This window comes from Cnephaeus nilssonii (genome assembly GCF_951640355.1).
Source record: "Cnephaeus nilssonii genome assembly, chromosome: 18".
In the NCBI taxonomy this organism is placed as follows: domain Eukaryota; kingdom Metazoa; phylum Chordata; class Mammalia; order Chiroptera; family Vespertilionidae; genus Cnephaeus; species Cnephaeus nilssonii.
In genome coordinates, this window is record NC_137089.1 from 42,294,591 (window position 1) to 42,438,769 (window position 144,179).

A 144,179-nucleotide genomic window follows, 5' to 3' on the forward strand; every position below is an offset into this window, starting at 1 on the left:
AATGCTAGGCCAAGAGAAGGTCAAAATCATGCTATCTTATTATATTCTCTTTTTTTTCTTCTGATTATAAGAGCAATAACAAGTGCAACCAAACCAGTTTCCTTCCCAGAGGATTCTCTCAAGTTTACTGCACCATGAAAAAATTAACCATAAACTGATGCTCTGGTTTTGCATTTTAATGTCTTGAAGACTTCTTTAAACACCATTGTGTGGTACTAAAAGTGAGGTTGTGTTGTTATTGTTGTTATAGTTCTTTTTCATATTCATCTGGCAGCTGATGAATGAATGAATGAATGAATGAGTGTATGAGTGAATAAGTGAATGAACTTTGACATGAGACAGATTTGTATTTTTCAAATGGTCTGCCCAGTGGGCAGGTATCAAAATACAGTGGCAATTAAATATGAAATTCATGCTATTTCTGTGCTATTGCTGAGAATAATGGAGAAATATCAGGAATACATTGACTAAGCATGAGAGTTTTTACCACTAAGTCTTAATAATTAAATGGTAATAGTATATTTGATGCATTAAATCATTGTTTTATTTTCCACTATACATTCTAGTTTTCCCTCTACCCTATTTATTTAATTCCATATTTCACAAAGGTATAGGGAGCAGAGACTAAAATAAGGTGTTTAATTTTCTACTTTGAGTCCCAAATTTGTTAAATATACTTTCAAAGAGAAATGAAAGTTTTGAGCATTAGGCTTTGTTGAAAGATAAAATCTTTTATCAGAAAGAGAAATGAAAGAAAGGGAAAGAAAGAAAGAAGAAAGAAAGAAAAAGAAAGAAAGAAAGAAAGAAAGAAAGAAAGAAAGAAAGAAAGAAAGAAAGAAAGAAAGAAAAGAAAGAAAAAGAAGAAAGGAGGAAGGAAAGAAGGAAGGGAAGGAAGGAGGGAGGGAGGGGGAGGAGGGAGGGAGGAAGATGGAAAGAAAGAAAGAAGGGAAGAAAAGAAAGAAGGGAGGGAGGGAGGGAAGAAAGAAAGGAAGGAAGGAAGGAAGGAAGGAAGGAAGGAAGGAAGGGAGGGAGGTAGGAAGGGAGGAAAGGGAGGGAGGGAGGAAGGGAAAGAAAGAAAGAGAGAGAGAGGAAGGAAGGAAGGAAGGAAGGAAGGAAGGAAGGAAGGAAGGAAGGAAGGAAGGAAGGAAGGAAGGAAAGGGAAGGGAAGGGAAGGAGAGGGGAGGAGAGGGGAGGGGAGGGAAGAGACAGACCTTGGCTATAGTGGCTCAGTTGGTTGTAGGTCAGCCCATGCACCCAAAGGTTGCTGGTTTCATTCTTGTTCAGAGCTTAATCCCCAATAGGGGGCATGCAGGAGGTAACCGATTGATATTTTGCTCTTGAATTGATGTTTCTCTATCTCTCTCCCTCTCCCTTTCTCTCTCAAAATCAGTACAAATATTTTTTTTTAAAAAAAGAAAGAATATTTTTTTCAGTTCACAAACATTGAACAAAGCTTGCAATTCTGCATGTAGGGTTTTCCTATAAAAGCCATAGAAGAGAGGATGTATGTAATAATATAAAAAAAAAAAAAACACCCTGCAAACCAAAGGGACAAGGGCAATTCTTGGGGTGGGGAGATTTGGAAGAGAAGCCTTCAAGATACATAAACAACTTTTCCTCATTCAACCATTCAACTCAACCCTAATGAGAGGGACTAAAACACTGGAAAGTGATGGGGAAACTGAACTCAAAGGCTTTTTTTGTGTGTGTGCTTGGCTCTGTTTTTTTGAAAGCTGAGAGGAGACTGTATCATTGGGCTCGTCGTAACATCATGGGCAGCCCAAGAAGGGTGACAGTAGAGATTTCAAGTAGTGTGGGCCAGTTCCCCATAGTCTTTGTGACACATAGTAGAGGGCTTAGAGAGGGGACAGAGAAATGAGAAACCTGGTGGACACCATTCAGGATACCCAGGGACATAGAGGCACCAGGGATGTTGCCATGGAGACAGCCCAACCCCAAAACTTTTTCTCCCCAACCAGGAGGACAAGGACCCTTTGTTGTGCGTTATATCACATCTTGGTAAAGAGAAGGAAGAAAGAAGATAACTCCAGATGGGAAGAAATTTGAAATGACCATCCAAAAGACACTAAGAACAGGAATGATTCATTAGCCTACCAAGGGTAAGGTTTGATTTAGTTTTGCTGTTTTTTTCATCTGCTCAATCAGTGAGAAAGGGTGCTTAAGAGCAAGATGAGCTCAGATATAGAAAATTAATCACAGCACACTGCACCACGTCTGAGCTGTAGTACGTCCGACCCTGCGAAGTGGCGTTACCCAGGCACGTGTGGCCCCTTTCCCCCGCCAAGCTGTGCTGCTGTTCTTCCCTGTGGGCCTGGTAGTAACTGTCCCACGCTAACCGAAGCATTTATGGAGAAACAAGGCGACTTGTTCATTCTGAGTGGAATCTTGTCATTGTGAGCATGTACAACTGTGCTCTCCCACAAAGAAAGGGAGAATGAAGGTCAATTAGCTGAATTAATCATTGGTTAATGTTAAATAAAATCTTACGATGATGTAAAGATATACACAAAACTAAACCAAATCAAACTAATGAAAATAGTTAGGACATAGTTGAGAAAAATTACATCAAAATGAATGTTATTTTTGGAAAATAAAAATATGGTAAGTTAATGTACATTATACAATGCCTTCTAAGAAATGATTATGTTAGATACTAATATGTAACTGAGTTGCAGGACTCTTGTTTTAGTTCTTTTTGTGTGTGTGTGTTTTTGTTTTTAGTTTCGTGTATTTCTTTCTTTTTTTTTTAACATTTTTAAATTGATTTTAGAGGAGAGGAAGAGATAGAAACATCAATGATGAGAGAATGATTGATCTGCTGCCTCCTGCACGCCCCCTACTGGGGAATCGAGCCCGCAACCTGGGCATGTGCCCTTGACCTAAATCGAACCTGGGACCTTTCAGTCCACAGGCCGACACACTATCCACTGAGCCAAACCGGCTAGGGCTTATTTTAGTTCTTTATATGTTATCATAAACCTATTGCTTTGTAAAAAAAAAAATTGTATTCCAGAGCAAAATATGCTAAGATTTAATCATTTTAAAAATGTTTAGTCTTCTATTTTGCCAATTTTCCCCTATAAGTGAAGTGACAGATTGAAAGCAAAGTGAAAATTTCAGCATTTAGACTTATATAAGGTCATGAATGATTTAAAGAAATAAACCTCTTAATTTTTCCTTATAGTGTTACAGTATTTTTGATGTCCTTTTCTCAATCCTGCATTTGAATTAGACTTCAGTTTGCACATGAAAATAAAGTCCAAAAGATGAAGAAATGCATATATTTTAGGTATCAAGTTCTTAACCTATAAAATTAAGAGTTTGGATTTGAAGATAGCTAAATATTTAAAAGTTCTGTGATTTGGGGGTTCTTTAAAATTCATCACATTGGTCTTCAATTTTTATTCTATAATCAAAAGAAAAATTACATACATCATTGCATTCATATCCATTATATCATCACACTTCAATTATTTTTAAAATTCCATAGGTATTATGCAAAGAATAGCTTACATCTTTAGTTTTGTAAAGGGAAAAATCCCAAACACTAAAATTCAAAATCAAGAAAGGGCCCAGGTAGCCATCTGGTGGCTACTCAGGGAAATACATCTGAATATGCCCATCAATATTTGAATAGAGAGAATAAATAATTCTTATACTCAATTAATATTTGTATGATTGTAAAGATTATCTAAAATGTTTTAATTCATTATGAAATTTATATTTGCTTTTATATTTTTCTTTAAACCATATAGTTTTTCCCATTCTAATACTAGTAAAAGATACTATTGTCCTTTGCTACTTATTGCAAGTTAGGTCATCATTACATTTTCAAGATAATAGCTCTTCTAAAATATCAGCCCTACATAGACTATGCATTTAAAGTTGGATAATTATGGATTACCTTTTTATAAATATCCATATGTATTATTCATATTTATATATAGAACCTTTCAACCAATATGCATATATAAATACATATATACTAATAAGTGTCAGGTTTGTAATCATATGAAAAGCATAGCTCAAGTTTCATAAACAACAAAAAAGTACATGAGTAATAATATATAAGCATACATTAACATTGTTAAACTTCACTAAAGTGTAAAAATCAGAGAAAGATTGTGTCATTCTAAAGAAAGATACTTGTAGGAAAAATCTGCATATGTACTGCTTTTATATACTATATCTCATCTACATAATTTTACAAATATTCTGAATATATATTTTAGAAAAAGAGTTTCTTTTCAATGTATCTTTTTAAAGCAGTGAAATAAAAACAAGTTTATAATTTAATATGACCATGATGAAATGAAAAAAAACACACACATAGATATTCTTAGTGAAGTTCTGTAGGAAGAGACAAAACAAATATATAAATTTACCAGAGGATTGTTTATGCTGTATGTCTACATAAAAAGAGAAAAGAAGGAAAGAAAACAAAATTAAAAGCTATGAAAAATAATCCATGTGGCATATTTTTCCCAAAAGGCAAATAATATTCTCAATGTATTTAAATAAGTGTTGTTCAAAGAGCAAGTATATGAGGTTAGCAGTGCATTTGCATAACACAATCATTTTATTGGTAACAGAGTGTTTTGCTGGGCCTTTGCAGCATCATTGCAGATGAGATTTAATGTAATGTTCACTTAAATATGGAGGCTTGTCTTCACATATTACCCCAGTGAAAACCCTGCTTAGAATTGATTTTTAAATGTGTAATATTTTTATCCTGTATGACTTCATTGCCAATTTTATGAACAGTGAGTTTTTCAGTCAATAAAGCTGATAGGAGCAATATACAGAGTTTAAGTCAGGCAAGGATGCAAATTGAGAAGACAATCAATCTGATACCAAGGCAAACATTAAACACTCAACAGCACTTATTTTGCAACTCCAACATCTCCCTCTAGAAATGTTGATGTGAATAAGTTCTCATGAAAACTCTGGCTTTTTAACTGGTTTCCTTAATTCCTCACTTAAGTGCAAGTTTATTCTCCTCAAGCCAAGAAAAAAAAAAGGGTAACATAATTTTTTAAAGATTTTATATTTTTAGAGCAGTTTTAGGTTCATAGAAAACTTGAGAGAAAGGTACAGAGATTTCCTGTATACCCTCTGCTCCTCTGCCCCTCCTCACACGCATAGACCCCCTCACCCCCCATTATCAACATCCCCCACCGGAGTGGTACATTGCCACAATTGATGAACCTCCATTGACACATCATAATCACCCAGAGTCCATAGTTTACATTAGGGTTCACCTTGGTGTTGTGTGTTCCATGAGTCCCAACAAATGTGTAATGACAAGCACCCATCATTATGGTGTCATACTGAGTATTTTTGCTGCTCTAAAAGTCCCCTGTGCTCCATCGATTCATCCACCAGCTCCTGGCCCTCAACCACTGGCAACCACTGATCTTTTTACTGTCTCCACACTTTTCTCTTTTTCAGAATGAAGTATGGTAGCAACCATACTTAGGTAAAAACTGCTGTTTGAATTTTAACCCTGCTATTCTGGCTTCTGCACGCACTTACTTGCTTAAACAATAGGGTAGTTACCTCAGCTTCCAGACTGAGACCTGGAGACTCACAGAGGTAATTTTCCTGTGCCTGTGGACCAGAACTACAGGAGATTGATTCCCACTGACTCAGTAGCTCCAGGAGTAGAAACTGTAGATAACCTTTAGAGATAACTAACTCTGCTTGATTCTGCTTCTATAAAAAATTGCTTTCGCAAGATAGGGCCACATTCCAATGTCGAGCGGGATGTGGCTGGGAACCGCCCTGCGGGTTGTTCCCAGCATTTAGAATTTAGAATTTAGAACAAAGGAGAATTTTTGTGGTTTGGACCTTTAAAAAGACCGCCTACACCTGGAACAGCGTGGTCGTGAGTGTGGACTCTACCTGCGTGTGGTGCTCTCCTGGCCGTCCTGGCCAGCTCAAGAAATCCTTGCCTGCTTTTTTTAGTCAATCAGCAGCCTCTGGTGGTCTTATTCTGACTCCAGGGTTCGGCCCCACAACAAGAACAGTTGGAATCATATTGTATGCAGGCTATTCAGATTGGCTTCTTTCACTTAATCATTCATGGCTTGATAGTTAATTGCTTTTTAAAGCGAAATACTATTCTGTGGCCTGAATGTATAATGGTTTATTAATTAGCTCACCTACTGAAGGGCAATCATGGTTGCTTCTAGGTTTAAGCAATAATGAATCAAGCTGCTAGTTCCAGAAGCCAAAACCTGAGGCCATCTGTGATCTTCCGTCTTTTCACTTCCCAGTAATCACATCCATCAACCTGGCTCTTCAATATCCCCTGAATCTGCACCCCTCTTTCCATCTCCACTGCCGGCACCCTAATAAAGACTGCTCTCATTTCTTGCCTAAAATCTTGCAATAGCCTTTTAACTGATCCATGGGTAGTTTCTTATTTTCTCTATAAACCACACTGCAACGGGAGTAGTTTGTCAAAAAACAGAAATTTTATTAAAGTCCTTCTACTGTGCCATCTCTTCCCCACCTCCCCCACTTCTTATTCTCTCTCTCTCTCTCTCTCTCTCTCTCTCTCTCTCACACACACACACACACACACACACACACACACACACACACACAAACACACTCACACACATTCACATAGAACCCATGGATGTGTTGAACTGTCTCTGATGATAGGGCCTTTTCACATGCCAGGTTCTTAGTCTCTGTGTCTAAACGTTCTTCTTTGTGCCTAGATAGCTCTTAATTCTCTTTCATATCACAGATAAAAAGAGCATTTCCTCAGGGAAGCCTTTCCTAATACCTCAGTCATTCTTACATGCTCTCAGTGAACAGTAATGTGGGCACCTGGACCCAAATCCCATGCTTTCAATCAGTAAGACCCCCATCACGCTCAGCTCATTTCCTCCTCCAGTGTCTCATAATCAAGAAAGGCTACACTATTTAATATAGAATCTTATTTTAAAAAATGTTTCAATTTTATTAAATTTTTTTTAAATTTGTCTGTATTGTTGAAAGTATTACAGATGTCCCCCCCAATTGGTCCCCTCCACTCACTCCCACCCCCTACCCAGATAACCCCTGTGCTATTATAGTCTGTCCTTGGGCTATGCACATGTGATTTTAAGTTCATTGGTTAATTTCTTCCTGCCCCCTCGCCTTCCCTCTGAAATATGTCAGTCTGTTGCATGCTCCAATGTCTCTGGATCTTTTTTGTTCTTCAGTTTATTTTGTTCATGAGACCATGAACCTTAAGAGCAATAACCTGACCAATATTGAACAGAAGAGTTTTCTGTAAAAGTGTTTAATGTTTAACAGTTTTTGCTTATGCCCCCAGTAGACACTTAATAGAGGGGAACCCATAGGATTCCCAAAGCTGTGCTGTAAGAACAGGTACACCAGGTGCATTCGTTAGTTAGCATGAGTCCTGTCTGGAAGTAGGGCACATGGAATGAGGCAGTGACACTGGGAGGGCTCTCACAGCCATTAGCCCTCATGGGAAAAATCCGAGAACGCAGTAGGTAACTTGGCAAGTCATCTTAGCAAGTAAAAGGGTAAGTAAGAAATCTTCTGTTCTTGGAGAAAAGAGGTGAGATGGACTAATGAGGCAGCTTAGAGAGGTTTGCATTTTCACTATTTGTGCCACGCGATAGATAAAAGGGCTCCTCTCTCCAAGGCTGTCACTCCATCACCCTTCACAACACTAAGTTCATTAATTTATTTCCTCATTTGAACAGCTAAGGATGTTATCACTTACGCTGAGGTCACTGAGAGGGTAATACTACTTTAGTGGCGCTAATGAAAAGGTACAGTGGTGACATAAGTTAATTGCACAGTTACCACACAATTACCAATTTGTGCTCTACCGATGTTAACAGAGAATGGACGACACTGAGTACTACCTGATATAAGAAGTCTCTTGGTAGGATGTGACATTTTCATGAACAGGTTTACTCACATAAATAAAAGAGGATTCGGGAAAAGTATGTTTTTCCATGTGTACTGGTCTAGTGCTGCTTTAAAATGGACCTTTGTACTCTTTCCTTCTTTTTTTTTTCTCCTTTAAATTTTATTGATTTTCTACAGAGAGGAAGGGATAGGGATAGAGAGTTAGAAACATCCATGAGAGAGAAACATTGATCAGCTGCCTCCTGCACACCTTCTGCTGGGGATGTGCCTGCAACCAAGGTACATGCCCTTGGCCGGAATCGAACCTGGGACTTTTCAGTCCGCAGGCCGACACTTTATCCACTGAGCCAAACCGGCCAGGGCTGCTCTTTCCTTCTTAATCATTCAGGTCTCAAATACCTAGTAGCTAGAATTTAAAAAAGAAAAATGAATGTCCAGCTACAAAAATAGCTCTTTTACTCCTAAAAATTAGCTTAAATTTGACTGTTTTCCTATAATGAAGTATCATATGCTACATAAGAGGTACAGAGGGAAGAAATAGATTAGTTACATGGGTTTCCATAACAGAAAAAAAAATGTCATTAAACAAATTTGTTGGATGAAAGTAAATCTCTTTTACTAGTATTTGAATAGTTCTTTACTTCCACTTATTTTTCAGGATCTTAGTATGTGTTTTATATTAACACTAGAGGCCCGGTGCATGAAATTCGTGCACGGAGGGGGCTTGTCCCTCAGCCCAGCCTGTACCCTCTCCAATATGGGACCCCTTGAGGGATGTCCGACTGCCCGTTTAGGCCCGTGGGATCGGGCCTAAACGGGCAGTCGGACATCCCTCTCACAATCCAGGACTGCTGGCTCCCAATTGCTTGCCTGCCTGCCTTCCTGATTGCCCCTAACCACTTCTGCCTGCCAGCCTGATCACCCCTAACCACTCTGCTGCCAACCTGTTTGCCCCCAACTTCCCACCTCTGCCGGCCTGGTCACCCCTAACTGCCCTCTCCTGCAGGGTTGATCACCTCCAAGTGCCCTCCCTTGCAGGCTTGGTCCCTCTCAACTGCCCTCCCTTGCAAGCCAGGTGCCTCCCAACTGCCCTCTCCTGCTGGCCATCTTGTGGTGGCCATCTTGTGTCCACATGGGGACAGGATCTTTGACCACATGGGGGCAGCTATATTGTGTGTTTCAGTGATGATCAATCTGTATATTACTCTTTTATTAGATAGGATAGAGGCCTGGTACAGGGGTGGGGGCCAGCTGGTTTGCCCTGAAGGGCATCCCGGATCAGGTGGGGGTTCCCTTGGGGTGTGGGGTGGCCTGAGCGAGGGGCCTGTGGTGGATTGCAGGCCGGCCACGCCCCCTGGCAACCCAAGTGGAGGCCCTGGTATCTGGAATTTATTTTCCTTCTACAATTGAAACTTTGTAGCCTGGAGCAGAGCCAAGCCTGGGGCTCCCTCCGAGGCCGGCAGCCATTTGTGTTGGGGTTATAATTGAAACTTTGTTGCCTTAAGCAGGTGGGCCCGGCCAGGGTGTGCGGAAAGCTTTGTTTCCCCTGTTGCCGGCGGCAACCCTGGCCTGCTCTCTCAAGCTCCATTCTGCCGCCATTTGTTTACCTTCTATAATTGAAACTTTGTAGCTTGAGTGGAGGCTTAGGCCTGGCCAGGGCAGGCGGAAAGCTTGGCTTCCTCTGTTACCTAGGAAACCTTGCTCTCTGTGGCTGTAGCCATCTTGGTTTGGGTTAATTTGCATACTCGCTCTGATTGGATGGTGGGCGTGGCTTGTGGGCGTGTCAGAGGTATGGTCAATTTGCATATTTGTCTATTATTAGATAGGATTTTCGCAAATCCCTGGAAAAGCAAAAATACCCTATTGTTAAAAAATGTTTTTATTTATTTTTAGAGAGAGAGGAAGGGAGAAGGACGGAGAGACAGAGAAACATCAGTGTGAGAGACACATGGATAAGCTGCCTCCTGCATGCCTCCCCCACTGGGGATCGAGCCCGCAACCTGGCAAGTACCCTGACTGGTAATTGAATCAGTGACCTCTTGGTTCCTGGGTCAATGCTCAACCACAGAGCCTACACTGGTTGGGCTCTACTTTTTTAAAATACTTTTTTAATCGACATCATTGAGGTATAACTGACATATGATAGAATTAATGTATTTGAAGGGTACAGTTCAATAAAAATAGACCAATTTTAAAGCAAGGCTTATTTGTTGGCTCTCTGAAGGCTGGCTTCAGTTAACATTGGGAATTGATTGCTCTATAAAGTCATCCATAGCATCTCTAAACTCATCTCTTGAGAAATTTAATTCTCAGAACACAAAGTGGAATGCATATCCTTCCTTTCACCTACACAGCTATAGAGTAAGCATAAGAGTAAACTCTGAAAACATAATTTTGTGCTGAGAAGTTTTTGGTTATGTCCAAATATAACACACACATTTGCTGATAATGAGGCACAATGAGCAGAGTGATAAGAATCAAAGCCATGAATGCTTGGCATTATGCAATTAAAAATATGTATTAGGTACAAGTTACCTGTGGAGAGTAGAGACACAGTAATGAACAGAATGACACAGTTCCTAAAATTTGTTTCTTCACCTTTCCTAACATTTTTATAAGTTATTTAATACTATGTACTAAACCAATTCCTGCTTATACTAATAGAGTTAGATCTGTGCTCTAAATGCTAACCAACACAGATACTAATGCTTGCTTTTCTATTTGCCTGCTCCCAAAGTATTCTTTCATTGAGCGTGTCTTGACTGCTGACTCAGTATATTGTCTACTCTGTAGAGTACATATGGGATTATTTTCCCTCTCCATTGATGGGAAAAGCAATTTTCCAGTTGTTTAGGAGCTGAATAGAATACTCATTGTGTAGAAAAGTGACCTCCATGATGCTTGTTCTTAAATTGTTTCATGCTCATAGTTATACAGTCTGCAAAAGAATATTCGAGTTAATACTGGGATATGTCAGGATTGGTTAGATCAGGTTCTCAAAGTGTGGTCCATGGACCCACAGCATTAGCATTAGCTGGGAACTCTCTAGAAATGTAGATTCTTGGGTACCAACTCCAGATTTACTGAATCAGAAACTCAAAAGGTGAGGCTCCCAACCTGTGTAGGAACAAATCTTCCAGGTAATTCCGATGAACCCTTGGTTGGAGAAGCTCTGCACTGAATTATGCTTAGATAATAAACTTCTTGTGACTTAAAATGCCACAAGTTAATGTCTTGCTTATGCAGGATACTTTTTGTGTGTTACCAAGCTGTTCTGTGATGTCCTCACTTCAGAACCCAAGTTGAAGGAACAGGGCTGCCACCATTTTAGGTGGGAAAATATATCTGGCAATTAAATGTCCTGGCCCAGAAATATACTTGTTGCTTCCAGGGATTCTGTCTACAACACCTACCAACCAGGGTGGTGACCTTCTCACTTGCCAAGGACCAAGTGAGCTAGGTTTATCTTTTACTCGTGTAGCTAAGAAATATTTGAATTTTCCAACTCTACAAGTCTCCTACATTTTTCTATTCACTTTTACATGTAAATCAGCTAAATCACTTTTATAATCATGCGGCGTGTTTTTTCCTGCATCATTTTGCCAAACATAGCCAGCGTGTTTCCTGGCAACTCATGTAACTAGGTGTATAATCTGACTTCCAAGTTAATATAAACAAGAGTTTACCAAATACTTCACTGAGACTTTTCATTGGGAAGTGGGTTTCCGTCTGCTCTCTATGTCGTGCCCTGGGGGTGGTCGCCTGCCAAGAGCTGTCTCTCCGATTGTTCCAGTCCTGTCGGGCCCCAAACACAAGCCCCGCTGGCCACCAAAGCCAGGTACTCAAAGGGTGTCCCCTGTGTAGACTGCATGTACCCGCTGGCTTCAGTGGGGCTGTGAAAGAGCATGGGGAAGGGGTGCACCTGCCAGCGCTAGCAAGGTAGATGAAGTGTGCAAAAAGGGTGCCCACCAGCACATCCATTCCCAGAGAGAGTCCCAATAGGCCCCTGTGGCAACCTAAGGACCTAGAAAAAGAACAAAGCCCAAAGGCAGTAGACGGAAGGAAATAATAAAGATCAGAGTGGAAATAAATGAAAATAGAGACTAAAAAGACAATAGAAAAGATCAATGAAACTATGGACTGTTTCTTTTTTTAAGATAAATAAATGGATAAACCTTTAGCTAGGATCACTGAGAAAAAAGGGCCAAGGATAAAATAAATAAAAGCAGAAATAAGACATTATAATTAAGAAATACTAAAGATCATAAGAGACTACTATGAACAATTATATGCCAACAAATTGGACCTTCTAGAAGAAATGAATTTGTTTCTAGAAACATACAACCTTCCAAGACTGAATCATGAAGAAATAGCAAATTTGAATATACCAATTACTAGTAAGGAGATTGAATCAGTAATACAAACCTCCCAATGAACAAAAGCCTAAGACCAAACATTCAGAGAAGATTTAAATTTATCCTTCTCAAACTCCTCTGTAAAATTAAAGATATTTTTAAGAACATATTAGCAAATGAAACTCAATAATACATTAAAAGAATATATACCATGATCAAGTGGGATTTATTCCAGGTATGCAAGGATGGTTCAACATCTGCAAATCAATCTACATGATATATCACATTAACTTAATGAAGGATAAAAATCATATGATCATATCGGTAGATGCAGAAAAAGCATTTGACAAGATACAACACCCATATATGATATTTAAAAAACTCTTAATAAAATGGGTACAGAAGGAAAGCACCTCAATATCATAAAGGCCATATATGACAAACCCATAGCTAATATCATACCCAATGGTAAAAACTAAACTTTTCCTTCTAAGATTAAGAAGACAAGAATAAGCCATTTTTATTCTATGTAATATTGGCAGTCCTAGTCATATCAATCATTAGGCAAACAAAAGAGTAAAAGGCATCTAAATTGAAAAGGAAGAAGTAAAACTGTCTCTTTTTGAGGACAACATGATTTTATATTTGGAAAATCCTAAAAGTTCCACTAAAAAAAACTATTAGAAGCAATAAATGAATACAGTAAAGTTGCAAGATAAAAAATCAATATACAAAAGTCTGTTCTTTTTCTATACACGAACAATGAACTAGCAGAAAGAAAAATTAAGAACATTATCTCATAATGGCACCAAAGGAAAGAAAAAACCCAGGAATACATTTAACCAAGAAGGTGAAAGACCTGAACACTGAAAACTCTAAGGAAGTAGAATTTCTCGCCCCCCCTTGAATCTTCACTTGGCCCTGTGGATGGTTTGACTGATGGGACATTCACAAACATATGAATGGATGTTTAAAAAGTATTAGAACATTGGGGCTTGCCTTCTGGGAACCTGAGACCACCGCAGGAAGAAGCCCTTGAGATCACATGGAGAGAGAGGGCTGCTCAGCCATGTCAGCTGAGGTCCTAACATGAGCATAAGACCACTGCAGGTCACCCAGCCTCAGCCGAGCCTCTCAGAACTGCCCCACCCGACCCCCAAAGAACTGTGAGACATAGTAGTTATTGTTGTCTTAAGCCACCACATTCTGAGGCAGCTTGTTACAGAGTGAAATCCAATGGACTAATACATACTTATTTACAAAACCCCAAATATATTTGGTTGGGAAATCTGGCTCAGAAAGATATCGTCTTCTGATGTGCAGCAGGAAACAGTAGCTTGGTGATCAATTATGGCCAAGGAGGCATAACATGAATGGCTGGTTGGCGTTTGAGAGTGAAGTAATCTGAAGGGAGGCCATTCTGATAGTGGGCACGATGCTTAGACCATTCTGATGGTGGGCACGATGCTTAGACCATTCTGATGGTGGGCACGATGCTTAGACCATTCTGATGGTGGGTATGATGCTTAGACCATTCTGATGGTGGGCACGATGGTGAGACCATTCTGATGGTGGGCACGATGCTTAGACCATTCTGATGGTGGGCACGATGCTTAGACCATTCTGATGGTGGGCACGATGCTTAGGCCATTCTGATGGTGGGCACGATGGTGAGACCATTCTGATGGTGGGCACGATGCTTAGGCCATTCTGATGGTGGGTATGATGCTTAGACCATTCTGATGGTGGGCACGATGGTGAGACCATTCTGATGGTGGGCACGATGGTGAGACCATTCTGATGGTGGGCACGATGGTGAGACCATTCTGATGGTGGGTGCGATGGTGAGACCATTCTGATGGTGGGCACGATGGTGAGACCATTCTGATGGTGGGCACGATGGTGAGACCATTCTGATGGTGGGCACGATGGTGAGACCATTCTGATGGTGGGCACGATGCTTAGGCCATTCTGATGGTGGGCACGATGCTTAGACCATTCTGATGGTGGGCACGATGCTTAGGCCATTCTGATGGTGGGCACGATGCTTAGGCCATTCTGATGGTGGGCACGATGCTTAGGCCATTCTGATGGTGGGCACGATGGTGAGACCATTCTGATGGTGGGCACGATGCTTAGACCATTCTGATGGTGGGCACGATGCTTAGACCATTCTGATGGTGGGCACGATGCTTAGGCCATTCTGATGGTGGGCACGATGCTTAGACCATTCTGATGGTGGGCACGATGCTTAGACCATTCTGATGGTGGGTATGATGCTTAGGCCATTCTGATGGTGGGCACGATGCTTAGGCCATTCTGATGGTGGGCACGATGCTTAGACCATTCTGATGGTGGGTATGATGCTTAGGCCATTCTGATGGTGGGCACGATGCTTAGGCCATTCTGATGGTGGGCATGATGCTTAGGCCATTCTGATGGTGGGCACGATGCTTAGACCATTCTGATGGTGGGTATGATGCTTAGGCCATTCTGATGGTGGGCACGATGCTTAGGCCATTCTGATGGTGGGCACGATGCTTAGACCATTCTGATGGTGGGCACGATGCTTAGACCATTCTGATGGTGGGTATGATGCTTAGGCCATTCTGATGGTGGGCACGATGCTTAGGCCATTCTGATGGTGGGCACGATGCTTAGACCATTCTGATGGTGGGCACGATGCTTAGACCATTCTGATAGTGGGCACGATGCTTAGACCATTCTGATTGTGGGCACGATGGTGAGACCATTCTGATGGTGGGCACGATGCTTAGACCATTCTGATGGTGGGCACGATGCTTAGACCATTCTGATGGTGGGCACGATGCTTAGACCATTCTGATGGTGGGCACGATGCTTAGGCCATTCTGATGGTGGGCACGATGCTTAGGCCATTCTGATGGTGGGCACGATGCTTAGACCATTCTGATGGTGGGCACGATGCTTAGACCATTCTGATGGTGGGCACGATGCTTAGACCATTCTGATGGTGGGCACGATGCTTAGACCATTCTGATGGTGGGCACGATGCTTAGACCATTCTGATGGTGGGCACGATGCTTAGACCATTCTGATGGTGGGCACGATGCTTAGACCATTCTGATGGTGGGCACGATGCTTAGGCCCTCTGCTCTTCCTTTTCCTTCCTGCCTGGAATGCAGATAAAATGAATGCAAATTATAAACCAGGAGTAGGAGAATCCCGCACTAAAGATGGAGGAGCAGGAAGATAGAAACAGCATGAGCCCTGACTGCAGTGTTTAGCTGCCCTACCAGGTGAGAATGACTCACCTGCAGATTCTTAGTTATGTGAGAAAAAAAAAAAGCCCTTTAAACCAGTGGTCACCAACCGGTGGTCTGTGGACCACTGGTGGTCCGTGAGGTCCGAAAGGTTGGCAACTGCTGCTTTAAACCACAGGGCAAGGATAGCTGAAATACTAACTCTAGGTAACGGAACATGAGTCGCTGATGGCGTTTATGTTGCTGGCTTAGGCAACTGGGTGAATAATGGTGCCATTGATCCAGAAGAACAACACGTTTGGGAGAAAGATAACTTAGGAGACTTTTGGAAACATTGAGCTTGAAGTGCACATGAAAAAAAAACACACCCCACAACACTATTTAAAAGTTAACTGGAACTTCAAAGCTCCTAGAATTCTGATTCTTAGGAGAAAGTCCTGGGTTTGAATATAATTGGAATAATCAACAGCCAATTTTGTGGTAGGGAATGTCATTAGAGTGCCTGGGATCACCCTGGAAGAGTATGTAGAGTGAGAAGAAAGGAGTGAAGAGGAAAGTCTTAGGAAATAGAAATTGTTATAGAAGGTTGGAGGCAAGTCGTAAGAAATACAGGTAAAATAAGGTTTACTAGTAAGAGGGTTGGAAATAGACCCTGGTGAACTTGATACAACCACCGAACATGTGCTTGGCAACATGGATTACCAACCATGAGGCCACTAAGGAAGGCCCTTCTGAAGAGCAGTGGAGTGGAGACAAGGAAGGCCAGGGTAAAGTGGGGGAAGAGTGAATGAAGGTATTGCTAAAGGGACCATAAGTCACCCTGACTAGTGATTCTTGGCTGCAAAGGACAAAAATAATACAATAAATCAATAATGAATGAATGAAGGAAGGAAGGAAGGAAGGAAGGAAGGAAGGAAGGAAGGAAGGAAGGACGGAAGGAAGGAAGGAAGGAAGGAAGGGAAATATCAAAAGGGGATGGAGTAGAAAGAGCAAATTCTGTTTCTTTAAACAATTTTTTTTTCTTTTAGTTTATGGGTAGGAATTGAACATATTTATAGCCTTCAGGAAAGGAGCCATTGGAAAGGGAGAATTTGAAGATACAAGAAAAAGAAATAATTGATAGAACAAGGCCAGGCCTAGGCAGGAAGGGGGGGGGGGATCAAGAACGCAGGTGGAGGGATTAATCTTAAAGGGGGCTTGAATCTCCTCTTCCTGTGAGAGTGTCAATATTTCTTCCTGAGAGGGGCGGTGCACTTAGATCCTCAGGGATACGCGGCAGAGACACGGCTGCACAAAGGGCCTGACTGCCGTAGTCTGGAGCTTTGATCTGAGGTCTGACCTTGATTGAAGGTGTGTGAGAGATCAGGAAGACACAACTAGGGACATCACTTGTAAGGATTAAACCATAGCAGGAATCCTGAGCCAGCTGCGGTCAGCTTTTGAAAGCATTCACTACTCTTCAATTCATATCTACATAATACAGTGCTACTTAATTAATATTTCACATGTGGATTGAAACAAACAAACAAAAAACGCAGCTCACCTAGGGTCACCCTACAGTTTCTGAAATTATCAATATGCTTCTACAAGTGCAAGCTGGTTCTTATGCTACAGTGGTATGGAGAGGATCTGAATACATTTCATTGTGATGATTTCAGATTCTTAACTCTCAAACCAGCTCGTATTTATAAAGTAGCTGCCCTGAAAAGAAGGTAATATTTTTCATAATTAGAGAAGAGAAAATAGGTTCACAGTGTATACACGTTTTGCTTAGGGCCAGTTCAGTTCAGGGATAAATGTTTGGTAGTATGTTGGAGGGCTTTTCAAGAATGGTTTAGCTTAGCATTGGTGACTCCATTACTTGAAATTAAAGTACAAGTGGGCATTGAATCTGGGGCAAGTCTATGGTAAAAGTTTGCAATGGTATCTGTCCAAAACGGTACTAGACAGATGAGGTAAAGGAATATGCCATTTACTTATGACCATATATTTTTCTTAGCAGTTGATTTTACAATGAGGGGTTATTAACTGATTTTTATGCTTTTCGTATGGATATCTGATATTTTTCAGACCAAATTTAAAAATTAAAACACATGTTCCTTGTGGATGTATCTCCATGTCTGTTTTATCCCATGACAATGGTCTCTTTTTGCCTCTTTTCTCAGCTTCATAATTCTGATCTTCAGCTTCCTCACTTATAAAATGGCATAAATAATATAAATCTCCTAGGGTTTTGTAAGTACTCAAAGTGTCAACTGATTAAAAGCCCATAAAACAGTCCCTGGCACGTTGTGAGCATTCCCGAAAAAGTCACCCAGCTATTAAAATATGGTCAAGATCTTTTAATGACTTTTTCACTCAGCATATCTTCTACATACGCTCAATGTAAACCTCAAGGAAACACAGTTTATGTTGCCATAACTAACTAGATTTTAACCTACTGTGTTTTGATATTTTATGAAGTCATTTTTTGAAGGAGTATAATTACTTGTAGCAAGGCATCAAAAACAAGTGTATAATTAACTCCATCTTCTCTCTTTCTTTTCTTTCTTTTTTCCCTTTTTCTTTTTTCTCTCTCTTGCAAAGTGGAAAGGCTTGTGTGAATATTTTAAGAGTCCAAAAAGGAAGGGGAAATTTAATAGTTTCCTTTTAAATTCTTAATATGAATATTAACTATATCTAAAACTTACAATAAGTTTAATCCCAAAGAAGACAAACAACATAAAATCTATGTGAAGAGAATATGCAGAAGAAAAGTGAGTATGATAAGAAATTGATTATTTCAGCAAAGATCAATAACCTTAATGATTACTCAAAACAAAAGGAAATTGGGGTGCAATTGAATAATTATGTTATGAAGTCCCTGATACAATTATTTATGTCATTTTCTTTAACTTTAAAGCTACATTTTTTCCCAACTTTTAGACTTGTCCTGGTTTATAAATATAAAAAACAGCTAGAGACCCAGTCCAGGATGTCTAGAATCATCACTTTCTCTTATGGCCACTAGATGGCAGGTGTAGGATTCTGAATACCTTCCAGAAACTAGGTGTCAGCTGTTTTATTGGCAACACTAGATGAGAAAACCGATTTGGTTCAAAGTAGGAAATTTAGAAATGAGTCTCTTTCTTTCTCCCCCTCAATCTCCTACACATAACCTTAAAAAAAAAAGGAACTGGTAAAACTGGTAAAGGAGTATAGGATTACTAATAAGGCTTTTAGGTTCAGTCTACAATTACAGAGTAAAAACAACAGCCCTCTTGCGTATTTATTTTCTTTACTGAAAAATTGTAAAACTAAAATCTAGCAACAAATCTGCACTTAACTAGCCAACTATTTTCATGTAAAACATTAAAGATTTTTTTTCTTTCCCCTTTGGACCATATACTCTAAAATGGTGTGCTGTCTCCGTATAATCTCAATCATTTTATTTTCTCACCGTGGCAAGGTCCGGTGGATCTCTGTTATGTAAGGGGGCAGTTAGAGATTACACTATAACTTGGAACGCAATTTCCTTTTTTGTTTCTCTTTATGATAGGACATAGTAGGGAAGTAAGAAACTTTAAAAAAATATGATTATTATTTGCTTCGTAGTTTTGATTAGGAATTTTTTTTCTCCTGGTTTGAAATGAGGTTGAAATAACCACATTTTCTGGTTTGAACATGCGTGACTTTCCACTGAGGGGCCAAAGCCCTGGGAATGTAAAGGGTCAGCCTTAGTTACAGAGGGGTTCACTGAGAGAAGGGTGTGTTCGCCTGCAAAGACAAACAGGTCCCACTGATAGTTGCCAAGGGCACCGAATACATCTTTGCATTACACCCTGAAAGAGCATGCTCATATCGCCTCTTTTTTTATTGCACGCACCATAAATGACTGTAAAAGTTTGCAAATCTTGCAGAGACCTTGGCAATCAATACTCCAGCAGGAAGTCTACAGAGAGAGAGGGGGTGGGGAAAAAGAGATCCAGCCTAGCAGTTTGCTTTTTTGGCATAGAAACCTGACGTTGGCATTGAGAAGTGTTGAACGTACCGTTTTCACAGTCTCAGCCTGTGCATAACATATGCAAAGCAGTTTCCATTTAGACGCTCAATCTGAAATCTAGGCTTTACACTTATATTACCAGGCTCTGTGGTCTGGGGACATCCCTGTGGCCTTATTCACATGGGTTTCCTCTGGGAGCTCCTGATCTGTGACTTGAGAATAAAATAAAGACTAATTGTTACCTGTGTCAGTGTGTGGCCAAGCAGGGTGCCTAGTCCTGGAGGCCATGCCTGCGGCTTTTCACAAGTGTTTTGAAGCGCCGGACTCCCCAGAGGGGCCAGGCAAGGTCTGGAGGTTGCTTTTTAGAATCTACAGGGTGTTGATGCTGGAGGGACCTTAGGCAATGCCCCCTGCTATTGGATCTGCCTGTTCGGCTGATTTGTTTGACCATGTTGAAGGTCCCACACATCAAGTAGCAGACGGGGTATCAGAGCCCTGGGGTGGGGGTGGGGAGAGCAGACCTCGCTGGAGGCCTTGCGCGGGGTCAGAGGAGGTGCAGCAGCTGTGGATGTCCCCCTTCCCAGGGTCGAAGCCTGCGGCTCTGAACCCTGATCCTCTGTGTCCCCTCTTTGGGCTGCGCTGGGACCAAAAGGTCTGTGCTACACTAGAAAGAGACGTGGGTGCGGGGTAGTGATTGGCGGCGGGAGAAAAAGGCCCTTGCACCCCGGGCCTGGATAGCTTCAGGCTGTTCTCGCCCCCACCCCCGCACCACCCTGCTGACTGAGCCCTCCCCCCCCCTCTCCCCCCCAGTCATGGTGACCGGAATCCCGGCCTCCCTTCTGATGCATTAAACATTCAGTGGCCTCCAGGGAGTTTGGGAAATTCTGGTGGAGGCTGGGTTACCCGTCGTTTCGCCCCCAGGGTCAACCACAGGCCCAACGGGTCGTGTTTGGGGGATGCACTTAGCACGGCTCCCGACTTTTGATTTCACCTGCGCACCGGTGGTCCCTCCCCTCCTGAGGTCCTTTACAAGCCAGTGGCTTGGAGGGGGTCATTGGGCTTTATCCAAACCAGAAGGGACCGGCGGGTGAAGAACTGTATGAGGTTTTTTCTGTTTTTCTCCTGCGAGCCAAGGTGCGTAAGGGTGAGTGGGAGTCCCCAGGGGTTGCGCCCGCGCCCAGCGGTAGCCGGATCCACTGTGGGCGCGACCGCCGCGCCAAGGACCCGGGGCTTAACCGGGTCAGCGGCGGTGGAGGGCCGCGGCAGGAAGAGGGCACGTCCCGGTCGCATTTTGTGATGGTTTTACTGTGTACAGGGCGACCTCGGGAAGAGGGTCTCCACGCTTGTATCAGGAAGATCTTTTCCCCGCAAGTCCCGCGCGCCTGCCCGCGCCCGCCCCTCCTGAGCGCTCTGCCCAGGGCCACTGTTTTCGATGAATAGGATCCGAGCCACTGGTGGGAAAGCCCAGGGTTCATCCAGACGGTCTGGTGGCGCTAAGAAGGAGAGAAAAAAAATGGTGTCAAATAGGTGATGGAGGCGGAAAGGAAAAGCATAGGCTACACAAGACATTTAACAGAAAAGGGAAGTAAAGGGGTTTTTAATGCCGAATTTTGCTTAGGTTCAAAGATCAGATGTGGCATCAATAGATATGCATATAATTCCTCCCTGAGCACTGACTATTGAAACAGAACTTCGTGCCTGAGACTCTTTCCCTAAAAAAACGATCCTGATCTCTTTCCTTCTCGTAATGCTCACCCCTCCCCGTTCCAATACACCAGGAACTCTCTCCACCGAGCGCATTTTTCATTTTCGGCATCATAAACCCACGCCACGAAGAATCCTAATCAGTTAGTTTCAGGGAGAATACAAGTGATGCGCTAAAGCTTGGTCAGCTGGAATTGGTTGATCCAGTGAAAACTGCCAAGCCCGGCGCCCAGCGGTCCCCGTTCTCGCCTCTTGTTTGTTTGTTTATTCTGTCACCCGAAACCACCCCCTTGGCGCCGCCTACGCGAGAGGACTGGAACCCGGGCCACAAACCCTTAGAGAGTTTTCTAAGTTAGACAAAGGCAGCGCTTCCTGCAATGGTAACTAAGCCTCAGCAGGATGGGTTATCCGTCCACGAAGGCACTGCTGTCATGAGTCAAAATGCTTGCGTGGATAGAACCCTCTGGCAGAGCTTCTACAAATGGTGCCAAAATAATTCTGAACACAGAACATGGGATGGCCATCTCCTTGGTGGTCAGCGCACCCACCGCACGTCGATGTTGAGTACCCAAACCCACGGAACATCCAGAATCCACAGAGAAAGAAACGATGGAAACAAGTGTCCCCTGGCATTAAAGCTTCTGGGAATGGGGGGGGGGGGGGGTGGAGAGTTTCTGTCTTCAGACTTTCAGGGAACTGAGTAGTTACTATTTTGGCATATAATGAGACCGCCTTCACTCTCCGAGTGGCTGGAAATACTTGTAAAGAGCCTGTCCACAGGTGATCTAGAGACAGCGCACCTGAGGGCGATTTGCATCATGAACAGGACCGCGAATTGTTACTTTGCCGCCTGGGCCTCCTCTGGATGGTTTCCAGGGGGAACGGAGGCCGCTCTCCTGACGCTGTTTGGGCAAAGGAGACCCAAAGAGTGTGTTTGGCTCAAGAAGGTCGACTGAAAGAAAATCGTATAGGATCTCTCCCCTTTGTTCTGATTCCTAAAACAACCTACTACTTGCTTTTAAAAGAACCTTTCGGCAAGAGATTCAGAACGAGGAAACCAAGTTTAGTAAACTCGATCTAAAAGGAAAGGAAAAAAAAAAACACCCCCCAAAACCCAATCCTATCCCTTTGAAGTCCCTGGCATTGTTATTAAGGTCTTAAAATAACCGCCAACCCCCAGGTCGGAAAAAAAAACCTTACGGATTCAATAACTATTTATCTCGTGAGGATAATTACTTGTTTGACCTTGAAGTCATTCATTCCTGAAACCACGAGGTTAAAATTGTGAAGATGTTTCTAAAGCGCCACAGCTCCGGCGACACTGCGTGGTTAACAACAGCCTGACCCGGGCGGCCCGCGCGTCTCCGCGGGTCTGAGCATCCTCTCTCCGGGCGGGCGGCTGGGGCGGCGCCCGGGGCCGGGGGGGCGGGGCGGGGAAGCCTCCCGCGGGGGCGCGCACAGAGGCGCCTCCTGAGCGCAGCCACAGGTGGCCGCGGGGCCCGGGGAGGGAACCCTCTCCCTCGTCTCCCGGACTCTGGCCCAGCGAGGCGGTCCCCAGCGTCAGGGCCGGAGGGAACCCCAGCGGCGCAGGTGCAGTTGGTGCAAATGGTGGCGTTCTCCCCTGGTGCGGTGGCCGCACCGCGGTCTCTGGGAACCTGTTTAAGGCCCTTTAATCACACTTCCGGCCCTTCCCGGCCCTCATTGGCTCGGAGTTCAATCTGCATTGTGGGGCGGGCAGGCTTCCCCCGGCCCCCGCGCACCGCCCCGGGGTGCACACCGCTCGGGCCCAGGCGCGACCTGGGGGGGGGGGGAGGGGGGGCAAGGAGGGCACCGCGCCCGGCTCTCCCGAGACCTCGCTGGGCCTCAGGCCGCGGGCGGCACCGGGCGGGGCTCCCAGGGCGCGGGAACGCCGGCCCCTGGGCCGGCCGCGGGCCCCTCGCGCCGGCGGCGGGCGTGAGGCCGGTGGCGGGTCGCTGGTGGCCCGGCGGCCTCCGGGAGGCAGGTCCGGCTGGGACTCGCTGGCCCGCCGGCCGGTCGCCCGGCGCTCGGAACCGGGAAAGGAGCGCGGCCTCGCCGCTTTCCGTTCGCCCCGAGGCCGCTGGTTACTGTTTAACATCCCCACCCACGTTTCAGTTTGTTCAGGAGATCGATCGGGTCGTGGGAGCCGGGCCGCTGTCTGGTCGCCCTCCCGCACACCCAATATCCTCCCGGCATATGGTCTCCAGTCGGTGCGAGGGCGCGGGGACAGCACACACCAACAAACACAGCCACGGGTCCCAGAGCTCCTCGCCCCCATCGCGCGGCCCCACCCCCACCCCACCCCACCCCACCCCCGCGCCGTCGGCCAACTTCCCAGACTCGGAAAAGTGCGGCCCCGGACGCGGCTGCGGGGGCGGGTGGGGGCCCTGCGGCGAGGAGATGCGGCGGCCGCCGCGCAGCTGACTGCGACGCGACGGCTCCGCGCAGGTAAGTTGCGCCCCGCGCCCCGCGCCCCGCGCCCGGGCGCAGCCCGCGTCCCCCGCCCTCCGCGAATCCCTGAGCCCCTCAGGCTTCGGGAGGAGGAGGGGCTCCGCCCGGGAGGGGCCAGGTGGAGGCCCCCCGGGCCAGGCAGGCGGGAAACAGATCCCCCGAGGCCTCCCGCAGCCTGCGGAGCGGGAAGAGGAAAGGGCTGGAGCAGAGGCAGCCTGGGGTGCAAGGAGCCTGGGGCACGCGCCTGCCGCCAGCTCCGCCAGGACCAGTAAAGGGAAAGGGGGGTTTGTTGCAGAGAGAAAGCTCCCGTGTCTGGCAGAGGCTCACTTGGCTGCCAGGTCCCTGGGGGCTTTGGTGGGTGGAGTTTTTGTGGCCTGGGCCAAGGCTGGGGCTGCTGGATGCCTGTGGACAGTGCAGGTGTGTGGGGCGGGCCTTGGTCCTGGAGCATCACCCCAAGGCTCTGGCTCCAGTCTCAGCTTCTGTGGGTTCTCTGAGAGACATTTTGGGAGTGACCCTGCCGGGATGTTATAGGAAAGACTACATATATGTATGTATATACATTTACCTACATGGACATAAACATATATTTACCTGCAGGTATATATATATATATATATATATATATATATACACACATACATGTACATGTACATGTACATGTACATGTACATATAGATATAACTACCTATACATACATAAATACATATACTTACATATATATATATATATATATATATATATATATATATATATATATATAAACCGTTTAGCTTCCTTTGGGAAGAAATGTTCTTTGCAAGCTTTAGACAATGCACTAGTTAAGCGATTGTTACTCCGTGTCTAACGGGCTGAGCCAGCACGCGGTAAGACCTTTGCTTTGGATATCATAGGTGTTTCACACCTGATGTGCCCTGTTTCTGAGGCTTGCTCCACACCATCAAAGGCCCCTCTCCAGCATGCAGACAGTCTAGGCAGCCTTCAGAGGAGGCCGAGAGCGGGAGAGTGCAGCCTGCAGAAGCTCTCAACTCCTGGGAGGCCCTGAGAACTAAACACCTCACTGATAGGAACTTTCCCGTTTGGTTTTGTTACTTCTTCCTGATTTCCCACTCATTTTACACGTTTCTCCTCTCTGCACAAGCATTTATTCATGTTAAAATATTCTTCCTCTCCAGCTATCACCACTTTCCCATCAAAATCCCCCTGCCCCCACCCTCTCTGGACACACCTCCTCTGTTTTCCACTTCTGTGCACCTGCTATCACTCTTGATTGAGCCTTTGAAGTCAGAGGCCAAGTGTAGGGTTGGGCTCCCCTCTGGTACCATTCGGGGGAGGGGGAGGAGAGGGAGGTGGCCAGTAGTACTGGTAACATCTCATTTTTCACTTTCCTCCCATTTCTCCTAAGCTCCATTTATAAGCCTACAAATACAGAATTTCTCTCAATGTGCCTTATGAAGGTAGTGCAACCCTGTTACTATAGTGTGTCTATTAACATCTCATAAGCGTTTTATTCTGCAGGTGTGATTATAAGAATATAAGACAGTACAAATTAACTTTGGGGATTGCTAAGATTTTTCTAAATGCCTGCATGTAAATAATAACTTTATTTTTGAGTTCCCTGTTTCTTTTGAAAATTCTTATTATTTCTATGAATTCTGAAAGTACTACTTGCTTACAAAGCATCATGAAAATTATTGTAAAGTACACAGTGAACCCCTTTCTTGTATTACTCTGTATGTGTAACTACCATTGCGGGCTGGGTTTATGTCCCTCCTTCTGTATAAACAGTAATATTTTCTTCATTATTTAAAAAAATTGGATAATAGTTCTGAAACTTATTTTTCTTTAATAGTTTTCAAATATTTATCTGTCACTATAGGAAGAATTTTTTTTCCTATTGTATGTACTCTGTGTAGCCAGCCAATATCCCCATAATATTCGCTTGGATTTTCCAATTTCTTGCTATTCCAAACAGTGCTGCCATGAATATTTGTGTACATTATCTTTGCACTAGTACTGCAGAATATTTATTCTGTGAGGATTGCTGGCTCCAGGGGCTGTTTACTTTAAATTTGCTAAATATTGCAAAGAGCCTTCCTCACTATCCACAGGATATTGACCATGCTCTTACCCACACTGGATAATAATGATGGAAGATGTTGCTCATCTGATTGCTGAAAAATTGATTTCACATTGTTGTAGTTTAATATTTAGAAACTATATGAACCAGTCCTGGAACACCTGATTTGCAGAGTTTGAGAATTTTGCTTTAAAAATATAATAAAGTAGAAAGGGAATTAACTGCATTTCAAAATACCACCTTATTTTGATCTTCTAAAAGATGCCACTGCATTAGTTATTACCTATCCATTTACTGAAGGGCTGGGGATACTGGTACATGCTAAGTGAGATGTCTATGTTGCAAACAGGTGACTACAGTGTGCCTACTAGCTGGTGGTGTGATTTTGTGGCTCTTGACTTACACGTTTGCCACCTTCATTAAGCAGGATTCCGTTCTCTGGGAATGCAGGCATGATTTTAAATGAGATATCATAGCTTTGGATCCTTAAGAAGTTGTAGCTGCAAACAAAACAATGGAGTGCACAAAGATGCATCCTTGTGGAATCACTTCTCTCCACCCTCCCCATGGGAACTCTCACCTATTACTGTTAATCAGCGCATGCACAGACACAGGAGTGCTTCAAATATGGTTTACTCTTATAGCTGAACAAATGATTTAGGAATATTTGTAATACACATTTTTCGCTAATACTTATTGAATCCTTAATATGTGCTACGTAGTATTCCAAGTCACTTATAAGCATTTTTTTTTCTTCTAGTTTCTTTAAACAACCCTGTGCAGTTCATGCTAACATTCTCCCCCTTTTCAGATGGGAAAAATGAAGCAGAAATTTTAAACGTTGAGTAAGTTCACGCATCTACAAGGGTAAACGTGGAGATTCAAATCCAGGCACTGTGGCGCGGCTAGGCTGTGAGGGTAACCAGGCTGCTCCATCTGGTCATTGGTTGCCCGCTGCACAGGGGTGCCCAACAGAGGGGGAGTACAAACCTGAACCTCAGCAGGACCCACAGGCCATGCCAGTCCCCTTGCTCTTGGCTGGGCATTCCAGGGGCAGGGCACTCTTCTAGGTCACAGCACGTCTGTAAGGGCCAAAGCACCTGCTCCTGATGTGTCAGGAGCTACAGGCATACACATTCTGATGCTCTTGTAAGTACCTTTGGAACTCAGCACTGTCATGCCCATTCTTTATGGATACATCTTAAAGAACAAAGACCGGCCTTATTTACTGCCTATCCTTCCTTTCTACCTTATATTTAGTACAGGATGACCCAGTATGTTCTCCACATGGGAGACTTAGCTCAGAGCCTGTGGTGTTGTGTTGCTGTGAATACCTTTGGTTTTATCGAGACATTTTTCTGGAAAAGGTATAAGGAATTCGTGTGTGTGTGTGTGTGTGTGTGTGTGTGTGTGTACACATGTGTGCATCCACGCGCACATGAGTCTTTTAACATTTGGAGGTACACAAAGATCTTTGAGGATGACCAACTCATGACGTATAAGCCAAGAGAGAAGGCTTTATTGTCACATAGGGAGGTTTCTATTCCTGTTAAGCTATTTACTAAAGGGGGGGCAGAAGATGGGGAACTTGGGCAAGTTAACTTTTTTGAGGCCCAATTTCCTCATTTTTGAAGTATATTATTATAATACCTATCTCACAGACTTAGTATGATTATTACATATGTTAATACATGAAGACCTTTTGAACAATGCCTGGCATTTATTGAGTACCCAGTAAGTATTTGGTATTGCTGTTGTAGTTGTTACAGAATGAGATAAAGCGTCTAAACACTGCTTGATTCACAGTAAGTTCTTAATGTGTCACCTGCTTTTATTGACACTCTCTCTGGAGAAATTATACTTACATACTCAAATTGTATATGGCTTCAGGAGTTTATGAATCCCTAGAAACCTGGCCAAGGCCTCTAATAGACCTTGGAGATACAATGATGAATAAGAGACACAGTCCCTGTCATGGAGCTTTTAGAGAGGCAGTGTAGAAAAGGATCGCCCTGCCTGTGGTTAGGACCTGGGCTTTGCAGTCATCCACACCTCTGTGCGAATCTCAGCTCTGCCCTCTCCCAGCTGTGACCTAAGCAAGTTCTCAGTGCCTGTGCCTAATCAGTTAAAAAAGTTGTAAGAATAGATGGATCTAGAGACAAATGGTAGGAGGGAGGGCGAGGTTTAGAGAGCAACCAAAGGACTTACCTGCATGCATATTAGCATAAACAATGGACACAGACACTGGGGCAGTGGGGGCTTGCCTGGGCTGGGAAGAGATGGGGGAAGGGGCACAATTGGGGGAAAAGGAGACATATGTAAAACTTTAGACAATAAAAAAAAATAATACAAAAAACTTTAAAAAATTTAAAAAAGTTGTAAAATGAGAATAATAGTCCTGACTCTCAGAGTATATATGGATTAATTAATTCTTGTATTATTTAAACCAAGCATGTTATTTGTTGAATGTTTGACACTTTCTGTATGCTCTATTTCAATCTAGAAGAATCACATTTATCTATGATAGCAAAACATCCACATGGACATCTAGGTATTGTATCCCCATCACTTAACAGTGGCCGCTGGAAACATCATCTGGGCCTGGCAATTTAGTTATTTTTAATGTTTTGGATCTTTGAGTGTTTTTCTTTTCTGGTTGCATACTGAGTGTGCTTTGCTTGTGCTCTTGACTTCCGTGGGTCATGGCTATAGGTTGCAAATAGTTGATGTATATTAGTTTAGCAGGAATGAACTTACGTGCACTGTACCAGGTGCCCAGAACACAAATATAAATAAGCAGCATCTCTACCCCCAAACACAAATAATTTACTTGGAAGAAAAACATATCACTTTCTATATCATATGTGATATGTGATTGGTGCCATAGATAGAAATACCGTGGGAAATGGAAGCACAAAGCATAGTTTAAATAGTCTGGAGAGATTTCACGGGGAAGTTAATGACTTCCTGATTAGAACTTGCTGAATAGAGAAGAATCAGAAAGATATTTGAGGCAGAGGATATTACACGTGGAATAGGTGGAGCAACAAGAAATGAAATGGGGAAGGAGCCCTGGGCCAGATTCTGACGATCTTGAATGTGGGTGACAAAGATTTGGGCTATGTTATCTAGGCCAGTGATCACCAACCTTTCGGACCTCACAGACCACCAGTGTGGTCCGCGGACCACCGGTTGGCGACTTCTGAGGCAATGGGGAGCCATCGAAGTCTGCAAGTAGATTGAGTTATGAAAGCCTCTCCCATTTTTGCTCCAGGTTAATTGACAGCATTTTGGAGGACAGATTAAAGAGGGAGAGACAAGAGGCAGGGCAACAGTAGGAAGTTTCACAAGAGTCCCCTGGCCACAGTGAAGATGCAAACAGGATAGGATAGAATCTAGTGATGCTTCTGAGGTGTTTAAACGGAATGTAAGAACCGTAGAGTGTGGAAGAGTAGAGAAAGCAGGGGATTGAAGCTGACCTTAAGTCCATATTCTTTAGGATTGTACAGGACACTTTGATTTGATTATGTTTATTAGGAATTTATAGCTTTTTAACTATTCTTACAAGTTGTTCATGCTTTAAAACTTAGTCTGTATGGCAAAACGAAACTTTATTCGGTCATTTAACTGAGATTGTTAGGTATGTAGGAAGACTATTGTTTCCATAATTTGGGCTAATTTCCAGCAAAGTAATTATTATTTCTAACCTGAATTTTTGCAACAACCAACTGCTCCCCCTTCCTTATCTTCCTGGCCTCCATTCAGGTCCCCAGATGGCAGTTAGAGTGACGGAGAGAAAGCCAATTTGGTAATTTCCTTTAAAAAAAAACCAACAAGTTGTGAAGCCATGGCTAGTGTGGCTCAGTTGTTTGAGCATCATCCCATGCACCTAAAGGTCTCTGGTTCAATTCTCTGTCAGGTTGTGGGTCCAGCCCCCAGTTGGGGTGCATATGGGAGGCAACCAGTCTATGTTTCTCTCTCACATCAATATTTCTTTCTCTCTCCCTATCCCTTCCTCTCTCTCTCAAATTAAAAATATATATATATTGAAAAAACCCACAATTTGTTAATTTTTTAATACCTTAATGCCCTTATTCTGCAGTCCAAATGAATTCACATCGCTAGACCCCATGTGACTTCCACTCCAAGCCTTATCTCTCTCTTTTTGAGCTCCCAGACTTAAAACTTCAACTGGAAGAAGTATTTTAGTTCCACAAATGCACTGTTCTCTGTGCTTTTAAAAGTGATGTTCCTATCATTTGAAACAGGCACCATCCCCATCATCCCCCCACCCCATCATTCTAGCCAACTTCCATTTATCTTTGTTCAAATACCACCTTCAAAATCTTTTCTAATCTACTGACCCAATATAACAATTTAGTGTATCTTATTCTTTCCCTGTCAGAATTACCAAGTTCATCAGACATTGTGGTTGGATGTTTGATAGTCTTTCTCCCAGACTCGAATGTTAGACATCTGAGGGAAGGAACTCTGTTACTCTGAACCACTTTTTAAATTGGGCCTATTAATTCAAGCTTAATGGGGATGTGTTCACTGAATAAGTGAATAATTGTAATGGAGAAGGAAGGTGAAATACCAATAAAATAAATGTGTTGAGAACCTCATTTTCAAGCACTACACTCTGTATTAGGATCAAGCAGTGACTAGAACCATTCTCTCCTAAGTTTCATGTCTGGTTGGGGATATGAATGACAATGTTTCTACTCACTGTGATAAGAGCAAACGTGTAATATTGGAGAAAGATCACAGGAACCTAGCAAAAGCCATACCAACTTTTTCTGGAGTAGGTTACACAAGAGATGACATATGAATTGTTATTTTTAATTTAAGAGGGATTTAATTTATTGATATTGAATATAGTTATTCAGATAATTATATTGAGATGTAATTTACATTAGTTAAAATGCATTATTTTTTTTAGCATACACTTCAGTGAGTTTGACAAATGTACGCCTTCATGTAACCACTGCCACAAAGGAGATACAGAACATTGTTTGCCCCCTGCCCCCTCAAATTGCCTTATGCCCTTTAAGCAGTCAGCCCTTCCTCCTCTCCCCAGGCAACCACTGATGTGATTTCTGTCCCTAAGGTTGCCCTGTCTAAAATAACAGATGAATAGAACCATATAATGTGCAGCCTTTTGTGTCCTGCTTTTTAAATTTAGTGTAATCATTTTGAGATTTAGCCATCTTGTTGTATGTATCATTAGCCTATATTCCTTTTTAACAAAACAGATCTAAGAGGTACAATTGGCATACCATAAACTGCACATATTTGAAGTGCACAATTTAAAAAGTTTTGGCACATGTATGTACTCATGAAACAGTCACCACAACCAGGACAGGGGCATGGCCAGCTCTGTAGGTGTGCTCATGCTCCTCTGTAAACCCCCTCTCTGGCTCCTGAGACATCCACTGATCTCCTTTCTGTCCCTGCAAATTAGTTTGTATTCCCTTGAATTTTTATATCCATGGGACCATACACTATTCTACTGTGAATTCCTCTGAGATTCATTCATTCTGTTGGACCAATCAATTCCTTTTTTCCCCTGAATACCACGACATTGAATGGATGTGCTGCAGTTTGTTAATTCATTGACCTGTTGAACATTTGGGTTGTTTGCAAATTTTGGCTTTTTACAAATAGAGCTGTTATGAACATTCTTTTACAAAGTATTTGTGCTGTCATTTGCTTTATATAATTACCTAGGAGTAGAATGTCTTCTCCTCACACCCGATCTAATTGGTCAGTGAATAGCAGACCTGCCAGTATGACCTCCAATGAGCCTCGCTTTTCCCACTTCCCCTCCCCTCTCCTGCTCGGTGTCATCACAGGAGCCGTGATACTTGCATAGGCAGACATCTGCCCCAGTCTATTCACTGCTCCCTCAGTTTCCATACCATTCCCTTCGGGGGTGATCTTCTTAAACCACGAATAAGGACATGTCATCTCCCTGCTTAAACCCAGCCCACGGCTTCCGACAGTGCCAGGAATAAAGTCCATACTCTGAGGCATTTGGTGTTCTGGCCTCCCCATCTTCCTGACTCTTACCTCTAACTCTCCTTTACTCCCTAGGTTCTGGCCACATCCAGGTTTTCTCCGTGTCCCACAAAAGCCAAGTATTTTTCATCTGAAGCCCTTTCTCCTTTGCATTTGATCTTCCAAACACTCCCACCTCCCACACATAAACATCACAGGAGTATCTTCATCCTTTGGTTCTCAGTTTAAATGTCACTTCTACAGAGAAAGTTTCAGGAGTTTCCTCTGATTGGTAAATGTGCCTTCCTCCATGTGTATTGCAGAGCCAAGATAATCACACCCCCCACCCCCACCCCAGCCAGCTAGGAGGTCTCAGCAGCAGAAGCTTGGGTGCACATTGTAAAAAGGGATAAAACAGTAGGTCAGGGGAGCAAGAGAAGGAAGGGAGTCAGGGTACTCAATCCTATCTAATAAAAGAATAATATGTAAATTCACCATCACTCTGCTACAGCCATAAGCAACACCCACTAGCCAATCAGGAGCAAGCATGCAAATTAACCCAACCAAGATGGCTGCAGCCATGGAGCGAGCAGGAGGATTTGGTTTCCCCAGCAATGGAGGAAGCCAAGCTTTCTGCACACCCTGGTTGGCTCAGGCCTCCACTCAAGGCTACAAAGTTTCAATTATAGAAGATAAATAAATCCCAACAAAAATGGCGGCAGCCACGGAGCTGGAGAGAGCAGGAGGCTTGAGTTGCCCCCGGTAATGGAGGAAGCCAAGCTTTCCGCATCCCTGGCCTGTCTTGGCCTCTGCTCAAGGCTACAAAGTTTCAATTATAGAAGATAAATAAATCCCAACAAAAATGGCTGCAGCTTCGGAGCAAGCAGGAAGCTTGGCTCCGCTCCAGGCTACAAAGTTTCAATTATAGAAGATAAATAAATCCCAGATACCAGGGCCGGCCTGCAAACCACCACAGGCCCCTTGCCCAGGCTGCCCCATGCCCCAAGGGAACCCCACCCTGATCTGGGACACCCTTCAGGGCAAGCCAGCTGGCCCCCACCCATGCACCAGGCCTCTATCCTATCTCATAAAAGAGTAATATGCAAATTTACCATCACTCCAACACACAAGATGGCTGCCCACATGTGGTCAAAGATGGCCACCCCCATGTGGTCAAAGATGGCTGCCCCCATGTGGACACAAGATGGCTGCCACAAGATGACCAGCAGGGGAGGGCATTTGGGGGTGATCAAGCCTGTAGGGGAGGGCAGTTAGGGGTGACCAGGCTGGCAGAAGAGGGAAGTTGGGGGCAACCAGGCCTGCAGGGAAGGGCAGTTAGGGGTGACTATGCCTGCAGGGGAGGGCAGTTAGGGGCAAACAGGCTGGCAGGGGAGCAGTTAGGCATCAATCAGGCTGGCAGGGGAGTGATTAGGGGGTGATCAGGCTGGCAGGCAGAAGTGGTTATTGGCAATCAGGAAGGCAGGCAGGCGAGCAGTTGCGGGCCAGCAGTCCTGGATTGTCAGAGGGATGTCCGATTGCCCGTTTAGGCGGGTAGTCGGACATCCCTCGAGGGGTCCCATATTGGAGAGGGTGCAGGCTGGGCTGAGGGACACCCTTCCCCCCATGCACAAATTTCGTGCTCTGGGCCTCTAGTAGTTAATAAAGTGGAAAAGAATGAATGACACGTTTCTTATTCTACAGATCACTTGAAAACTGATATTTCATGACACATTTTTGTGTGAATACTGGGTAAAATGAATGTTAAATTTCTGAGGGATGCAAAAATCATGACTAAGCTAAGTATAGCAGTGTAGCTTTGATAAAACAATGAGTTTGCCTTTTATTTATTTATTTATTTATTTTACAAAGCCTATTAAATTGGGGGTGGGGGTGGAAATCCAGTGAAATAAATCATTTCTCTTTATTTTCTTTGCAGGCTTTAATTTTCTTGTTGCGTTATCTAATATTGACTGAGCACTTATTATTGGCAGGCATTGCTTTCCATGCATTACCTGAGTACTTCATTAGTCCTCCTCACAACCCAGTGCCTCTATGATTAGTGTTCTTATTTCTAGACACAGGTTACACAGCCAGTCAGTAGCTGGAATGATGTTCTGAAACTCTTAACTGCTCCATTTTATTCTCTCTGAGATCCAGCCTTCATTTGTTCCAGCCTTCATAAGGAGGGATCCACTCTCCCTTAATCTCCTGCTGTTCTACAAATTTATATCCAACTACACAGCCACTTGAGTTTTTTGCCTAGAACTTTTCCACTTTGCATAATTCAGAACTCTTGTTTCCTCCATGTCTCTCCTAAGCCACTCACTTTACCTGAAAATATAATCACTGTTCTTTTTCCAAAGATCTGCACTTTAAAAACATTTTACATTAATTAGTTCTCAAAACTCTCAATGTATTTAGACCTATTCTTAATGATCAGAGCAGAATCATAATGACATTTGAGGAATTTTCTTAAATAAAAATTTCAGTTGCCCATAATTCAACATACACACATTTCCTTTTTTTTGCACATTTTTGCCCAGTCTCACATATGTGTGTTTGTGGGCATGTCTTTGTTATTTTATTCACCATGATTAATTCGTATTAGGATTTTTTCACTGATTATTGATTTAAAACTTTTTTCTTTTTATTGAGTTGTAGCCAATATTAACGATATACTCAGATTTCTACATACGTAAAATATAACCATTGCTATCTAAAATAGAGTATTTCCAGTTCCCTAAAAACTACCATTGGGCTTCTACACAGACATAGATTACATTTGCTTATTTTACTGTGTTGCTGTGTATATTAGTAGCTTGTCCTTTTTCATTGGTCTATAGCATGACATTGGATGAATATATAATTGTTAATTTACCAAGTCTACTGTTGGCGGACACTGGAGTTGCTTCCAGTTTGGGGCTATTACCAGTAAAGCTGTCTTGATCATTTTTTTAGCCTTTTTGTTGGACCTGAGCCCTCATTTGTGGTGGGTATATTCCCAAGAGTGGAATTACTGGGTCACAGAGGATGCATATGTTTAGGAAGCATTTTCTTTAAGTTTTAAAGTCTATTTAAGGCACTAGTAGACATATTTCTATATTGTAAAGTGGTAAGAATATTATACTCATCATACAAAAGGGGAGAGAATGAATAACTAGAAAAGTGGTAACCTTGTTGAATGTACAAACTAATTTATGGCAAAACTTAAAAAGTTCCTTCTTTCTTTCAGTGTGAATTTATTGCAAATGAAACTGAATAGCTATTAGTTTACATAAATATATTCCTAAATGAATTTGTTAGTAATAAGTAACATTTTTATTGAGACGTTGATATTCAACTATTATTACAAATACCTTTGTTTTTATTCTTCAAGGATTTTGCTCATGCCATTCACTGTGTCTGCCCAGAATCACATTCTCACTAGTCCCTTTATGTTCCCCATTGTCCTGTGTGACCACTCACACGCCCTAAGTCTGAACACACACTGTCCACTGACAGGTAGGTATTTGTTTATGTTAATGAACCCAATGAAACTGTGTTTAACTAAAGTTCATAGGTAACACAGCACGCAGGACCTTCCCCTCCCACACACACAAATCCTGAGCTTTACTGTGTATCAGTGAGCATGATTTTTAAAACGTACTTTTTATTTCGGTTATGACAACAATACATTTAAAATTGTAACTTCTGTCTTCTGCTCTTTGGCCGCATGTTCTCTACATGATTCAAATGATTCTTTTATGTCCTCTCTCATACCTCTGAACCAGGAAGTGGGCACCAAAAATTCCTTCCGCACTGGCATTCATGCCTCGTCATTAAGCCACTTTTATTTGTTAAGGTGTGTCAGCAATAAGTATTTTCTCTCCAGGTCACCCAAATTAGAGCCACGGTTTGAGGCTTAATAATATCGTTGAGATGCAGATCAGACAATGTTTCCATGGTTGCAATTCTTATTTATTAGAAGATAAAAGGACCTGAAGTGAAAAGTAGATGGGAAGTGATCATGATTGGCTGAGTCTGTGCAGCTTCCTGGCACTGATCAAACCGTGTTGATGTTTACATCAATGCCCGGAAGTTACAGTCGCTTGTTAAAGCTCCATCATGTGAAGGCATTTCCAGGCCTGGGGTCATGACGGGGTGGGAGAGGCATGCAAGGATTTATTTTGAAAGGAAGACAAAAATCAGATTTAAATATTTCAGATCTGTGTGTTCTTTTCCATGTTGTTAAGTGATTTTACTTTTTAAAAAAAGGTTTTAGAGTTAATATTTAAAGGTATTTGCTATTACATGAGAAGTGAGACCATAATAATGTGATTATTTTAGGACGCTTTTTATCAACAATTTACAACATACCTCTTACTGGCTATTTGCAGGCATCTTTTTACTTCTGCTCTCACTCTGGTTTTAGTATCAGGATGAAGCTTATTTTCTGAAGACCAGTGAGTGTTGAGTCTCTAAGAAGCAGGATATAAAAAATTAAGAATCATTTGACCTCTTGTATAGTACCTGGCGCATAGTAGGTGCCTCAATAAATATATGTTGAATGAGTCAATATATTAATGAAATAGGTATTGTCTTGAATGTTTGATTTAGATAATAGGGTTATTTTGAGAAAAATGTAGAAAATAAAATTTATATAGTACTGTCAATGCATAGTGTAGCATATGAAATAACTTGTATTTACTAATTTTCATGAACTCTGAAGTTTGTGTAGCACTTCAAGCCCGCAGTTCCTTTCTTCTATGTGCTCTAGATGAGCTCTCGGCCATGTATGAGTCAGATACAGCAATACAGGCAGCAGACATCAACAATCAACCCCAGTGTCATCAGTCGTACGGCAAATAAAACATTGCTTTATATGTTTCTAAGGCTTAACCATGTTGAGGGTGTACCTCTGGTTCAGGAGTACAGCGTAGTGGTTAGACAATCATATGCTTTACTAAGTGATCATCAATGTTAATTTTGTTCGTTACATTCTGTAAAAGGAAGAGTGGGAATAATGATCAAAATCTCACGTTAATGCTTAATTATGTTGGTGTGCACCTGGCAGTTGGGTGTGCGATTGGAGAAAGACGCAAATGGGGCTCTCGTAGACTGGCAGTGTTCTTTCTTCACTTGGGAAATGTTACTCAGTGTTTCACTTATAATTAATATTTCATCTCTACCTGATTCCTTTTCTGACATATTTCACAATTAAGAAGAAAACAAACTGCTCCTTAGAGATAACAGTATGTTAACACGTTAAGCACCCTGTCAGTCACCGGTGACTGACACTGTACTTTCGGTCAGGAAGACAAAACAGGCGGAGCGCTTAACGTGTTAAGTAATATCCTTGTATTCTTGGAGCTTTCTGCTAAAGGTAGACATTAATTCATTCAATAATTGTAATTACTCTAGGCTCATTGAATGAGAAGCATGTGGTACCATAAGATTGCAGTAGGAGGTGAAATGATGTACTCAATGATTATAATGCACAGATATTTATACAATATGTGTGTATTCATGTTTTCTCCAATATTCACTTTTGGATTACAGTTGCCAATCAAATCTTAAATCTATCACATGGTCCTAGCACGCATGACTCCTTTGTGCTTTTTGTTATGTTGTGACTCACGACCTGAGCTGTCAAACTGGTAAAACCCTGTTAAATGAGATGAGTTCACTGATGGTGAGCTTGGATAGTACAGCAGGTCCAATTACTATTAAAGCCTCTAAATGATTACCTTCCCTGTCTGTCTTACCCCATCATGGACTTGTAACACAATTTATGAACTGGCTTGGGTCCGCAAACCACGTGTTGATATGTGCAGCTGGAAACACGCACTGGAATGTTTATAGCAGCACTGTTTGTGAAAGCAAAAATTGGAAACTCCCCAAAATGTCTATCAATAGTAGAACGGGTAATGCATTGCGGTGTGTTCATGTGATGATTTACTAAAAAGCAGAGAAAGTAAATAAATCACTCCACTGTCCATCAATAGAGAAATCTCAAACAAAATGTTCAGTACAAAACAAAACAGAACACAAAAGATCAAGTCAAAGAAGAATATATTATGGTAACATTTTCATTTATATAAAAACTCAAACAACTAAATGGTGCTTCCTTGTTATCAATTCATAGATATGTGTTAAAGTTCAAAAGAAATGTAAGAAATTATTAGCACAGGGTATTAATTTACCACCTGGAGTAGGATTCAATCAAGAAAGGGACCCAGGCCCTTCATTTAATTATTATTATTAAATGGAACAGGTATTATATCTTATTACATATACATGTATGTATAAATATTTATATTTACATATAAATAAATCAGGTTTTGTAATAAAATTACTAAAATTATAAATATGCACGACTTTAAAAAATAGGACTTTTCTGAAAGGCCTATACAAAGATGTGAATAGGAAGACATTCCCGAATGGGAAAACTCAGGATTATAAAGCTTTGAGTCTGCCTGAATATATATACCTGGTTTGTTTCCAATCAGAAAAATGATAAACAAATAAAATTCAAAAATCAACACTCATAAATATTCTGAGGCCTAGGAGGGACAGGAGGTCATTACTTTATTCTGAGTTTCAGTGTAGGGATTTGATCATGACAGTCTAAAAACCTTATTCTTAAAGTGTTTTGGGATAAAAATAAGTAATAAAGTATCCACATTAATTCAGTCGGCCAGACCCCTCGTAGCACAAAAAAACAGAGAGCGGGTGGCCAGACTCAGGCTCTGCTATTTAGTGACCTCAGGATTTTAATCAAAGCACTTAATTACTTTATCCAGTTTTCTAGTGACTAAAGTGAAAATAGCAGTAGTATGAAAAACTCAGAATTATTGCAGAAACTATAGGAGAAAACACATTAAAAGTCTGATGTTAGACGTTAGTAGACAAAAATTATTAGTCTTAGCCTCACTTTAATGAAGAATTCTGTGAAATTGGATATTTTGCAAGTTCACTTTTCAGAATGAGAGCATATGGTATAAGTAATGTAAAGTGTTTTTTAAAAATCTGTGTTGTGAACATCTGTTCATCTTTCTCTGTGGATGTGACAAGTAAAACCAATTATAATTTGTTTTATATTTACCACATGACAAAATTAAATTTCAAAAAGTATCCCCCTCTTCACCCTCCGCCCAATGTTAGAAACGGAAAGTATAGATAAATAAGGGTGACTTTCCACACTGAATATAATTGAATTCCTACTACAATAATTAAAATGCTATGATACTGATTTAAGAAAAGAAGGGTACAGCAATGGAACAATACAAAAGCTCGGAAACATATCTGAATTTTTATAAATGTATAACATACGATTACATGATATAAATTGAATATATGGCTCTAATATGTAAGTCATTATAATACATCTATGGAGAAACTATTCAAGAAGTGATGCTGGTTGGATGCCATTGGAGATGAAAAATTATGAGTGAAATATAAGCATAATAAAAAACACAAAAAGAACAAATATCTATCTGATCTTGCGATAAGGAAAACTTCATAAAACAATGTAAGAAACTGTAAGAGGAGGTAATGATAGATTTGATAGAAGACAAATATTACAAAAACTGTATAGAAACATAACATAAAAATCAAACAACACCTCGACATTATTTTCTATAAATACTACAAACTTAGGTTTATATCTCTAACATAGAAAGAACTCTGTAAATTCAAAAAATTCACAAATTTTAATAAAAATGGCAAATTTAAATAGCATAATTTTATAAACACTCAGCTTTCCTGGTGTATTAGTTAGGATGAAAAGCATGCTGCTAGATCTAAGTGGCCCAAAGGAATTGCTTAGATAAGATAGAAGTTTATTTCTTTCCCACCTAATAACCCCAATGTGTCTGGTGTAGGTTGACTATTTCTATTTAACATGGTCATTTGGGGACTCAGGTTGTTTCTGTGTTATTGCTTTGCCATCTCCTAGGACAGCATTGGGCACTTTTTTGGTGAGTGTGTAAAGGCTCAATAGTAAATATTGTAGGATTTGGGGACCATATGGTGTCTGTTGCAATAACTCAGATTTGCAGTTGTAGTGTGAAAGTGGCCATAGACAACACAGGAACAAAAGGGCATGGCCATGTTCCAATAAAACTTTATTTAAAAAAAAATGCAGCTCCATAGGTATATGACCCTTGCCATAGGGCATTGTCTTGCCTTGCCTCCTTGATGCTAAATCACAGGCATTTGCATTCCAGATTGCAGGAAGGCGAGAGTAGAGTATTTCATACACTATATTTTAAGGCCTAGACAAATAAGTGGCAAGCATCACTTTTGATCACCATCCCATTAGTGAAAACTTAGCCACATGGCTACACACCCAGCTGTGGGGTGGCTTGGAAATGTGGTCTCCACTTCCAAATAGTGCCCAATTACAAATCTTTATGTGGAACTACTAGTGATCTCTGCCAAACTGGTAATCAAATAAATTCAACATTATTTTACAGTTTTACAATAAATGATATAAGTAATATCAAAGAACAGAAATAATACTCAGAGTTGGCATTGCACCATTACTAGTTGTAGTAATAATCCTATATAATAAAAGGGTAATATGCAAATTGACCCTAACGGCATAACAACCAGAACAACCACTGGACCAGTCACTATGAGGCGCACTGACCACCTCTTGGTCCCTTCCCCCAGCCGTCAGGCACCGATCACCCGATGGTGAACGAGGAACTGGGGTGGGTGGAAGCAGGGGAGGGGCCAACTTCAGGCAGCTGGGGAAGATGGCCCTGATCACAGGCCAGGCCTAGGGACCATACCCACGCACAAATTTCGTGCACCGGGCCTCTACTGTTTATAATAATAACCGTTGCAAGCTTATAGTCAAGAGATGAGTACATTTATTGTCACTACTTTCCAAATGAGTCTCTGAAGTTTGAAACATTCAAAGACGAAAGCCTGTGGTTAGTGAGTGTCTGAGCCCCGACTCCACTCCGTGCACTCCTACATTAGCGGATAATGAAAATAACCACTCTTGTGGGGAGCGCATTGACATTGCGGGTCAACATCTGTAAAGAAATTCATACCATCTCACTTAATGATTCCACCTTTAGGACTGTTTTTCTCTTTGAACATAATTAATGATGTAGTCAATCATTACAGTTTACCATGGAGCCATTAAAAGAATGTTTTGAAATAATGATATAGGAGAAGGTACAGGGCATAATATAGTGTCAAAATAAATAAAAAAGTTTGAAAAACTCCAAATAGAGAATAATCTGTATGTAGCAGATATTTATATACGTGAATGTATAATATGTTTATGTATGCATTCATGGATAATGTATCTGTAAACACATATATATGTGTATATGGTATTTAATGTAAGAAAATATTAAAGGAGTAATTTGGATAATAAAACTATAGGTTATTTTATCTTTATACTTTTCTACACTTTACAAAATTTTTGATAACAGTCGTACATTTTGTTTACATTGAAATAAAATTATTAATTAAAAATAACATTCTACCAGTCATATAATTTTTTAGTACTAATAACTGTGGTTAATCAAAAAAGATGAACATTTTTAGAAAACTGATCAGATTAAGTAAATTAAATTTAGATGAAATGCATTCTATTTATGGGCATTGTTTCTCACTTAAATCAGTGTGTTTTCCTAGCATATATATGTCTTTCATGTGACTGCTTTTATATTTCTACTTTGCTAGCTTTTGGTCCTATTTGCCTATTTGTAGGCCACCTTATTTTCTTTTTAGTTTTAATTTCTACCAAGAAAGGGCTTATCTCTGAAGTCCTATTTGTTTTAGTTTCTAGCATAGGACTAATACCATTCCAGCTTATTTAATTGAGTTCCAATTTCAGTTGAAGACAGAGTCGATCAATGTGGCACCAAAAGCATTCACAGTGGCTCACCAAATACTAGTACTACTTTGCAAGTTGTGAATTCTAATTCTTTTCCTTTTTTCCTCTCTGATAATTAATTTAGTTATTATTTATCACACTATTTTAAGTTTTGATAAAGGTGGTTGTACTGCAAACAATTTAATGTCTGGAACCAGGAAACTTTTGAGACCTAAATGGACGCTAGTTTTAATTACGCTTTTGCAACAGTCAAAAACTGTCACTTTCTTGTGCAAACTTGGACTCCTGGTCACCAGAACAAGATTTAATTATAACCAGTCAAATTTACTTTTAATATTCAAATGGAAGATTTGTGATTCAATAATTAGGAAGTAATCACAAACTCCTTTTAACATAGCATTGGTGTTAGAACAGTATTTGATTTTAGTGATTCCCTCTATTAGAATGGTAACAGCATTAAGTTTCACCTTTATGTTATACTAGAGGCCTGGTACACGAAATTCATGCATGGGAGGGGCATGTCCATCAGCCCGGCCTGCACCCTCTTGAAATCCAGGACCCCTCAGGGTATGTCCAACTACTGGTTTAAGCCCGATCCCGCAGGGATCCCTGCGCATTGGGCCTAAACCAGCATGCGGACATCCCTCTCGCAATCTGGGACTGCTGGCCCCTAACTGCTTGCCTGCTTGCCTGATCATCCCTAACCACTCGCCTGCCTGCCTGATCGCCCCTAACCACTCTTCCTGCCTGTCTCATCACCACTAACCACCTCTGTCTGCCTGCCTGATCGCACCTAACTGCCTCTGCCTGTCTCATCACCCCTAATCACTCTGCCTGCCTCCCTCATTGCCCCTAACTGCTCGCCTGCCTGCCTGGTTGCCCCTAACCACTCACTGGGGGGCAGCTGGCCGGGTGAGGGGCCATGGTCATTCTGGTCTCTGGTCATTCTGGTCGTTCTGCTGTTTCGGTCTCTGGGCTTTTATTATATAGGATTATCCCATTTTGAAGAGGGTGGAGACTGTAGGAACTGACTTTCCTTTTTCCATTTGGAACACTGATGAGTTCCTTTATGTCATAGGTCCAACCTGTAATTCAACATTTTACTGACTAATTTATCCAAAATACTGCTTTTCATTTTTTCTCTCTGCAATATTCTTTTTTCCTCATCACCATATATCTCCCCTATACCCTCTTACACCCCTCCCTCCTCCTCCACCACCCCAATCACCACACTGTTGTCTGTGTCCATGAGGTATTTCTCTCTTTTTTCTTTTTTGCTCAATACTTCCGTCTCCCAATATACCCGCTCCCCGAACATCCCTGTCACTGGAGTTGTCTTCCTGCTCTCTATCTATGAGTCTGTCTCTATTTTGCTTATCCGTTTCTTAGGATTCTACAAGTTTTCTTTGTTTTACTAGCACTATAGTAGAGAAATAAGATTTAATTCCTTAAGAGGGATGTCATACTTTAGAGAGAAAGACAAAGCTTCTTCCAGATGGAGTTTCTGAGTTCAGCTTAGTTCACCCTCTAGTTCAATGAGTTACTCCTACGACTTTGTCTCTTATCTAGAGTTTTATTATGTGAGCCTCAGCACATAACTTACCAGAAGTCAAGCTCCTTTCTTATTCCTGGGCTTATGCAAACCCTCAAAAGTTAATTATGTGGATGCAAGGTATCTACAGGAGATGTTACTGAAAGTGCATGTCTTCAGTTATATGAGTTTGAGCTCTTCCAAGTTTATTTCCTCTAACATTGTACTCTGAAAACCTGAGTTTATTTAGAAAATGTTAAAGGAAAGTGGAATATGCTTGCACTTACTCTTCGTATGCACACATTTCATTTTTGAGTAATAGCCAATGCTTATATACTTAGGTTACATTCTTTCCATCCATTATTATTGTTATTAATCAAGAAATTCAATTCATGACCTGTGAAGATTTCTGAGCATATGACTTATTATTAGAAAAATAATTTAGAATTACAGGGATTGTTACAGGAAGGAGGGAAAGATGAACCCAGTATAGCCAATGCCTGCCAAAAATGTTACTATTGCTTTCTCATGGGCTGCATAGAATGTTACTCAATGATTGATGGTTGGAATAACATTTTATTAGAGGTGAGGAAGGCCCAGGGTGATCATGCAGCTTAATTCCTTCATTTTACAGAAAACTGATGGACAGGCAGCATTGTTCTTGGCTTGATGTTTCCATAGCATGTTTTCTACCTATTTATTGGACTTAATATTATCTTGAAGAATATGCCCATTGGTTTGCTTTTTACTTGATTGAGGAATTCTTGAAGGCACACTAGATGATCATTCATTATAATTCTTGTTCACATTGCCTAGTCTATATTCGGTCTTCTTCAATAGATATGTTCAGAATGAATTAATGAGGAAATGATGATTATATAAGTTAAATGTTAAGAGGTTAAATGATTGCTCGTCATGACCCACCTGGGTAGCAGTAATGCCAGGTCACTTCAACTTGAGCTCTCGATTCCCTTGACCGGGCTGTTCCAATATCTGCAGCCAGACATGTTGGTCCAGGATAGGAAGTTGTGGCTGTATTCCTGCTGGAAGCAGAACAGCACAGGAGCTAGTAACATTGATTTGGGCCACGTGGAACTAGGTCCCTGCTCTACCTCAGTTGTGGGCAAGTTATTTCCTATTTCTGATTGCTTATGTTTTACCTTGCAAAATGAGGAAAATAATGCATGTCACATAGGATGCTACTGAGGATTAGATAAGTATAAAATGTTTAGTACATTTTCTGGTACAGCCTACGAACTCCAACTGTGTCCTCTCTTGTTATCCAGTCACATCAGCCTACCTGAAGATGCCAGAATACACACAGATTGTTACTGCGTCAGTGTTGTGCTCTCCACAGAAGTCCCTTTCTTCCCAGTTATTTGCTTAGCCCTCTTCCTAAGTGGTGAATTCTTAGAGAGGTCTTCTCTAATCAATTTATCTAAAGTAGCCCTAATCATGCTATCATCTCATCTTCTTGCATTTCTGTTCTTTGTACTTAGCAGTCGCTGACATTTTGATATAGATTTTTACAGTGTTCCTCATCCTCACGAGAATGAGGTCCATAAAGGCAAGGATTTTGTCCTTTTTATTAACTGCTTTGTCTCCAGTGCTTAGAAAAGTACCGGGTCTGTAGCACCATTAAACACCTTTTTTTTTTTTTTTTTTTTTTTTTTTTACTAAATGAAAGGTATTGTTTAAGAAAATGCTGCTATTAAGAATCTAATTATTTAGAAAACTCCTAACATATGTATATTACTATAAATGTTAGCATTGTGGAGGGAATGGCATAACAATGTCAATCATATATGAAAAATGAGATGTAGGTATTGAGTCCTTCTCTCCCCATTGCTCCCACACCCATTGCTTTTGTGCAAATAACAGGTTCCTTAAATGCGTTTTTCTATTCCATCAAAAACCAAACAACTCATCTTCCAAATTATATAGATCAGTCCTCAAAGCAATAAAATACTAACCAAGTTTCTGGGTGATTGACTTCCTAAGAAATGACTACCACATTACCATGCTCTTCTTGAGAACACTGTAGTTTTTGAGAACATAAAATTTATGGACTTTTTAAACCTAAGTGTTATATTTCATAAAGCTCTCCCATCTGTCTCTACTTAGAGATATTTTATCTATTTATTTTTAGGTAATCACATTGCTTCTAAATGGATAGGAAGCGAATAATAACTTTAAAATGTTTCATAAAATGTTGGTATCTTTAGTTATACACATTTTCAACAATGACAATCAATGTGATGAGTAATGTTCAGGTAATTTATGCTCCAGAGAACAATTAAATCAATTGCTACAACCTGGTGTTTCCCGTTATGCATGAACATGGAGAACTATAATTTTCTGGATAATTCAGCTTAAAGCAAAATGAAATGTGCAAGTAATTAAAGAAAATGTTCTACTAACATTTATCTTGATAAACTATTTCAGTTCAATGTTTGATTTTGCAGACACATCCACGATGTCATTGAATTAGTGAGATAATTGCAAGAGCTCACAGAAGTGATAATTTCCTCTATATTTTCTGCTAGGATATTAAAAATACTTTAAAAATAACCATAATGCACTGTTAACACAATTTCTTCTATAAGTTACTTTTGCTTCTTTTAAGATATTAGCAGTTTGCATATTTTCTGTATGAAGACTGATTTCATCTCAGCACCTTCTAAAAACTATCTTGGCCTTGAGCTAGATGGGAGGTTGGTGCCCACCTTAAGATATGTACCTTAGACCTATCCCTCTCTATACCCCTAAGGTAAATCTTTCTAGGACCCTTATTTAAATGAAGAAACTGAAGTTGTTCAGGATGAGACAACAAGAGGCAGAGCCAGCACTAAAAACCCGGGTCTCTGTGACTCTAAAGCCATTATTTGAGTAATTGGAGGAGAGAGCTGATATCTTAGAGAGGTTGAACCTTTCATGGAGCCTAACCTGTTGCAATGAATCTAGGAGGTGGGTCTCCTGCTTCGTATTTTAGAGAACACCTCTGAAAAGCATGTGGAAAATCTGGGTTGAGAGGGTGGTGGTGATGGGGTTGATGGCTGCTCAGGTCTTACTCAGCGAAGGGATATTTCCTCACTGGATCATTGCCATAGGGTAGGATAGAGCCATTTCTGGAAGTGAGGTGGCAGGATCTAAGATCTGATGGATCTGGGCCTGATTTATTGGGAAGAGTTGTTGGAATTCAGTTGGTGGTTGAAGTGAGGTGTGAGCTACAGAGGTGAGCCATGGACCCTGAGCAGCTTCATGGGGAGCCTGGCATCATTACTAGGCTGGGTTCAAGAGCCTCAAGATGGGATGACTAATTAAGTGATAGAGGAGTGAGCATGGTAAGGTAGAGTTACTCATTAGATGGTTGAAAATTTTTTATGAAAATAAAAACTTGCTATTACTGCTACAGAAGTTAGGTTCTCCTTACTGAGGAATTTTCAAAATGGGTTCATGATAAATGCAGTATATAAAAGGAAGGAGCAGTTATACTTTAAAAAATACATACACACATGCATACATACAAATATATGTATATAGACACATACTAGTATGTATACACAAATGTATGTATTCCTAGGAGTGAAATGATGGCCATTTGCAATAGAGGAAAAATTAGAGAGTGATGCTAATTTTAAGGAAAACATAAGGAGTTGTTATACTTTAAGACTCACCTACACACTGGGAGGTGGTTAGGATTCAAAATATAAAATAATAGTAGCAGCTCCTATGATGTTAGATCCCTGAATTAATAACAAGACAGGGTTAAAAACCAAGTCTTGGCTTAAGGATGGGAGGAAAATGTAAAACTTGCCTGAGGAGATGAGGAAGGAAGAAAATAATCGGGAAAGAGGACCACTGTTTGTTTATCTTTAATGCGCTCACCTTTATCTACATCTCAAGGAGAAATAGCTGTCAAAATGAGGGAAACCCTAGGAACCAAGAGACGCAGACTGATTTTCAAAGGCTTCCTTTTCCCAAAGTAAGCAGGGATCAAATAGTCATGATTTCCACTGAAAAACAAAAAACCTGTTCTGACTTTGACAATTCAAAAAATATAATACACACACTTATATCTACTATCCTATAAGCTCCTTGAAGGCAGGGATAGTGTCTTCTTCATTTCATTGTTTCCTGAATGTCTGGTACATGCAGTGCATTTAGGGAATTGAATTGACACCCTCGTGGGAAGAAGCAATAACCTCCACTTCCAGGTTGGCACTCGGGGCAGAGTTCAGGTAGCTTCAGCATCGTAACTGGGTCAGAGTTAAGAACACAGTTTTCATCTCACGCATGCTTTTTAAAATCAAAAGTGAAAGCTAAAGAGAATAATGATAATCCTTCTTGCTCCATTTTATGTTTCTGATGACTTTCTGGTATTTTTAAATACTGTTTAATGGATATATTAACCAAAACTGCTGGTTATCTTAAAGTGTATATTTTTAAGGGAAAGTAGTGCTGTTTATTTCAAGTGGTAAAGGTTATGAAGAAGCTATTGTAATTATATTCAAAACACAATATAAAATATGACACATTTTTTCCATTTATTTTTTGTTCTTTTATAATGACTACTAGAGGGCCAGTGCACCGATTTGTGCACTGGTGGGGTCCCTCTGCCTGGCCTGCAGGGATCGGGCTAAAACCAGCTCTCCAACATCCCCCGAGGGGTCCAAGATTGTGAGAGGGCACAGGCCAGGCCGAGGGACACCACTGGTGCATGATCAGGGCCTGGGAGGGATTGAGGGAGAGCTCCAGGGCGTGTCCTGCCCACCTCACCCAGTATTGATCAGCCAGACCCCAGCAAACTAACCTACTGGTTGGAGTGTCTGCCCCCTGGTGGTCAGTGTGTGTCATAGCGACTGGATGAACAGTGGAATGAAAGGTCAGACACTTAGCATAATAGGCTTTTATTATACAGGATATTTCCTAATAAAAGAGTAACATGTTAATTGACCGTACCTTTGCGAAGCCCACCAGTCAATCAGGAGTGAGTATGCAAATTAACCCAACAAAGATGGTGGGTTAATTTGCATACACAGGTGCTGAGCAGCCAGGGATGGGGTGGGATGCTTGCGTCGTTGCCATGGCTCCAGGCCTCTAGGCAGCATGGGAAGGCAGAAAGGTGGCTCCGGGCCAGAGTGGAAAGGCTGCTCTGGCCAGAGCGAAGGCAGTGCCAGCAGCCAGGGGAACGAAGGCCTATTCTTGCATGAATCTTCATTCGTGCATCAGGCCACTAGTTCATTTATAATCAATCAACAAATATCTGTCTATTACCATCTATCTATCTATCCATCCATCCATCCATTTATGTATGTATCTTTCACACCTTTCTAGGCAGAGTGAATTATATAAGGGGACTTAATTTATATTCCCTAATAGGAAGGCATTTCATAGTAGCTAGGTAAACAATACCTATAAAATTGAACAGAATGCAGGCAAAATAATAATACCAAACATGACTTGCAGCAGTCTGTGGCTGTATCCCTTGTCAGTATGATATTCCTAAAGTATCACAAGTTCTTAGGAAGGAGAGAGCACGTTTGGCCTGTCAAGAATATGAAGCCTAATTTACATACAGAATTTTAAACTTGTGACTGAATTTTTCTCATTATATATAAAAAAAATTTCTCATTTATCCATGCTAAACACATAAACTATATAAAATCTGATCAGGAAATCAATAGGAGCACAAAGAAGATAGTTGATTTGTTGGGTGATGAGATTCTGGATAACGAAGTATTTATTCCAGCCTTGACTCCATCGTGTTGCTTGTGTAATGGTGTCTACAAATGCACTGTGTTCTTTGGCTTCATTTTAGTAAAGAGAAGTAAGCTCAGCCACATTCTGGTGTAAAATCAAGTACCGTATTTTCCGGCATATAAGACGACTGGGCGTATAGAAGATTTTCCTGGGTTAAAAAGTCATCTTATATGCCAGAAAATATGGTAACTAATTCATAGATATGTTCATTTGGGATGTTTGTTCACTTATGCATTTAATCATATACATGTTCATTCATACCTTTGTCTTAGTTCGGGCAGCTCTAACAAATTACCATAGACTGGGTGGCTTAACCAATTGATTTTTCACAGTTCTGGAGACTGGAAGTCCAAGATCATGGCGCCAGCATGGTGGGGCTCTGGTGAGAGCCCTTTCTGGGTTGCTGAACTGTCATGTATCTTGTGGCCTGTCCTTATAAGGGCACTGATCCTATTCATGAGGGCTCCACCTTCATGAATAATTTACCTTCCAAGGCCTCACCTCCAAATACCATCACGTTGGAATTAAGGTTTTGACATATGGACTTGAGGGGGGAAACAAACACTCTGTCCATAACACAGTGACCCAGATACTGGTGATGTGATGTTAGCATGGACAGGCACCTGTCTTCAGAATGCTCGGAGTCGAGAAAAGCTCCCACTTCTAGGCTGTGAACTCATTTATATTTGTGTGCATTAATGACTTTGCTGTGTGATGATGTCTGGAATTCACCCTAAGATGCTAGATAAGAAGCACCCGAAGCAAAAGTTTACTTAGACCAGAGCAAAATAACTGAGCTCTTCTTTTGGTTGATATCAATGATGGTTCCCTAAAGAGTCATCTTACAGTGACTTAGGTCATGTCTTGAAAGGATGTACATATCATTGAAAAACCATACACCGTGGGTAGGGAGAGTTACATAGTAAAGCATGTTTTCTTAGTCACAGCTTATACTCTGTAGCGCCTAGTTGTGAGGCCTCTTGAATACTCATTAACTCATGCCATGTTGTGGTCCTGTACACAGAAAGCTTAAAGCAATACATTGCATCTGAGCGGAAAAAAATCTCTTTATATACACGATCTACACAGAGAATTCCTGAAAAATGATAGGTAACTAAGTGGTTTAAAAGAGTTAATCTCATTCCCCACAAGTCTAGTTAATGAAGATAGTCTTGAACCGATGGACATGATTTTCAAATCTAGACTGTTTATGTGGGAGACTGTGGTGACAGGAAATACTCATTTCCTTTAATTGAGTTTACCACTTAATCTATAAATGTAAACCATGTTAAAGGATGCTTGGAGAAAAAAAGCCAGCATTAACCTCCCCAACCCATTAAAGGTGCTCCAAAGACAATAAGAGTGAAATTTCATTATACAGACTTCAAATGTGTTTTTTAAAAAACACATAGGCTTTCCAACTAAAATGATGAATGCTGTTCTGATTCTAATTGACAAGTATTATATATAAAAGAGATCTTGCCTTCTTTCTTTTCAAAACTGGGGGGATTTCCAGTGATGGGACAATATTATGTGGGTGGAAACATCTCAGAAGAATAGAGAACTTATCAGTATTTACTTAGGTTCTGTTACATTCAGAGCCATAAAAGCAACTACACTCATAAATTTATAGCCAGTCAAGGATATTGCCTCTTCTCCAAAGAGGCTAGATATTAAAGGAGTGAGTGAATAAGCTCAAATCATGAAGTGGTTTCAATATTGGAGCAGTTTTCCTCCGTATTTCAACTTGTAGCCAGTATGTTATGAAGAATCCCAGGCTGATGAACTTTGGGGGTTTGGAAGCAAAAAACAAAACAAAACAAAACAAAACAAAACAAAAACCTTAATCATTCTTTCTTACAAGTTTTATTTTTCTCCTATAATTAGTAGTTAATACCTACCCTCTAAAGCAAGCATGTCAAACTCATGGGCCACGGGCCACATGCCTCATTTATTTGTCAAACTCAAAGGCTAACACGGGCCAAATAAACGAGGCATGCGGCCTACTACTGGCCGCGAGTTTGACATGCTTGCTCTAAAGAACTCTAACTGTAGACTAATAATCATCACATTTTCTTGAATAGATGTCTTTATAATTTCAAATTTGCAGATAAACCAGCAGTCCATAGAAGTTAGTAATCTTGTCCAAAATTACATAGTGGAGATAAGACTGAGGTCCAGATCTTTCTGATTCTCTTAGCAGACCCTGCATTAGATTCCTATTTCTGCTGTAACAAACCCCAGACTGTCTGGCTTGAAATAACATAGCCTCATTGTCTTAAAACTCTGGAGGTCAGACGTCCCAAGGAGGTCTCATTGGGCTAAATTCAAGGTGTCAGCCGAGCTGCATTCCTCTGGAGACTTGGGAGAGAATTTCTTCTCTTGCCTTTTCCAACTTCTAGTGTCTTCCTCAATTCCTTGGTTCATGGCCCCTCCTTCCATCTTCCATCTTTCAGGCTAGCAACCCCATCAGTCTGACCTCCGTTTCTGTATTCACGTCTCCTTTTCTGACTCTTCTGACTCGCTGGTCCATCTTTTAAGACCCTTTTGATTTGGCCCCCTACATTATCCAGAATAATCTTATTTTAAGACCTTTACCTACATCATATCTACAGTCAACTTTCGCCATTAAAAGTAACATATTCACAGCTTCCAAGACTTAGGGCACCTCTGGAAGGCCATTATTTCTCCTACCACAGAAGCTAAAGAAAATATAGGTAAACATAGTGCAGTTGTAAATTAATATTTTGATACTATAATTTATTAGACTCAAAATATACTCAGTGAGATTCATGATCACTAAAATGATTATAGTGGCATGATTTAATAAAAGTAGTTTTGAATCTAGAAAAATTCTTGCTCCGTCATTACTAATGTCAGATAAATCTCTTAGTGCCATTTCTTTAGCATTGATATGGTGGGAAGCTATACCATTTTTTTTCCCCTCAGGACAAATGGAAACATATTTCAACACATCTGGTAGGAATCAACAAATGCTTCTTCTCTCACTTTTAGAAAACAACAGAGAGAAGGCAGGTAAAATAGTACATGGGCCACTCAAATGTCACCAATGCTGTCTGATAATAAACTTTCAAAAACTTATTTTCTGGAACTGTTAAACATCCCAAAGGTCTTTTTTTTTAATTTAACAAATGGTATTCTGCCGTCCAATATTCTGTTCTTTTCCCCCTCTGGTATTTATTTCTCTTTTTCAACAAGTCTATACTCTTCACTTTCTAAGACAAGGTATTAATATTCCTACTCCTTTCCTCAAGGGTTCCTTCCCCTGTGGCTTACTTTGTAAGCTAAACTTTCACTTCTGTGTTGGCAAGCTTATTTATATTTACATTTTTTCTATAACCACTAACAAGTCTTCCTTTTTAAATGTGTTGACTCTAAAAGTTGAAAACGTGGAAACCATGTTAGCCCTTCACAAATATTGTCCCAAGGTGAGTCAGGTAGTGTGCTGTGTGTTCTTGGACATAGGTCCACCCCAGGTTTGAAACCTCAGACACATGCGGGAAAAAGTTTACCATGTTCAAATGAATTCTCTTTCTTTGTGTATTTTTTAACTCAGTTGCTTAAAATCTTTTCATTTTACACTTTTACTCTTGCTTTATATCTGGGCCTTGACTTTTTCATACAGGTTTGTTTTTTTATCTTGACTTGAAATTGTGTTTCTTTTTGCTTCCTGCTCCAAATTTGTTACTCTGTCCTCCTTTCTCATCCTCCCCTCCCACTAAGTCTTATGTTGTCTGATTTTTTTTCCTCCTTGGAAACTTTCCTTGTGGAATTTCACATATTTTTGAAAATCTCACAATTCACAGTGTTCCAAAATTTCAAAAGAATGTGAGTGTGGGCCTTTTCCACTCATTGTCTTGGGATCCCCATGGCCTGTTCAGTTTTGAAACGTATATTCCTGTGCTTTAGTTTGGGATATTTTCTAGCTTTTTCTTTGATGATTACTTCTTTCCAGTTTTATTTTTTGCTTTCATTTTCTCATTCTCCCTTTCTCTTTGTGGGACCTCCTATATTCGTTCTATTGAGTTTTCTCTTCTATATCATATTTGTATTCTCTTTGTATTTTTGCTCTTTACAATAAGAAATACTTTCATTGCTGACCTTTTAGGCTTCTGGTGCATTTCATGTTTTGATTATTATATGTTTAACCTCTTTCTAGTTCTATAATTATTTCTATTAATTTTATTTCTTTTAATTTTTTTAAAGTATAATAAATATCATCCTCTCTAATAAAATGGTAATATGCAAATCAACCATCACTCTGCTACATAAGCCACGCCCACCAGCCAAGCCACACCCACCAGCCAATCAGGGCAAGTATGCAAATTAACCCAAATCCAAGATGGCTATAGCCACAGAGAGCAAGGTTTCCCAGGTAACAGAGGAAGCCAAGCTTTCCATAGCCGTTGCAGGCCTAAGCCTCCACTCAAGCTACAAAGTTTCAATTATAGAAGGTAAACAAATTCAAACAAATGGCGGCAGAATGGAGCTTGAGAGAGCAGGCCAGGGTTGCCGGCGGCAACAGGGGAAGCAAAGCTTTCCGCACACCCTGGCCGGGCTCACCCGCTTAAGGCAACAAAGTTTCAATTGTAGAAGGTGAATTAACTGCCACAGAAATGGCTGCCACCCTGGAGGGAACAGCAGGCTTGGCTCCGCCCCAGGCTACAAAGTTTCAATTGTAGAAGGAAAATAAATTCCAGATACCAGGGCCACCCCTTGGGTTGCCAGGGGGCGTGGCCGACCTGCAAACCACCACAGGCCCCTGGCTCAGGCTGCCCCACACCCCAAGGGAACCCCCACCCTTATCTGTGACACCCTTCAGGGCAAACCAGCTGGCCCCCACCCGTGCACCAGGCCTCTATCCTATCTAATAAAAGAGTAATATACAGATTGATCATCACTGCAACACACAATATAGCTGCCCCCATGTGGTCAAAGATCCTGCCCCCATGTGGACACAAGATGGCCACCACAAGATGGCCAGCAGGAGAGGGCAGTTGGGAGGCACCCGGTCTGCAAGGGAGGGCAGTTGTGAGGGACCAGGCCTGCAAGGGAGGGCAGTTGGAGGTGATCAACCCTGCAGGAGAGGGCAGTTAGGGGTGACCAGGCTGGCAGAGAAGGGAAGTTGGGGGCAAACAGGCTGGCAGGGGAACAGTTAAGCATCAACCAGGCTGGCAGCGGAGTGGTTAGGGGGTGATCAGGCTGGCAGGCAGAAGCGGTTAGGGGCAATCAGGAAGGCAGGCAGGCAGGCAAGCAATTGGGAGCCAGCAGTCCTGGATTGTGAGAGGGATGTCCGACTGCCCGTTTAGGCCCGATCCCACCAGGATCGGGCCTAAACGGGCAGTCGGACATCCCTCCAGGAGTCCCAGATTGGAGAGGGTACAGGCTGGGCTGAGGGACAACCCCCCGCCGTGCACGAATTTCGTGCACCGGGCTTCTAGTACATGAATAAAAGCAAATAAAATATTGTCTTCAAGATTGTCTTGGCTATTCTTATTCTTTTTTATTTTAAATAAATATTTACTGTTCAGATTATTACAGGTGTTCCTCTTTTTTCCCCCCATAGTTCCCCTCCACCTGATTCCCCACCCACCCCATGCCCTAACCCCCCGCCACTGTCTTCATTCATAGGTGTAAGATTTTTGTCCAATCTCTTCCCGCACCCCTCACACCCCTTCCCCCTGAGAATTGTCAGTCCACTCCCTTTCTATGTCCCTGATTCTATTATATTCATCAGTCCATTCTGTTCATCATATTTTTTATTCACTTGATTTTTAGATTCACTTGTTGGTAGGTGTGTATTTGTTGTCATTTTGTTGTTCATAATTTTTATCTTTACCTTTGTCTTCTTCTTCCTCTTCTTAAAGAATACCCTTCAGCATTTCAAATAAGCCTGGTTTGGTGGTGATGAACTCCTTTAGCTTTTTCTTATCTGTGAAGCTCTTTATCTGACTTTCAATTCTGAATGATAGCTTTGCTGGGTAGAGTAATCTTGGTTGTAGGTTCTTGCTGTTCATCACTTTGAATATTTCTTGGCACTCCCTTCTGGCCTGCATAGTTTCTGTTGAGAAATCAGCTGACAGTCGTATGGGTACTCCTTTGTAGGTAACTAACTGTTTTTCTCTTGCTGCTTTCAAGATTCTCTCTTTGTCTTTTGCCCTTGGCATTTTAATTATGATGTGTCTTGGTGTGGTCCTCTTTGGATTCCTTTTGTTTGGGATTCTCTGCACTTCCTGGACTTGTAAGTCTATTTCTTTCACCAGGTAGGGAAAGTTTTCTGTCATTATTTCTTCTAATAGGTTTTCAATATTTTGCTCTCTTTCTTCTTCTGGCACCCCAATAATTCGGATGTTGGTACACTTAAAGTTGTCCCAGAGGCTCCTTACACTATCTTCATATTTGGATTCTTTTTTCTTTGTTTTTCTGGTTGGGTGTTTTTTGTTTCCTCATATTTCAGATCTTTAGTTTGGTTCTTGGGATTCTTTGATCTACAGTTGAATTTCTGTATATTCTTTATTTCAGACAGTGTATGCTTAATTTCTGACTGGTCCTTTTCCATTTTTGGCATTCTCATTAAGGTCCTTGAAGGTCTCACTAAGTGCCTCGGAGGTCTCATCAAGTTTCTCGGCAGTTTTTAGCAGATTCTTGAGTAACCTTATGAATGTGGTTTTGAACTCTATGTCCAGTAGTTTTCTTTCCTCCATTTCTTTCATTCGTGACCTGTTTCTTTGTCTCCGCATTTTGCTGCTGCCCTGTGTTGATGGAGTGGTTTTCTGTGGTAGGTGACCTATAGGGCCCAGTGGTTCAGCCTCCCCTATCACCTGAGGTGGACACTCTTGGTGCACCCCTTTGTGGGCTGAGTGCAAAGTCTTGGTGTAGTTAAGCCTTGATTGCTGTTGGTACACTGGGAGGAATTGACCTCCAGGCCAATTGGCTGTGAGGACCCACTGTGTCTATAATGGAAGAACTGCTGTGCTGGAGACACGCTTATGGGACAGGACTTGCTTCAGTGGGGCTTTGTTGCTCACTGAGTCTGCCTCTTGAATGTGTCACTTATGAATGTGAGTAGTTGAAATCTGGTGTCGTCTCACACTGACCACTAGATACACTAGCCTTTGGATCTCTAATGGGGTGCAGGTCAGCTACTGTCTGAGGCCACCCAGCAGGAGCTACAGCGATAACTACAGTTTTCTCCTCTTTGCTTGGGGTTTGGAGATTTTGGAGCTGTCTGACCAGAGCTGCAGTTTGTTAGGTTAAGTTGTGATAGGGCAGGCTATTTATATGCAAAAGCCGCTGCGTGGAGCTTGGGTGGGTTTGTAGATTGTGTGGGGTGGGGGTCTCAGGGAATCACTAGTTTAGGGCGTGGCAAACAGCGATGGCTGCCAGTCAGCTGGCTCTGCATCTTCGTGTTTCCAAGTCCCCGCGTCCCACGCCCCAGCGCAGTAAACAATGATTGCTGTGTTCACCTCTGCAAGAAAGCCACCCTCATTTTCCGACCCGATGGCAGACAGTCCAGCTTCTCCCCGTAGGAGTTTGGGTCCCCAGCGTCTCCCCAGAAACTGGAGTTCAGAGTAATCAGGAGCTTGTCTCCCTTTGGGTTGAAAAAAGCAGCGCACCCAGTCGCCCGCCACCAGCCCGATTCGCATGCTTCCATACCTCAGCTTTTCAGCGCTTGTGCACGTCTCAATGCTCTTTTCTCTTTCCTTCTAGTTGTAGAACTTCCACTCAGCCAGCTTTCCCGTGGTTCTGGGTGATAGACGTTTTGTCTTTTAGTTGTAGTTTTGAAATTGTTGTGCGAGGCAGCAGTTTAGGTGTTTACGTATGCCGCCATCTTGGTTTCCCCTCTATTCTTATTCTTTTGAATACTGTATAAATGGTTAGAATGAGCTTATTGGTATTTATTAAAAGTCATGTTTGGATTTTCATTGAAAATGCTGTAATTTTATTGATTAATTTACAAAGAATTGAAAACTTTGATTTATGTAATTCATGAACATGATATAATCTTCTGTTTATTGATATCTTCAAATTGGGGGCATTCTGTATGACAGCATTACATATATGTAGCCTAACAAGTAGATTATAATTTTATAGAAGACCACAGTTTGAAGGAAAAACAAATGCCTTTGTTTTTTGTTTTTGTTTTTTACTCCAAGATAAAGCAGAAGCTATATTTGTCAACTATTGCTACAAAGATGCTGCATAACAACAACAAAAAAATTCCACACCATGAAATGCTCAGTGGCTCAGTGATGTTGTATTTATTTTTACACTCCCGGGGCATAATATGGCTGATCCAGGCCAGGCTCTGCTGGGCTAGGGCTACACTACAGGCTTCTGATAGGCTTTCAGGCCTGAGGTTCAGGCTGAAGGACCAGTAGACGGGTGTGTGTGTGTGTGTGTGTGTGTGTGGCAGATCACAGGTACGCTAGAGAACAAACCACACCACGCAAACAAAATTTCTGTTACATCATGTCCACTAAATTTCTATTAGTAAAAGCAATTTTATGGTAAAATACAACCTGTGTGGGATGGGGAAGTATAGCGCACCCACAGTGGGAAGCACCATAAAAGTACATGGCACGGGGTGTGGATGTCTAATCCTAGAACAAGACACTGAATAATTGGAACAGTAATCCAATTTATATCCGAAGGAAAGTATATAAATATGAGTAGTCTTGATGTGCATAAAGTTTTGTTTGTTTCTTTGCCATTATGAGAAACTTCAAGTGTGTGGTTTTTTTTTTTAGAGTTTCACTTATAAGATTATAAAGGTTACTCATTTACTCATTAGAGTCATATAATTAGTGTCATAGAAACGAAAATCAGAGGTGAAAGGACCTCAGTGCCTCTCATGGATACAGGACCTGTATTTCAAAATGTTAAATGAATATCTTAGGCACCTTATTCTCACTATGCGCCGGTGATGTCATCAATTCTTGGTTTGCCCTAATCCTCAGCCCCTTAATTTTCCATCATCAGATCTCTCCGAGTTATCCTCAAGTTTTCCTTCTTCCTCATCCCTATATCCAACTGGTGAAGAGATCCGCCGTTCCAACTCAACACACCTTTCAAATCCCTCACTCAGTTTTATGCTATTAGAAACTTTTGTTTTTAACCAAGAGTTTTACTTCACAGACCTTTGGAGCTCGTAGCATCCCCCCTGAGTACGGGATGAAACCCAGGTGTCTTTAAGGATGGCATCTAAAGCCCTTTACACGTTGGTCTCTGTTTTCTCGCCTGGGGAACATCCAGCTTCTGTCTCCTCTCCCCATCCACCACTCAAACTAGCAGAGTGATGACTTCAACACTTTTCTAGACAGTCCTCTCACTGCCATGGCTCTCACGCCCTGTCTTCTCCACTCAGTGACCCCCTCGCCACCCTGCACAGCCAGTGCACGTGTCACTGAGCTCTCAGGCTTGGTCTGGCTCACATGCAGGGTCCTCTCCCGGGCTTCTCCCAGCATGCTACTCAAATATCCAGGAGAGAATTTCCTTCTCGGATTCTTTACTTTTGATTATAAAAATATTTTTTAAAATCCTTATAAAAACCAGATGACATATATGATTTTAAAAAGAAAAGAAAGTCTGTTCTTCTTTGCTTCAGAGAATACAGTTAATATTGTGGTACTACTCGTGTTAAGGTTGTTTGCTTCCTTTAACAATATGACATAGGCATTTTTGATATTGCATCCTTTTATGATAATGAATTCGGCTGTTTGTCTCTCGCCCTACATCATTCATTCCTTTTGGAGCCTCTTTTCTCTGTTCATACCGTTTCCAGTGAACAGTGCAATGTCTGCAAATAGCAAGCATTTAACTCACAGTTTTGTGAATGTTAAATGAAATGGGAACTTATTTCTAAGTCCAAATAATGCAAGGAACCAAAAGAAGTGTAACTAGAATCAATGCTAAGTTCCGGAAGTGGCAGTGTTTTACTAATGTCAGCGCCTCTTGTTATGTTAAGTATCACTTTTTGGAATCCTGGCATTGTGACAAGGCGATAGTTATGCTGTAATTCTGTGTTAATCCTATTTTCCACTGTTTTGACCTTGGGAAGTTATTTGCTGTAAGGAATCTAGCCATATAGGCTGTGAATATTGATCAAATCATGCCACAGTTTTAGCACTGGTAAAAGATACAAGGAGTTAAATCATTCTAGTTCTTTCTTCTTTTTTTTAATTTCTTCTTTTAAAGACATGTAACTTCTTTGTCTGATCTCCTTATGGGTCCTTGTCACAACTGCATTGCTTTTAATCACTCATACACTCAGTGAGTTACTGCACTGCTGGAACCTTAATAATGTTCTAGTTTGTTTGGATGCTCTTCCTGATAAAGTCCCCACAATCTTTCAGTATAATGGGAAGACAATCAAAATAAAAAATGCCTTAAGAGTTCAGGTAGTAGAGCATGCTATTATTTTCACATGGTGCAAGGGTATTGAAATACTGACTTTCATGCTTTTGATTGAGTTTGTGATGAAATCCAAGAAAAATTGAAAATTTGAATTATTCTACTGCCAGTAGGGGCTGTATATCTTGAACAGAAAGCAGGCATATGTAACCGACTCTTGTATCATAATCTCAGGAGTGTCAGATTGTCCTTCTTTTGTGTGATTTCCTGTCTAAGCGATTAATTCATTATATAGCCCTCTTATATTTGCAGTCTCCACATGGAATTTTATAAAAATATAAAATGTTATCCTCAGAGTACACTGTTTAATAGTTAATAAAAACGACTTCCTTTGACAGACTGTTTCAGATTTTTCAATGTGCTTTCCATTCAATGAGCTCATTTAACTCACTAACCTTCTTAAATAAGCAGTGGAATTCTTATAATTCTCCACATGTCCCAACTTTTCTGCCTCCTTCTCTCTTATTTCCCCCGATTCTCTTTCTTCCTTTTAAAGAAGGCAGTTTGGTGTATGGAAAGAGCACAGAATGTGAATTCAGGCATTTAATTAGGTCTTTGCCCCATTAAATTACTTTGACATTGGGCAGGTCAATTTCAGTTTGAAATTTGGTTTCCTAATTGGCAAAATCAGAATAATGCTGATGTATTCTTCTCAAAGTTGTTAGGATAAAGTCTTGTGAAATATGAGGGAAAGGAAAACAAACCACATGTCATGTCCATGTTAGCTCCTTTTAAGGTAGGTGGATAATGGAAAGAGAACAGATTTTGGCCTCACTGCTTCTTAATTGGGCACTTACATCAAGTTACCTGACCTTTCTGAACTTCATTTTCCTCATGTGTAAAATGGCCTAATGATTCATATCTTGTGAAGTTGTTGAATGGAAAAAATAAGGTAACATATATGCTTACTTTAACATAGTTCCTGAAACATATAGCATTGCAGTAAACTCTACCACAAGTACTTTCTCTTTTTCTCTCCTTCCCTCTTAACCATCTCTTTTTCCTCCCAACTTATTCTTCTTCCTTCATCTCAACCTTGCCTCACAGAGAAGGTGGGGCACATGATTGCACAATCTTGAGATTTAATAATTTAAAAAACAGCACTCAGACTATTTTGAACAAAATTCTAAGCTCCAATGAGGCAGAAGATGGGGATCCAAGCCCCTACCCCCATTTTTTGAGTGAAGATTAGTTACTGTCATGCTCTGGAACCTCCAATGAATCCTGAAACCTTGGTGTGGTAGAATTTGAAAACCACTGATATAGCCCACCCTCTTCTTTTACAGATGAGGACCCTGGATTTGAGAGAAGTTGATTGACTGGCCCAGACTTGCACAGCTGGTAAGTAGTGAGCTAAGGCTGGAATGCAGGTGTTTTTTTTGCTTTTGCCCAATTGTTCCCCCTACTGAGTGAACGTACAGAGTGCAAATATGTCAAAATAAGATTTCTCTCTTAAAGGATGTTATAGTTTATTCACGGAGATGGAATTCTGATGTGAAAGATGAGGAAATTTAAAGTAGCATGATACAGCTCTGAAATGGTTGGAGTAGGTAAATGCTTCAAGAAGGGAGGAACAAGGAGAATCATTGTCTTTTGAGGATGGATACTGCAGATTCCTGTGGGCAGGGACGTACTGCTTGCTCATTGTCATTTTATCCCTGGCACATACAGAAATGCCTGACTTCCATCAGGGGATTATTACCCACCTTTTTGAATGAATGAATGAACAAATGAGTGAATGACTTAATGAAACATATAATGAATCACATTTAGAAGAAGATCAAGGATTTAGATAATCAGGCTGTTTAAATAGTGGGTTGCACTTCCCTATTGGGTGATGAAATGAGTTTAGTGGATCATGATTTACATATAAAAATTTACAGTGTCATTATGTCATGAAAATTGTTTAGATTTACAGGTGACATCGACATAAAACACACATGTACAATTACACTTATGTGTGCACTTGGTCACAATTTAAAATGTATGTCTCACCATAGGCCATGGTTTTTAGACAAGGGAATACAAGAGTCTCAGGTAGGCCTGCGAAGGCTTTGTGGAGAATAGTGACTTTAACAGTTTTGCTAAATCAGAGGTGAAAAGAATAGAGAAATCAAGATAAAGTTTATCCAGAGGAAGCGGAATCCATTGGGTTCTTCAGCTATCGCAGAACCATTGAGAATCCTCTTTGCCTTTTGCTGTCTCCATCCTCCACTCTGAAGGGATTTAACCAAACTACACTTTAGAATGATTAGGAAGATTAATCTGTCAGGAGTGGATAAATTGGACTGGAACTGGGGATCCAGAAAGAGGATTATGCAAAGGAGGCAGCACAGGGTCAGGAAGTTGTGAGAATCTTCTTGGTCAATTAGGGAGACTTAAAAAAAAAGGCCCCTGGACACAGACTAGAAATGAACCTGAAGAAGACAGCAAAATTCTAAAGCGATGACCTTGGAAGGAAAGGTAAATTTGTCTATTATACGAATGTTACTTGGGAATTTATATAACTTTGAGCATTTCCCATATTTTGTGTAAGTTAGAAAGGTGAATATTGAATGAAAACTGTGGATTTGCCCCAAATCTAAATGTCCTTAAAAAACTTGCTAAAATGAAAGCTAGAAAAATAATTAAAAAGAGTTGAAATATGTTCACATAAGTTGAGCCTTTCTTTTTGGTTTGGGTGTGTCTGCCATTCAGAGGAGATTCAGAAGTCAAGAATTATAAATAATTATAATTTAAATTAAAAAGTCATTGCTTAAGTTATTTCAAAAGGAAACAAAGTAATGCCCCTTGGCTGTTTATTAATGGAAAGCTATGATGGCATTATAGATAGCCCACGAACACGTGTCGTATGTGAGTTTACATAATTAAGAGAGAACATGAACTGTGTGTGTGTGTGTGTGTTTAATAAAACTGTCTCCAGGCATGGTGAGGTACAAAGGTCCATCATTTAAGCTTCAGAACTAAATAAACATGTGAGGTTATGATTATTTTATTGAGCTTTCTAACTTTATGACACGCTAATGGCTCATGGGTGAGTTATATTGATGAGCACTAGAAACCTACAGCTTCAGTGAGGTTTTTTAAAATTTATTCATTTATTGTTTTTATTTTAAAGTGCCAAAAAGAAAATGCCCAATTCCCAGTCTCATTTTTCATTTACAATAAACCATAGAAATACAATTTTTACTACAGAGGAGGAAGTAGATCTATATGTTAAATGAATATAACTGGCAATTCATATGCGACTTTCTAATTTTCTTTCGATTTCTAATGCAAACTTGAACTTCTGAGTTTGAGTGTGTGTCTCACTATCAACTTCAATATCAGGCTTATTACACTTGTTAGGCTGAACTTATTGGCAAAACTAACATGGTTATACTATGTTAGCATCTGTGAAGAGATAACGTAATGAAGCACAATTTTGAAAAGGTGTTTTTACATATATTGTAATTTTATTCATGTCATATTTTATTCAGAATTCGGGAAGTAGGAATTGCTTTTTGGGTAATCTTTTGTGGGAACTTTCTGGCAACATGTTCCCCAAGGAAAGAGGGCCCGGATGGTCCAGTTCAGGGTTCCCTAATGTGCCAATCAGAGAAGTGGCTTCCCTCCTCTGGGACTGGGCAGAGAATTGGTTGACATGAGGTCAGGACATAGTACCTGTTTCACAGAAAGACACACCAGGAGAGAGGAGTAAGTGCCCCCACCAAAGCATTACTATTTCTAATAGTCGAGAGTAGATTTAGCCTGAAAATTAAGCATTAGGTGTTTTTTTTTTAATTTTATTTTTCAATTACAGTTTACATTCAATATTATTTTGTATTAGCATAAAAGTTTCACTTAATGTAGGGGTTGATAATATGGCTTACTTATCCTTCCAAATAAAATGAAAGACTTCCTATTTAACTTTAGAATTTTTAATGAGACTACCCTTCAATCTACTTGTTTTATCATCATCTTGTCAATTTTACTGACAGCACCTACAGTGGAGTTTGTAGAGTGAACTAGAAACATTTGCTAGTGTAGCTTCAAGTATCTTAAATATTTTCTTTTTATACATTATCCTAAAATTAAAAAGGAATCTGTTCAAGTTGATGCATGCGTTCCCTGAGGTCAAAGCTTACCTTAATTTTTTAAAAAAATTTCATTGTTGACACTATTACAGATGTCCCCCAACCTCACCACCCCCTTTGCACACCTCCACCCAGCCCCCACCCCTTTTGAAAGGATTCTTAGCTTAGTTTTTTTTAACCATGGATTTTTAGTGCTAAAATATTTATTAAAAATCACACTATGGAGAAAGAAGTACTGTTGTCTGTTGGATCCTGTATATTTAGAATCAAATCCTTCAAGTCTCTTTATATGTACAGAAGTAGAAGAACAATTACCAGTAATTTCTAGACCAGATTTGGAAACACGTGTACAGGGAGCAGAAAGGCACTCAATGGACATTCAGGCAGGAGAGAAACACCTATTTTCTGAGAACGTAAATGTTCTAACTAGAACCTATGTCCAAGTAGAATGAAACCAAAATCATGTTACACTTTACTAAAATAAACCAAAACTTCGATTATATTTCTAAAAAGAGTGTTGATTTAAAATATGTATCCATTTATTTCAAATGGATCAGATTTAAAAAAAAAAAAAATGTCCCCAATTTTATCTGAAGTCAGTCAAGAGAAGTTTACTTTCTTTTCCAGCACGGATGGAATCGAGTAAGTGGCTTGGATGGCTCAGAGCTCTTTGCACCGCTCGGCACCTCTTCTTTTCAGCTGTCCTGTTTAGGAAGGCAGATGTTCGGTCCCTAAAAAAGAACCGGCCACCTATTGCACCCAGGGAAGAAGTTTCTGGTTCCTGCCCACAGGGACTCAGCGGCCATTCCCTCCCTCTGCCTTAGTTACACTGCCCCCTGCTGCTCAGCCAGCGGTCTCACAGTGTGAATTGTTCAGTTGACTCATTTCACCTGCTCCCTTAAAAAATATACAGTCAGTATCACCTTTCACTGACGTTCAATATCATCGATCTAAAAGTGCTCTTATTTGTGAGGGGGAGAGGAAAAATAAATAAAATAAAAGTGCTCTTATTTAATGATATTAAATCCTATTTAACTTTAGAATTAGGTCTACTCTCTAAGGAAAATGTTAGCATTTAAGTAGACAGTAGATACTATTTTTAAAACTAGGTATTAGCAGATATTTCCCTTAAAATTTATCTTAATAGCCACTGCAGGAATAAACAGGCTAATCATAAGAGCTTAATAAGTGTTATTCACTATAGTTGCTTACAACTAGGCTACCTGTGTTAGTATACTTGGTCAGTGATAATGCCCAGCATTGACAAATAGCCAACCTCTTAGTACAATTTTTTATACAGATGACACTGTCATATGAATTATGAAAGTTTCAAAAATAAAGTTAAGAAAGATTCAAGTTAATGAAGCCAAGTGGATAGCCACTTTTCAGAATGTAAATTTTTACTCTTTGGATAAAATGAAAATTTGGGAAATTAATAATATTTTTTTTCTTTGACCCAATATAACATCATGAGAAAGTAGTCTCAAGTATACTTAAGACTTTTTATCTCAGCATTTCTTAAAATAGAAATTATTAGAAGCATATCAAATGGTTAAATAGAATGATTAAGTATATTATTATTTATTTTCATTATGAGCATTAAGTAGCCATAACAATTTATATTTTTAATAACGTGGAAAAATTAATGGTAAGTGAAAAGGAGAGGATATAGAATATATAATATATATGATCACAATTATGGAAACTGTCTCTGAGTCAGGAGCTTGAATATTCCAATGCACAAAGCTTTAAGCCAGGGGTAGGGGATCTTTTTTCTGCCAAGGGCCATTTGGATATTTATAACATCATTCACTTAATAGAATTCAATTAATATAAATTTATGTTGCTATGAAAAAATCTCGTAGATTTATTAAATTTTGAGTCCCGCCTGATGTTGCCTTGGCAGGGCCAGACCAAATGATTTCACGGCCCTTGTATGGCCCACGAGCCAGATGTCTCCCACCCCTGCCATCTCAGGACCCTTTCTGGAATTCTCTTGCTCCACCTCTTTACTTGGCTACTCCTCCTTCTGGTTCCAAACTAAATGTTACTTTCTCCAGAAAGCATTTGCTGATCCTCAGGGTCACTTCAGACCAGATAGGTCCCCCAGTGATATGTTCTCACAGCACTCTCATTTTTCTTCATAGTACCTGTAACAATTATAATTCATCACCTTGGGTATCTTTTGAATGTCTGTCTTTCTCAGTAGACTAGAAGCTTCATTGAGCAGTAACTGTGTCAGCCTTGTTTGCTCAATGCCTGGCCCAGGGACTGGGACACAGAATGAACTCAGTAAATATTTGTTGAAGAAATGAATGAATAAATGAATGGAAGGCACTGTGCTGAGAACCTTTCATGTAATCTTACTGAGACCCCACAAAAAAGTCTGATGTAAGGACCATCTTGATTGTATTTTATGGATAAGGAAACTGCATCTTAGAGCAAGAAGATTGTCCAAAGTTATAGAGCAAGTACGTGAATAGAATCTGAACTGGAAAAAGAAACTTATTCTTATATAGACATCTTAGTTCCTTAACCCAACAGTACAGTGCCTTCCAATTTAAAGATAGATGTTCCCACACTCCTCAGTATCTCACAGATTCTTAATCTGCTGTAAGGCCTGAGCAATGATTGACTTTTTAAATAATGATAGAATTGGTATTGCTGGAAGGAAGTAGATCCAAATTGAACCCATCTTCCCATTTAATGATCAAAAGTCTCATCGCAATGGAGTTGGCGAGTCAGCCTTGTTCAACCTTCCTCTATGGCTAGAGGTGATTTCCTGCTACCTTTGTCTCTGAACCTGCCCATTGCTCTATGCTTACAGTCAATTTAATAGTATAACCTTCTGACTTAATCAGATAAATTATGCCTAATTATTTAGTGCTAAAACTATGTTAGAGTTTCACAAGACACACTTGCAGAAATGTTTTACTAGATCTTTATCACATCGTTCCAAACAAAAAGGGACTTAAAACTGCTCATTGCTGTCCCAAGATCCAATTCCCGTTTTATCTGATGACTTACAAACGGGAAGTTGACCAATGATTCTATTTCATCAGATCTCTCAATATTGTGAATGATCCTCCTGGTAGCCAGATAGTGTAAGTCTGTCGTGGCTCCTTATTTTTACTTGTTATTCTGGAGGGAGCTTGCTGTGGCACTAGGGTTTTCTTAAGTATAAACCATTCCAAAATCACACTGTTATTGTAGGTTGCTTTGTCCTTAGGCCCGCTAATATTCCTTTTGGGCTATTGGTCTGCCAACGCGCAGTTAGGGGATTAAAGTAAATCATTTAATCCATGCTGCATGTCACTCGGTGGTATACTTTTGGAAATTGTTTCCACAGAAGCACCAGTAGAAGCAGCCAGTCTGAGATATTGACACTATAGGGAAAACTGACAGCTTACTCCTTATATTGATTCTATTCTTCTCTACAAATATAGACTCCGTTCCCCACCACAGCCTTGTAAGTGGTGACTGCTGAGATTTCTAAATTGCTTTGTAAATTATTTATTGCTTGGACACCTTGTAAAGACCTCTTTTCTTCTTGTCTGACGTGCTTGTGATTTCTCAGGTCTCATATATATTGAAAGGTCTCAATGTGTTTGCTGACCACAGCCTTCTCGTGGAACTCCTTTCCTTCCTACTTTATTTTGAAAATATGATCTGCTCTGAGCTTATTGAAATTGTCTTTTGTCATTCTTACTTCTGTTCTATTCATACAAAATATCAGTACCTCTCTCTCTCTCTCTCTCTCTCTCTCTGAACCTGCCCATTGCTAATGTGTGTGTGTGTGTGTGTGTGTGTGTGTGTGTATATATATATATATATATATATATATATATATATATATATATCCAATGCACACAATTCATGCACGGGGGAGGGGTGTCCCTCAGCCTGGCCTGTGTCCTCTCGCAATCTGGGACTCCTTGCTCCTAACTGCCTGTCTGCTCGCTCCATACTGCTTGGCTCGCTGCCGCTCCTTAGCACTGCCACAGAGGCAGGAGAGGCTCAGCCATGGCCCCGGCTTTTGGCTGAGTGGCGCTACCGCTGTGGGAGTGCACTGATCACCAGGGGTCAGCTCCTGCATTAAGCATCTGCCCCCTGGTGGTCAGTGCATATCATAGCGACTGGTCGTTCTGGTCATTCCGCAGTAACAGTCGCTGGGTGTGTGTGTGTATATAAAAAGAGGTAATATGCAAATTAGGCCAGGATGCCATAACGGTCATGACCAGCTCAGGAGGAGGGGCCTGGCACGGGCCCAGAGCCTGAGAGAACAACAGACAGGGTGGCCCGTGCCCGGCCCCGGAGCCAGAGAGAACAACATGCAGGGGGCCAGCCCCCAGCCCCAGCCCCACAGCCACGGTGCTGGGCTGCTGGGGCTGGAGGAGACACATACCCGCAGGGGGGCTGGTTTTGATTCTGATCAAGGGCATGTACCAGGGCCCAGATCAGGGCTCATGCAAGAGGCAACCAATTGAAGTGTGCCTCTCACATTGGTGTTTATCTGTCTTTCACTCTCTCAAAATAAATGGGAAAATATCCTCATGTGAGGATTAAAAAGAAAGAAAGAAATGTCATATCCTATGAAAGACACATCTTGAAAATGCCTAAAGAAAGTTGTCATTTTTTCGTGGTGAAGGGACTGGAGTCCGTGCTGATGAAAACACCTTGGTGGCTGCGGCAGCTGGCAGTGGCGGCAGCAGTGGGGTGATGGGGGTGGTGCCTTCCCCTGATCAGCCTGGTTGCCTCCTGCAGAGGGAGGCCAAACTGCGTCATCAGTAGGACATCCCCTGAAGGCTCCCGGATTGTGAGAGGGGGCAGGCTGGGCTGAGAGTCGCCCCCCCACCCCCATGCATGAATTTCATGCACCAGGCCTCTAATATATATATAGTCTAGAATATGAATATATATACAAAAAATGACAACTTTCTTTAGGCATTTTCAAGATGTGTCTTTCATAGGATATGACATTTCTTTCTTATATTCATATTCCTGACTGAGCACTAGACACAGTCAATTAGCATATTCTCAAACTAAAAAGTGAAAGTATTTGAATGACATGTATTTAAAGATGGAGGAAACAGTTTCTATTAAAATATTCTTTATCAGAGCAGAGGTACATATTTGATTCAGTTGTATTGATGTAGTGGGATCATTGTTCTGAAAAAACTGCAAATGCTTTTTTTCTGAATTCTCATCTCTTAGATTTTTCTTTCATTTTGTGAACCCTGAGTTTTTAATGTTTATAATTTAAATAATGAAAATGTACTTTGTGTGCAGTAAACAGAGCAATTTGAAATTGTGACTGCCTACTTTTAGCTGATTGAAACCACACACACACACACACACACACACACACACACACACACACACATTCCACAGAAAGAGGTCTGTATTTAGTAATAGGAGTTTCTCCCTCCCCATCTCCCTGGCTTTCTACGCCATTAGGCTCTGGATCCATATACACTTCGTCAATTAGGGTTGGAGTTATTTTAGTGCCCTTTCTAGTTTGGAAATCCAAGAAGCTACTTGTCTCCTCCATTCCTTAACATTCATTTGATTATGTTGAAGAGTATGGATTTTTATGAACTCTTTGACCTGAGGAAAATAGCTAGGTCCTTGTAAATAACAGTATTTTTTTTCTACTATAAAAAGAAATAATAACAATAATATTACAATAGTAATAATATCTAACCAAAGAGTTGTTGGAAGAATAAATGCATGTATTAGATATTTGTAATGGTTATGACATTGTTGATATATAATTTTTGCTACAGGATTTATAGTTTTATGATTACATTTTTTATATAATACCAATAGGTACATGTGGAGAATGAAGACAATAGACATTTAATAATTGTACATGAGAACCATAGGATCATGTGGGCAGTTGTTTCTAATGATAGAAATCTGAAGAGCATGAAACCATATTTCTAAGATCACTGTAATTCTCAATGAAACAGGAAGCACAGACCCATTAGAAGACAAAGCTTTAGGTCCCTTATGAAGATTTATAAGCAGAGGAGGCCAGCTATATGCAGACAGAATGCTGTGCCAAGTCCATGCCAGGAGATGGCACAGGACCAATAAGCCGTTGTGGACAGTAAGGCCGTTACGGCTTTTCGCTTCAAGGCCTTTCCAATGCCATCCTCTCCAAGCAAGGTTTGCTCCTAGAGAGTGTGGGTTTTCTTGGCCACGGCTTTGTGCCAACCTATATTGTTTCCTATGGTAAACAAACGCTTGGTTAAGAGTACGGAGTTTGACCCTGGATAGCCCTATGTTTGTGTTTGGTTTCATGTGGTCAATTCCCTAAACCCGTGGTCGGCAAACTGCGGCTCGCGAGCCACATGCGGCTCTTTGTCCCCTTGCGTGTGGCTCTTCCACAAAATACCACGGCCTGGGCGAGTCTATTTTGAAGAAGTGGCGTTAGAAGAAGTTTAAGTTTAAAAAATTTGGCTCTCAAAAGAAATTTCAATCGTTGTACTGTTGATATTTGGCTCTGTTGACTAATGAGTTTGCCGACCACTGCAAACTCTCTAAGCCTCAGTTTTCTCTCTAAAATAAAGATGAAAATGGTGGTCACCTAAGAGCCAGCCTAAGTACTAAAGAAGACGACATGAAAAGTAATTCAGGGCGTGGCAAAGGGTAATCATCCATTAAATGCGATATATTATTTTTATTAATAATAGTAACAGTAATGTATAGAGTGCTTGGCTTCTATACATTAGAGAGCTGAGGTTAAGACAGTCTGTCAGTGCCTGCTGATCTTTTTTCAGTTACGGTTTACATTCAATGCTATTTTTATTTTAAACCTGTATTGTTGAGGGTATTACAGATGCCTCCCCCCTTTTTGCTTTGGTTTCAGGTGTACAGAATAGTGGTTAGGGAACCATACACTTTACAAAGTGTGCCCCAGATATTTCCAGTACCCACCTGGCACCGTACATAGTTACTACAATAGTATTGACGATATTCCTTTTGCTGTACTTTATATCCCTGCGACTAGTTTTGCACTTCTGCCAATTTGCACTTCTCAATTGCTTCACCTTTTTTTTTCACCCAGCCTCCTCACCCCCCTCCACTCTGACAACCATCAGTTCGCTCTCTGCAACTCTGATTCTGTTCTGTTTGTCCACTTATATTGTTGTTTAGATTCCAAATATAAGTGAAGTCAATAGTATTTGTTTTTCTCTGACTGACTTATTTCACTTAGCATAATACCCTCCAGGTCCATCCGTGCGGTCGTAAGTGGTAAGATTTCGTTCTTTTTTATGGCTGAGCAATATTTCATTGTACATATATATGTAGCAGTGGCTACTGAATTTTTTTGTTGATGCTCACCCAAGGATATGGTTTTCTTGATTTTGAGAGAGAGAGAGAGAGAGAGAGAGAGAGAGAAACATTGATGTCATGCTGGGATATACTGGACAATGCTCCAACCAACTGAGCAATGGCTGCTGATCTTGATCAGAGCTTCCTCTCCATGGTGCCAGGAGAAGCTGATGTGTTGCAGTCATCGTGTGTATTGTGACTAACTTGTTTCCTATAATACTCCACCAAAGTTTGAGGACTGTTTGTTTTATGTTAGAACTGAATCAGTGCTGTGCCTATAAAAACTCTTACCCTTGCTTGAAATAAGAACTGAGTTTTTGAATGAGGCAGAAATGGGTGGAGTTACAGCCACTGTGCCGAGAGCTGCTGACAACCCTGGGTGTGCCTGTGGGAGGGAGCCACGTAGGAGAAAATCACATCATCACAAGCGATAACCTTGGCTCCGGACGGGAACTAGTTTCAAGTCAGTAAAACTGAAGTTGGAGATGATCTGAGAGCATAAAAAAATCACTGTAGACTATTTTCAGACTTCACAAGCCTAAATTGCCTCCATAATCCTAAAAGCCAATAAAATTCTGGGCATGATCAGGAAAGAAAACAAAATATAACCTTACCCTTTCTTTATATTAAACAGTAGTGTTTCTGCTTTTAAAATACCAGGTGCAGCTCTGGTTATTAAATCTAAGAAAGACACATTCTTAGAACTGGTGTTACTAGGCCAAAGGTATAAGCATTTTAATAGCTCTTGATAGGTACATATCCACGTACATGTACACATACATTTTGGGGGAGGGCGGTTTGCGTAGTTAACAACTTCATATGAATGTTATTGGCTATCTGCGGCAAGTAATGTTATTTACAAAATAAGCTAATTTACTAGGCATAAAATTATATTTTGAGATTAATGTCCTCCGATTATTACCAAATTTGGACATTTCCCACATGTTTGTTTTCCATTTATATTTCCCTTTGTATAAATTGTGTATTTTTATTTCGCTGATGATGATTTGTTTATTAGGTTCTTGATGTTTTTATTATAAATTAAAATGGCCTCATTGCTTATATGTAAGTAACCCTCGGTTCTAACAAAGGGACTTATGAACTGTGGAAGCTAGTTTGAGACTGTCGACTTCTATCACGTTGTGATTTTGAATTACACCTATTCCATTTGGTGGTTCATGAGTGGAAAGAAGGGTAGATATTTCATAAGTCCACTCACGAACATTTTAGAAATTTCTACTAGAATCTGGGCTACACTCAACTCTTAAACACTTACTATGACAGTCACTGAGGAATTTTCTCTTCAGGGGATTGTATCAGTAGTCTATTAGGGTTTAGAGAGCAGGTCTCTGTTTGTCTATGCTGACACTCTCTAAGAATAGGTTAGCTGTGGAGTGTAGTTACTGCTTTGACTGGTTAAATTTGATGTAGTTACTGATTTCTAAACCTGATTCTCCTGCTAACTTGTTGGTGAACTTTTGACAGTTCACTTTAACCTCTTTGTCTCCTCAACCGCAAATGAAGCTCTAGCCTGCGATGTCTCTGGGCTTCATTCAGGCTACACCTTTCTGATTCGATTCATAGGATGCATTTCTTGCTTCCAAATATTCCTTTGGGATTTCCAAATGAATTTGAGGTTGTTCATGGTCAACCATGAGTTGGCTTCTCTATCTCAGTCTATAACTTTTCTTCCAGCACAAAGCAAAGCAGTACAAAGGTTTCAAAAGTCTGGAACCCCCAAAACCACAGTGTACTCAAATGATATTCACTCACCAAAATATGGACAAAGTTAAAGCGAAATACGCAAGAGCGTTGTTTGTTTTACCTTGCAGCCTCTTTGATGGCTTCACTGTCTTGTCACTGAAAACAGATGCAAATGCGCCTGATGCTAGAGAGAGCACTGTTGCAGCTCCAGAATATTATTTGCAAAAAGTAAAGATACAAGCCTTGCAAATGTACACATTTGAGGGTCCTTGCCACTTTTTCATGTAGTTTAAAAATGGTCTGAGGGAGAAGGTGATGAATCCATTCAACTCCCAGTTACATTTTAAATATTTTGTAGATACATGGACTTTGAATAATTAACTCTGCTTAGGACTCAGTGATTTAAGTGGAATGACCCTTGACAGTCTGTTTGTAATAACTAACACAGGGCATTTTAATTATTTTCTTAATTAGGAAAAGGCATCCCCAGAGTTTAACATTCTTGGAGGTAGAACTGCATTTTTAAAATTGGTCCATTTTACTAATTTTTCTCTCCTAGTGAAAATGAGACATTTTACATTTTAAACACCTGAGTGTTCTTCTAAAAATGATTATGTAAATATTTTAAGATCAAGCATACATTATAGATAATTGTACCTTTTTTCCTACCACAGCATACCATTCTTCTGGTCTATTAGAAACTGTATAGCCAGGCTCAAAGTTACATAATAGGTCTGAAAATAGAGGATTTAGTGATTTTTCTAAGAATCTGAGTTTGAAAGTTCAAACAAATACTAAACTAATTCCATAAACATAAAAGTTCAGTTTGCAAGATAGCAAGAATGAAATCTATCTTAAAATTTACAAGCAGCTTTGGTAATTATTAAATACAAAGTTTAGTAAGTAGGGAACTCTTAGCCTGCATTTGAAGCCGCTGTTTATCTTGAACTCTCATTTTATCCTTTTCAATAATGCTGTACCATAGCGTATCTCTGATTAATATTTAAATGTACATGGGTAAAAATAGGTAACCTAATCAGAGAAAATAATTAACAAGCCACCTCATTTTCATATCCCTTAATTCCTGCAAGGTAGCGTATATGTTGATTACTAGATTAAGATTCCCTTTGACCTGCTTTCTAATTCAAATTAGATTTCCTGATTGAACTAAGAGAACAGGCTTGTTAAGAAACTGTCCTTTCCCGCTGTATGTTCTTGGATACTTCATCCTGAATTAATTGACCGTATATTTATGTGTGTGTTTATATCTGGGTTTTCTATTCCATTCTTTTGATCTATATTTCTGTTTTTATGCCAATACTATACTGTTTTGATTACTGTACATTTGTAATATACTTTGAAATCAGGGAATAAGAAGTCTCCAGCGTTGTTCTTTTTTCTCAGGATTGCTTTGGCTATTCGAAGTCTCTCTCTCTCTCTCTCTCTCTCTCTCTCTATATATATATATATATATATATATGTATATATATATATACATATATATACATATATATATGTATATATATATATATATATTATTGATTTCAGAGAGGAAGGGAGAGGGAGAGAGAGATAGAAACATCAATGATGAAAGTGAATGATTGATCGGCTGCCTCCTGCATGGGGATCGAGCCCACAACCCGGGAATGTGCCCCTACTGGGAATCGAACCCCGGACCCCTCAGTCCTCAGGCTGATGCTCTATCCACTGAGCCAAATTGGCTAGGGCTATTCGAGCTCTTTTATGGTTCCATAGAAATTTTAGAATTGTTTGTTCTATTTATGTGAAAAATGCTATTGGAATTTTTATAGGGATTGCATTGAACCTGTATATTGCTTTGAATAGTATGAATATTTAACCCTATTAATTTTTCCAATCCATGCACATGAAATATCTTTTCATTTATTTGAGTCTTCAGTTGCTTTAATAAATATCTTATAGTTTTCATTATACATTTCTCTCTTTGTTTCTCTCTTTCCCTATTGCTATTCCCATCTATACCTATATATTCTGAATGTTTATATGTGTGTGTAATATGTGAATTCTATTCCTATGTACATAATTGCAACCATGAGGATGAGATTGCCAAACTTAACCTTTTGCACTCAGATGTCGAGTGTGACTCGACACGGTTAGCATTAGAATAAAGGAATCGAGAAAAAAGCAAGCGAGTGCAAAGCGTTAAGAGTATAAGAACTGAAACAGCAAAGATCTCACTAAAAGAACTGAGTAGAAGTGATTGTAGGATTGAAAGTTCACTTGAGGAGACACCAAACAGGAAATTCAAAGAGTGTATTAACAGTGTGTTTTCAATGATACTAAATAAAAAGCATGACCTTTTGGATGAAAATTATCTTTTAAAATGTCTGTTGCATATCTATTTAAAGTTATAGTTCACTCCATATCTCATGCTGTTGCATATCTCCCTTGCCAATACTTAGTGATTAATTAACTTTGAAGGCTATAAAAGCTGTATTTGTTAGACTTCCATGTAAAAGATTCTGCCCAGGAATTACAACTTCTATGCTTCTGTATTAGTTCATCAATTAAACAAACTTGTTATATGCATATTGCTGCCTTTCTCATGGGATAGTGGGTTCATTTGATGTATAAGAGGTTATGTCTGTATAGTTTAGAGTATACCAGAATATTTATACAAACATTTATTTTACAATAACTTTAAATAAATACATGTTTAAATAAACACATCATAATTAGACAGTTCTATATAATTTCCAAAAGGCTCGTTGAAGCCTGTTATCACAGTTGATCTTGGTAATTTTCAAAATACTTAAATACACAATCACTATTGATTCACATTTAAAATATGTTGAATTTTAAATGAGGACACATGGCCTAGGTTTCTCCACCTCAGCATTATTGACATTTGACCTAGATAATTCTTTGGTCGTAGTGGGTGCTCTGTCATTGCAAGATGTTTGCAGCATCCCCGACCTGTACCCACTAGCTGGATACCAGTATCACCCCTCTTTCTCAGTTGTCACAATAAAATAATGTCTCCAGATATTTTCAAATGTCCCCTAGGGAAATTCACCCCTCATGGAAAAACCACTGCTATCGTTAGAAGGTTTTCCTAATATGCCCCCTAATTTAGGTGAAGTGATATTTCAAGAGTGATATGCCATATAAGTTAATGTAAAGCTGGAAATATGCCATGCCCATAGAGGGGAAAAAGCTTTCACTGGAGTTTTGTTACTTGTCTAAATAGCTGGACAAAGTGAACTGAAGTGTACCACAGAAACAGATGGCACAAAAGAAAAAGCAAAGCTTTTGGAACCAGAAATAACTGTGTTGAATCTCAGCTCTCGAGAAATGATGCAAAGAAATAGTAACCGTCTTGAATCCACAGGATGATCAGTCTTCTATCTCATGCTTTTTCCAGATGCTAATGCTGCCTTCTAGAATCAAAGAATTGGGACATTATATTTCTATCATTACCTGATAGGCTCTCTAAGTAGCCTCTAAATCCATTGCTGAGATGGCTACTTCTTGTAGAAAAAAATTAAATCATTTATTTCACTTTCTTTTGCCCTACTACTAGATATATACTAAACTAATTGTTTCAATATTTTGAACCCTAGTGATGAGCAGTAGTTGAAGATGTGAGAAGGTATCTGTGTGTGTATGTTGAATGTGTGAGGGAGCTACTATACTCAATAGTGCTGCATAAGCGTACACATGGACCTACTGAACCCTGGAACTAATTTCTTAAAACCTCCCCAAAGCCCGTAATCTTGAAGAGAGCCTTACATTTAGTAAAAAGATTACCAAGACCCTTCATTAACATTTACATTGATTATAATGACCAAAGAAAAAAAATTCTGTATAATTGGTTTTCTATATTTTTCTTAGAAATATCAATAATAGTCATTTCTCTAAGAATATTCTTTTTTTAAAATGTGGTTTTATAGATTTTAGAGAGAGAGGAAGAGAGAGGGATAGAAAGATAGAGACATAAAGAGATCAACCAGAGGACTTGTATGCATGCATATGAGCATAACCAATGGACACAGACAGTAGCGGGGCGAGAGCATGTGCTGGAGGGTGGGGGCGGCTGGGGAGAGGTCAATGGGGGAAAAAGGAGACTTATGTAATACTTTAAACAATAAAGAATTTAAAAAAGAGACATAGATGAAGGAGAAACATCGATCAGCTGCCTCCTGCATGCTCCTACTGGGGAACAAGTCAGCAACTCAGGCACGTGCCCTGACTAGGAATTGAACGGGTGACCTCTTGGTTTGATGCTCAACCACTGAGGCACACTGGCTCGGCTCTAAGAATATTCTTAGTGTACTGATGTGTGTTGTATAATGAAACATTTAATGGAAGACACTTCGGGCTACCTTGAATTCTTAGTAATAGTGATATTTCCTTAAGATATAATCTTTTAGCAGATTAAGTTTTTGACTCTATTGAAGTATAATATAGATAAAGAAAATTACACATATCTTAAATGTATATAGCTTGATAAAGTTTCACAGCTATACACTCCCATATAGCCACAGATTAGCATTTGAACACAGAGATCTGAGTATCTCTGAGAAACCTATGGTGGACTCACATTTCACATGGGTTGACTTTCTTTTAATATGCTTATTACATAAAAATTTATGGTGTACATACATGCACAGTATATACATTGTAAAACCTAGATACAGCAAGGAATATGAATAACTAGATAAGATTTTAACTGGAAGGAAATGCTGTGAATTTGGTAGACATAGTAAAAGGAAACTCAAGTCAACAATGTAAAACATTCCATAATTACATGCCCAAGCTCTTCTTCAGTGGGAGTGAAGACTCAAGAAATGACAAGATCAGACTGTCTGGTTAAAATGGTCGTCATGAGAAATGTTGGATCGTTTTGTATCATGAGTAGTTTTGAAAACCTTCCTTAAGTATTTATGTCTGTAAACTGTATGCTTTTTATGTTGTCACAGTCATTATGTACGAATGATAGCACTAGAAAATAAGTATTTTAGGAGCAGTAGCCTGCATACAGAACAGAGTGCACATGATGATACGGATGAACAGGAGGAAGCAGTAAGTGAAAGGACCGGGACAATGGCCCACACAGGAAGTGATTTCATGTACATTAGGAAAATTGTGGGAATGAGTAAGTAAGGACAAGTAAGAGATGTTTACTTAGGATGAACCAATATGACCTGATTATTGAATTGATAAAAGTAGACTGAATTTGCTATGATTATCAAGATTTTATATATAATATATATATTTATATAAATACTGCAAGAATAATTTTACCAAGATAAAATTAGGGAAATCATAAAAGAAAGCCTTGTGGTTTGCTGTGGGTAAATGAGTTGCATTTTATGTGTAAAACCTGGGAATATGGTTGAGCCCCCTGACATTCACCTCTAAGGCAACTAGTTCTATAGGCTGACTTGGGTCATTTTATTAACTTCACAGTAATGAGATTGAAGTTTTGGTCCCCACTTATATTATTGTGGAAAAGTTTTTCTGTGTGTGACAGAAAAGCATTCTAGGGGGGAAAGGATTAATAAAAATTAGGGATATAAAATTATAGTAACATTTTATTATGGTGTTTTTGAAAAACCAATCCGTATGCTTTTACAAAAATAAATTTATCTAAAAGGATATGACATGTTTATCATTTCATTTGAGGCTATCATATACCTATCTTTATTAAATGGAGTGCAAATATTTAGTTTGATAATATCACATTAATATGTCGTTCTCCCTATGTATATAAAAAAGATTTAGGAGGAACATTGAGCAGTTCTTGAGTGTATGACTGTCTATATAATCTACTACTTTTTTGAAATGAAATATTAACTCATGTATGTATGAATGCATGTATGAGTGCATGTGGTACGTATATATGTATTGGCTCCCAGGTACTCCAGATATTAAAGTTTAACAGTCATAATACACATGTTCCAATGTTCTAGTCTGTCAGTCAACATATTAACTGCTTCCATTTTTTTTTTAATCCTCACCTGAGGATATTTTTCCATTGATTTTTAGAGAGAGTAGAAGAGAAAGGGAAAGACAGAGAGAAATATCAATATGAGAGAAACACATTGATTGGTTGCCTGCTGTATGGGCCCTGACCAGGGCCAGGGTGGAGAGGAGCCTGTAACCCAGGTACGTGCCCATAGCCAGAACCCAGGACCCTTCAGTCCACAGGCCCACGCTCTATACACTGAGCCAAACCGGCTGGGGCTAACTGCTTCCTTTTTACTAAACATTATACCTCTTCGGAACATATTTGATATATATCATTGGCCCAAACTGAAAACCTCCTTGCCTGCATTTTGCGCAGTGCAGCAACTTTGGTATCAGAGTGCCTCCACAATCTTAAATATTCCACTAACTTTTGCTGAGCTTGCAGCAGCAACAAAGATAATGCCCATTGTAAAAGGAAATGCAGAAATAATAACTGTTGAATGCTAACATGTTTCTTATATCCAGACTTGTTTTTTCCCTACCAGGATATCTATATTCCAGTTAATAATTTAATGCTAATCAGCTCCTTATCTTCTGAAAAGGAGAGTCTGTTTAGAATCACAAGGCAACTGACCCTGAAGGTAAATTTAATATATGCAGATTTCTCAGATCACCTTTTAGCTTTAGGCAGAGTTTTTTCTTGATTACATTTAAGTCTGAGCTGTGCAATCCTCCTTTTGTCTATCCAAAGAGCATCTGATTTAGTTATAATACAGTTTCAAATCTTTTTTAGTTTTGCATTTTACATTTATTTGTAGAGCTAGTTTTACTAATATGATGCTTTATTAGCAAATAAACAAATATGAACTTGAGCCAAATGATAAATATTATAAAGAATAGTAACGTTTATCTCAACTAATTCCACTATTTGGCAAGATGCTGTGTATTTCTGTCCAATTTGTTTAGATTTTATTATGAAACTAGAGGCCCGGTGCATGGAAATTTATGCACTGGATGGGGGGGGGGGTCCCTCAGCCTGGCCTGCCCCTTCTCACAGTCCGGGAGCCTCAGGGGCGGGAGACGACCTGGCGATCAGGAGAAGGCAATGCCCCATCACACCTCTGCTGCTGCCACTGCTGGCAGCGCAAGCCTTGGCCGGCCCTGATTACCTGAGCCTCAGGCGGCCCTGGGTGGCTGGCAGCAGCCATCTGAGGCTTGCCTGCACCTCGGTTGGCCCTGGGCAGCTGGGGGGCTGAGGGAACTGAGGGACTCCGGAGGCAGGTGTGCGGAGTGGCTGGGCCTGCCTGGGGGCAGGCCTGGCCTTGCTGTGCTCCTGCCACCCTGGCGGGACTGAGGGGACTGGGCACTGCCATCTTGTGGCTGTCGGCGCCTCCATCTTTGAGGGCATGGCAGTCAATTAGCATATTCCCTCCTTATTGGCTGTGGGTGCTGCCATATTTGAGGGTGGGCAGTCAATTAGCATATTCCCTTCTTATTGGCTGTGGGTGCTGCCATCTTTGCGATGGTGTGAGGGTCAATTAGCGTATTCCCTCTTTATTAGATAGGATGGCATTTTTTTAGTAGTGATGTGAGTTGTTGGTTTGCATTGATCAGATTAAAGATGAGTCTAAAATAAGGATTTAAATTGTTTTCTTGGCCTTAACATTAATTGAAAAACAATATGAATGAGTGATAAACTATGGAACAATTATAATTATTTAAGGGGGATTTTAAACATATGCAAACAAATCTATGAATGTTCAGTTTAACTTAAGAGTGGTCAGCAATTATAGGATAGGAGTATGTTTCAAAACTAAGAGACTTTTCAAATGTTGGAAATGACTGGTTTAAATGACCTGGTGAGCTCAGTGTTCCGCTGGTCACTGTGAAGTCATCAGCTAGAAGAATGGGGGGAAAAAGACAAGCAAAATTTATTTTTGTTTATCTAAAAATGGTATGTAATCTGGACTTTAAGAAAGGATCTGTGAAGTTCTTTGAAAATAGAGTCCGATTATTACAGCCAATTTCAGACATCTTTCTTTCCATGTCAGTAATAGCAACTTGCTTTGAAGATTGAGATGCCTATTTGTGTTTGTTTAATTTTTTAATATGCTTATTTTCCCTCATCTAAAGTAGAATGGAGAAGAGATGAGATTTCTTTTTTAGAGGAATACTGGTTAGCTTAAGACAGTGGCAGTAAGGAAAATAATGATTTTTTAAAAAAAATTGAGTTTTTTTAATTTTAGAAATGAAAGGAGGCTTTGCTTTGAATTAATAAACCATTTGATTTGTTGGAGTTCTCCACTTAATGGTTCCCTGCTGACACTGAAAGATATACTGGGTTGATTTAGATTGTCATTCTTTTTCATTTGAACTTTAGTGAGTACATGTGTGTAACCTTCACACTTGAAAAGGTGAAATATGAAAGAAGAGAAACTACTAATGTGCTTTTGAAATTAGTATTTATGTTTGGTAATGAAAAGTAATCTCAAAGGAATAAGTTTATAGAAAAAAATTATTAACTATAACTGAAAAATAGAATGTTTTAATATTGATATTAACATTTCAAATTATTTTCATGAAAATAACCTTGATTTTTATTAGCCTGTTTTCTGTTTTCAAGCACGCTATGAAGGAATGATTAAGTCAAATATAAAGTTTAGAACAATTTAACTGGTTTAATAGTCTTGCAGATAAGATAGAAATGTTTCTGCTATTATCTTGAATAGTCAATAGTAAATTGAGTTGTTTTTTAAAACACTCTGTTGTTTTCATCTTTCGTTATGTTGCTCTAAATAAACTTAAATGCCATATTTCACATTCCAGTTTAGAGAACCATTGTTCTGAGAGAAACATTTCTCAAGAAAATTAGTTGTGTTATTTAAAATCAACTTTTTTTCTGTAAGTAATATTGTCTTTCTTTCTGAGGTATGTGACCCGATTAGGACTAAGAAGGTCCATCTTAGTTCACAAACTATGAGATCATGCCAAAGAACAGTAATATTCTGCTCAGCTTCCTGCACAGTGACCTCTATTTGGTGACCTCTGTTAAGAGAGATTTTCAATAGATCTTAGTTTATCATATACTAGAGGCCCGGTGCACGAAATTCGTGCACAGGTAGGGTCCCTAGGCCTGGCCAGCAATCAGAGCCAATCAGGATCCCCTGCCTCTCTGCCTCCCCGCCTCCCTGCCTCCTCCTTCCCTTGCCACCCACGTACCACTACCACGTGGTTCCCCCCACCTTCCCTTCTCCCTACTTCCTCCTTCCCTTGCTCCCTCAGCGCCCTGCTGCCACCACTGGTCACCTGCCATGTTCTGTGCCGCCCTCTGGTGGCCAGTGCATGTCATAGCGAACGATTGAACTCCCATTCTCCTGGTCGAACTCCCAAGTGGACACATTGCATATTAGCCATATATATATATTGGCTATATTTTATAGCACAGATTAAGTTTATATATTTCACTTTAGAATATATATGTTACTTATTATAAATTACTGTCTTAAGAATTAGCATGAGGCCTGGCCAGTGTGGCTCAGTTGGTTGGGCATTGTCCAGTACACCGAGAGATTGCTGGTGGATTCCCCATCAGGGTACATGGCTGGGTTGTGGGCTTGATACCCAGGTGGGGGCCAGCAGGAGGCTGCCAGTCGATGTTTCTCTCTCATCAATGTTCCTCTCTCTCCCTCTCCCTTTCTCTCTGTCTCTAATATCAATAAAAATATATAAAATATTTTTAAAAGAATTAGCATGAATATATGATGTTTTTCCCAATTAAACCTTTAGAAATAAAATTATTCATACTTTACGTTATGGTATTTTTGTAAGTCCCATTTATTTACAAAAGGGTAATTGGTTCTATGTCACCCATGCATAAAATTATTAAGTTTTTCTTATAACTAGTTAAGCTTTTAACCTAATGTAGTCTTAATGAATTTACTTATAAGAAGTACTTGAAGCAATAATGGAAAGCTCCCTGGGTGAGATCAATCTGTTGTTTGCCTGAAAATAACTGAAATTTAACATGGAAATATGTAAACACATACCTTAACTGTTTCATGTACCTATGGTTTATACAGTTAAATTGTATAATTTTATTTTGTTTAGTTGCATCACAGACATGCTTCCAAAAATCAGAGTTACTAAATTATGAAAATTCCACAATCACCATTGAATGGAAAAACACCAAAAAATACTAAAGAGAGTATCTTTTTTTTGGTGATATTTGCTGTGGTTATGATGCATAATTCAAAATTCAAAAGTAACTGGCTAAAATTGTTTCTCTGTGACATATTCTTTTTCTCCATCTTCCTTTTCTTTTCATTCTTCTCCCTATTCTTGTTTAAGCTAATAAAAAATATTCTAAATTTAGCCTCATTAATTTTAGAAGTAGAGATTGGGCACAAGAAGAGATATAAATTAATGTATAAAGACAAGTTATCTCATGTTAAAAATTAATACAAGAGAAACTCTGACAGTCTCCACATAGCCAACTCTCTGGTTTAACTGGGGGTCTCAACTTCCTTTGTGGAGCACACCAAGGTAGGCTAACTTCCTTAAGTAGCAGGCACCTTTTCTTTTCTTAAGAGCATTAGTTGTTTTATTTTACATTTCTCTGATTACTAAAAAGGTTGAACACTTTCCCATGATGTAGCTTATTTCCCCATCAATCTTTTTTTATTTTCTTTGGGTAAGAACATTTAACATGAGATCTGCTCTTCTAACACATTTTCAAGTGTACAGCACATTATTGTTGACTGTTGCAATGTTGTACAGCAGATCTGGTTTCTTTTTCTTGCTTAACTGAAATTTTATACCCTTTGGTTGGTATCTCCCCATTTCTCCATCCCCCTGGCTCCTAGCAACTACCGTTCTTCTTTTTGAATCTATGAGTTTGACTACTTTAAATTTCTCATATTAGTGGACTTGGGAAGTTTTGGTCTTTCTGTGACTGGCCTATTTCACTTAGCATTGTGTTTTCAGGATTCATTCATGTTGTGGTAATATGGTAGTGCACGCCTTTTTAAGGCTTAACATATTACATTGTAGAGCCCATTTTCTTATCCATTCATCCACTGATGGACTTCCGTGTTGTTTCCATCTTGGCTATTGTGAATATGGCTGCAATGTCCCTCGACATCTCAGCAACTTCACATAGTGATCAAGGGTCACTAGTATTTGTCACCTAGCATGTTAATGCATTTGTTCCTTTTATTTTGTAATTTTATTAAATATTGCATAATCCAATGAAATAGTGTGAAAAAAGATATTTTTCTCCTATGAAAACCAAGAGAAATACTTTGGAAGTAGATAAAAACAAGTTGATTAGAATACATAAAATATTTTGAAAAAAGCATAAAATTCTAGTAGATTTCAACATTCAGATTGCTTTACAGATAGCTTTTACTTCGTTATCCACTAAAGAAAACAGACTAGATATCAAGGTAGCATATGAGATTTATTAAAAAATTAATAAGGAATCCCAAATAATGGATTCTTGTTCAAACAAAAGGTAGAAATCCTATATAATAAAGAGCTAATATGCAAATGGTCATCACTCCATCACACTGTAATGGCTCAGACACTCAACACTGGGGAGAGGGGAATGGGGACCAGCCAGGCACAAATGAGCTCACGAGAGAGGAATGGGGACCAGCCAGGTTGTGGCCCGGGAGAGGGACAAGCCGCCCGCCCTGGGTCCTGGGCGCCAGCAGCTATGCCTGCGCCTATGGCCCGGGAGAGAGACAATCCACACGCCCCACGGTCCCTGCGGTCCCAGGCGCCAGCGGCTGCACCCGTGGCCCGGGAGAGGAACAAGCTGCCTGCCCTGCAATCCTGGGTGCCAACGGCTGTGCCTGCACCTGCAGCCCGGGAGTGGGACAAGCCGCCAGCCCCGCGGTTCCAGGCACCAGTGCCTGCAGCTGCAGCTGGGGTGAAGCTGGCCTGGGTTCTGGGTACTTGCAACCAGCCAGAGAAAGGGAAGCCTGAGTCCCAGGTGTGGGGTGAGGCAGAGGCGGTTAGGGGCGATCAGGCCGGTAGGAGAGCAGTTAGGGGCAATCAGGCAGGCAGGCAGAGGTGGTTATGCAGACAGGCAGGCAGGCGAGCGGTTAGGAGCCAGCGGTCCTGGATTGCGAGAGGCAGTCAGACATCCCCCGAGGGTCCTGGATTGGAGAGGGTGCATGCTGGGCTGAGGGACTCCCCCATGCACGAATTTCATGCACCGGGCCTCTAGTTATATATATTTAAGTGAAATACACTATGAAGTGTACTTTTGTGATTCTCTATTTTAATTATGTTATTTCCTTAACCAGTTAAGTAAAATTACAAATCCTAGAATTTAAGAAAAAGAGGATTTCTGTACTTTGTAATTTATTTGATGGGGGTGGGGGCAAAGAGAATCTTTCCTTTACTAGATTGAAGCTGACTGGATTCTGTATGTGTGTGTCCAGATCCCAATATCATTTAAAAGACAAACTGCCCACTTGAGGAGATATGCCTGCTATTTGGACCTTCAGTATTTTCTGGAAATTCTCCAGTTTTTACTCTTTAAAATGAAGAAAATAATAACAATAACATGAATGGTAAGCAGGTTTCATCTTAAAAGGCAGCTCTGATTAATTGCTAGGGGCTACATTTGGCCACTGTGCCAAGATGAACCGTGAGTGGAATTCCATGGCCCCATAGTGATACTGCCCGTGGGCATGGGATGAGGTGGAACAAGAACATTGTGACAACGTTGTTCTCCTGAGCTTTACATAGCCCCCTCCCCCTTATTTATGGTTTTGCTTTTCACGGTTTTAGTTACTCTCGGTCTGAAAATATAAAAAGGAAAACTCAAGAAGTTAAAAAAAAATGTTTTAAATCATGCTGTTTTGATCCTGTCTTCCTGCTCTGTCCCTTTGCCCAGCTTCTCGTTAGTCATGTAGTAACTGTCCTGGTGATCTGTGTGACTGGCACGGTATCAGATTGCTTGTCTTTAAGTAACCCTCATTTTATTTGATGATGGACCCATTGCCATTTACATAACTTTACTTTAGTATATTGTTATAATTGTTCTATTTTATTATTAGTTATAGTTCATCTCTGACTGGGCCCAATTCATAAATTAAACTTGATCATAGGTATATATGTATAGGAAAGAGCATAGTATTATATAGGGTTCAATACAATCCACAGTTTTAGGCATCCACTGTGGGGGGGAAGGGGTGTCATAGAACATATGACCCACAGATAAGGAGGGATTAGCATCCACATTTTTCTTAGTGTTTTGCAATCTTATAAATGAACTAGAGGCCTGGTGCACGAAATTCCTGCACGGGTAGGGTCCCTAGGCCTGGCTGGTGATCAGGGCCGATCAGGTTCCCCACCTCCCTACCTCCTCCTTCCCTCGCCACCTGCATGCCACCACTGCACAGTTCCCTCCCTCCCATTTCCTCCTTCCCTCACCACCCCTGCTGCCACCGGGGAGTTCCCCGACCTCCCCGCCTCCTCATCTTCTCCTTCCCTCACTTCCTCAGCACCCTGCTGCCACTGGTTGCCTGCCATGTTCAGTGCCACCCCCTGGTGGTCAGCGCACGTCATAGTGAGTGATTGAACTCCCATTCTCCTGGTGGAACTCCTGAAGGGACACTTTGCATATTAGCCTTTTATATACATAGATTATATATATAGATTATATATAGAGATGGTTCTCAAAGGAGACTTGATGGGGTGGTGAACACACAATACAGTGTACAGGCGATGTGTTGTGGAATTGTGCACCTGAAACCCGTATAAATTTGTTAACTGGTGTCAACCCCAATAAATTCAATAAAAAGGAAAAAAATGAATCGTTCTCTGCCTTATATATTTTTTTATTATAGTTTATTGATTTTAGAAAGGAAAGCAGAGGGAGAGATATAAACATCAATGATGAGAGAGAATCATTGATCACTGCCTCCCGCATGCCCCTCCACACTGGGGATCAAGCTAGAAACCTTGCCAAGACTGATTGGCGACCCATCTCCCAGTTCATAGATCAATGCTCAACCCCCCAGCCACACAGGCCGGGCTCTCTGCATTACTTTTTTCTTCTTTTCCTTCTGTTGGAGCACACCCATTGGTGACATCTCTCAGCACTAGTGAGTTACTACCTAGATGAGAAAGAGTGCGCAAAATTCAATCCTTCGGCTCATACAGGAAACACGTTTGTGTAAGTTCACCACAAGTGAGAACCACTTCATGCACGTGAAAGCCGCAGGATTTGCTTGCTGTCTGCTTCTCCAAAAACTGAATAACTACAGTTAGCCTTCACTAAAGAAAACCAGCCCATAAAATGTATCCCACAAATATTATTCTCACAATTAAGAGACTACAGAATATGAAGGCAAGAGAGCTATTTTGGGATCGCTGTTTGATTCAGTGACTTGTGGCTAAGGTGACTCTGCCGTTGTCTTCACAATTCTTCATGTGGTTTTGAGTTTAAGAGGCCAGCCTAGCCTGCCCAGGTGAAAAATACAGTAATTTCTTTACAAATTTAATTACAAGTTTTATAGTTTTAAAATTTTGAGTAAGAAATAATACCTTGTAGTAATCTTTAACAAACATAGAAACAAAATTCTGACTTCATAGTGTAACCGTAGGTGGAACTTTTTCTTAGAAGACAAAATTAATAAATGTATTCTCAGAAGTAAAATATAATCATTGACTACTATCTTCTAAATGCTCTTTGTCACATATACACATAAAAGATATCGGGTGCTATACGGAAGTTAGATACAGAGGGTTGGTGATGGGATTGTGTAGATCCACACTGGTGAGGGAAGGCTTTATTTCAGGTTAATACCTAGAATATAATAGGCATCAGAAGTCTAAAGAAATGGAACCTTATTCATGTCACAATTATTTATTCAATGCTTCTGCCCTTGGGAGGTTTGCAAACACACGCAAGGGACACAGACTCATACATTGATAGTTAGAGAGAATATGTTAAAGGCCTTATTAAGGTTATGCCCAGGCTGCTACTGAAATATATCATAAATCCCTGTCATTTCAAATTACAAGCTTGTTTTATTATAACATAAACAAAGTTAGCTTTACTGTATGGTTAAGAACACTTGAAATTGTTAAGAGCTTATGTTAAGTGTTAACTTAGCATTGTGACTTATCACATTTACAGTGGTAAAGTCCCATCTTTGGGAACATGTAGTATGTGATTTCAGCCCCTTCAATGGGATAAATCTTGGTTCAATTACAATTTAAAACCTGACACTCGATTCTCTTTTCTATGTTGAATCCTCTTAATGGCATCATTTATTATCTACTGGAAATCAATTTAGGAAATCAAGTTAGTCCACTAAGCACTTCAGGTAAGGTGATTTCATGCAACATTCCAAGATTATCACAGGAAATTGCTTTCGTATGCCATAAAGCAGAAGCCAGGAGCCAAGCTGGCCTGCTGAAGGAGCTTACAGCTTTGCGGCTCCGCCCCCGGCCTCTCTTGAGTCACTCAGTTACAGTTAACTTGGGGTTATCACTCGCAGATTGAAAGCCTGGCAGCCCTCACACAGCCCGGGCTTGTGGAGGCCTTGGATGTGTGTCTCTAAGTCAATGATGAGGGTATCGGAACCGATCCTGGACATGGATATGGCAAATTACAGTGAAGTTTTGGACCCAACGTATACAACCTTGGAATTTGAAACCATGCAGATTCTGTATAATTCAAATGGTGAGTTCTCATCTGCTTATAAATACATATTTTTAAGTAAGTATAGTGGGAGAAGTCAGAGTGAGCTTCCCAGGGTGGTAGTCCCAGGCTTTACTGCGGGATACATTGGGACTCACATTTTAAAGCCACACATCTGAGCTTCTGGACTTCATCACAAATTTTAAATTAATAATGCTCTGGCCATTTTATGTCTGAGATAGAAAAAGCCTAGTTATGCTTAAGAAAGTAACCTCAGAATTCTGTCATGGCCCAGTTAGGTAAAAAGAGTTATTTTGTTTACTGTAAATCACAGTAATAAGTAACATTGGCAGATTGGCTGTAAAGTATATTTTCTAGGCAACATTTAAATGACAAATGGGACAGAGTTTCTATAGAACACTGGACAGTTTTCCTGGTTGCCCCCTACTTCATTATTCCAGTTCCCATTGCTGCCAGTGAGAAACTGCATTGAAAATTACTACCAAGTTTTTGCAATGCACACAAATATGAAAGGAAATAAAGGTTTATATTATAACCCCACTTGACAAGCTAATGTTTAGCCTCAAAAGCTCTTGGTATGTATCTACTGTAACATTTTAACTTTAAATAAGACATGAGTTGTTTAGGGTTCAGATCTTTTTATAATATAGTTCACCATTGACTTTAAATTTATTTTTAAGTAAAAATATTGTCTAAGATCAGTTATAATGGATAGAACTCCTAAAATCTAGTAATTATGTGTAGTTTGGAAAATGTGTGTGTGTGTGTGTGTTCAGAATTGAGAATGTAACATACTCAGATCATCTTAATTTTCTTCTATGTTGTATTATTGGTGGAACAAGTATTACAAATTGTCAGAAGATGAATTCTGAAATTTTAGCACAAAGAGAGTTAAAATGAATCAATAGTGCAAATCTTAGAAAGTCACTGTTTGGGTTCCTTATATTTAGATTTGATGAGAAATATTTAACAGAGTATTATTTATTTCAGTAGAATCATGATTTTTAAAAAAGACTATAGATTGCTAATAGTAGGGATAGGCATACCATAAGTATTTACTAAAATAATTGATTTTTCAAAATGGTTTTGGTCTTATTTTCTTCTAATAATATTGTTAATAACATGAGTAAAACATTAAACTTAAAGCAGTTGAAGTTTTTCATATAATCATAGAATGCTCTCAATTCTAAAATACTTCTAGCTGCCTATTTCTAGTATCTATTTTGTTTATGTTACCAAAAGAAAAATTCCTACATTTGAGTACTATAAGTCACATGGTTAACCTTAAGCATATTCTTATTATTTTTTTCACTTGATGAAATTATACATGACTAGAGGCCCGGTGCATGGAATTTGTGCATGGGTGGGGTCCCTAGGCCTGGCTGGTGATCAGGATCAATCAGGTTCCCCACCTCCCTGCCTCCCTACCTCCCCTCCTCCCCCCCTTCCCTCGTCACCGTGTCCGCTGTCACCCACCCCCAGCTCCCTGTCCCAGCCAGGGGGCCTAGGCAGGGGGAGGGACCAGGAGGTTGGCCAGCAGGCCCTATCGGTGATTGGGGTCTGCAGGCTGGGGGTAGCTCCTGCATTGAGCATCTGCACCTGGTGGTCAGTGCACATCACAGCGACTGGTCATTCTGGTTGTTCCATCGGTCTCTTAGGCTTTTATATATATATAGATAATATCTGTCTACTCAGAAGTATTAGTAAATAGAATATATATATGTTGTTACAGAATGTACTTGGGACATGACAACCATTCATTTTATCTTTTGTTATTTTGGAGATATAAGAATGAATTGTTATTATGTTAATATTATATAATTATATAAATTAAAATATTACCTTACATATTCAGTATCTTTTAAGTACATACAGATTTTTTAAGCCCTTTGTAGTGGTTTTTTAAAAAAATATCTTTTGTTGATATTTAGAGAGAGAGGAAGGGAGAGAGAGAGGAAGAGAGAAACATTGATTGACTGCCTCCTGTACACACCCTCCCAGAATTGAGCCCGCAACCCATGCATGTGTCCTGACCTGGGACAACGCCCAACTAACTGAGCCACACAGACCAGGGCGAGTACATACAGATTTTTAAAGATGTAGTCAACAACATTAACTCATTTAAATACTTAAGTAAAATTATCTGTGGATTTTTAAAGCCTGTTTCTTCATAACTATATAGTAGATCCCACTTTATGCCAAGCGCAGTTCTTAGAGCTGGAAGACAGCAAAGGTGGATGAGACAGATTAAATGCTCTGCCATCACAAAGTTTGTATTCTATAGACAGAGATGGATAATAAATGGGAAGACCATTACAGAATATAATTTAAGATAATAAATCAGTTATTATTATTATTTTTTAAATAATCGGTGTTCTAGGTTCTACTTGAAGGGAAGATGGGAAGTGACTCTGGGAGGTTCAGAGAATATTTCACAGAAAATGAGAGAGTAGAACAGAAACTGGAAAACCAGTTGGAAGATATTTTCTATGAAGAACTTTCCTTCCAGGCAGAAGGAATAGCAAGTGTAAAGGCCCTGAGATAAAAAAAAAAGACTTCAAGGAGAAAAAAGGCCACCTTGCTGGTGGACGGTGAACAGGGTGAAAAGTAGATAGTACTAGATGATGGAATGGGAGAGGTGGGAAGGGGCTGTATCCATGGAGCTTCAGAAGCCACCGTGTTACTTACCTGTGTCTGAGGGTTGGATGCAGAAGGCTGGTAAGATGTGGCTTTCTTATACCAGGAGCACTGTGGGGCTTTGGAGTAATGAACAGTAGGGAGCAAGGATGAAAGGAGAGAACTTGGACAGGAGGCTATTGCAATGACCCAGGGGGAAGATTATGGTGAATTGGATAAGGCTGGCCATTGTAAAAAGGAGAAAAGTTATGGGTTCTCTATGTATTTTAAAAATGGACTTTACTATTGGATTGGGTATGAGTGATAAGGAGAGAATCCATTGAAGACTCGTAGGTTATTGGCCTTGGGTTCTGGATGGTACTATAGACCTATATGGAAGACTGAAGGAAGAACATGTTCTAGAAGGAAAATCAAGGGGTTCTGTTTGTATACATTAATTTAAAATTCCTCTTAAATTGCAAAGTGAAGTTGTTAAATAGGTATTTGGGCATTTCAGACTGATGCCTGTGGGAGACACAGGGGTTGGAGATAAAATTTGGGGCTGTTAATCATACAGATCATATGTAATGTTGTGGGACTAGATAAGCTGCCCTTGAGAAAGAGTGTGGTTGGGGGACTGAGCCCTGTGGTGTCCCAGCGTCTAACAGTCAGAGGAGAGAATGGATGAAGACTGGCGGAAGCAGCCCGTGTTCAAAGGAAGCAGTATGTGGGGCCTCCAAGAGACCAAGGAGTGGACTGTTTCAAGCCTCTGAATATTTGGTTGGGCGATGTAACTAGAAAGACTCAGTACTGCCTTATTTATTTTAGAACTGTGGTTCCCCCCCACAATGGATATTATAACTTATTTATTCAAAACTGGTTTTCTAGTTTCTGTTCTACTCTCTCTTATTTATTCAACTTATTTATTCAAACTCTACTCCACCCCCTTTTTTTTTGAACAGATAGTTCTGCCCCAGAGACGACAAGTATGAATACCGCAGACAACGGGGTCAACTGTCTGTGTGCCATATGTGGGGACAGAGCCACGGGGAAGCACTACGGAGCGTCCAGCTGTGACGGGTGCAAGGGCTTCTTCAGACGCAGCATTCGCAAGAGCCACGTGTATTCGTGCAGGTACCTGAAACGCTCCTCTTAGGAAAGGCATCTGTGGAGGTGTTTCAAAAGGCATGCAAGAAGGGGACCATTCAGAGCTTTTCTATTTCTGTATCCCTGAGAGCACACTCTGTAAGCTGCTTTAAGAATGAGGATGGTTGGGTGTGTAAGCAGGCCGCGTATTCACCAAGGTGGTTCTCTTTTATAAACTATCCAGTTATACAAAATATATAAAAAATGCCACATACTTATCACTCACCTTAGACCAATATAGTTGGAGCCCAGTGGACACCTCCCCGAAGGCTTTCTCTTTCTTCCCTCTCTCCCAGAGGGGACTGTTGTCGGAAGTTTCTGTCTTTTTCCTGGTATTTCTTTATTGTTTCACCACATGTTCATACACCAATAGGCATATTTAAATCTGCATTTCAATGGTTTCACAATTTACATCCTTTTTGAAGTATTGGTGTTCTTTTAACCATCATTATATCTTGAGTCTTTTCAAACAAAATTATAAAATTTCAGATGATTTTGGTAGCTTTTTTTTTAAGCTTTTTTAAGTTAATGGATGAATTTGTATTTTCAGTTCTAAAATTTTAAATCTATTTCTCGTGCCACAGTTTTGCCATTGAATTTAACATTTTATCTAAAACTGTATTTTACGTGTCCCACATTTCTAATGGGCTGGCTTTTCTGTTTTAATGTCTAGTCAATGTCATAGCACAATCGAGGGTTAGATATGTCACAGTGAGTGTTGAGAATGACAGTTCTCGAGTGCAGATTGTGCCTGGGAAGAAGTTAATTCTTTCCCAGCATTATATCATTTGATTTCTAAAGGTGTAGAAAAGTTAATACATAACTCTCCGAATATTTAACTAGTATTTTCTAGTAATTTTTCCAGGAAACCTTAGTATGTAAAAAAAAAAAAAAAAAAAAAAAAAAAAAGTAAATCATTCACTTTAACAGCTTTTTGGTAAACAAAAAAATAATATTTAGATAGATCTTGCTTTTATAAACAGCAAAACTCCAAAGATAAAATGTAGACCAAGTAGATTTCCAAAATCATCAACAAAAATAAATACAAAATAACAGGTAAACAGTACTTTTTTGAGTCATGTGTTCTGTTAAAGGTGAAATCCATAGATATGAAAAATAACAATCCAAATAACAAAATCCATCAAAAACTCTTAACAATCAGAGTCTATCAGCAGCATAAAGGGCTTTCAAGATTTCCATGATTCCTATCTGAGAAAAGTAGGAAAGGAGTGTTACCATAGCAACTTTAGGAAATTCAGAAACGATTCCACCAACATGTAGAGTTGACTCACACCTTCCCATCATGAGTATTGCTACCACCTTGGCCTTCTTTACATATTTTGCTCTTAGGCAAATGCTACAATTCTCCATTTGGAAAATTATTATATTGATACAAGTTTAGGATCATAAATGTTTTTTTTAAACACATTTTGCTGGTTTTTAAATTTATCCATTCTCTTAGATTTACTAATTTCATTTCCACTCTAACTCTTCCATCACACTGAAGTTGGACTTGCCCTTCCAAGCACTTTAAATTACTGTCTCAATACTTCTCACAATAGATTATTTATTATGGTTGTCTGTAAACTTGTATGTGTACCCTACTAGATTGTAGTTTCCTTGATGGAAGAGATAGATAATATTTCTCTGTTTAATCCCTACACCAGGATCTTATACACAGTAGGTGCTTAATGCATATGTATTCCATTTTGCATGTATTCATGTAAAATGGAATACATATATTCCATATTCAGCCATGTATTCTCAAATGAACAATGATTTTTTTCCTCATCCAGAAAGTATGTCTCTCTTCCAGCTCAGTTCATCTATAGTAGGCTTTATACTCATTTCATATTTAGTAGCCATTCATATTTTTATAAGAAATATTTTATATAGATCACAAAATATGTTATTTAATTCTCATCATTACTAATCAACCACAAGTAATCAGGGATATACATATGGATAATATTAAGCCAGAATTTTAAAGAAATGTTATTGCTTACTATATGTTTAATACTTGTCCCAAAGTCTTTAAAGGACATTCACATAACCACCTTTACAGCAAGCCCTCCCTATCTTACAATTGTAAATTAACTGGGGGGGGGGGGTGGGCATTCAATTACATTGCCAAATCCTATCAAGAATGGTGGATGTGGGAATCAAGCTTCAGGTCTAATTCCAGAAATGGTACTCCTTTTTTTTTTTTAAAGTGTACAATTCAGTCCACAGAGTTGCAATCATCACTACAACCGAGTTAGAACATTTTCATCATCCTATAAAGACCTCTTACCCCTTAGCAGTCACTACCCTTTCCCACCAACTTCCTCCCCACCAATATGAGGCACATACTAGTCCACTTTCTGTGTCTACACATTTGCCTCTTCTGGACATTTGATGTAAGTGAAATGATATACCATGTGGCCTTTTGTGTCTGACTTCTTTGACTTAAAATAGTGTTTTCAAGGTTCAGCCAAGTCCTAGCATGTATCGGAACTCCATTCCTGTTCATTGTTATTTATAATATCCATTGTGTGGGGGAACCACATTAAACTGATGGGCATTAGGGTTGTCCCCACCTTTTAGCTACTAGGATAATGCTGCTATGGACACTTGTGTACAAGTTTGTGTGTGAACATATGGTTTCTTTCTTTTGGGTTGATACCTAGGAGTGGAATTTCTGGATCATATGATAGCTCTATGTTTAGCTTTTTAAAAAACTGCCAAACTTTCTTCCTTAGCAGCTGCAGCATTTTATATTATGACCAGTGATGTGGGAAAGTTCCAATTTTTATGCATCCTCATCAATACTGGTATTGTCTGTTTTTTTTTTCCTGATTAGAGCCATTTTAGTGGATGTGAGGTGACATCTAATTGTGCAGAGACTACTCAATGCTGTTCTTACCATGTAATTGGGCATCTATTTAGAGCAGTGATGGCGAACCTATGACACGCGTGTCGTGTCAGCACTGACATGCGTAGCCATTTCTGATGACACGAGGCCGCATGCCGAGGATGAAACATTTGCTGCTCCTGAGGATGAAACATTTGCGACTAGAGTCTTGGAGTTAGTTTTTTCCTCAAAGTGACACACTACCCGAGTTATGCTCAGTTTTTGGCGAAGTTTGACACACCAAGCTCAAAAGGTTGCCCAACACTGATTTAGAGTAAACTTTAATCGGATGTGAAACACATTTAAAATGAGGTGAAGAATATTTACAATGAGAAAAGCATGAAAGTGCAGAGGAATGAAGTTCTGATATAGACTCCATCACACCGAAAACCTTTAGCAACAGGCAATTGAGATTTATATGTCAAAGATGTTTACACTAGGCTTGGCTTTCATGACTCATGATAGAAATGACCATGCGCACTGTCATTCAGTTTTATTTTATTCTAAAGCCTACATGGGAGGTGAGGCTTCTATTCCCATGTATGTGCTGATCATGGTTTTATGTTAGAAATGACAGCAGGAGGAAAGCTACAAATGTTCACAATCTGGAAAAGTCAGTTTATTGTTCTTTTTTTGTTTTGTTGTGTTTTTGAATCATATATGAGCATTCAGTTAATTGCTCTTATACATTCTTTCTATTGGGCCAAATTTGGGCATACTTATTTAAAGTCTATTTGTCTGTTTCTTTGCTTCTTTCCACAAATAATTATCTGAAAAATTAATACATCTTTTTTTTTTTAATATTATAGGTTCAGTCGGCAATGTGTTGTTGACAAGGACAAAAGAAATCAATGCAGATATTGTCGATTAAGAAAGTGTTTTAGAGCAGGAATGAAGAAAGAAGGTAACATATAACACACTAATGATATTTAACATTATTGATGAAGAGTGTTATACACACATTCTCATTTCATCATAATAACATTTTCACATGAGTTCTGATTTTTCTTAATGAAGAATCCTTGAGTTTAAGAATTCCTTGAGTTTAAGGATTTACCCAAGGTCACTGACACCCAGTCTTTATTTGATGACTAAGTCCAGATGCCATTTTTTTTTACTGTTGTGTTACACCTGTCAACAAAACTATTGTGTAAATAACATTCCAACATCCTGTTCAAAAAATAGATGGCCAATATCTATTAATCAGTTGAAATTATAACTGTATTTTTAAGGACATTTTTTATTACTGTCAATAAGATTGAATACCTTTATTTTATAAACATTAACTGAACAAGGACTGTGCATGCATTCATGTATTTATTTAACCAATATTTATTGAGCACTGCTACTTCCCCTGGGTGCTGAGGTCTCAGTAGTTAACATAATAGAATATTTCTCCCCCTCGTGGAGCTTATCTTCTGTTGAGGAAGAGAGACATAGAATGGAAACTCTATTTTAGTGTGAGCAATTCCGTTTTGAACATATTAACTAATATGGTTTTATTATCCTACATCCTAACTAAGGTTAATTTAGAAAGGTATTGAACACATTTAAACATTTGGCAGGGAATAGTCACTATAAGATTTATGCATATCAGTTTTTTCCATACTCCTGTGCCAGTCATATACACAGAGATAGTTTTCAGAACTATTTCACAAACTATTAAGAAATTAATGGAATCAAATCACTATTCTTTAGAAATGTAAGATGTATCAAACCTATCTTGAACATAGCTAGTTTTTTCTTTTGACCCTCAATATTTTAAAGAGACCAAAGTTCCAATAGTTTTGTTCAGGTTGCTAGTCTCAAAAAAGAAGGCAAATGAAAGTTCCCAGAGTTAAAGGAGAGGCACTTTCCTATTTAAAAATGACTTTCGCCTGCCCTGGCCAGTGTGGCTAAGTTGGTTGGGCATCATCCTCTGCATCAAAAGGTTATTGGTTCTATTCCAGGTAAGGCACATGCCCAGGTTGCAGGCTCAGTCCCTGGTAGGGGGTGTGTAGGACGCATCAATCCACATCGATGTTTCTTCTCCTTTTCCTTCTCTCTAAAAATCAATAAACTATTTTAAAAAATGGTTTATATCTAGTGGCATATCAGATAGTATATGGGTTGATTACATACTTTGCCCATCATTTTCATCCATCTCCACTTGCAGATCACCATCCTTTATTTCCTTTAAGAGTTTTACTCTTTTTTATATGAATTATTTTCAAAAATAGTGAAATTATATCATCTATTCACAGAATAATACATTAGTATTTTCTAAATAGATTAGGAAGTAACTTTTGGATTTTAGCGTGGTTGTATTTCCCTAATTTACAATGATAGCATCATACCCAGTTTAAGGTGGAAATGTCCATAAACATGGTTTTCTGTTGAAAACTTTAGCAGTAGGAAGGTTACAAATGTCCATGATATATTTTAGCATTTTTCTAAAGATTGATCATGTAAGTTCAATTCATAAAAGCATAACTTACATTTTTATTTTTATCTCCATAAATGTATTTCATTAGTTTAGGCTGAAAGTCAATGACAATTTCTGCAAAAAAGAAAGAAAGAAAGAAAGAAAGAAAGAAAGAAAGAAAGAAAGAAAGAAAGAAAGAAAGAAAGAAAGAAAGAAAGAAAGAAAGAAAGAAAAGAAAGAAAGAAAGGAAAGAAGGGGAGAAGGATAAGCTGCCAGTAAATAAGATTTTTAAATAAAATATTATTGATTTAGTCCAACTTAAAACCTACTCACTCTTAAAGGCAAAACGTTCAGTATTTTATCTTACAAATTAATGAGTTAATAGTTACTGGTACGTTTTGGATAGATAGTAGATTTGAGCATAGAAATTCGTGAATTTTTAAAATACAAAGTTGTTTATTTTAATTATAATTTTAGAAAGAGAGGAAGGGAGAGAGATAAAGAGATAGAAACATCAATGAGAGAGAAACATGGGGATTGAGCCCTCAACTCGGGCATGTGCCCAGACCAGGAATCGAACTGGTGACCTCTTGGGTCTTGAGTGGACACTCAACCACTGAGTCACATTGGCTGGGCAGAAATTAGTGAGTTTTTTAAATAAAAAAATAACTGCATTAAAAACTATGATAGTTCACTGTTTTATCCTTCCAGCAGAACACGGCAGAGCATTAACTTAAATAATTTAGGGGCTACAGGACTTGTTTCCATTCTTTTTGGTTAAGAGAGATCATTTTACCTCCTAAGTTTTGAAATCCAACTTTAACATGTGACCTATGTTATTCTTTATGTGACAAATACACAAGTCAGACCCCTCTTATTCATCCTTATTAGTTTTAGGAAATTTTATTGAGAATTTTAGTTTTCAATAAGAAATTTGGGGGTACACATTTTTCTTTCTTCCTCTACTAAAAAAAGGTCAATCTATAACAGGGGGATTTCTTCACCTTCCCAAATGCTGCATTTCCAACCTCAGTCTTCTCAGGAGAGACGTCCTGTCCTACCTGCTGTGCCTTTGGCTTGATTCATGTTTATAAACTTTTCCAAGAACATTGTTTCCTAAGAGATCATAAGATTGCAATCTTAAGATCACCATAACTAAACTAAATTTTCTTTCCATTTTTGCTCATGGCTTAGAAGAATAAGAAAATGGAGGTTTCAACTTGACTCATATCTCTGATAGTGAATACACTCTTATCTTTGACCTGGTCAAACTCATGGGCGATACTCTTCCTCCAGTTACCTCACGGTTTTATTAACTCTAAGAGTTTGGAAAACCATCTTATTGAAATACAGCATGCCTGAACTGGCTGACCTGACACTTTCTAACATGCATGCCATCATGAAATCCCAACAGGCAATATTTTTTGAGCTCAAGTGACAAGCCTGGCTCTGTCTGTCTTTAAAAGTGACACAGAATGAGAAGTGTCTTCAATCACACTTCTCTACATCCCCAGGTCTTTTAGAAGCATCCCTTCTCACTTTCCGTACTTTACTTTGTGACACGTAGTGAACAGAAGCGACCAGTAGACATTGTGATTTTTCTTCCCTAGCTGTGCAAAATGAACGTGATCGAATCAGCACCCGAAGAAGCACTTTCGATGGCACCAACATCCCCTCCATTAACACGCTGGCACAGGCAGAAATGCGGTCTCGACAGGTACCCACCGCGCACCAGCACCCTGCCCTGCTTATAGAATTAAATGCACCAGCACCCCGCCCTGCTTCTAGAATCAAATGCACCAGCACCCCTCCCCGCTTCTAGAATCAAATGCACCAGCACCCCACCCTGCTTATAGAATCAACTGGCTGTTTAGGTGTAATGCTGAAATAATCTAACTTTTTTCAAATGTGCTCATTACTAACCTAAATCACATTTATGCAAATTCAAGAGTTTTACTTTGAAAATATTGGTCGGACTGTTGACTGCACTGTGATGTTTTCTGGGCCAGTTCCTATTTACGAATGGGACGATGAAATGTATTTCAGTGGAAGGTTGTAAAATAACACATTTGTTTACAAAGTTCATTTGAAATACTTAATGTGTGGCACAGGGCTCTGGGGGGAGTATCTCGTTTTGTTGGTTGAATGTGTAAAATCAGTTACCACAGCTTTTGGGGAGTTTGGTTGAGACAGATCATCAGAGCTTCCTTCCTTACAAACAGTTTCTAGACTCAAGAACTCACCTTGGCACCTGCTTCGGAAATAGGTGTTTAAGGGAAGAGCCAGATTTTGAAAAGTGCAGGAGAAAGTTGAAGTTTCTAGTGTGAGAACATCAGTTCTGAAGTTTGACATAGGATATTCGTTATCTACATAAGTAACAGTGGCTTAAGAATCAAATGGGGTGAGGGCATGAGTGAGGGGGTGAGGGGGCTTTGGGGCGATAAGGACACATATGTAATACCTTAATCAATAAAGAAACACAATTTTAAAAAGAATCAAATAAACAAGCCCTTTCAGTGAGTTTATTTTAGCATTGCTCCTATTAGAAAGGTTAGTGATATTTTTTCTATTATAAAGCAAATTATGAAATAGCTAACTATTAATCCAGCTCTATAATGAGTCAGTGCAACTACTTTCATTTTTGATAACACAAGGGTAATATGATGAGGTTAACCTCACCGTTATCATCATCATTGCCTGCAGATTACCTGATGGTCATATAAAGCGCTTAGAGAATGGCTTAGGGGGAGGTGTGAGGAAGGACACACTACAGAAAGACACGTACACACGCATTCAGAAAGTCAGAAAAGTTCATAAGAACTTTCAGAAAGTCATTTCTTCAGCAGAAGGGCATGTTGACACCACTTATATTTTTATAGAGTTCAAAATTATATATAGTTGTAAAAATGATCATTAGGTTAAGCTTGTTAATGTTGCTAAGTCAAAGGTTGGTTTCTTGATTTTATTTCTATGGGTTTCTATTTAGTGCAGAACATAAATCTTCTTGTTAAACTTTATCCACTGTAAATATTTTCAACAAATTAAGGATGGAATTTTCTTAATGGAAATATCACTTTTTAATGAAAAAGGAAACCACAGAGCATATTTCATGTAAATACTCTGTTATTTCTTTGTATAGTCATTTTAGATTATGGCACTCCCCAAAAGTTGGGTAACTTTTTCTACAATTGTGTCCATTAAAAGGAGATAGTGTTCCCACAGTATGTGCTATGCAGGGAATGTTTTCAATTAAACTTGTACTGAAAGGTATTTCAGTTCTCAGTTGAAAAATTTAGCATATTTCAAGATATTGTGACAATGATGGTGCCACTTCAATGGCATTCACTTATTGCAATCATCGAAAAAAGAGGTTATTGGTTATGTCTTGTTTTAAATGAGAAGTTAACATAATGTTCTTGTTCATGCTAGATGTCAGCCTCAAGCCCTGGTGTGAGCACAGACATAAATGTGAAGAAAATTGCAAACATTGGTGATGTCTGTGAATCTATGAAACAGCAGCTCTTGGTCTTGGTTGAATGGGCAAAATATATCCCTGCCTTCTGCGAGTTACCGCTGGATGATCAGGTAGAAGTTAAAGAAATTCTGAATGCTTAAAAAAACCCACAACTGTTTTTTGAACTTTGCCCAGTTTTTTGTGTTCTTTTAATTATGTTTATAATAGATTTACCATATTTGACAAAGGTGAAATTATCTCATGAGAAAAAGATTGGTTTTCTTATCCATTCACCTCCTTGTTCTATTGGAGGCACAGCCGTTTAACTCCTATTTTAGGTCTTACATATTTATTGATTTGATAAAGTTGAGCAAGACAGTTATCCCTTCTTGGAGTGTAAAAAGCTTAAGTGAGCCCAGCTTGTGTGGCTCAGTGGTTGAAAGTCGAACCAAGAACCAAGAGGTCCCTGGTTTGATTCCCGGTCAGCATGCCCGGGTTGCTGGCTTGATCCCCAGTAGAGGGCATGCAAGAGGTAACCAATGGATGTTTCTCTTGCATTGATGTTGTCTATCTTTCTATCCCTCCCCCTTTCTCTCTCTAAAAAATTAAAAAAAATACATATTAAAAACATATATATTTTTAAAAAACTTGAGACAGATAGCAAATAACTGCCATTGTGAGACAAAGAATTGCAGAGCAATTGCCTGGGAGGTAAATGGTGCACTATTGTGTCTGGGTGCTTACTGAAGGAACCTGTGAAATTTCTCAGAAATTCCAGGCCACTCCTAGAGGAAACCATACAGGTGTATTGGTGTCTTTGTGGGCACATTATACAATTAACATATAAAATTTTGCTTTGTATATTGACAATTTTATTCTAGCATTACTGTATAAAAATTATATGTCTAGCAAAAAAATCTGTAGAATCGTGTTCTGAAATCTACAGAGAAATAGAGAAAATTCTCTATATAATAATTTTTCCTAATACATATATTGTCATGCTTTGTCATACATACATTAAGATATTTTAATTATTAGCTAAAAGCTTTAGTTTCTTAATTAGTCTATGAAGATTAGATTATTAGTTTCAGATTCATTTTGAACTCTTCCATCTAAGCAGTATATAATATCTTGTAGATGCAAATAATTTGAAAATTTCCAATTCCTGCACATTGACTAAACCAGGATATGTAGTTTATTCCGTGTATGTCTTACATTCTCTGACCAGTGTTCTTTATTACGGACACACAAAAACAAAAAAAGGGAAAGGTGCAATTGTTTAAAATTCAAAGGACAAAATATTTATACAACCAGAAAAAAAGTAATCATAGGGAGTTTAGTTACATTTCTAGGAGAACATTCCACTTGGTGAACAAAAAAAAATCTTGTGAAATCTGAAATCATTCTCAAAATGTTCTGTAGCTGCCTTCCTGTTATGAGTCATGGTTATTGACATATCATAAAGATAGCCTGGCTCGGAAGGTTGTTTCACAGTGAATAATGCTAAATTGCTAAAACCTCCTTGTCTCACCCCAAGCCATATAAGTAGGGTTATGTTATTTATCAGTTTTATATGTTCACTATCACTCCTCTTTAAAAGTTGCTGACTTATATATGAAGATAGTGATTTAAAAACTGGGAAATTGAATTCCAGTAACCTGTCAAAAAACAGTTTTTCTTTATGAGCTCAGACTTTAATATTAACAATATAGCATTAATAGCCATGGCTTGCCAATGTCTATTGTGGATAAGACACTGGGGAATTAGCTTTCAGTTGCATTATACATTAGATTCTTTTACTTAATGCTCTCAGGAGCTCTGTGTCATAAGTTTTATAATCTCCACTTAACAGTTTTCAAAACTGAACTCTGCATCAATTCACTCAGTAAATTCACCCAAAAACATGTATTAGGACTAGTGTTCATTTTTAGGAACTGTGAGCATTCAGATTGCATCATTTTTCTCATAAAGTTTACCTTCTATTTGGGAGAGACAGACAATAAAAGATATATAGATTATGAGTAAGTTGATTCTAGGTGGGGATAAATCCTATAAAATGAAATGGGATGAATTGTTGGATAATGACTGGGGGTCAAGTGGTAACAGATACTTTAAATTGGGGATCAGAGAAGATTTTTCCTGAGTCCCAGGTGACAAGAAGCCAAGGTCAAGGAGAAAGATAGCATTCTGGGTACAGAAATTGTATGTTCGAAGACCCTGAAGCAAGCAGAGATGTTGCAAGGTGCATGGGGGACAAAGCATTGAGCTATAACCTGTGAGGCCTTGGTCAAGCAGTTTGGATGTTATTCTAAGGAAAATAAGAAACCAGTGAGGAGTTTTCAGCAAAGGAGTGATATTAAGTGATTATTATTTTACAACTCTCATCTTGGTAGCTCTGTCAAGAAGGATGTAGGATGGAGGAACCAGGAAGGAGGAACTTAGGATGGAGGAACCAGGAAGGAGAAACTTGGGATGGAGGAACCAGGAAGGAGAAACTTGGGATGGAGGAACCAGGAAGGAAGCAGGAATGCCTGTTAGGTGCTTGGAGTATATTGTGGAGGCCAGGGCTAGAAAGGCAAAGGCTTTGGCCTGGGTGGTATAGGATTTGCTGGGCCATTAGAGAAGAATCAAACTGAAGTCCTGTTTTTGTCATGAACAAGCAAGTTGGACAAGGATGAAGATGCTGGAGAAGCATTACTTTGCAGTGTTAAATGAGAAACACTTCCTGTTATCTCTAGTGGTGATACTCAGTAGGCAATGAAGTATATGCATGAAACTCAGTTGAGAGCTTAGTGCAAGGAATTATGGATTCAGTCTTGAGTGTGTTAGCACTCCGACTCACCATTCTCATTTCACCATGTCACAGGCCCTCACTTCACTCTTGTCTATTCAGTTTATTATGTGTAAGAGATTGTGTTTTACATGTATTTTCTCATGTAGTCCTCATGTCTAGAATTTGAAATTTTATTCACTGTCTCTACTGGGTAGATGAAAACAAATGAGTCCCAAACATAAATGGTTGGTTTACCCAAGATCAAACAGGTAATAAGTGGCCAAGCCAGAATTTGAACACTAATTGGTTTGATTTTACTTCATTCCAGAACACTTAGTTGTTCTGTTGTGTCTTTTTGTTTGTTTGTGTGTTTGCTTACATTGACTTGTTAGTTTTAGACATTTTGAAAAGTTAACTCTATGATATTCTCAAATAGAAAAATAGAAGGATTACTGATGGCAACTATCTATGAATATTATAGTTTGTTAAATAAATTTTAAAAAGTCTCAGGCTTAAAGAACACTAAGTTAATCCCAGACTCATCTGATACCATCTGTTAATCATCATATTTTATCATTAATTGTTCAACTTGGAATTTTTCATTAAGGTGGCCCTGCTGAGAGCTCATGCAGGGGAGCATTTACTCCTTGGAGCTACAAAGAGATCCATGATATATAAAGATATTTTGCTTTTGGGTAAGTTTTTTGTTTTTTGTTTTAATTTAAGAAAAAATTCTGCATGCTTCATTCTTACACAGGATCTATTCTGTGTGTCCCGAGCATTCTGAGACACTGACAGATGGTGCTCTCCTTGCACAGACTGGGTTTCATTGATCAGACCCTCACCCGGGTCCTGTTTTTCCTTGCTTTGATGGCAGGGAAGTTCAGAGTGCGTTCAGGGTGTATTAAGATTAAAAGTAAAAGAAAGCTGTTGCTCAGTGAACAGACTCTTGAGTCTATTTAAATCATCAGGACAAAGAATTAATGACTTGTGTGACCATCTTAGGGAATCTCAGTGTTGTTTCGCATTCCTCTGTGTCTACTTAGTAATTGTAATATATATATAATTGTAATATATGCTGTTGGGTATGTTTTTAATGAGCATGTGTATCTCCTGTGATATCATTGCCCATGATATGTGCAAAATCCCAAGTTAAAAATAATTTGGTGACAGTGTCTGAAAATGTCTGATGATTCAATAACAGTGCCAGAAGTAGGGAGGCGGGTGGAAGGGAAGGTGGGTGGAGAAGATATGACACAAAGGAAAAGCTTTTGTCCTCATTAAATCTCCAATTTCCCACCCTACTTAACTTACTTATTAGATTTCCTATAGAAAGAGTTAAGTTCTCTCTCATGCTTATTAGCTTTACCTTTTCCTGGCTTGTATGAAATGATAACTAAATTGTTTATTCTACTTATGTGATAGATATTTTGTTCCCAAACATGAATAAATTGAATGTAATATAATAATATCTAATATTTATCAAGCACTTATTATGTCATATGCATTGCTCTAAGTACTTTTTGATATGTAGATCACAATAACCCTAAGGGATAGGTACTATTATTTTCAGCCCATTTTTCAGGTGGAGAATGTTAAGCTGAGGTTTCAAGGTTAGTGAGGGTTAGAGCCAGGATTCTAAGCCTCATCATGTGGCTGTAGAGACCATGCTGTCAATTTCTATTAAATGCTCTGTTGCATTTAGAGGACCCTACAGTACCTTTCTCATTATCAATCTGAATAAAATATATCCACTTAAGTTTGTTAAAAAGTGTCTCAATCATAGTCATACCTACATATACCAACCCCACTAAAGGATGGTGTTTTTAATCCACTCTAAACCAGAAAGATTCTGTAGGCTTTGAATTAAGCTGATTAATGAGTAAGACACTGGTAGAAAACTGACATAGCGGAAAGCTAATCATTATACTTTGCTTCTCTCTTGTCAATTATTAGCTTGTTTATTAGCCTGTACTTTAGTGTTATCACCAGTGACTGAGGCTATTAAAATGCATGTGATCATATTATCAATGTTATTGATCCTTTAAGTGTCCTTAAGATTTTCTAACTTAACACTACTGAGAAATGAAGTACTATTATTATTAATGCAAGGGAAGGCCATTTAAAACATTGGTTTGTAAAAATTTAAACAGTATCTGACAATTTGGGGGCAGTATGACTTTATTATTTTTCCCCCCAGGAAACAACTACATTATTCAGCGCAACAGCTGTGAGGTCGAGATCAGCCGTGTGGCCAACCGGGTCCTAGACGAGCTGGTCCGGCCGTTTCAGGAAATCCAGATCGATGACAATGAGTACGCTTGTTTGAAGGCCATTGTATTTTTTGATCCAGGTTTGTTCCCAAAGACCCATTAAAAAATAATTATAATGAAAATAAGACGACTTTTTAATATTGGAATATTTGCCGTCGCACGTTGTTAAGATCCAATCTTCAGGCTGCCCTCTCTGTTCCTTCACCAGATGCAAAAGGGCTCAGTGACCCCATGAAGATTAAGAACATGCGGTTCCAAGTACAGTTGAGCCTGGAGGACTATATCAACGACCGGCAGTACGACTCCCGCGGGCGGTTCGGGGAGCTGCTCCTGCTGCTGCCCACGCTGCAGAGCATCACCTGGCAGATGATCGAGCAGATCCAGTTCGTTAAGCTCTTCGGGATGGTGAAGATTGACAACCTGCTCCAGGAGATGTTACTGGGTGGTGAGTCTCTTACTTGTTAGCATCCCACCTTGTGCTTCCGAGTAAGTCTGGCCCTTTCATTTTCTGTCTGTGACAGAATGAATTCAATTTCTTTTCACATTTAGAAAGTCTGCAATACCCATTGGATGGGGACAAATTACTTGAACGCATCAAAATCCCCATTCTTACTAGCCTCCACCATCTAACTCTTCACGGTCCCAATAACCTCAACTTTCAGGTCCTTCAAATGTGGTGAATAGAACTATATTTTCTATTTGTAATAGTCCTTGAAGTATCATTGTATTTTTCTATGCCTTTACTCCTTTAAAAACTCAAAGATATCAGAATTGCAAACTAACCCAAAATATGTGTGTATGCATATATATACACACATATATATTATATATAATATATAAAAATGAACACTTTGCTTCTGAAATAATTAATTGACACAAGACAATGAGAAGGGAAAAATGAGATTTCATTACTGCAGTAAATGCCAGGAATAGTTAGGAAAGTTAGGAAAGCATTTTGATCTAGATTAAATTTCCTGATAAAATCGCTTTATTTTATTTTTAGTTTTCTGGTGCTTAATGTGTCCCTAATGATGTCTTCCTGAAATAAAAATTGTTTATGCTATTAGGGTGACCCCAAATACTATAAACTTGAGGTAAGTGATTCTTGGAATTGCCTTAACAACAGGCAGCCACCCTAATGATTCCAGGAAACAGCATACAAGGTCCATTATTAATAGACAACATAATATGATACAGCATTCATCTAGCCAGTGTACAGTGAAAGCTGACATTGTCCTTAATACAGCAGTGGTTCTATTAATTTATTTTTGAACTCCCAAAAAGCACTTTGCAAAAATAGCAATATTCAAGTTGTCAATCAAAACATTTGTTCCAGGGTAAACTTGCCATTTCTGATTAAATATCACCAACGCGACCATCTTTTTATCTTCTGCAGGTGCTTCCAATGACGTCAGCCATCTCCATCATCCGATGCATCCACATTTGTCTCAGGATCCATTAACTGGACAAACCATACTTTTAGGCCCCATGTCAACACTGGTTCATACAGACCAGATCTGTAAGTATGTGGGCTACTTTTCAACCATACATTGTCTTAAACTTAATTACTTGAGAAAAAGAGGAATTGGGGGGAAAGAATCTATTAGTACCCAGAAACTGCAAGATTTGGGTATGTTATCCTCTCCGGGCTCAACTGTGGGAGACTGTGACATTCAGCAAGTCACGTATTCTCCAGGCATGAGTTTGCTCCCTAAAATGGAGATATAGTACCTCAGCCTTTCTACTTCATGGATTTGGGAGCAGAAAAGAATATATGGCCAATCCCAGCTCTGCTGGTCTGCAGGCTTATAGAAATGATGATGCAGGCTGGGGCCATGCACAGAAACCCGAATAATCACTGGAAAATTACGGTTTCTTGTGACCTTTAAAAATGACTGTCATATCATGCTATATGTCAGTTATACCTCAGTTACAAATGCACAAAAATATTTTTCAAAACATTAAGAACCCTTTTAACTCTATGTTAGAAATATATAGAGAAGTTTGAAAAATAAATATAGGGAAGTTGAAAACCAGAGTAATCCTCATAATTATTTTGTGCACCGTAATGTAAAACATTAGAAACACTGAAAATTAAAGTTTTACTTCTCTGTAAAAAATTTTAAGAAGCATAGTTTAAATAGTATTTTTGCTTCCTCCTCCTCCTGCAACTTGTAAGAGCAAGTGAGGATTTTTATGTGCCTTAATGAATGTTACTCTTTTGACGTCTGGATCAGCTTCTAACATTTTACCCTTTGCATTTTGTTTTTTCCCCCTCCTTTTATTATTTTTAAAAAATTACAGTTTATATTTAATATTATTTTGCATTAGTTCCAAGTGTGCAGCATCGTGGCTGGACAATCATACACTTTACAAAGTGTTCGCCCCGATATGTTCAGTACCCAGCTGGCACCTACACAGTTATTATAATGTTACTGACTGTATTTGCTGTGCTGATCCTTTGCATTTTCCGTGTCCTGAAATATGTCCGAGAATCCATTTAATGTGAAGTTTTTTGCCAGTTTCGTTTCCTCTGGGGCATCGTGGTCCTTTCCAACACAACCAGTCACCTCACTTATGCTGACGGCTGACGAGGGCCCTTCACTAAGGTCCTGGAAGCATATTTAGGGTCTCAAACAGCAGTCCTGCCCACATTCCCATGGTCAGCTATCTTCCGTAACTCCATCCATGTGCCGTTTGAATTTTGATCCCAGGATTATCACTTTTTGTTTCCTTGCTGCACTTGAATCGTGTTGTGTGTTTTTTTTTTAGCCAATTCTCTTTCAAATGTCTATATTTTTGCAAAATGTCCCGTGGATTTATCACCGGGAGACACGGAGGGAACTCAAGTACACGCTCTGTTGTCAGTGTGTGATTGGGATAAAATGTGTGCCAATATGAATAAAATACGGACAGGATGAAAGACGTGATGCCCTAGGTCACTGATCACAGGACATCTGTTACGTAGGCGGTGATTGGAGACGCGTTAGCAGTGAAGTTCCGGGTTATGCGGTACTCACAATTAATTGGAAGTTACCATGCTAACAACACTTGACCATGTTTTTGCAGCACTGGTGCCATTAGCTGTGCTGACTGAGATTCGTGCATATCAGAAATGTGCACAGTGAGGGCTCCTTGGACAAACACTTTGAAACTAAAATAATTATATAAGTACTAGGGATTGTAAGTGGCTACGTTAATCTGATATCATTGCAGATTTAACACAGTTCTATTTCTATAAACTATCCTGGAGATAATAATCCCCATTTGACCAAATATCAAGAATTACCACTGAATTGACAGTAATTATCCCAGATTTACCTGTGATCTGTCGCCTCTGAACACTCAGCCAGCTGCCCCACTGAGCTGCCTTGAGTTACTGTGATGCCATGATCACGCACACCTGTATGACCTGCTGAATTGACAGTAGCCACTCATATCTCGTTATAATGCTCTTTTACCTCAGTGTTCAAGGTAATGTAACAATTCAGTGAGAACCACCCGGCTGCTACCTAGTGGCCAGGAAAGTAGAGGCCACAAAAATGTGTGTTCTCACATCTCCCGTGTAGTATACAAGCATTAGTAGACTTATGTAATTGTGTCTGAAACAGAAGTTCTTTGAGTATATGACAGAGGCGGAAATGAAATTGTTAGAAAAAATACAATTTTTGGAGATAGTGTGGCACATTTAACCTGCGGGCCCCAGTGTACTTGAAAGCGATTATTTGGGGACCATCCTTGCAAAGCAGATGTTACCATTTTCATGTAACAGGTGGTCAAGAGCCAAGAGAGGCAAGCTCAGTATCACACCAAAATACTCGGAGTTGTGTCTCTCCAAGCTCAGTTATTCATAAACTTAGAACATTAACAACACATTAAGCATTATAGGCATCAGCTGGCGAGAAGGTTGAGCAATTCTGCTGGCGGTTGAATTCTTTACTTTTTAAATGCCAGGTTTCTAATAGTTTGAAAGCATGCTGTTGCCTCTAATATTTTTAGAATCTCATCATCACATTTTTTCATTTTCCCCCCTCTTTCAACATAATATTTATAAGACTCATTTAAAGGAAAGCTTTGCTTTGCTTTGCTTTGCTTGTGCTCATTTAGAATAATTAGTTTTAATCCAAAACAAAACATACACATATGCACAGAAAAACTTAATTTGTGCATATTTTCTTGGTGTTTTAGAGCAGGCCTCTGAAGTTTCAGATCCACCCTAAGTATCCCAAAATAAATGTTGAAAGCAATTTGTTTATTCTTTTGTCAATTAAACTATTTCAAACGGTTGTTCCTAAGTAATTGCTAATCTATAGTTAATAATACCAAAGTTATTATAGTAAAGAAAACCAAGCAAAAAGAATCTGTCCTCATATTTGTACAGAATTTTTTTTTCAAAATTTTAAGAAACTGTTTTGGAGAAAAAATATCTATAAAGTTTGAAATGCTTCAGTCTGATCATCAAATATTTTCTACACTGTTGAATATATGAAATAATAATAAGTATGATTACTAAAATACTTTTAAGTTTTTGAAAATTATAGAATAGCTCCTAGATTATTTTATAATATGAAAAGAGTTTGCAGTGGAAGGAAACACTGTTCTAAACAGTGAAATAGCTAGGTTTGCTCTTTGCATTGACAGGGGGAACTGACAAACAAGAGCAATTGTAATAGAATAATGTTGATGTGACAAAGCCAGTATTTTTCAGATGCCTTTAACTACAACATAGATTTCAAAGCACTTGAAAAGTATCTTATCTTCATTTTAAAATGTCATCTAAGAAGGTTGAGTTAGTGGAAGCCAAATCAAACATATTTTATTTCATGTGCACTTTTATTATAAAACTAGTGGCCTGGTGCACGAAATTCGTGCATGGGGGGGAATGTCCCTCAGCCTGGCCTGCACCCTCTCCAGTTTGGGACCCCTCAGGGGATGTCCAATTGCCAGGGGATGTCCTTGTGGAATCAGGCCTAAACTGGCAATCGGACATCCTTCTCACAATCTGGGACCACTGGCTTCTAATCGCTCACCTGCCTGCCTGCCCGATTGCCCCTATCCACTCTGCCTGCCAGCCTGCTCGCCCCCAACTGCCCCTCCGCCAACCTGCTTGCCCCCAAATACCCCCCGCTGGCCTGATCACCCCCAAATGCCCTCCCCTGCCAGCCTCATGGCCCCCAACTGCCCTCCCCAGCCGGCCTCATGGCCCCCAACAGCCCTCCCCAGCCGGTCACATGGCCCCCAACTGCCCTCCCCGGCCAGAGGCCCTCCGTGGCCGGGGTAGAATGCTTGCCTCATCACCGCGGCGATGAAGCAAGCATTCTGCCAGGCCGCTCATGCTGCCCGCTCTCAGTGGCCACCCCTCCAGGACTGGGGGACTCTGGCAGGGCTGAGAGGGCTGGGCGCTGCCATCTTGTGGCTATGGGCGCCACCATCTTTGTGTCAGAGTGACGGTCAATTTGCATATTCCCTCTTTATTAGATAGGATTATAACACTTGAGATCTAAGATTTGAAAAAACACTAGCATTCTGTTCATTCTTTTCATTAACTTTTCTGCTGGGTGTGTGGGAGAATCAGATGCTCACAAATGCTATTAAGAAAGGCAGGCCACACCTTAAAAGGACTCTTTAAGGTTTTCAAGAAAGATTTGGTCCAATATAAATCTATTTGGTGAGGTAGGGTAAGGGAGCACCTTTGTGAGCTGATAATCTATAATAATAAAAGGGTAATATGCTAATTAGACTGGACATCATTCCGATGTCCTTCCTGACAAAGCTGGGGCTGGAGGGAAGCCAGCCCGGGTCCCGAGTGCCTGCGGGTGGCCCAAGGAAAGCCAGCCCAGGTCCCGGGTGCCAGAGGGAAGCCTGTGCCGGCAGCCGGGGTAAGGAAGGCCTACTCTTGCACGAATTTTCGTGCATCAGGCCTGTAGTGTTATATAAACCACTACTTTATGTGTGATCTTTAAAAACACACGAAAAGTAAAATAATGTGTATTGGTGTCAGGCAGGACTTAATGGGATGATGGGTCAGGGTGACTGTTGCCATCACATACAATTCTCTGATTCTTTTTTAGCAACTCCTGAAACCCCACTCCCCTCCCCACCACAAGGCTCTGGACAAGAACAATACAAAATAGCCGCAAACCAAGCTTCAGTCATTTCACACCAGCCTCTCTCCAAACAAAAGCCATTGTAAGGATATGTTTACTTCTGAACAGCACTGCTTCAATGTGAAAATTACCAGTCTTGGAAATCTCAGGATAGTGCTTTTGGCAAACTCTTAGCCAAGGCTTCTTCATGGTGCTGTTGTAAGATGGTAACCTATTTTCTTGTTTTTATACTCATTTTGTTTGTTTTTGCTATTGTCTGAAACCTTCAGTTGCAACCATTGTATATCTGAGTTTCCATACATTTATACCATATGGTTTTCCCAGCTCCCCTAGCTTCAGGCCTTAAGCCATTGAATCTTATGTACCACTTCTATTTGTTGCCTTCATATTAATTTAAATCTGTAAATAATTGCTTTAGGGTGATGTTATGCAGAACTAAGTGTTCTTTTTTGACTGATAATATTATTATATCAGAAATCCCAGATGAATATACAATGAACCAAGTTTTTAATTTTAAAATTGCAAATTAGAAAACAGTAAAGCAGTTACTGTAAAATAGGGCATAGTTCTTTGAAGAACAATTCCTCATGGACATCCTGTGGCTAAAAAGTGTCTTTGGTCCACAGTTAAATATGGCTATTTTCAGTTTAGAAAAATATAAATAGCCATTCCAAGGATGACTGTGTATTCTTTCAGATCTGACTGTATTTGAAGCTGTATGTTAAGATAAAAGGTGTTAGTTTGAGCAGAGAGGTTACAGGTTAAACTGTAAAAAAGAAATCCCTAAAACAGTGGCTCCACCAAGAGAGACGTTTATTTCTCCATCCTAAAAAATATCTGGAAGTTGTCATCCATTGACTAGGACTTGGCACATACCCACATCCAATTCCCAGGGAGACTGGGAGAGGAGGAAGAAAGCCTTGTGCCAACCAACACTACAACTCGGGGAGACTAATACTGGGAGACAAATTAACCACCCCTATGTTACACACACGTGTGGCCTCATTTAGTCCTCACAACAACCCTGTAAAAGAGGTATTATTATCTTCCAGTTATAAAGAAACCTTTAGCCTAGGGTTTAAATAATGTAAGCAACATTCATAAACCTGGAGAGTACGAGAGCTTCATTTAAGCCAGGGTCCGGTTGACTTTCATGAGAATAAATATATCTTCGGTGTGGGATGAAAAATGTGAGCTTCTTGCTATGGTATTCAAATATATGTAATTGACTATTGATGGAATGCTATCAGTCATGTTACCTATAACACGTGTTTACATGCAAGCAGTGAGTGCCAAATTTTGGCAGCTTGATAAGAAACCACTTTTGTACTTTGAATAAAAGTCTTACCCCTAAAATAATATTTTAAATAAATTAAAGAAAATAAAAGATACACCAGATAGGTTATCACAAAAACAAAAGCAAAATGACGAATTTATCAGGTTTTCAACAATCCAGCAACCCAGGGATATACTGAATGCCTAACTCTGGACTGGGGAGCGCAGTTCATTGGAGCCCTAAACCATTTGATACCATCTAAAGCTGGAGCTTCTTAAAAAAACAATTAATGATGGGTTGTCTGTGAACCCATGACCTTTCTCTCTCTCCCCAGCCTCCTCTCTCTATCTGAAGCAGGCAACAAATATTTGAATAATTATCAATGATACAAAGAAGTATCCCAAGCTGAAAGAGACTGATTTACATGATATTTTCAGGACCTTTTAAAGTTTCTAAGATTATGATCGAATAACCCCCAGTTACCCTACAAATCAAAAGGTTCAGTAAATGTTAACTAACCCATTGGCTCTTAAAGTGAAATTGAACTCTTAAAATAGTAGAAAATGATTCCTTAGATGCTATCTTTGGTTAAATAGAATCAATAAATTCTTTCAAGAGCTGGTACCTTCGTGCCACTGGGAAATCTTTGAGAGAGAGAGAGAAGAGGAAAGTTTTCTTAACTTACATTTTTTGAATATTTACTTTGGTATCTCTATGTGATGAATAAGAATGTTTTTGATTGTTATAAATACAGATATTATTTGTAGATTTCTGTTTACTTTTTTGTGTTGTTCTCTTAGAAGATATTAAAAAACTTTAAAATATAAAACAAAGTCATATTAGTAAACCCTGTAACTTATCTGCCTATATTTACTAAACAGTTATGTTTTACAAATTATTGCCAACAATTTTGTTTTAATAACTGTGGTCAGGGACTTTGTAATATATTTTTGTATATTTAACTGCCAACAGTGCTGGATGAGAGGAACTGATATTTTCAAAATATTGATAAAGTTATTCCTTTTATATAGCACAATACTTTTTCATGTAATAAGATGGAATAATTTATTGTGAAATAATGATTCATTTTATAAATGTAAAATTATTTTTATAAATTTTATTGTTGAAAATCAAAAATTACTAGATTTTTTAAAGTGTTAAATTATAGTGAGATTAAAATATTTCAAAACTGTGATACCATGTTTCACCGAACTTTCGAAATAAAAATTGAAATAAAAAACTGAAATGGGGTACTTCATTCTTGTTCAAAAATGATTTTATAATTGTAGAGATAATGCTAATATCTTCTGTATGGTCATCTAGTTAAATTTGCATAGAGTTCCATAATACTGGTGTTTAGATGCCAGAGCAAAATTAATTAGCACATTTCCAAATCATCGTAGAATTAGACACTGATTAAAGCTTCGATCCTCACATTTGTGTGTTAATTATGTAGTATTGCTTGCTTTATAGTTTTGTCATAGTAATGAAATGTATGACCCCGGCTAGTTTCAACATTGTATAGGTACACTTGGCACATACATTTTTAAACTCAATGTTTTCACTTCTGTTATTCTGTAGTCATAGTTAAAGCTTCTTTGTAAATTTTCTTGTATTATGAGGACCAGTAGTTTTTATAAAAGTCTACTGATTTTTATTGTAGTTCTATGGGGTATATGAGTACACCATTTAAAAACACAATTATGCTTGAAGTTTATAGTGCAGTCCTCCACCCGACCATTCCCTTCTTCCCTACCTTCTGCCCTTCAGTAGCACCACTCAAATGTTGTAGCTGCTCTATTTACTTTTATTTTTTAAAAGCTTATCTTTATTTTTGAGAGTATTACAGATGTCACCCCCCCCCCCCTTTTTCCCATTGACCACCTCCACCCCTCACCACCCCTCCCAGGCCTTCACCACAGTTTTGTCTGTGCCAATGGGCTACGCATATATGCATATAAGTTCCCCGGTTAACCTCTCCCCTCTCCCCCAATTTCCCTCTGAGATTCATCAGTCTGTAACATGCTTCCATGTTTCTGGATTTATTTTGTTCTTCAGTTTATTTTGTTCATTAGATTCCACATATGAGTGAGATCATGTGATACTTATCTTTCTCTGAAGGCTTATTTCGCTTAGCATGGAGGGACGTGGAGAGTATTATGCTATGCAGCTGCTCGTATTTTTTCTCTACAGTTTGAAAGTGTGTGTTTATATCACATTTTGTCAGTATTGTTTTTAGTTTTAAACCTTATATGTATACACTCAACTCCCACGACAGTCTCCCAATTTCTTAATAAACCAATATTTTACTGACTTAGAAGTTGTTATTTAAATACTTGCAAAGAGCTCGATGACTGGAGGCTCAGAGCCCAGGGATGCCACCAGGTGAGCTACTGAGACTGCAGAGGATCGACTGAAGGCGAGGAGACTCTAGGTTAGATTCTAGAAGAATGAGGTAAGTATTTGCTATGGCCTCAAGTCCAGCTTCCTTGGTGGACCATCAAATCTGTCCTGCTTACCTTCCTCTTATTGTTGTCCCCAAAAAGCAGTTCACCAGAATCATGGAGAAGCGGCTACTTCCATTTATAGAAAGATATGCAGCTGAGTGGGAGGCACAAGGCCTACATTGTAGTCAACACTCCAGATTGAAGGACTTACTCCACCCATTGCTGGAGGGCAACTGGCTAAGAACTCTCAGCTAGCAGACATCTCTGGGAATCTACTTCATTTGAAAGTCACCTCATCCATTGCCCGGCCCCTTCCTGGACGCAGCTTACATCCAAGGAGCACAGAGGCTTGGCCGTCTTCCCCCATCTCAGGACAACTCGGAAGAGCCATCCCATTTTTCGCGCTCATGATGGGATTGACTGCGGTCTGTGTTGAGTCTGCATCACAGCTTAACTTCTTTCTCTACCAAGGTTTGCCTCCATCCTCTCATTTGGGTGTAGATCCTTAGAGCATTCCCTAATAAATGTCCTACATGATAATCTTGGAGTCTGATTCCTAGGGATCTCAACCTGAAACAACATGTAAAATTCATTTATATTTGTGTATTATATGCAATTGTAAAATAAAATTAACCAACCATAAGGACTATATCAGTAAAAATAAAATTTATAAAAATCAGGTTTATGAAATATCCTATATAATAAAAGCCTAATATGCTACGTGTCCGACCATCTGTTCAACCGTTCGACCAGTCACTATGACCCACACTGACCACCAGGGGGCAGACGCTTTGACCTGTAGGTTAGCTTGCTGCTGGGTTCCAGCCGATCAGGACTGGGCAAGATGGGCCGGACATGCCCTGAAGCCCTCCCATGGCCCCTCCCCGGCCCTGATCATGCAATGTTTACATTGAAACACTGAAGATATGAAACATTTCTGAGAGTTTAATCTATTTGCAGAGACATTAAGACATGGAAGACTGATGGGTTAGGAAAGAAAGGCATTAAATGTGTTGATGGAGTTGAATTACAGATGTTTAGAAATAAGTGAGTAAGTAAAAAAACTGGCTAGATCTGATTTTTAGTTAGAAAGTGTTATTGTGGTTAAGGATTTTGTAATGTCAGAGACCAGTTGACAAATTTCTAGCTTCCCCCTTTCCACAGACTATTTTGGTGGGCATTTTCTTTCCTTCGATCTCCTAGTGCTCCTACTTGAGTTAACATATCACCTTCACCCTTCCATAGACACTTTTACAACCTTCTCAGGTAAAATTAAGGACTTCCTCATGTGTCTCTGTTGGTTGCATGTGCTCCATTTATAGAATTTATTTCAATACTTTTATTATTGTTTATTGCCAATTAGAGTGAACCCCCGAAGAGTAGTTACCACATTGGGTACATTTTTAATTCCCAAGAGTCAATAGAATTCCCAGCAATTAATAGGTGATCAGTAGTGATTTCTCAATTAGATAAGAGATTAGTCACAACTATGAATTATTTTTTTGTTATAAAGCTCAAGAAGGAAATGTGCTGAAGATTAAAATAACATAGTTATTCGATGGATTATATTTAGATAATGGTAACTGTTTGAACAAGAGTTTATCATATTTTTAAAATAAAAATTGTAAGAGACAATTATTTTTAGTAAGGAAAACATTATCATTTGTCCCTATCTGTATTATTAACTCTTTTCTCATAGATGTTTTTAAGACATACTTTACCAACTTATTTTTCATATTTTAAAGTATAAACTTTGTTTAAAAAGATACTCTGTAGCACAAAATGTATTATACTTTTATATGGGAAAAGTGGCATCAAAACATTAAAGGGTTTTATCAGAATGTAATTCACTCGTCATTCTCATATTGGAATCTGGTGCTTATAATGGGATCTTGGGCTTAGTAAACACTAAAAAAACTAGCAACTATTATCAAAGGTACAAACAATTAGGTCTGAGAGAACAGATTTTAAAAAGTCAGCGATTACTGCCCTGACTGGATAGCTCAGCTGGTTGGGGCATTGTCCTGATAGACCATGGTTGCAGGTTTGATCCCTAGCCGGGCACATGCAGGAGTCAACCAATGAATGCATAAATAAGTGGAACAACAAATCATGCTTCTCTCTCTTTACCTCTCTCTAACCAATAAATTTTTCAAAAATCAATGATTTCTAATATCAAGTATTGTGATATTATTTCAAAGTCATGATCGAATGTAGATATTAGATTATTGTCTTAATTATATTTTAACACCTATGTATCTCGTCCCCTAGTTTCTTAGAACATATTTTGGAGAAATTTCCCTTTAAGATGTCATTTTGAAAAATAACGAGTCTTTTTCAGGCTATCTATCTATATATAAAACCCTAATATGCAAATAGACCGAATGATGGAACAACTGAACAGCGGGTCGCTATGACGTGCACTGACCACCAGGGGGCTCACGTGGAACATGGCAGGCATTGGCAGCAGGTGGCAGAGCGTGGAACATGACAGGCATCGGCCGTGGCTGGATGGTAGAGCAGGTGAGCGGGGGTGCCAGACCAAGGCGGGGCGCCAGTCACTGTCATTGGGGTGAGCCTCTGGTGGTTACTGAAAATTCTTTGCTCCCACTTGTACCCACTGTTGGCATCAGAGCCGCCACTCACACCCGCTGCTGGCGCCCAGCACCGGCCCCGATCACTCGGTGCCATTAGCGGGTGTGAGCGGCGGCTGCTGGCCCCAATCGCCCCTGAGGGCTTCTCCACCTTCCCCTGCTCCTGAGGGGTGATCGGGTCAGCAGCCGGTGCTCGCACCCACTGACGGTGCTGGCCCCAATCAGTCTACACTGTGGATGCAAGTGGGGCTGGCACTGTAGCACATGGGAACAGTGGTGGCGGGAGCGGGGCTGCCTGCAGATGGGACTGGGGGCCGTGGCGGGAGGGGCTGGGCGGGGGTGTGGAGGACGGGTTGAGACCTGCCTCTGTGCCCACTGCAGCCTCATGGCCCACAGTTCCTTTCAAGGTGCATGAATTCATGCACTGGCCCCTAGTTTATAATAAATCATCCTAATGCTGTCAGTTGAATTTTAAGAGCTTGGGTGAATAAATATCTTTTTTTTATTTTTTATTTTTATTGGTTAGGAGGAGGGAGAGCAAGATGATGAGAGAGAATCATGGATCAGCTGCCTCCTGCACACTCCACATTGGGGATCGAGCCCGCAACCCAGGAATGTGCCCCAGCCAGTAATCAAACCATGACCTCCTGGTTCACAGGTCGATGCTCAACCACTAAGCCATGCCTGCCAGGCTTTTTAACCAGTTAAATAAATTCTCAGGCTACATTCCTCCTTCTAAAAGTAATCCACATAATCTGGTATTGACTATAACTTGAATATATATAGGAATTTTTAAACATATTGCTTATTACTTCTTTATATGATACTCTAAGATGACAATGCTATTTTTATGTTCTGATAAAGCATTGTAGTTAGCTACCTATACTACCCAAGTATGTACTGACCAACATTTTATAAATATGACTGGAAACATTATCATTATTGAGCTATAAAATGACAAACATCTATATATTATATACCAAAAAGCATTGTGAATTTTTAAGTAATAGTTATAAATTTTTATAAAAAATAGTTATAAATAATAGTTATAAATCAGGTAATTTATAAATACATATCCTATCTAATAAAAGAGTAATATACAGATTGGTCATCACTGCAACACACAATATAGCTGCCCCCATGTGGTCAAAGATCCTGCCCCCATGTGGACACAAGATGGCCACTACAAGATGGCCAGCAGGAGAGGGCAGTTGGGAGGCACCCGGCCTGCAAGGGAGGGCAGTTGAGAGGCACCAGGCTTGCAAGGGAGGGCAGTTGGAGGTGATCAACCCTGCAGGGGAGGGCAGTTAGGGGTGACCAGGCTGGCAGAGGAGGGAAGTTGGGGGCAAACAGGCTGGCAGAGGGGCAGTTAGGCATCAATCAGGCTGGCAGCGGAGTGGTTAGGGGGTGATCAGGCTGGTAGGCAGAAGCAGTTAGGGGCAATCAGGAAGGCAGGCAGGCAAGCAGTTGGGAGCCAGCAGTCCTGGATTGTGAGAGGGATGTCCGACTGCCCGTTTAGGCCCGATCCCACCGGGATCGGGCCTAAACGGGCAGTCGGACATCCCTCCAGGAGTCCCAGATTGGAGAGGGTACAGGCTGGGCTGAGGGACAACCTCCTGCTGTGCACGAATTTCGTGCACCGGGCTTCTAGTATATATACACACACACACACACACTAATAAAAGAGTAATATTCTAATTAGACTGGGAGACCTTCCGGAGACCTTCCGGACATCCTTCCGGACAAAGCCATGGGAGTGGGGCCGAGGCAGAGGTGGTTAGGGTCAATCAGGTTGGCAGGGGAGGGCAGTTGGAGGCAACCAGGCCGGCAGGGGGGACAGTTGGGGGCAAACAGTCTGGTGGGCGGGGCAGTTGAGGGCGAGCAGGCTGGCAGGGGGCACAGTTGGGGGCAATCAGTCCAGCAGGGGCAGGCCATTAGGGGTGATCAGGCCAGAAGGGGGGGCAGTTGGGGTTGATCAGGCCAGCAGGCAGAGTGTTTAGAGGCAATTAGGCAGGCAGGCAGGTGAGCAGTTAGGAGCCAGTGGTCCCGGAGTGCCGGCAGTCAGACATCCCCCAAAGAGTCCCAGATTGGAGAAGGTGCAGGCCTGGCTGAGGGACACCCCCCTGCCTCCGTGCATGAATTTCGTGCACCAGGCCTCTAATATATATATATATATATATATATATATATATATATATATATATACACACACACACACACACACACACACACACACACACACATATATATATATATAATAGCAACTTTATTACATACTTTTATTATTATTTAAGAAATAACTGGCTGAAAAGGGAATGATAGATATGCAAAGAAATGGTTAACTCTCATCCTGGTATTGATGATGCACCTGAAACAGGTAGTGGGAGTGACCCTGAGGCAGAGCTCGGGGGTTCAGGTTTTATGTGGCAATACTTAAGATCCAGACAGTCTGAGTGACATAGTCTGTGTTCTTGCTGCTCTAAGTCCTGTAAATAATTACACAGGTGGAATTGTAAGAGTGCTATAAATGAGAATCACTCCAAGCTGATTCCTAAAGGTTGAGACTTTTCTGTAATCACAACAAGCTCAAAGTGCTTGTCACACATGGCTTTTGAGATCTGGCCAAGTATTTACAGCAATTCACTCTGGGGCCATGACCGTTTCCTGACTCCCAGTGGATTCAGATAAAAGCAGACACACAGCATACATAGCCTTTCTTAGGAAAACTTTGGAAAAACTGCAAAGGGATTCTTCAACTTCTGTATTTTACCAGCTACAAAAGCATGGCATTTCAGTAGTAGTAAGTATAAAAAGAAGATATTTACTTAAATTTACATTTCAATCAGTGAAATTACAGTTCATGCAGGTGAAAATATTTTGGTTTGTTTAAAATATCTTTTGAAAAAGGTAGTCATTTTTTAAAATTATTTGGCTCAGAAAGATTCCTTGGTAAACTATAAAACTGAACTAAGATGTTAAATTAGAATGAGAAAAGAAGTTATGTTGAAAATTTGTATTTGCGTGTCATAATTAAACATAAGTGATCATGCCCCACCTCCTTTTTAAAAACTCTTTAATAGCTTCCCATTACTCTCTGAATAAAATTTAAATTCCATGATATGCCCCCCGAGACTCTATTTAATGTATACATTCTGTCTCCCCAACCTAATCACTTAACATTGGACCCTCTTGTCTCACTAGGCTGGTCTGGCATCATCATCATCATCATCATCATCATCATCATCATCATCATTTTGGTTAGTGGAATATAGGGCTTTTGACTATGCTGTTTTCTCTATTCAGAATACTCTTCTCATGTATATAACATGTTGATAATAGACCACTCTCAGCTTTTATGCCACCTTTTCAGAGAGACTTTCCTTGAGTTATCTTTTCTCCCATCACCACAATAAGTGCCTTTAAAAAATGTATTGCAACTAGTTTATTACTATTTATAACTATTATTTTATTATTTTATTTGTTTATTTGCAACTTATTGCAAGAATGCAAGGTTGTTTCATCATTCATTAAATGTAATTAAGCACATTAACAGAATAAAGAAGGAATTCCTTTGACAATCTCAATGGTGCAGAAAAAAAACTAATAAAATTTATTATTAAAATTCTCAGAAAAAAGTGAAACTTGTTCAATCTGAAAAAAAAGGAAAATATCATTCTCCTCTTGAAAGAAGGAGCTAGTTAAAAATATCCACTCTATTCAAAATTGCATTGGAAGTTAAATCCTATAATAAAAGGCTAATATGAAAATCAATCTAATGGTGGAATAACCAGTTGCTATGATGCGCACTGACCCCCAGGGGGCAGATGCTCAATGTAGGAGCTGCCCCCTGGTGGTCAGTGCACTCCCACAGGGGGAGGGCTGCTCAGGCAGAAGCCAGGCTTGTGGCTGGCGAGCACAGCGGTGGTGGCGGGAGCACTAAGGACCCCTTGTGGATGTCCAACTACCAGCTTAGGCCCACTCCCCAAGATGCCGGCCTAAGACGGCAATTGGACATCCCCCAAGGGGTTCCAGACTCAGAGAGCACAGGCCAGGCTGAGCCCCCCTCCGCCCCCACGCCAATTGCATGAATGTCATGAACTGGGCCTCTAGTCCATAATAAATGACATGAAGATGGTAAAAAAAGAAAACTGTCATTATTCACAGGTGTCTACATTATATATATATAGGAAACACTAAAATTACTAGAATTAAAAAGTAAATTTAACAAACACCAATACACAATAAATATAAACAAAAAATACTTTCATATAATAATAAAGTAACAGTTGGGAAATGAAATAAAAATGTGATTTACAATAGCATCAAAACTTAATGAAATATAAATTAAATGAAAGTCATGCAAGAATGATAGCCTTGCTGGATAGAGTATTCTTGGATTCAGTCCCTTGCTTTGCATCACTTTGTAAATTTCCTTCTATTCTTTTATGGCTTGATGTGTTTCTGTTGAGAAATCATTCGATAATCTAATGGGAGATCCCTTGTATGTAACTTTCTGTCTCTCTCTTGCAGCCTTTAAGATTCTCTCTTTGTCCTGAATGTTTGCCATCATAATTACGATGTGTCTTGGTGTGGGTCTTTTCAGGTTCATCTTGTTTGGGACTCTCTGTGCTTGTGTGACTTTTTTCTTCCCCACATCAGGGAAGTTTTCTGAGTTGGAGAGCATTATGCTAAGTGAAATAAGCCAATCAGAGAAAGATAAATACCACATGATCTCACTCATTTGTGGAATATAATGAACATAAACTGATGAACAGAAACAGATCCAAAGACAGAGAAGCATTGATCAGACCATGAAACCTCAAAGGGAAGGTAGGAGAGGGTGGGGGTAAGGGGGAGAGATCAACCAAAGGACTTGTATGCATGCATATAAGCCTAACCAATGGACACAGACACCAGGGGGGTGAGGGCATGAGTGGGGGGTTAGAGGGACAATGGGCAGATGAGGACACATATGAAATACCTTAATCAATAAAGAGAGAAAAGAAAAAAAAGTCATGCAAGATCTCTATGATGAGTGCTACAAAATATTTTCTGAGAAAAAGTAGAGTGGAAAATATACCAAGTTGAAAACTGGAATATTCAATAGTGTTAGAATTTTAATTCTCCCTATACTGCTATATAGATTGTATGCAATACTGATCAAAAAGGAAAAGGAAGAGAAGGAAATGATGAGAAAAAGGAGAAAGACAAAGAGGAGGAGGAAGAGGAGGAGGAGGAGGAGGAGGAGGAGGAGGAGGAGGAGGAGGAGGAGGAGGAGGAAGAAAAGCAAAGAGCAGTAAAGACAAAGATATATATTATTCATAAAAATTATAAGAAAGAGGAATGGGAAAGCAAATGAAATAATAAAAATAAAGCCAATAGAATGTTGACTATGTGATTATATACATTGTAAGGTATAAAAATGTCAAAATCATGTATTATACACCAGAAACTAATATAACTAATATAAGATTGCATACCAACTAGAATTAAATTTAAAAAGAGAATAGAAAGAAAATTAAAATCTTCAAAAGAATAGTTTGAAGATTTTTCCATAAAAATATTTTAACAAAAGAAAGAAAATTTATTCTTAAAACTGTATTCTAAATATAATTCCTGATGTTATTGTCTAGTAGAAATATTTTTCAGGTATTTTAAAATTTGCTTCATATTATCCTTTTGTTTTTCCACGACTGTTTTTCAATTGACAATTTTCTCTTTTCTGAAGTCCAGTGTTCACTTCCAGATCCATCTGTATTTTCACCAGGGACTGAGGGTCAGAGTCTTACCCTGGGACCCTGACGACCTACACCAGGTCCTGGTGACCTAGCTCTTCTGTAGCTCCAGTGAGATGTTGCCAACCTCTCAAATAAGAACCTTCACGAGACTGCAAGGTACGTACATTTGTAATCATCTCTTTCTTTGTGCTTGAGGCTAAACCTTTCATAGCAAGAGTCTGACCAAGTGAGATGTTAATACTTTTTCTTATATTACATTATGCTGAAAAATTCCAATTCCAATCTAATTCCTACGAGGAGATTTCCCAATCTGGGGGTGAAAATATAAGTCTAGTAAGAACCAAGAACAGGAAGGGGAGTGACCTGAGATAGGTGAGAGGAGCTCAGAGTAGGAACTGAATGTCTAATTAGGTAAACTGATTAGAAAACCTAGATAATCACCATGGCAATTCCACCTTGTAATAGCATTTATTGAAAATATCTACATAAATAAATGAAAATCATTTTTCCTTTACCAAGCAGATATTTTCCTTAGTTTATTTAGTGTGTAAACAGGATCATCTTTAGGGTGAATTGGCTATTTTAGAATAAAAATAGGAGCACTAATTTGTTTATATAGAAACTTCCAACAGTATTTCTTGTTAGTTGGTTGTAACTCATTTATTGGAATGGACTTTGGGCTTGGGAATGTGCAATCAGAAACCTGTGGGTTATAGTGTTCAATTAAGGTTTTATTTATGACACAGAATATCGGAGTTATCCTTAAGTCATATATGATTATATACATAGCTATATATTTATATTATTTTATTTACATAATTTTATAAATATAATTTTATAGCCATATATTGTCATTTACCTAGCAACTGCATAGATGGTATTGCAAACACTGAGGCCATATCTATACACAAAAAGCAAAGTGAAAGAGAGAACTGGTCTGGGTCTTGGATAGTGTGGGGTAGGGGAAGAGTTTAAGGAACAGGAGTGATCTCCAAATAGAGACCTGGATTGATCACATTCAACTTTCTGAACATTTTCTTCCATAATCCCTGTTGGCCAATTAGATCCACTGAAACAATCGTGTGGCCCAGTTAATATTTAAGCTTTGTACCAGCGATCAGCTAGTCTGTTCCCGTGAGTCACGTAAAGGGAAGGTGACGGAAAGCAGACGGTGCAAAAACAGCCACGTATTCATCACACTTTCCACATCACTATGTGATAAAACCTTGGTTTTTTTTACTTTTACACATCAAAACCCAGTGTTACAGCTTCGTGAGATTCCTCACTCCTGTAACCCTCCAGCCCTAACAATGACTTCAACAAACTTGTAATCTTTCAAGGAAGGGTAGAGAGAAGTGAAGCCTGTCAGCTTGAAACCACACACATGAGTAAATGGGGTATCATATTGTCATATCAATTTAAAAACTTAAAACTGTCTCAAAGTTCGCAGAAGACAAAACTTACCATATATAATCCATTTTACAACTTAACGATTTATTTGCTGATGCAAGTGGTTGTAAAAATAATATCACTTGGGTTATGGTATTACCCAAGATTTTTGGTGCTTTCCTACACATGGATTCATTTGTATTTACATATAGAAAACCATAGAATGTTAATAGAAATGAAAAACTTAACCTATACTGAGTTCACTGACTAGAAGATTCAGTATTATAAATACTTGAAATCAGTTTCCCCCCAAATATTTTTAGGCTCAATTCAATCCTAATAAAAATCCCCACAAAATATTTTTCTGACACTGGATAAGAAGAATCTAAAATTTATACAAAAATGCAAACGGGATGTGAGGGTGATCTGGCTGCGACATCTGTCACCCATTGGTCGCCCGGGTTGATCTGGCTGGCTAGGCGAGCGTCCCCCTCCTCCCTTACCGATCCATGTGCATCCCTCCCCACGCTGCAAGTTTGGTCAAAGAAGAGGACCTTCCCCCCAGGGGAGAGGACCCGTCTTTGGTCAAGGGTCAAGGGTCAAGGCTATCCTCCCCTGCTAGAACCTCCAAACAAGCTCTCAAGAATGCAGAAGATCAAGAACAAGCAAGACAAACTGAAAGCACAAAATGAGAGACCTTTCTCTGCCGAATGCCTTTCTCAGCTGCCAACCTTTCATCTTTGGAAAATACCTTGTTCACCTCTACCAATGCTCATTGCCTTGAAGTCTAATTTGTTTGGATTGGGTACAGCTAAGCTTCTTACTTTGGAGGATTATACTACCACCATAATACCAACCCATTTTAAAGGTCAAAAAAATTAAGAGTGCAGAAATGGCTGAAAAGATAGAAAAATAAAACAATGGACAGAATAGAGTCTAGAAACAGATGAACACATATATATTATCACAAGGTGACACTTCAGGATGGTAAGGAAATGAGAATGTCTGCAATAGCTTGTGTGTGTAATTGGATATTCATGCGAACAACAGGAATCAAGAGCCTGCCTTCCCCCGCATGAAGAATCAAAATCAGAATGTTCAAGGTAAAAGCAACAAAACTTTTTTTAGGAAAATAAAATGAGAGTGACGATAATGATTTAATTTAAGCAAAGCTTAAAAAAAAAGATACAAAATCTAACCAATAGGAGAAAAAGAGCAACTTACACTGAATTAAAAGAAAAAAACAATATTTTCATCAAAAGAACATTAAAATAGTGGGGAGGGAAACAAGCTATAGAATGGGATATCTGCCATTCATATACCTGCCAAATGATTCAAAGAAGAATATATACGGAATTCCAACAAATCAATTTTCGCAAAAACAGGAAGCAAGCCAATATAAAATGTGCAGAAGACTTATACAAGATCTCACAGAAGGGGATACCCACTTGGCCAGGAAACATGGGAAGGTGCTCAACTTGAGCAGGCATCAGGAAAAGGAATTTAAAGCCACTCTGCAGTACCCATGCACACCGACCCAGGTAGCTCAATGAAACAGACGGAAAATATTTGGTGTGTTTGAGGGTGTGGATCACATTTTGAGGGTGTTTTTGAGGAAATAGTATTCACTGTTAATGAATTTGTAAACAATTTACTTCGTAAAATTATTTTCCAGTATATAGTTGTGTTAAATGAATATATACCTTATGGCCCAACAATTTAATTTCTAAGTCCATTCCTAACACAATAGGTACATGTGCTGTGGAAACAAGCCCTTGAGGAATGGTTATAGTGGCAGCGGGGACCGTTCTGAGAGCTCCAAAGCACAGACTGCCCAGCTGTGATGGAGACACACGATAGAACAGAGTAGAATGTTCTGCAACAATAAGGTGAATGAGCCACATGCAGCATCACAGTTAATCACAAAAATACGCTGGGCAAAAGAACTCAGGTGTAAAGGAGCATGTACCCGCACATCAGTTTAAAAACAAGCACAGCCCTAGCTGGTCTGGCTCAGTGGATAGAGCATCAGCCTGAGGACTGAAGGGTCCCAGATTTGATTCCAGTCAAGGGCACATGGCCGGGTTGTGGGCTCGATCTCCAGGAGGGGGCAGGCAGGAGGCAGCTGATCAATGATCCTCTCTCATCATTGATTTTTTTTCTCTCTCTTCCCTCTCCCTTCCTCTCTGAAATCAATACAAATATTTAAAACAAACAAACAAACAAACAAACAAATAAATAAATAAAATGAAAACAAGCACAGGTCATCAGTGGTGTTCAAGGACAAATAGTGGTTATGGTTATAGTGGTTGGAGAGGTGCAGACCGGGCTTGACGCTGATATATTTTATCTGGATGCTATATTTCTTTTATGAAAATTAGTCTTTGTGTTTATGGTTTGCGCACCTTTGTGTATGTGAGCTACATGTAATTAGAAAGTTTATATAAAAAGTCCTCACTTAACGTTGCTGATAGATTCTGCAAATTTAAGCAAAATGATATATAACAAGACCAATTTCACCAATAGGCTAATTGATACAAATAAGTTCCTAGGCATCTCATCAACATTTTAATGAAACAACATTATTCCAGGACCTGCTGTACTTCTTAAATGAATGAAGGGGTTGCCACATCTTGTCATGAGGGACTCGGAGAAAATGGACTTGCTTTCCCACAATAAGACAGAAAACTGGACAAAATAAATGAAACTGCTGGTTTTAGAGTAGATAGTGCAGGGTCGTGATTCCTTAGGGGGAAAATAATGTGAGTCCTGCAATCTCCTCGACTCCTTCCTTGGGGAGCAGTCTAACTCTGCAGGCAGTGATGTGGGGAGAGGAATTTGAAACAGACACGTGCTTTCACTGAGTTGAGTTCAGGAGACAGAACAGAATTCAGGGTGGCTGAGGTGACTGAAATTTGCTAATTAGTCTTCCCATACAGCTGGGGGGAAAACTTCATTTGTTATTTAGATGACCTCATCCACAATACATGTTCAATATTGAGCACTCAAATTATTCTGGTTTATCCAATATATAAAAATTATGTATAATGATGATCATTAATCTTGTTAAGCAATAAATAAAATGATTTAATATGGGAAGACAGAATCTACCTTGGACTAAAAAGGAAATGTGTCTTCAGGTATCTGAAACTCGCATTGAGTTTATTAAGCTTTTTCTCTTTAGGTCCAGAAAGTGGATAGACCAGACAAACAACCTCCCCAGATACCGTAATTCTGCACACAGTGGGTCTTAGACAGCAATGGCTTTTTCTTGTAGTCGAAGGGATCAGCATCAACTGTAACACATGAATTAGCTGAGCCTCTCAGAGGCCTTGTATTGACCTCAGTCATTTTGCTCAACAATTCTTCAAAAGCACGCCAGGGGCTCACTGGTGTACACCCTGGCAATACTGATGTTTGTGCTGTGGAAAATTTTAGGAAGGGATTTCTATTTCCCTGAGCAAGTTTCCAAGCACTAAACTCTCTTTCAAATAATAAAAGAGATTAGAGACTAACTTAAGGAATAGATTCAATTTTTCAATATGGCGTTAATAGGGGCAAAGCAAAGAGACAGATTGCGTTGACAAGGAAACAAAAATGGATAATGGATTTAATGGCTTGAGTTCTAATGGAAAAAATAACATTCTCCATGAGATTGTCATATTTTTAAAAAATGTGGCAACCATTAATAGTTCATGTGTGGACCAAAAAAAACTTATATGGTGGTATATAAATCGTCAAAAAGTTTTCAGCAAAATCAAGTAGAGAAATATTTGTTTCCTTCTGTTTATTATCATCTTCACTATTCATATTCTCAATTATTTCTTATGTGCTCAATATCATTCTTAGTAATACTTGTTGCATTGAGTATTAACCTGTGATTTTCAACTTTTTAAAACAAAAAGTACCAATAAAAAGAAACATGAAGCTAATTTGCATGTTAGGTTAATCATTTGTGGGGGTTTTGAATACACGTATATGATAAAATTGTTAGATTCAGAGTGTTATCAGATGGCTAATAAAGGGACATTTTGTTCATAATTTTGCTAATTGCCCCTGTTATTTAAGATATTCATAAAAGATTAACCAACAGAAAATTCTGAAAATCCCATGAAATCAATGGACCCATAATAACCTACACATGACCATATGCCCCAATTTTGTACAAAATTATGTGATCAAAGTTTTGAAAATAGATTTAAAACCCCTAATTTAAACCAGAGAGTAATAATTAAGTAACTAGAGGGAATGATAACAATAGGATGAAAGGTAGAGTTAAATTTTATTTCCATCAAAATGCAGAGTATGCCAATTGATCGTAGCACAGAAAAAGGCATGAGGACTCAAAGGAATAGGATTTAGTAACAGGTTGATATTTGGAAATGAATTCAGTTTTGTTCATTTATAAATGGTAATCGTGATTATTTTATGAGAGGGAGAGAAGGTGGGGTGGGGAGGGATAGGGAACAGACCTTCACAAAGAGAAGGAAAGCAAACAAGTAATACTAACATTGAAGTGCCTAATAAGAAAATACAGACAATGGAAAATTACAAATTAGAAAATTAGTTTCAATCCTACTTCATAAAATATTTATTTGGAGACTTGAGATATGTATCAACTCTAGAATAGTGTCTTCCGAAGCAGTTCAGTAAATTAATGGGCATACCAATGAAAACAATTAAGTATGGTAACAATTCAAGCATGAGAAATAGAAGAGAAAAAGCATCTCAGGTGTTAACTCAGTCTCCAATCTTAATGGGTGAGCGCTACTGTATTTGATTCTGAGTTTCCATTGTAAAGATGCGTGTCCGTTCATAATCATTAGATCTTATTAAAACATCTCTTGAAGAACATCATGGTGAGCACTAACCAAAGAAATGCAATAAATATTTGGAACTTTTAGAATACTCTTTGAGAAACAAATAAAGAGCATTTTAAGTTAGTCATTTAAGCCTCGGACGCTCTAACATGCCATGTATTTCTGAGTTAGGTATACTCTTCCTGGAACCTTGAACATGTAAATGTTGTTTTTCATATTAGCTTGCAAAAGAGGTGCCTAACTCCCTAAGTATAACTCACAGATGTTCCCAACCATTGCTGAAAACAAAATAAAATAAAAACAAAATCCAAGCCAACAAAAAAATTTCCTCTTAGTAGCTGCATTTCCTTAGAGGAATATTCAGTGACTTATTGAGAACTTAACTAAAATTTGTGGGTGGAAACAAAATCAATTAGAAGAAATGGGAAGCTAGTTTGCATGCTAGAATAATTTTTGTGTTATTCTGTTGGCAGGGTGTGTATGATGAAAATGTTTAGATTCAGTGTGTGATTAATTGGCTAACTAAGGGGATTTTCAGGACATAATATTTGTAATTGTTTCTGCCTGTTATGTAAGATAGTCACAATACATCAACTAGCTAAAAGGCTTTTATTTGTGACTAAACAACCCAATCTTTGCTTTTCAAAAATATCTATAAAGATCATTTTTCCTTGACTCTGAAGCACTGTGCCCAATAATTGCTAGTCTTCTGTGTTCTCCTGTTGCTTTATTCCTCCCCACCTTTTCCCAAATGCTTTACAAGGGAATGTTAATCAGATAGTTTTCTTTTTTAGCTTTATTGAGGCAATACTTAAAGTGCACGTACTTAAAGTGTATAATGTGAAAATTTTACTTATATATCCTTTGTGAAATGACCACAATCAGGTTACTTAGCACATCCATCACCTCACAGACTTACCTCTTTTTGTGAGTGGCTTAATGCCTACTCGCAGCAAATGTCCAGTATATGTGCAACACACTGTCATTAACTATAGTCACTGTGCTGTGCCTAGATCCCCAGGGAATATTCATTTGGGAACTGAAGGCTTGAACGCTTTGACTAGCATCTGCCATCTCCTGCACCTCCCCACCCACCCACCCACCCACCCACAGCGCCTGGCAACCACTATTGTACTCTCTATTTCTATGAGTTCTACTTTTTTTTGTAGGTTCCACATATAAATGAGATCATACACTTTTTGTCTTTATCTGGCTAATTTCAGTTAGCATGATATCCTCTAGGTTCATCCATGTTGTTGCAAATGGCAGGATTTCCTTCTTTTCCATGGATGAATAATATGCAATATTATCTTACCTTATAATAGAGAAACATGCAAATTGACCGCACCTCCGCTATGCCCACGATTGGGCCGGCAGGAGGCTGGGGACGGGACTCCGGGTGGCATATCCGCCGTTGAGAACTTCAAGATGGCGGTGCCAAGTGGCCGGGCCCATGCTGCCGCTCCCGGGGGTGCCTGGGGCAATCGGCACCCCGGGGGGGGGCGTGGCCGAACCCATGCCACCGCTCCCGGGGGTGCCTGGGGCCATGGCACCCTGGGGGGGCGTGGCCGGGCCCATGCCGCCACTCCCCGGGGTGCCTGGGGCGATCGGCACCCCGGGGGGCGTGGCTGGGCCCATCGGCACCCCAGGGGGCGTGGCCAGACCCATGCCGCTGCTCCCCGGGGTGCCTGGGGCGATCGGCACCCCGGGGGGTCGTGGCCAGGCCCATCGGCACCCCGGGGGGGCGTGGCAGGACCCATGCCGCCGCTCCCCGGGGTGCCTGGGGCGATCGGCACCCCGGGGGGCGTGGCCCGGCCCCTCCTGCCGCTCCCGGGGGTCCCAGGGGCCGAGGCTTTCCGGGCCTTGGGCACCAGCTGGAGCCTGCACCGATCGTAGGAAACCACTGGGGGGTCGGCTCCTGTGATCGGTAGCAGGGACGCTGGGTGAGGCGAGCCCAAGGCCACCGCCCGGGGCCAAGCCCCGACCCTGAAAAAGGCAGAAGGCGGTGGCCACAGCCAAGGCCTGGGTCCCTGGTGCCGGCAGAAAACTGGTGCAGGCAGCCAGGTGAATGAAGGTCTATTGCACGAATCTTCGTGCAAACGGGCTACTAGTATGCAATATAAAAGCCAAGATGACTGTTACAACCAGATAACCAAATGACCAGTCGACCGGTCGCTATGATGTGCACTGACCACCAGGGGGTAGATGCTCAATGCAGGAGCTGCCTTCTGGTGGTTAGTGCACTCCCTCTCCCCGCCTGGCCAACCTCCCACAGTCCCTCCCCACAGACTGGGCAAGATGGCCCCGATCAGCTATGATCACCAGCCAGGCTGAAGGACCCCACCCGTGCATGAATTTGTGCACCAGGCTTCTAGTACATATAATTTTATCTTCATTATCTATTCATGTATCAATGGGAACATAGGTTGTTTCCATATCTTGGTTATTGTGAATGATGCTCCACTGAACATAGGGTGCAGATATCTCCTCAGTACACTGATTTTGTTTCCTTTGGATATATACCCAGAAATTGCTGATCATCTGGTAGTTTAATTTTAATTTTTTGAAAAACCTCCGTACTGTTTTCTGTAGTGGCTGCACCATTCTACATTACTACCCACTAGTATACAACGGTTCCCTTTTCTCCACATCCTTGCCAGCACTTGTTATTCATTGTGGGGTGGTATCTCATTGTAGTTTAATTTGGATTTCCCTGATAATTTGTGATGTGGAGAATGTTTTCATGTACCTGTTGATCATTTTTATATCTTTTATGGAAAAACTAGAGGCTCGGTGCATGAAATTCATGAACAGGTGGGGTACCTGGTGGTGTCTGCAGAGATTGAGCCCTCGCTTGCATCCCCAGCCTCACAGCCCCAGCTCGTGCCCCCATCCTTGCAGCCCCATAGCCCCACCTGGCACCCCACCTTGGCCTGGCACCACCTGCTCACCTGCTCCACTATCCTGGCGCGGTCCTGCTGTTGTCAGGGCCCATTGGGGCCAGCAGCGCCTCCACTGCTGCCTGCTGCCAGTGCCACGTCACCCATGCCGGCCATGTTCCGCGCTGCCCCCTGGTGGTCAGTGCACATCATAGCGATGGGTCAAACTCCCAGTCAATGACTGCCCAAGGAGACAATTTGCATATTAGGCTTTTATTATATAGGATGTCTATTCAGGTTCTTCGGCCATTTTTAACTAGGATTTGTGTGTTGGTGTTGTTTTGTGTTGCTGTTAAGCTCCTACTATATTTTGGATTTTAATGCCTTATCAGATATGTGATTTGAAAATATTTTTCTTCTATTCCATAGATTGCCTTTTGATTTTGTTGTGCAGACAATTTTTTGTTTAATGTAGGTCCACTTTTTCATTTTTTACTTTGTTGCCTTGCTTTTGGTGTCATGTCCAAAAATTCACTGCCAAGATCAATGTCAAGGAGCATCTTCCCTATGATTTCTTCCAGGGGTTTTATGGTTCAAGTCTTACATTTAAGTTTTAATCCATTTCAAGTTGATTTTTGTGAGTGAATCAGATAAGGGTCGAGTTTTACTCTTTTGCATGTAGCTATCCAGTTTTCCAACACCATTTGAAGAGACTTTCCTTTCCTATTGTGTTCTTAGTGCCCTTATCAAACTTAGTTAACTGTGTATATGGGTTTATATCTGGACTTTCTAGTCTGTTCTATTAGTCTCTGTGTTTGTTGTTATGCTAGTACCATACTGTTTTGATTAGTAGAGCTTTGTAATATCGTTTGTGTCCTGTAACTTTCCTGAATTTATTTATTAGTTTCAACAGTTTTTCTGGTAGAATCTTTTGGGTTTTCTATGTATAAATTCATGTCATATGCAAACAGAGACAATTTTACTTCTTTCTTTCCAATTTAGATACCTTTACTTCTCTTTCTCGACTGATTGAATTAGGTTTTCCAGTACAATGTTGAATAGAAGTGGCAAGAGTGGGTATCCTTGTCTTTTTTTCTGATCTTAGTATGACGTTAGCTATGGGCTTGTTAAATATTGTCTTTATAGTATTGAGAATATATTCCTTCTATACTTAATTTGGTGGGCGTTTTAACAGGAAAGGATGTTGAATTTTGTCAAATGCGTTTTCTGCATCTATTGAGATGACATATGATTTATCCCTCATTTTATTAAGGTTGGTGTCTCACATGGTTGATTTGTGTATGTTGGACAGTGCTTGCATTCCAAGGATGAATCCTACTTGATAAATCCCACTTGATCATTGTGTATGATCATTTTAATGTGCTGTTATATTATGTTTGCTAGTATTTTGTTGAGGATTTTTGCATTTATGTTCATTAGTGATATTGCCTTCTATTGTTTCTTCTTGTGGTATCCTTGTCTGGCTTTGGTATAAGGAAAATGCTGGCCTCATAAAATGAGTTTACTATTGTTCCCTCCTATTCAACTTTTTGGAAGACTTTTGGAATGCTTGGCATTAATTCTCCTTTAAATGTTTGGCAGAATTCACCAGTAAAACAATCAGATCCTGCACTCTTCTTTGTTGGGAGACCTCTCTTGGCCTTAGGTTTTGCTGTCTTGTGTGTGTGGGTGGTGGTGGTGGGGGAGTGACATAGGTAAAGTGAAACTGTTCCTTTTAATCATCAATTAGTCCAACCTCAGATATATTGCTCCAGTGGTTTTCTTGGGACTTCTCCACTTGACTCCCAGGCTTCCACAAAGGCATATTGCCCATGGGTGATGGTCAAAATTGATGTTCTTTGGGGGTGTGTGTGTGGGGGGAGAATTCCTATTCCATGTTTCCATTTTCTATTACAAATGTTTTATGGTCCCAAACTATGTGTGGAGATACATAACCCTTTTGGCTAATGTTGAGAAGGCTGACCCTTGAGGAACTGGACCATCATCTCAAGCTTACGAGCTAATGAAAGGAGCTTAAAGGGAAGTGAACTAAATGCAAGTCATGTTTCTGGACAGAACCCGGGAAGGACAAAGGAGCTCCGTGCGGAGGTGGAAGAAGTCAGCCAACCATTATACGGCAGCCTTGTGAGTGTCCTCGGGGCCGTATAAGGAACCAAGACAGAAATTTTGGTACCTAAGCAAGTGAAAAGCTTTTGTTCCCACTCAATATATGACCCATCATCTCAGCTAGCTGTTCCATCCTCAGCTACCCTTAATCCAATCTATGCAGGAAAAAAAAAAACCTGCTATTAATTCCACAAACTCCCATGACGAATACAGATTCATGCAAGTTCTTTTAGTGAGCCTTACAGCTTTTCGCTTCTTGTTGCGCATGTTCAAAGGTCTCTCGAGCTGTGTGCCCACCTTGGCTGTCAATCACCCCCTCATGCACAGTTCCCATGTGTCGGGAATTCGCTGCTGTCTGTCTTGCCGCCCTGGCCGCTGCCTGAACACAACACTCCTCAGTGCAAAACAGTCCAACCTCATCCCAGCTCCTTTTCTAAAGGATGGAAGGCTCTCTGCCCCACTTAGTTACTCCTCTCCCACTTTCCTGCTGCCTCCAACCGGCACGTGCCTCTGCAGAGAATTTCCACATTTTGGCTTTTGCTTTGCATTTTTCAAAGCAGGTCAGCTTCTGCTTGTTTTCGGCTTCATATTTTGCACAGCTTCGAGAGTGCATTTGGTCTTTTCACGTGGAATAAATGAGAACGGCTGCAGGGAACGCACGCCACTGAGCAGGTTCCAGTCTCTGCCGTCACCTAGTCGGGGAGCCGAGCGGCTGTCGCCCCGGCTTCCAGGCCCTGTTGGAATAAAGAATGAAAGAAGAGTGGGGGGGGGGGGGGGGGGGTTCTATCATCGTCCTCACGGTCATGAACAGGAGTCACATTTGTCTCAAAATGTGAGGGGTTTAAATAATCAGGAGTTACAGCCACTGCCAAGGTAAAATGAAAAACAGTTTACTTTTTCAAACAGTTGCTGTTTCAAACTGTTGCAGTACCTCTGTTGCTGATCTAGAGAGAGGGGAAGAGAGAGAGAGAACAGGGCTGAGAGCCACTATAGAGGAGAAAGCACCTTTTACACAGCGCAGCTCTTTGAAACCAGTGCATATTATCCAAGCTTGAGTTCCTGGGTATTTCGGATATGGGTTTTAGGCGGCAAACACAATTAAGTGACTTAATAGCGTCATGGCATTGTTCAGCAATCTGGCCGACGAGATCATGACAAATGAGGAGAAACTGATAAAAACTGAATTTTGTTGTAAGTTTAAAACATGCATGACACTATGTTATCACTGTATTGTATTGCTATATTTTAAGAAAGACCGATGAAAGAAAATTAATTTTACTCCCAAATTTCTGGAATTAGGATATATGCAATATATGCCATATTTCTATGAGCAGGTGGCAGACAGGAAATGTTGGACTTTGAAAATTTCAAATTAGCCTGCGGGACATGGAATAAAATATCAAGACAATGCTCTTCCTCTGCTCTGTCTTTTCCATTCATTTCCGGACAGAATGGCCAAAACTAGTCAAGGAGATTCTGGAGAATTTTATAAATGGGCTACTACTGTAACTAATTCACACCAAAGCATCACAACATAGCAAAAGCTTTTTTAAAAAAAAAATTGAAAATAATAATATATATCTTAGCAAATGGTATAAAAGCAATCTTCTTATTCAATTTGCATTTAAAATGACTATATGTTCCATAATGTTTATTTGGACTGATTCATTTTAATTAGACTAGTCAGATTATCATTGACTATCAGACACTCCACACAGTACATCATCCATGCACTTGAATAAAAATGACAGGGAATATTAATGTATAACCACACAGCACCAGATAATTTGTTTTTCTGATTACTGCATTTATTGCCAGGGGCCACAGTGTGAAGTCGTGGATTTTTAAAGAGATGTCTAAATACTAAGAGGGAACGAGAACAATAAAGGTATTAAGTTCACGATCTTTAAAAAAAACAACAACTTTGAAGTCAGGAATTAACAAAGAAATGCTATGAGGAATGCATTACATACAGAACAAAGATGAAACTTCCTGTGACCAATCTCTTCTCTTCCTTTTTTTATTTTTTTGGCACATTTTTGTAGGTGTCCCGCTATGCGTATATTCACATATGCCAATATATTAAAAATGTTCTGTTCTGAAGCTGACAGCAGCCTGGTGTGAATTTGAGGTAAAGATGAAGAGGAAAGTCATGTCTACCAAAATCCAGCTTCCCATTCTGAAAGTACAAGGTATTTTCCTTTCCTCATTTATCACCAAATTTTCTTAAAATGAAAGGAAAGCATACTTGCACATTAATTTGTTTCTACAGTAATCTTTCTATCTCAGATAAAGAAATTTTCAGATTAAAGATCTGTTTTACATTGCCTTTCTATTTTTGGCAAGAAATTTCAAAATACAGGGAGAGTCTTAGAAAAGTTGTGATTCATGCAGACGTCATGCCCCAGATCAGGGTGGGGGTCCCGCTTGGGGGCGGGGCTGGCCTTGCCAAGGGGCCACGGTGTTCTGGTCTCTGGTCATTCTGATTGTGATGGCATTATGATCGCTGGCTATATATATATACTAGAGGCCTGGTGCACGAATTCGTGCATGGGTGGGGTCCCTCAGCCTGGCTGGCGATCAGGGCCAAGGGGCTGATCGGGGCAGCCGGCCAGGGGGAGGCACCACGGGAGGTTGGCCGGCTGTGGGAGGTTGGCTGTGGGAGCGCACTGACCACCAGGGGCAGCTCCTGCATTGAGCATCTGCCCCCTGGTGGTCAGTGCGCATCATAGCTGTCATCCAGTCATAATGGTCCCTTAGGCTTTTATATATATATATATATATATATATATATATATATATATATATATACTGAGTGGCCAGATTATTATGCATTCAGAGATCATAATAATCTGGCCACTCAGTGTATATCGAGGCTCTTCTTAATTTAAATTACTTGAATTTCTGCAGCCATTCATAATTGGTAGTTCCATAAAGTTTTCGTCATGCAGGAAATATAAGGAACTATAAATAATGCCCTGAAAATGAAATATGTCAAGAATGTGTAAAACAAAATCACTGCTGTCATTCATTTTCTTAAGAAAAAAAAAAGTATTCTAAAAAGTTCCTCTGTTTAGAAAACGACTACGACTTATTAACACAACCTGTAAAAATACTTTGCAATATACATATTGATTTGAAGCAAGATACTTCAATTTGACATAAAATTCAACCCCAGCCCTCTTTCATCTGTACTCGTCGCACCTATACCTCTCCGGAAACTGATCACTGTGAGTGCAGTGACAGTCATGTTCAAACACGGCACACGTTCATGGAAGGGGTGGGAATGAGCGAATGGGCATGATTTGGGTTGAGCCATGTTTGCCCTGCTCTTCTGTGAACGAGCTTTTCTTTCTAACGGAAGAGCCTGACAATCTCAGAAGCCCAGACTGTTTGAGTGAAAATTCAATAAGCAAGTTAAGAATACCAAATGGTAACCAGGCCTTGGGGAAGCTATGGAATTGAAACACAACTCCCCGCCCCCCCCCCCCCCCCCCGACAGTTTGTAGTGTAGCTCTGGTGGTCTGTTTCAAAATCTGTCAAAAAGATGATAACTGGACTTAAGAGTTTAGTTTGATTTTTAAACCAAATAATCAGGCAGCCTGTCTGGCATGACTGCCTTTGGCCATTTAGGGGAAAAAAATCTGCGATTTGAAAGAGCAAAAACATTACAATCACCCAATTGTTGTGGTTCGTGGCATGCAGTCAGGGCCACCAGGTAATGAAGGCATCTTCACGGATGTCAGCGGGATCGACAGCCAGCACTTCCCCCAAGAAATGATCTTTAGCAATCCTGCCCTCTGCGGCGATGGGACGTCATCACCCTCCATTTGTTTCCGGGGTGATTTTAGTTTCCCCTTCTCAACATCAATAAAGCAGTCACCCCCATGCTTATTTTATTGGCTCTTCAAGTCAAAGTAAGGAAATTGACACTGGACTCTCACTGCTTTTGAGAGAGTTTGCTATTAAAAACATACAATAAATTTAATAAAATGGAATCAAACTCTAAAATAAATCAATAAGAACCTACAAAAATACAATAATAACACTGTTTTTAGGACTGTATTTGACTGGACATGTATTTAAAACTTTAATTCATAGTTGTATGAATCACAGAGTCATTCCACTCCAAAGTTTGAAGATACTTTAAAGATGATGTCATTTTAAATGGCATTATTTCATATTCTGTAATATTTGAATACAGAATACGTTAAATTAAGCCATTAAACGAACAGGATATGAATTATTTTAATGATTACTTGGGATAAATAACACCAACAATAGTAGGTAATATTTATTTCATGGCTTCTATTTCCCACATACGGTACGGAGTACTTTATGTGCTTTTTTTTTTTTCATTTGACTCTCACACCCTTGTGTGAATTCAGAACTATTACTATTTCCGTTTTCCAGGGGATTCTGCATCATGGCCCCCCTGAATTTACATAGAGATGTGTTGGCAGGTGTTTAATTTCAGTACCTAAATAATTTGTAAGTTTCCTACCTGATGCTACTTAAGGAATTTAAAAATTAGACACTCACTGCTGGCCTTGTCTAAAATTTCTGTCAGTTAATTCAATAATCAAACAAATTACCAGGGAACTGACCTGCACCCCCTGTGTCACTTCGTCAGATCCATGGTCACTATTCCGAGGCACGTGGTATCACAGGTAAGTTTCAAGGGAGTAGGTAAGGCTGTGACAAATATTCGTTGAGCACATTAACATGTAGAAATCAAACCAGGAAAGAAGGTTCTGATATGGGACTTTGTGTAAGAAAAAAAAAAAAGAAGAGGATCACTAAAATAGGAATGAGGGAAAATGTGAGAGGGAAAGAGAGAGAGAGAGAGAGAGAGAGAGAGAGAGAGAGAGAGAGAGAGAGACCTCTGACAATGTGATGAATACAGGGTGGGACAAAAGTAGGCTGACAGTTGTTTGTATGGAAAATATACAACAATTAATAAATACTAATACAAGAATTAATTCTGTGTTTCACATACTCACAACTGTAAACTTACTTTTGCCCCACCCTATGTAACAAGCTTAACTTTCTTTTTTAAGGATTGACACTACTTATACCTCTCCTCAGCCTCTAATACTTTTTAATGCCCATTTATATATTGAGCATTCTGGGTAAATTTATTAAATCTACCTTCTAATTTATAAATGATCTATTCTGGTTGTAAGTTAAAGGAATTCACTTTTTTTACTTTCCATTTATGTTAAGTGAGAATAAATAAGAAATTGATGAAAAATAATAGCTAAGGACATTAATGAAGAAAATAATAATCCTTTTAAGAAGAGTAAGAATGGATTCACCTACATTTTGTTTTATTTCATTCATTATATCCCCTTTGGGGAATAATCTTTATTTCTTTTTTTCTGAGAGAATTTCCTTTTATTTTTCCTGTACTCTTAATTTATTTCCTGTACTCTATTCTTAATTTCCTATATCCATATCCGTGTCCAAAACAGTGCACGATAGCATAATTTATCTTTGTAAATTGCTTTCAAAAATCATTATCATTCTACTAATTATATTGTCTGCAAAATTTGCATTGACTATAGTCACATTTACCACAGCTATCACTGTATTTCCTGGATCCCTGACCAAACACCAGTTTCAGCTAAGTCATCTGCATCTGCCCATATAAATCACTTCAGAAATTAGAGTCTGCATTCCTCGCAGAACATGGCTTTATTTTTGAATCCAGACAAAATAAATCATAAAGGAGAGTCCTGAAGTTAGGCTTGCAGCCTCCTGCCCACAAAGTCCCTTCAGTTAATGTAGTCTAAAGCTTCAAATGCATCACCAAAATATTGTAAAAGTATGTAGATCTCAATGGTTTTACTTTTCTTCTCCCTACAGCTCACCCAGACATACTGCTTACTGACTGAGCTTCTCCTCCTTCTCTTTTCAGTCTTCGTGTTTTCACCTGTGGCTCAACTTCACTCCTGACTTCCGGGGGGTTTCCTTGTTGGATCCTGCAGAAGGTTCCCACGTGTTTTCGATATTTCTCTGTGAAAGAGGATGTGGAGGCGGTAACATAATATCAGCATTTCAACGATGACTGTATTTATTCATTCTCATCATATTAATTAATGCATTGCACATCCATTGAGTGCCTAATGAGTCAAGGAGCTGATGGAGACAAATGCTATGTTTTCTGCTCTTAATCTCACAGTCAAGTGATGGTGACAAATACGGACCTATTAGATGTAAGGGCTGGTAACGAAGGATGTACGTGGGAAGCAGATCTTCCCTGGGCATGGCCTGTTAACGGCGAGTGCAAACCTGCCTTGGATGGGGGGCTGTCAGGGATTATTGTTCATGTTATGAAGTTACTGCTGCTATAGCTGCTCAGCGTCTTTGCTTCGTTGTTGGCCAGGGATTATGTAAATGGTTTTCTCCATATGTTTAAAATGGAGGGTGAATGTTTTTTTACATACATTTTTAAACTTGTCCAAGCATTGTAAATAGTGTAAAAGGTGAAAAGTGGAAATGTCACATGTCACAGCGTATCAGGGTAATGAGATGTCTAACAAAGGCCCACAGACATGCAGCCTGAAAAACACTTCTTCGTATTCATGTTCTTGGTAATTTCGTGTTTATAACATAACATAAGCAAAGAATACTCTTTCAGTAGAATCGTGGGTCAACTCGAGGTAAGCCATTATCCTATAAGAACAATGTTCAGAAATAACCTAATTAAGCCTTCTAACCACATTTCTAAGGGCTACTGTTCTGTTATTATGTATAAAATATAGGACCACTTCCCAATAAAGTGAAAATGAGGAAAACTGATATGATATCTGCGCGAGAAGCTAACAATTTCCCAGACAACAGAGTTATATATTTTGCATTATTGTTCTGAAGACCTATAGGCTTTGATAACTAGGGGCTGCTTTTTCTTCCACCCTGCCTAGCCGAGCTGCAGATTTAATTTTATCGGTATGAGAAATATGAAGCTAGGGAATTTAATAATTGTTTCACTAGGTAAGGGATGAAGTAAATTCCATTGCCTTTCGTTTGATTACAATCTTCCCTGCTGGTTTAATTAAAAACATCCATGTGAGGACGAAGAAACATGGGAGAGGATCTAATTGTTTTATTGTATTGGATGTAGAGTACGAACAATGAAATCGCAAGGTTTATAGTTGTAAAACTTAAGTGTTTCATGTAAATCTAAAATGCAGACACAGGTCAGCTGTAGGGAAATGTCAGTCGACTAGATTCAAAATGCACTGCAGGCAGAAGAGATGACATTTATCAGTCATCCATACATCAGTAACTAAAACAATTTTAGGGTTGTCTAGACAGGGAGCTATTATTTCTCAAATTTAAATCTTTAGCAGGAGGACAACAGCAGGCACAGTATCTATGTTTAGTTTCATAAATGAGAAGAAGGCCTAAGAAGAAATTTCAAAAACATTTGTGAAGACATATAGAAAAGAGTTTTGTTGCTGTTGTGAAATATTGGACACATATATATATGACTAAATTAGCTTTCTCATTATGGTGACACAGGCCTAAAAATTATTCTAAATACTAATATGCATAATTCAATTTTTTGATCTTCAGATAATTTGCTGATCACAATGTTTTAGAAGAGGAATCTTTATGAATGTTTTTATAAGTTTTTGTTATTTTTAAAAGATGGTTGTTAACTCATAAATTGTTTTTAATGCCAATTTTTGAAAATGGTAGAATTAGGTAGCAGAAAATTAAATGTGCTAACATTATGAAAATGTCATCCAAAATCTTTTCCAAATATAAGGCCAGTAAAAGATTGTGAGAAATAATAAAAATATAAACAGGATGTGAATAGTAGAGCTATAAGTTAACTTTTAATCTTCTAAGAATAAATAAAATTGGATAGGAAATTTTATTTAAATTGCATTTGAAACTATCAATTTACATTGTAGTTTTAAAAACCTGACCTATAAAATAACAACTAATATATCACAAAATTTCCAAATGGAAGGATTGGAAAAATGTCATATTTCATACATCTGAGTAATTAAAAACAAAACAAAAAAGAAATATTTTTAAAAACGCAACAAAAGCACAAGCAAAATAAATCTCTGCAAAATTGATGGACTATTTTGGAATTTTATTTTATTTTTCAACTGTTCCTTTGTTTTACTTTTGATTTGCAACCAAAATTATTGTTAGTATAACGTTATTATTGAATCTGTTTTTGCAAGTATTAATATATCTTTCTAGATATGATGTACATATTTAGTCCATAAATTAAAAGTTTCCATCCTTGTCTCCCATGGAGATACTATAGGTTCTGCTGCTTCTCACTGGTTAATTCTAAACAGTGAGAAGTAGTTTTTCTATATATTTTTTCTATATTCTTTTTAAAAATGAATGTATGATTTTTTTAGTCACCCTTAGTTTGGGTCTAACAATAAAAATCTATCAATGATCTTGGATTTCTATCAAAAGATTTATTTTAATGTAAATTTGTGTTGAGAAATCATGGCATTTTATTGCCATGTATTTGGCTTTCAGAAAATGCATTCCCCCCTCCCCCACCCCCAGGTCTCCATCTTAGAGATGAACATTATTGTGCTAAATATATTACATGGTGCAGATTACCTCAGTCCACTGCTCCTAGGTCTTATAGCCGTAAATCACAGCTTTTAAATATTTATAACATTCCCTTGAACACTTAAGGGAGAAAGCCAAAATAAAATTTTTCATTTGCTTTTGCTAGTAGAGTAAAAAAGCTTGTACTGATTAAAAAAACACTAAGGTTCTCTTTAAGAAATTAAATTATCCAAGTGTCCAGCTTTTCCTCCATTAGCATCAAAATAATTGCTGATAGGCAAATACTCAGTACAATCCAAGGATCTCTTTATATCTTTTACTTTTGTTTTATCTGAATTCCCTTTGGCTTTCAACGATAACCATCAAGCTTGCTATTTTCTTTTAACAAAAATTTAAGAGTAAATATCTATCCAAACAATCCATCAAATCTAATAAATCAATCCCAAATTCCATTTAAAATGTACGTTTTTCTATATAAGAGCCTCAGTAATGTGCAGTGAATGTATTGATATAAAGTTGGCCTAACACTGCTCAGGGAAGGCACCATGCCCAGCAAGAAGGGGCAGGGACCATTTTCTAACGTTTAGAATGAGAATTATCTG

At 39.6% G+C, this 144,179-nt stretch overlaps 1 protein-coding gene across 3 annotated transcripts; it reads left to right on the forward strand.

Moving 5' to 3' along the window:
• Positions 1–22,719: 22,719 nt before the first annotated feature.
• On the forward strand, positions 22,720–114,324 carry HNF4G (hepatocyte nuclear factor 4 gamma). Of its 3 annotated transcripts, none has more exons than XM_079795812.1 (11): positions 22,720–22,799; positions 60,611–60,665; positions 91,661–91,832; positions 95,547–95,641; positions 98,752–98,858; positions 100,571–100,726; positions 103,976–104,063; positions 105,569–105,721; positions 105,850–106,086; positions 107,038–107,160; positions 111,713–114,323. In XM_079795812.1, the coding sequence occupies exons 3-11, from the start codon at positions 91,687–91,689 to the stop codon at positions 111,832–111,834; spliced, it is 1,227 nt and encodes a 408-aa protein (XP_079651938.1). In that variant the 5' UTR covers positions 22,720–22,799; positions 60,611–60,665; positions 91,661–91,686; the 3' UTR covers positions 111,835–114,323. The 3 variants fall into 3 exon arrangements, with proteins under 3 accessions (XP_079651938.1, XP_079651937.1, XP_079651939.1); XM_079795811.1 differs by lacking the exon at positions 22,720–22,799 and adding an exon at positions 23,046–23,675; XM_079795813.1 differs by lacking the exons at positions 22,720–22,799; positions 60,611–60,665 and adding an exon at positions 87,153–88,103 and having other exon boundaries at positions 111,713–114,324.
• Positions 114,325–144,179: the final 29,855 nt, after the last annotated feature.

Coding starts and splice junctions, on each gene's coding strand:
- HNF4G (XM_079795813.1), top strand. CDS start 87,968: ATGTGTGTCTCTAAGTCAATGATGAGGGTATCGGAACCGATCCTGGAC. Junction 95,642..98,751: donor AGCAGGAATGAAGAAAGAAG/GTAACATATAAC, acceptor TTTCTTCCCTAG/CTGTGCAAAATGAACGTGAT. Junction 100,727..103,975: donor AGTTACCGCTGGATGATCAG/GTAGAAGTTAAA, acceptor TTTTTCATTAAG/GTGGCCCTGCTGAGAGCTCA.